Source organism: Saccopteryx bilineata, chromosome 3, assembly GCF_036850765.1.
Source record: "Saccopteryx bilineata isolate mSacBil1 chromosome 3, mSacBil1_pri_phased_curated, whole genome shotgun sequence".
Classification (NCBI taxonomy): domain Eukaryota; kingdom Metazoa; phylum Chordata; class Mammalia; order Chiroptera; family Emballonuridae; genus Saccopteryx; species Saccopteryx bilineata.
In genome coordinates this window covers 159,426,522-159,570,700 of record NC_089492.1, presented here as the reverse complement: position 1 = coordinate 159,570,700, position 144,179 = coordinate 159,426,522, and the positions used below count along the sequence as shown (strand labels likewise).

Below are 144,179 nucleotides of genomic sequence, written 5' to 3'. Positions count from 1 at the left end.
CCTGTGAGTCGTGACCCTGGTGGGGGTTGAATGACCAAAACACAGGGGTCGCCTAAAGCCATCAGAAATACATATTTTATTTATGATCAGGTTGAGAACTGCTGATCTAGTGTGTCCTTTAAGTCTGCTGTTTCTTTGTTAATTTTCTTTCTTGAGGATCTATCTAGTGATGTTAGTGGGGTATTGAAATCCCCTACTATTAGAGTATTGCATTGTCTCACCCTTTATATCCATCATATCTGCTTTATATTTTTACATACTCCTATATTAGGTGTGTGGATATTTATAATGATTATATCTTCCTGTTGGATTGCTCCCTTTATCATTATGTAGTGCCATTCTTCATCTCTTGCTATAGCCTTTGTTTTAACATCCATTTGTCTGATATAAGTATTGCTACCCCAGCTTTTTTTTCACTTCCATTTGCATGAAATATTTTTTTCATTTCTTTACCTTCTGTCTATGTGCATCTTTTGTTTTAAGGTGTGTCTCTTGTAGACAGCATATGTATGAGTCCTGTTTTTGTATTCATGGAGCTACCCTATGTCTTTTGATTGGATCATTTAATCCATTTACATTGATATGTAGTTGTGTATTGCCATTTTATTCTTTAAAGCTGTATTCCTCTTTTGCTATATTCTTTTCCCACTTTGATCTGTTTACAACAGGACCCTTAACATTTCCTGCAGCATTGGTTTGGTTGTAATGAATTCCTTGAGTTTTTTTTTGTGTGTGTGTGAAGCTTTTTATTTTTCCTTCAATTTTAAATGATAGCCTTGCTGGATAAAAAAGTCTTGGTTTTAGGTTCTTGTTCTGCATTACTTTGAATATTTCTTGCCATTCTCTTCTGGCCTCTGTTGTTTCTGTTAAGAAATTGGATGTCATTTTTATGGGGGCTTCTTTGTAGGTGATAGCCTTTTTTCTCTAGCAGCTTTTAATATTTTCTTTTTATCACTTAGCTTTGGTATTTAAATTATGATGTATCTTGGTGTAGATTTCTTTGGGTTTCTCTTTAATGGAGTTCTCTGTGCTTCTTGAATGTGTGAGACATTTTCCTGCCTCAATTTAAAAAAGTTTTTGGCTATGATATGTTTGAACAAAGTCTCTATCCCTTGTTTTTTCTCTTCTTCTTCAAGAACCCCTATGATGCAGATGTTATTTCTCTTCATGTTGTCACAGAGATCTCTTAGAGTTTCCTCAGAATTTTTGAGTCTCTTTTGTTTTTCTGCTCTGCTTCCTTGCCTTTATCTTGTCCTCTAACTTGCAGATTCTATCCTCAGCTTAATCCATTCTGCTTTTAATTCCTTTTATTGTGGTCTTCAATTATAATTCTGTATTTGTCATTTCTGACTGATTTTTTTAAATTTCAATTTCCTTTTTTATATTTGCTATCTCTTTATTTAGTTGTTCATAATGACCATCTATTTTTGTTCTCACCTCTTTGAACATCCTAACAATCATATTCTAAACTCTGTATCCTGTAATTTGGTTATATCTGACTAATTCAGGTACTTCTCTGGGGATTTTTCATGATTTATTTGAGTTGCATTTCTCTGCCTACCCATTTTGTCTGTGTATGAGAATAATTTTGCCACTGGAGTCCAATGGATATTGCCTCTTTGTTCCCTAGGTGTGGTCTGTCTGCAACCTTGTCACCCCCTCTACTTTTGTCTAGGGCATTGGGAATGGGTGTTGCAGGCTCCGGCCTGCTGTGGTTGTCATTACTGTTTCTGCCTCTTCATGGGAGCAGATATGTTTACATGCCTGGCTCTACAAGCCTCAGCTGGTCTCGGCCTTTGCCCCACCCACGCGGGTGGGGTTGTGCACCAGGCACTGGCCACAGGCCTTGACACTAAGGGCAGCAGTGAGCACCTTTGTTCAGCTGTGTGTCTTTTCCCATTTCTGAGCTTCTGCCACATCCCCACGTTCAGAACTGGCTCATGCGTCTGGCCGCAAGCCTTGGCTCCATGGGCCAGGCAGGGCTGCAAGTGTATACTTCATTGTGGATCTCTGCCTTTCCTGGGCTTTTGCCCCACACCACAGGCAGAGCCAGCTCGCACATAGGGCCACAAGTCTCGACTCTGCAGGTTGGGCAAGGCTTCATGACTGTACACACTTGCTCAGTGGCGGATCTTTGCCCATTCCTGGTTCCCCACCCTTTTCCCACAGGTAAGATTGCAGGCAGTCTCGCAGCCAGGCCAGACCACTTTAGTGTGTCCCCTTTGCCTCTACAAGGTAGACTGAGCTCAGCACCCATTCATGATTAAAACTCTCAGCAAAGTGAGAATACAGGGAACATATATATCTCAACTATCTAAGACAAACCCATAGCCAAAATCATACTAAATAGGCAAAAATTAAAAGCAATACCCTTAAGATCAGGAACAAAGAAGGAGTGCCCCCTTGTACCACTCTTATTCAACATAATTCTCTAAGTTCTAGCCACAGCAATCTGACAAAAAGAAGAAATAAAAGGCATCCAAATTGGAAAAGAAGTAGTAAACCTATCATTTGTAGATGATATGATATTGTATATAGAAAACCCTAAAGTCTCAGTCAAAAAACTACTGGACCTGATATATGAATTCAGGAAGGTGGCAGGATATAAAATTAATACTCAGAAATCAGAGGCATTTTTATACACCAACAATGAACTGTCTTAAAAAGAAATTAAGAAAACAATCTCCTTCACTATTGCAACAAAAAAATAAAATACCTAGAAGTAAATTTAACCAAGAAGATTAAAAATTTGTACTCAGAGAATTATAAAACATAGATAAAAGAAATTAAGAAAGAGAGAAAGAAGTGGAAGCATATACCATGCTCATGGTTAGAAAGAATAAACATAATTAAAAATGTATGTTTTTCAAAGGAATTTATAAATTCAATGCAATACCAATTAAAATACCAATGACATACTTCAAAGATATAGAACACATATTCCAAAAATTTATATGGAACCAAAAAAGAACAAAAATATCCTCAGCAATCTTGAGAAAGAAGAATAAAGTGGGAGGTATCACACTTCCTGATATCAAGTTATACTACAAGGCCATTGTACTCAAAACAGCTTGTTACTGGCATAAGAACAGGCATATAGATCAATGGAACAGAAGTGAGAACCCAGAAATAAACCCACACCTTTATGGACAACTGATATTTGACAAAGGAAGTAAGAGCATACAATGTTGTAAAGACAGCCTCTTTAACAAATGGTGTTGGGAAAATTGGACATCTCCCTGCAAAAAATAAGACTAGACCACCAACTTACACCATTCACAAGATTAAATTCAAAATGCATAAAAGACTTAAATGTAAGCCATGAAACCAGAAGCATCTTAGAAGAAAACATAGACAGTAAGCATTCTGACATCTCTTGCAGCAATATATTTGCCGATTCATCTCCACAGGGTAGTAAAATAAAAGACAGGATTAACAAATGGGACTATATCGAACTAAAAACCTTTTGCACAGCTAAAGACACTAAGAACAGAATAAAAAGACAAACTACACAATGGGTGAACATATTCAACAATACATCTGATAAGGGGTTAATAACCAAAAAAGAACTTGTAAAACTCAACACCAGGAAGACAAACAATCCAATCAAAAAATGGGCAAAAGAAATGAATAAACACTTCTCCAAAGAGGACATACAGATGGCCAATAGGCATATAAAAAAATGCTCAACATCACTAATCATTAGAGAAATGCAAATTAAAACTACAATGAGATATCACCTCACACCAGTCAGAATGGCGCTCATCAACAAAACAACACAGAATAAGTGCTGGGGAGGATGTGGAGAAAAGGGAACCCTTTTGCACTGCTGGTGGGAATGCAGACTGGTGCAGCCTCTGTGAAAAACAGTATGGAGATTTCTCAAAATATTAAAAATCGAACTGCCTTTTGACCCAGCTATTCCACTTTTAGGAATATACCCTAAGAACACCATAGAACTGTTCCAAAAGGAGAAATGCACCCCCATGTTATAGCAGCATTGTTCACAATAGCAAAGATCTGGAAACAGCCCAAGTGTCCATCAGTGGACGATTGTATTAAAAAGCTTTGGTACATATACACTTTGGAATACTCCTCAGCCATAAGAATTGATGACATTGGATCATTTACAATAATATGGATAGACCTTGATAACATTATTCTGAGTGAAATAAGTAAATCAGAGAAAGCTAAGAACTATATGGTTTCATACATAGATGGGACATAAAAATGAGACTCAGAGACATGGAGAAGAATGTGATGGTAACGGGGTGGGGGGAGGAAGGAGGAGGGGGTGGGGGGAAGAAAGCAGCACTAAGAAAATCAGATAGAAGGTGACGGAAGACAATTTGACTTTGGGTGATGGAATGCAACATAATCAAATGTCAAAATAATCTGGAGATGTTTTCTCTGAACATATGTGTTCTGATTTATCAATGTCACTACATTAAAATTAATTAATTAAAATTTAAAAAAGATAAATGACTATTACTAGAATTACTATCTCTTAAATATGATATATCATAATTCTTCAACATTATCAGCCAAAGGCAGTTATAAAAACTTCACTAGAATAGAATTTGATTTTCTTTCTATGAACTGAAAGGGTGACTATGATTTTTCAGTACAGTCCTTGAGTGAAAATGTCTCTCATACTAACTCAGCAGGCTTTCTTAAGAAATACATATTTTTTTACATGTAAAAAAGAAAATTACCAAATATAGTGACAAAATTATTTTGGGTTTTTTATCTTTCAAAACCCATGACCATTTAAATCACTGAGTGAGAAAAGGTTAGTATCACTTTCAGTCTCTGAGTCTTTCTTGCTTTAAAGTGGCATGAACTTGGTAACAAAACAATCTAACTTAATTGACCTATGTAGAGCTCTTAAGAAACATCCTAAAAATATTTGAATACTCCTACCAGATGCAAAAGATAATTTTAGTGTACGTTTCTTTGTGCCACTATGAGTTACAAACAATTTCTCTGGATATTTGTGTCCATGTAAATAAAAGCTCTTGTAACCATTGCTAATGCTAACATTATTAAGGCACATTTTGGGTTAGAAGGAAATGTGTCTGTAATCCATTGATAACTGCTTCTATACTCTGGGGCTAAAGAAGAAAATCATTAGAGAGTGGCAAAACGTATTTAAAAGTGTTAGTTAAACTTGAAGATTTTATGTGTTTGTCTATAAAAAACATTTCTATAATGGTTTAATTGTCGTAGTGTTTAAAAAGTAAGTATATTTTTATAGTATTATTTTCTACAGCTGCACTAATTAAAAGAAATTTCCATTTCTGGAATCAGAAGATTTTTTATTTTAAAAGTGATACAGTTATTGATAAATAAAAACTGTACAACACTTAAAATAATTTCATTTTTTTTTGTCTAACTAAGCAGTGGCACAGTAGATAGAGCTTTGGACTGGGATGCGGAGGACCCAGATTTGAAACCCCAATGTTGCCAGCTTGAGCGCAAGTTCATCTGGTTTGAGCAAGGCTCATCATCTTGAGCCCAAGGTCACTGGCTTGAGCAAGGGGTCATTTGGTCTGCTGTAACTGCCTCCCGGTCAAGGCACATATGAGAAAGCAATCAATGAACAACTAAGGTGCCACAATGAAGAACTGATACTTCTCATCTGTCTCCTTTCCTGTCTGTCTGTCCCTACTGTGCCTCTCTCTATCTCTCTCTGTCACACAAAAAAGTAATAATTTTTATAGATGATAAAGTTTTTAGAACAGAGAGGTAAATGACTTTTCTCAATTTATTAGCTCCCCCCATACTTCAGAATTGGCCTAAAACTCAAGCACTTCAGAGACTTGACCCAATATTCCTTTTAGTTGGGCCCCCAGCTTTTCTGAGAATATCTGTGAAGCCAGGTTGTTTGTAATGGCCATGATCCTAAGTATCATAATTTTTTTATTTTAAAAACTATTTTTTATTAAAAAAATAGTTTGCATTCTGAAACATACTCTTCTCCAAGTTTGAAACTATAGGTCTAAAGTAGATGGTGTATGTGTGGTCAGCTGCCAGTCTCTTTTTTACTGAAGATAAGCCCTTCACGGAACAAGAGAATAAGTGTGAATCCCACCGTGTTACATATTATGTGGCTAGTAAAAGGAGACACTTGTTAGAATGGTTGAGTGCCGTTAAAAAAAAAAAAGGACAAAAACACCTGGGTGAAAAGGCTGAAAAAAAACACAAATTTTTTATGTCAATATAATTACTTTTCCATGATATCATTGTCAAACCATCCCCCAAACCCCTGCTTCCAAACTTTTATTCTCATAAATGAAGCATATAATTTGCAATGAATTTTAGTTTCCACATTACATTTGAGTTTTATTTTCAATATGAAGATCAGATGTGTGAAAGGATATGAGTTTGGTTGTAATTAGAACTATATCATTTTTGAAACTTCAGAGTTTTTTCAAAATTTTTAATTTTCTCAGGTTTTCTGGATATCTAGCTTGACCTACTCATGCAGATTTTTATCACAAAACTGTAGATTTTGAAAATGTTTCTTCATAATTTTCTGTTTCTTTTTTAAGTCAATGCTTATATTTAAAACCAGAATTTTAAAAAATAAATTGTCAGTAAATAACCCTTACATAAAAATAATGAATTAAACAACCACAGGTAATTGGTGTATATTCTTTTTGAATACAGTGTTACTTAAATCAGGGAAGAAATCTGTTGTATTTCCAAGGAGGGAAAAGGAAAAACTAATAGAGAAAAAGGTGGCAGAATGATTTTCCATTCAATAGCTATTTCCATGTTGTTGAGATTGCTTTTACAACCAGTGTTCTATTTTTATTATACTCCTTTTGTCTATATTTGACATTTTTTAGAAGGTTTTATTTATCAGCTATGCTCTAGAATTTTTTGTGTATACTTCTTTCACATGTATTTTTTTCAGAATATGTGTTGCCTAATTAAAATAGAAGTTCTTATGTCATACACCTTTTATTCGTTCTGAATTTACTTCTATAGATATAAGTGAATAAACATACCTTTAGAAACTCAAAATACAAAATGACAAAAAGGTATATTTTAAATTTACTATCTATTAAATGGGGATGGAGGTGTTGAAGAATAATATAACTAAATTTAATGCTAATATCATTTAATAATTGATCACCTACTGAAAGCAATGCTTTGGGAAAAATATGTAAGGACCTAACTGTTTAACTGTTTGGCATTTCCAAATATCATTTTTCCCCAAAGGTAATATGAGGTATTGGATTCCCAAATCTCTTTCAGATTTAATCTTAAAAATAACATTTTTAAAAATATTCTTATTTTAAAAATATTTAAGATTTCAATAGGAATATAGAAAGATGCTCTTCTCTGTTTTTGCTCAAACTTAATATACTTTGGAAGGAGGTACATTAGATTCATTTGGTCAGGCTGTGTGTGTGTGTTTGTGTATGCATAATATAGATCTAAGATTAGTTGAAAAACATGATTAATAAACAAAAATGAAATAGGTTGTTACATAAGGAAGTGACTATGACCTGAGAGGTTAGGAAGAAAAGAATTCAATATTGTATTACACTATGAAAGCATATGATAATCTTTGGTTCAAAAAAACACAACTATTATTAAGAAAAGCAGAGAAGAGCTGTATGCTAAAAGTATATATTCCTTTATGAAAATCTATAGAATTACCAAGAGTATTAGTGTGAGGCTCAAAGGAAACTAGAAACAAAATTAGGCAATATATCAAAATGGTTGCCAGGCTGAACTTACAAGTTAGATTGCCTAGGCTGCTTTCCTGAATATGTCCCTTATTGCTGAGATGGGGGAGGGGGACCACAGACAATTTATTTCATTTCTCTGTGCTTTAATTCCTCACCTGTAGAATGTAAATGATGATAATTTTTATCTCATAGGATTCTTGTGCGAATTAAGTCAGATTAGACATTTATATCCTGGCATAAAGGAGTGGCTAAAAAAAATATTACTGTGACATCTTAGGACAAGTGGTGCAGGCCACCAGCCATAAAAACTGAGTACATCCAGTACATGGCTGGAGGCAAAAGATTAACAACCGTTAGAAATGTAGCAATATTTTCTGCAGAACTCTATGTACCCAGCATCCAAGAAGCTCTACCCTAGAGACTTAGCCAAGAATAAGGTCAGCTAATCGCACCTCTTCCACCCTTGTAAACACTGCTTGCTTGCTCAACCTAGATAGCCACCCTATAAAAAGGAGCCATTTTAGAGGCTTGGTACTGCAGTGTTCCCTTGCGTGGGTTGCCTGCAGTCCCAGCGCAGGTTTGCAATAAAACTTATAAAATTTACTTTGGGTTTGCTGTGGTCTGTCTCCTGGGATGTAACATATGGAGGCCCCAGCAAGAGAGGCCATGTAAGACCCCTCCTCACGGAGTGGGCTGCAGCAGACATTGGTAGCTGGCCAGCCTCCAGCAGTTGCCATTTGGAAACTGAATTTGGCTGCTTCGAAACATTTGGAGGTCTCGAGACTGTCTGGTAAGGAAGCTTCCTCTTTGAATATCTAGAAACAGAGCTCTGGTTAGAGAAAAGGGTGTGGTGGAGCAGGTGGGATGCCACCTGATTTCTCCCCACCTGGTCGGGGAATGCAGGATGCTGCCTTCTCCCTTTTGGTTTTGGTTTAGAAGTTTTGTTTCGTGTGCATATTTGGTTTGTTTGTCTGCTTTGCCCGTTGCTTCCTCACAGGATTCCTTCGAGACTCAAGAGCCATGGGTCAGGGACAATCTACTGCCCTAACTCCTCTTCAGTGCTTGCTTGATAACTTTTCTTATTTCTCTTGCAGGGCACAAGACTATGGGACTCCTGTTGATTCCACCATGTTGCGGACTCTTTGTGAACTAGAATGGCCAACCTTTGGTGTAGGGTGGCCCTTGGAGGGCACTTTCAATTTACCCACACTCTTTGCTGTCAGGGCAAATGTCTATCGGGTCCCACACCCTGACCAGATGCCATATATAGATGTGTGGATTAACATAGCCATGGGAAGACCAGGTTATGGTAAGAAATTTTTTAAGAACTATATTAAGGGAGATAAAGTCCGGGCAGGAGGAAAAGCTGTCCTATTGGCAACCCCAAACAAAGGCAAAGGGAGGCTTCCCTCCCCAAAACAAGAAACTTTGAGAGAACAGCCACAGCCTGCCCGCAGACTTTATCCAGCAATACCAGAAGATCCAGGAGCCACTGAGTCCTTACTAGATCCCATTCCTCCTCCATATTCAGAGCAAGCTGAGGACCTGCCTAAAGCCACGAGGCTACCCCCTGCAGCAAACCCACAACCTGGACTGGCCCCCTCTTGGAAAAGCCCACCCCATACCCATACAGGGCCAATTATGGTCATCCTAGTATGCCACCAGCTCCAAAGCCGGCACCTTTGCTTCCCCTCCGAGAAGCTGCAGGGGGGGATCCTAGGGGACCAGCTAGATTAATTTATGTCCCCTTCTCTACTAGTGATTCATATAATTGGAAACATCAGAACCCCCCAATTTCAGAGAAACCCCAGAGTCTAATTTCTTTCCTTGAAACCATTTTTCATACTTATCGTCCTACTTGGGATGGTTGTCAACAGATTCTTTACACTCTTTTCACTTCTGAGGAAAGGGAAAGAATCTACCAAGAGGCTGCTAAAGCAGCATTAGGGGATGGAGATCTACCTAGCCTTGGTCAAAGGCAAGAATTAGAGAAAGTTCTCCCTTCAAACCCCCCCCCCCCCGACTGGGACCCCAACACCTCTAGGGGACAGGAGGCTTTACACAAGTATCATGATTTCCTGCTCAGGGGTCTCTGGGCAGCAGCAAGGAAGCCAACTAATTTTAGTAAAGTCAGCGAAATCATCCAGGGAAAGGATGAATCTCCTTCAGCTTTCCTTGAAAGGCTTTTAGAAGCCTATAGAACATATACTCCATTAGACCCGGACGCCCCAGAAAACAGAAGGCTCATAAATATAGCCTTTGTCTCCTAAGCGGCCCCAGACATTAGAAAGAAGTTCAAAAGTTAGAAAAATTTAAAAGAGAAAATAGAAGCAAGCTTTTAGAAGTTAGTCAGAAAGTTTATATGAACAGGGAGGACCCAGAGAGACAAGGTGCGGAAAAGGTGGCAAAAATACTAATCACAGCCCAACAAAAGAAACCCACTAAAGGAAAGCCACGAAGGGGGCAATGCTCTGCCCATTCGGGGCATCACTCTGCCACAACCAGAGTCATTCTAGCACCTGAGGCAGAGGCCACAGAGCCATCCTCAGTGCCCAGGCCAACCTTGCTCCAATGGAGCCCTGGCTGCGGGAGGGGAAGAGAGAGACAGAGAAGAAGGAGAGGGGGAGGGGTAGAGAAGCAGATGGGTGCTTCTCCTATGTGCCCTGGCCGGGAATCAAACCTGGGACTCCTGCACACCAGGCCGATGCTCCACCACTGAACAAACCGGCCAAGGCCAGGGCCTAAACATTTTATTTTTAATGAATTAAAATGAACTATAAGCTTGCTTTAAAATTACACTTGTGCTCCTTCCCAATTTTTTTGTTGTTAGGTGGCAAATCTTTCTGTTATATTATTTGTTTTTCAGTTCCCATTGGTTTGAGGGGAAGAAAGAGAGAGAGAGAGAGAGAGAGAGAGGAAGGGGGAGAGAGAGAGAGAGAGAGAGAGAGAGAAGCAGCAACTTGTTGTTCCACTTAGTTCCATTTAGTTGTGTACTCATTGACTGCTTCTCATATGTGCCCTGTGCCCTGACCAGGGGTTGAACCTGTGAACTCAGATGTATGGGGTTGATGCTTTATCCATCCAGCAACCTGGCCAGTGTTGCATCCACCGGGTATGAGAACAAACGTCAGAGACTTTCAGGAGTTTAGATGTTATTTTATTGGCCAGTTTAACCTGTGCAGGGGTGAATTCCCAAGATGTCTGGAGACACCGTGCTCACAAGGAGCTGCAAACGGGAGCCGTGCCTGGTGCTTACAGCTAGGTCCTTATATATCCTAAGTGAGCAAGCATTATACAGAAGCAGATGTGGCAGTTAGCTATTCACTAGGGAGGTTGCACACAGCATAGCAACAGGGGCCAGGCTTAGCTTAGTGGCAAATTTCAAACATAAACTTCTTTGTTCTCAGCCTCACAGGGTCCCTATCAGCACTCCCTGTTCCTGCCAGCGCTCCCTGTTCCTGCTCTTTCAATAGTTACACTTCTGGAAGCCACAGTACATCTCCCTGAATCTAACAGCCAGGGCCTCTGTTATATTATTTTTAAGAAATATGTGAATATGAAGCATCAATATTGATTTACAACTGCCACCCTGCCTCTATTATTAACTAGATTATAGTACCACACACCTTATATTAAGTGTCTCATTACCCAGCCTAACCTCGTGATTTAGTAGTCTGGACTGCAAAGACCTTATAACGCTGCTCAAAAAGTCAAACCCACCACCCAAAGCAAAGTTCTGACATAGAAATTGATGTCTAAAATATGTTACCAGCATAAAAATAAGTTTCCAAAGACAAGTTCCAAAGACTATTTTTAGCAAGGGCACCATCAAGTGGGGTGAATGTCACTTTCTCCAGGCACGTGCTTGCAAGGAGTTTACATCCAGACATGTACACAATTCTGATACATTTGCTAAAATATTCCTTTCATTGCGTTGAAAATGTTATAGCTGAAGAAAGAGAAAAAAAGCTAAAATTCAAATTGTACCTTTTTGCCTTAATTATAGATGAAAACTTGAGTTACAGGTAGAAACATGGTAAAGCAGTTCGCTATAAAAATGATAGAAGGTTCTAGGTCAATTTGACTATTGGAGATAAAACCACTATGATGTTTCACCAAATACTATGATTCAGTGCCAAGGGTTTTCATTATACATAGGGCACACAGTACCTTATAAATCACCACATCTGCTAACATTCAATTATATTCAGCCTTATCTGTGGTAGACTGCAAGTGCCAAAAAGCCTTTGTAAACTCGAGACTTAGCAAAAGGCTGAGTGCCCCCCCCCCCGCCTCTATACTGGCTATGAAGCTGAGTATTTGCACTCATCCCATAGCTCCACTCCAATCTAACTTAAGTTGCTGAAAGCAAGTTACATGTCCTTCCTCTCACCTTTTGTTTGTTCAGATGTTGGTTAATTTCACTTATGCATGGGGGGGGGGGATTCCTGTTTATGCCTTAAGAGAGTTCCTGTTTTTGCCTCAGATGTGTGACTTTGTATCAAAGACTTATTTGCATATGGCTATATAATAAAGCAAACTGGGGGCTATGGTTCTCTCTCAGATATTGCCATCAGCATTGAAGAGGCCTCTTGATCCCATCCTCTTTTCTCAATGAGTCTATTTTCTTAACTCCACACCGTTCTCCCTCAAGACCCAGAATTTCTAGCTGCGTTGGTCTGTGTCATGTGCCCCTAGGTTATAGTGTTTTGATAAATAAGCTTTAGAAATTGCTGTCCAATTAAAGTGCAAGACTAGTGGCTTAAAAATGTCATGATCTGCCATTAATATCTGTCAATGCTTTCTTAGCACTATTGAAGTTAATTAGCTATTGAAGCTGGTATAAGACTGACTGCAGAAGGTGATCACAACTGCCAATTCAAATTTCTGAAGATATATTAAAAATCAAAAACCTGCTACTACAGGGGGACAGAGGAACCGGGCAGATGAAAAGCAAAACTAGAAGAACTTTTTTTCCTTTTTGGAACATTTTTCACTGTGTATCTTTTTATACTTAACTCTTTTCAAACCGTATAAATGTACAGTAGTAACTATTCCAAACGTAAATAAAAACTTCCATTGTTCAACATCATAATAAAGTGATGATGGCGTCATTATAATAAAGCATTTCTGTGAGGATTTCTTTTGAAAACGGCCTCTGCTCTTCAATTTTTTTTTATTATCACTTTTTAAAGAAAACACACTCTGCTGCACATCCTTAGCCCATAGGCTTGGCTGGGCGGGCGCTTCAGCAAGACCTCCCACGCAGCAGGTGGCGCTGCATGCGCCCTTTGCTCTTCCCCTCAACACTCTTTCTCAGCAATGGCGGGTGATGGTAGGGGTCCTCTTTCTAGTGGTGGCCATCCTGAATCCTTAACCCAGGTGCGCATGATTGTCCTAACCCCGGGGGAGCTCTGACTTCAAGAAGGGTTAGAGAATAAAATAGAGTTTTCTGTGCATTTTCCGCGCGAGCTGGGGTGGCGGTGGTAGCGTGGAAGACGTAGGCTGGGGGAAAACTCGTGCCGGGCGGCAGGCGGGGCGGTGGACAGCCCCGGGCGGAGGGGGTCCTGGACGAGACATGAGCCGGTGGCCCCCAGAAGGCGTCTGACTGAGCAGAACACCCGGGCAGTGAAGAGGCGCGGGAGAACCAATGGGGTCTGAGCTGACAGGTACACTGCGGGGCCGGGCGGGCCAGCGAGCGGGCATACAAGTGCAGGGCGCAGCCAAGATCACATCAGCCGGTGAGTACCGCCACGGCTGGCGCCAGAAGGGAGTGGCCGCGGCGCCGGCTTTTAGCTGAGTCAGGGCCGGTGACTGGGCACCTCCCGCCGGAGCGCCGGCCTATTTTGCCGCTCACTGCCCGGGGCCCACTCCCGGGCCGGGGGCTGTCAGTCTGGCCGGGCCTCTCTGCGGGCCCCCGGGTCGCCCTCTGTCTCGGGGGAACCGTGCCATGTCGTCCACCTTGGCATCCCTTTCGCCACACTCCCATGCTCGCACCCGGGATGGGGGTTGGGGGGGTGGGGAGCTTCCTGGGCCCTTCTCCGACCCCGAGGTTAGAATCTCTTCATTTCAGCCCTCTTGATGGGGGCCACGGGGGCCGTGGGCGCCCAGTCCTTTCTCCGCCCGCCCGGGATAGGGATGCGATGACATCCCCCCCCCCCCCCCCCCCCCCGTGCCACTGGCCGGACCGGACAGTGAGGGGTCAGTCCCGCGCACATGGCCTCGGTCCTGACTCAGGACCATTCTCCGCAGAGGGAAACCTGTGCTTCGATTGGAGGCTGGTCGGCACTAGCCGAAGGGGTTCAGGGGGATCGCCCAGGGAACGTTTGTGTTTGAGGTTGACAGCACTGAGGGCGCCGTTAGAACGAGAAGCGGGCTTGGTGTGATGTCTTCTGAGGCTGGGTGCTCATCAGTACTCTGCAGGCAGAAAGCACGCATAGGTGTGTGCAACTCCTCTCACCATCGCATCCGAACATTCGTGAAAAGACCCTTGAAACGGGATGAGCTGGAGACAGCAAGTTCACGTGGTGACGTTGAGACACCCTAGCCGTGGATTGATGTGCTGAGAGCTGTCCACCGCCTCCGTGCCTTTTTTTCCTAGACTGCCTGCCCCCCGCTGCCCTTCCCCATTTCTCGTCCCGTTTTCCTCTCCTCTTGGCCCACCAGTGTTTTGTTGTAAACAGTGGGGCATGGAAGACTGCAACTTGTCCTGGGAAGGAGCTCACGACCATATTTTTATGAAGATTGCTCAGAGAAATGGGTGGAGATGTTGGGAGACATAAGTCTTTTTTCAGAGTTTTGAGGAGCTGTCGCCTGTACTTGGAATTACATGTTTGTCTCCAAGAGATGAGTTTTAGTTCATTAAAAAGAAGAGACATACCAGTCAGCTCTCTAAAAATAAAATAAGCACTGAGTGTCTTGCTACCTGTAAAGGAAGGCCGCCTTTGACTTTGAACTTGTTTATTACCACTGCTTCCCTTGCCTAGGTTACCATAACAGCCTGGAGATTTCCATGCAGTCCGTTCTCATAGTAGTCAGACTTTTCTTTGTTTAAAATCCTCCAATTCTCGCCATTGTGTGCTTGGAGTAAAATCCAGACTTTTCACCAAAGACCTCACGATGTGCTTTCTGGCTTGTTCTGTACTCCAGGCAGTCCTGGGTTATGAAGGAGATTGGTTCTGTAGATTTGTTCTTAAGTTGAATTTGTGTGTAAATTAGAACAGTTGAATTTGTGTGTAAATTTGTTAAATGCAAGTTAGACAGCTGTTTGTCTTAATAATAGTGCTTTTTACCTTTCTGTGCATATAAATATTTAAACATTTTCAAATACAATCTCAGACAATCATGGATGATGCAGAAGATGATGGACTTGTTGGAGAGGATGGGACTGGTGTTAGAAGGTCCGGGTTTGGCTCTGCTGTTGGAGTCAGTTTCTTGTTGGCCTCAAGGGAGATTTACACAGAGCTTTTCTTTTTCTCATTGTAAACAGCCCTGTAGCATCTCAGGCCTTCGGTAACTGTATGGTATGGTACACTTTGGTGAACCTCTCTGGGTCAGGATCATGCTCCTCTAACTTTGCTATTCCTGCTTCAATGAGACAAAAAGCATCAGCTATCTCTTCGTAGAAACCCTTTTGGTTCTGGAGTTTCTAGGTCTCTGTTTTCTTCCCCAGATACTCTCATCTGCTGGTCTAGTTCCATGAGGTCTTCATTGGTTAGTTCTTTGCCATGGCAGTCTAGTACCTCTATGAGATCATTTCCAATGGTGTCCAACTGCAGTTAATTACCAATAGCCCCATTGGGCGCCCCAGTTGTCAGTACGAGTTGTACCTAAAGTGGATGTTTGTAACTCGGGAACTTAACTGTACTCTCTTTCTCACTCACCACACCCTAATCATATTGTCCTTTCTGGACTGTGTCACTTTCTCTCCTACCTAAGGGATCCTGCACATTCTGCTCCACTTTTCTAGATGCCTCTTCCTCATGTTTCTCAGTCATTAGCTTCAGCTCGAATGCTAGTCTTTCCTGATCATTTTATTACAGCATGCTGCCTCTCTCCCCCTTAGCCGTTCACTCCCTTCATCACAGCCCTCTAATTACTTTGTTTACTTGTCTGATTACTGTCTTTCTTTCTGGTAGTATATTGAGGGGGAGACTTGTTTTCATAGTTCTTGAAACTTTGCCTGTCAGATGGTAGAAGTTCAAAAGTACATGTTGAATAAAGAAATCAGTCCCTAGGAAATTTGTGTTCAGGCTGAAAAAATTTGTGTTGAGGTGGGAATATAATACAGAGAATTTAAACCTATCGAGTATGGCAGGCAATGATTTCTAGGTCCCATTCTGAGATGCTGATGATAGGGTAAGGTGTATTTGTTACTATCATTTGTTACAGTTACTGGATTATGTATCACCCTCTGCCTCAAACCTTTGTCACCTTGTTTCCTGTTCCTTGACTCACATTGGTTTAGGATCTGTCCCAGGTGCTAACCAGGCCAGCGACATGGTTCTGATGTGGGTTAGTCTGTTAATTCTTTCATTTACCCACTAGGCACTGAAAACACAGCAATGAATAAGAGCTCAATATATACATATGTTAAGTTTTTCAAGAGGCTTGACAAAGGGAATGGAGAGATCCAGATAGGTGTTTGCTGGAGGGAGATGTGTGATAGAGTGGAATTTTGTTGGTTTATTTTTGTTTTAACAATATAGGCACAAAAAGAAAAAGTATGATAAAAAGTCTTAAAACAATAGTCTCCCCTTCCTTATCCTCAGAGGCAACCATTTTCAACTTTGAAGCTGTTTCTTCTGGAACATACCTCTATATTTGTAAGTAATATCCAAATATTGTTATAAGTTGATGTGACTGTTTTAGATTATAAGATTTTTCTAGCGGGCTTAACCTTCCCTGTTCCCTGTTCCCCCTACCACCATCTAAAGCAGAATGCTGTGTTGTTTTTAAGATGTGAAGTGTGTGTGAATGGACTGTACAGTATTTGATTTAGTTGTTCCATGAACAGTGGTTTTGTTTCTAAGCCAGGACAACTTTGTAATAAATTAATTAAAAGTAAAACCAAACAGGAGAGTATAGAAAAGTTTATAACTTCTTTTGGTAAAATCAATTCAAAACATATTATTGGTTGATGATAGGGAATGGGGTAGCCTTTTCCATATTTTGATAAAGTGTCCTGCTATTTCCAGTCTGTGCCACATTTAAAGCATCCTCGTTTATCAGCTATTCTGCATCACGACTTTGAAGCTCCTTCCCACCACCCTCTACTGATGTCACTCTTTAACGTGTCTTCTTTCCATGCTGTTGGTTCAGTCTCTGTTCTGGACTTGCCATACCAACCTAGAGTACCACGAAGCTCTTTTTATCTGCTTTTATGCTTTTAGAATAGTAGTATCCCCTAGCTAGAACCATAGTATTGTTTTATTTGCTAAATTGTATATCCTTTCATGTAAAACTAAGACTGCTAGAGCTGTTTGGCCAGCCTACACTGATCAGTTAGAAATAGCTGTATTTTCTAAGTTGCCTTGACACTTTTTAATTAAATAACAATTTCAACTGAAGAATGATTTTAAGACCTACATGGTGGCTCTGGCCATTGGTTCAGTGGATAGAGCATCAGCCTGACATATGAATGTGCTGGGTTCGATTTTCAGTCAGGGCACACAGAAGAAGTGACCATCTGTTTCTCCTCTCCCCTCCACCTTCTCTCCTTCTTCCCCTCCCACAGCCAGAGGCTTGATTGGTTTGAGCTTGGCCTGAGGCACTGAGGATAGCTCCATTGGAGTGCATCATCCTGAGATGCTAAAAAATAGCTTGGTTCTCCAGCATCGGCCTCAGATGGCAGTTGCCGGGTGGGTCTTGGTCCTGGAGCTTGTGGGAGTCTGCCTCACTATTCTCCCCTACATAAAAAATTAGAAAGACCTACATGGTATCAAAGAGATAATTTGGTTTTCTTTATGGTCCAAAGACAGTTCCCATATCTTTTTTCTAATAGTATCTTTTGACCTAGGACTGTATATCAAGGAGCATTTTTTTAGAGAGAAAACAGTTGTTTCTTTTACTTTTCAGTGTTAGTGCTAAAACCTCCAGGTCATATGGGGAACACTGTGCTTGGGTAGTTCAAGTCAGAATAAATAAGATTGCTCATCTAGCAAAGCCTAGGTCACTTGTGAGATGAAGGTGATTCCTTAATATAGGCATCTTGAAATAGTTAAAATATTTTACTAATAAGTTAATGACTAATATGCCTTTCTTTTGTATATAACTGTATAATTGTTGGTATGTTTTGTGAATAGTTTTATTCTAAATTGTGTGGAAAACTTTTCTGTTTGGTCAGTAAATTAGGCCTTTGATTTTCAAACTATAGTGAGCATCAGTATCACAAGGAAGGCTTGTTGCCCCATTGTTGGACCCCACCCCCACAATTTGATTCAGTAGATCTGGGATGGGGCCAAAATATTGCATTTTTAACCAATTCCCAAGTAATGCTAATTTTATTGGTCCAGTGGTCACACTTTGAAAAACACTGAATTAGGCAAAAAATATTCTATATGCAGGGTTTGATAAGTTAATTCTTAAACTTTGAAATGTTAACCTTTACAGTTATAAAGAAAAATCTTTCCTTTAATGAAGTCACCCCTCAAAAGAATAGTTATTTCCAACTATCATATGTTTTTGAATAAGTCAGTTTCTCTCAGCATATATTTCATAATCATGATCTACCTTTTGTCTTATAGCTGGAATTATTTCTCTTCTGGATGAAGAAGAACCACAGCTTAAGGTATGAGTTGAAGAAAAATTAACTGGTCTTAGTATGAATACTGTGAAGCTGTTTGAACTTAGTGCTGTCTGTATATCGCCCATCATTTTTTTTTATAAATTTTTATTATGTTAATGGGATGACATTAATAATTCAGGGTACATATATTCAAAGAAAACATGTCTAGGTTATCTTGTCATTAAATTATGTTGCATACCCCTCGCCCAGAGTCAGATTGTCCTCCGTCACCCTCTATCTAGTTCTCTGTGCCCCTCCCCCTCCCCCTAACTCTCTCCCTCCCTCCCTCCTGCGTTCTCCCTCCCCCCACCCCTGGTAACCACTGCTCTCTTGTCCATGTCTCTTAGTCTCGTTTTATGTTCCACCAATGTATGGAATCATGTAGTTCTTGTTTTTTTCTGATTTACTTATTTCACTCCGTATAATGTTATCAAGATCCCACCATTTTGCTGTAAATGATCTGATGTCATCATTTCTTATGGCTAAGTAGTATTCCATAGTGTATATGTGCCACATCTTCTTTATCCAGTCTTCTATTGAAGGGCTTTTTGGTTGTTTCCATGTCTTGGCCACTGTGAACAGTGCTGCAATGAACATGGGGCTACATGTGTCTTTACGTATCAATGATTCTGAGGTTTTGAGGTATATACCCAGTAGAGGGATTGCTGGGTCATAAGGTAGTTCTATTTGCAGTTTTTTGAGGAACCACCATACTTTCTTCCATAATGGTTGTACTACTTTACATTCCCACCAACAGTGTATGAGGGTTCCTTTTTCTCCACAGCCTCTCCAACATTTGCTATTACCCGTCTTGTTGATAATAGCTAATCTAACAGGGGTGAGGTGGTATCTCATTGTAGTTTTGATTTGCATTTCTCTAATAACTAATGAAGCTGAGCATCTTTTCATATATCTGTTGGCCATTTGTATTTCTTCCTGGGAGAAGTGTCTGTTCACGTCCTCTTCCCATTTTTTTATTGGATTGTTTGTTTGTTTGTTGTTGAGTTTTATGAGTTCTTTGTATATTTTGGATATTAGGCCCTTATCTGAGCTGTCGTTTGAAAATATCAGTTCCCATATAGTTGGCTGTCTGTTTATTTTGATATCAGTTTCTCTTGCTGAGCAAAAACTTTTTATTCTGATGTAGTCCCATTAATTTATCTTTGCCTTCACTTCTCTTGCCATTGGAGTCAAGTTCATAAAATGTTCTTTAAAACCCAGGTCCATGAGTTTTAGTACCTATGTCTTCTTCTATGTACTTTATTGTTTCATTTCTTATATTTAGGTCTTTGATCCATTTTGAATTAATTTTAGTACACGGGGACAGGCTGTAGTCGAGTTTTATTCTTTTGCATGTGGCTTTCCAGTTTTCCCAACACCATTTGTTGAAGAGGCTTTCTTTTCTCCATTTTGTGTTGTTGGCCCCTTTATCAAAGATTATTTGACCATATATATGTGGTTTTATTTCTGGGTTTTCTATTCTGTTCCATTGGTCTGAGTGTCTATTTTTCTGCCAAAACCATGCAGTTTTGATTATTGTGGCCCTATAATATAGTTTAAAGTCAGGTATTGTAATGCCCCCAGCTTCATTCTTTTTCCTTAGGATTGCTTTGGCTGTTCGGGGTTTTTTATAGTTCCATATAAATCTTATGATTTTTTGTTCCATTTCTTTAAAAAATATCATAGGAATTTTGATGGGAATTGCATTAAATTTATATATTGCTTTGGGTAATATGGCCATTTTAATTATATTTATTCTTCCTATCCAAGAACAAGGAATAGTTTTCCATCTCATTGTGTCTTTTTCTATTTCTCTTAGCAATGCCTTGTAGTTTTCTTTATATAGGTCCTTTACATTCTTTGTTATGTTTATTCCTAGGTATTTTATTTTTTTTGTTGCAATCGTGAAGGGATTATTTTTTTGAGTTCGTTTTCTAATATTTCATTGTTGGCATATAGAAAGGCTATGGATTCTTGTATGTTAATTTTGTATCCTGCTACCTTACTGTATTGGTTTATTGTTTCTAGTAATCTTTTTGTGGAGTCCTTTGGGTTTTCGATGTATAGGATCATATCATCAGCAAAAAGTGATACCTTTACTTCTTCTTTTCCGATATGGATGCCTTTTATTTCTTTGTCTTGTCTGGTTGCTCTGGCCAGAACTTCTAGCACCACGTTAAATAAGAGTGGAGAGAGTGGACAACCCTGTCATGTTCCTGATTTAAGGTGGAAAGTCCTCAGTTTTACGCCATTTAATATGATGTTGGCTGATGGTTTATCATATATGGCCTTTATCATGTTGAGATATTTTCCTTCTATACCCATTTTGTTGAGAGTCTTCAACATAAAATTGTGTTGTATTTTATCGAAAACCTTTTCTGCGTCTATTGATACGATCATGTGGTTTTTGTTCTTTGTTTTGTTGATATGGTGTATTATGTTAACCGTTTTACATATGTTGAACCATCCTTGAGATTCTGGGATGAATTCCACTTGATCATGATGTATTATTTTTTTAATATGTTGTTGTATTCGATTTGCCAGTATTTTGTTTAGTATTTTAGCATCTGTATTCATTAGAGATATTGGTGTGTAGTTTTCTTTCTTTGTGCCATCCTTGCCAGGTTTTGGTATGAGGGTTATGTTGGCCTCATAAAATGTGTTTGGAAGTATTGCTTCTTCTTCAATTTTTTGGAAGACTTTGAGTAGAATAGGAACCAAGTCTTCTTTGAATGTTTGATAGAATTCACTAGTATAACCGTCTGTCGCCCATCATTTAAAATAACCATCCTGCCTGGCCTATACCCAGTCATTGAAATCTAGCCCCAGAGGACAGTGTGTCAAGACCGATGATTGGTTTTCCCTAGAGATAACACAGTTAAGGCATGTAAACCTCAGTGTGGCTCCTGAACACCCCCACCCCTTAGTTTGTCAACAGCACAGAAACTTGTTGCTTCTGTGGAACATATTATAAAATTATTTTTATTTAACAGAAGTTTGCAGTATACTTCAAGTAGCTCGAGAGACTTGAATTCATTTATATTCAAACTAGCAACTTAAGTCAGTTTTGTATATTCAAAAAAGAAAGTATTTCATGGTATTAAGGAGTTGCATGATATGGTCATTTGATGTTTGATGGTTGAAAACAAAGGTAATGTCTAAAGCCAAGAGAAAATATAAGTTGGTAAATTTTTATATTTGTCATAGATTAAAAGTTTTAGCAAATGTGATTTTGATTTGTTGAAAACTATTTTTTAAGGAAGTGGAATGGTGAGTCTGTCTCAAAATTGAATTTTGGTTTTATCTTCTACAGGAATTTGCACTACACAAATTGAATGCTGTTGTCAATGACTTCTGGGCAGAAATTTCTGAGTCTGTAGACAAAATGTAAGAAATTACTTTATTTCTATAAATTGGGATAAAGTAGATCAACTTATCTATAGATGTGGGTCATGTGGTGTATAAATTCATTTAGAAATTTACTGCTACTAAATTGAGGCTTGAATATTTAAAGTTAGAACTTGGAAGGAAAACCAGTTTGAACTAGGCCTATACTTCCTATTCTTTTCAGAGAAGTTTTGTATGAAGATAAAGATTTCTGGAGTTGGCAGTTTGCAGCCTTAGTGGCATTTAAAGTATTTTATCACCTGGGGGCTTTTGAGGAGTCTCTGAATTATGCACTTGGAGCAGGTGACCTCTTTAATGTCAATAATAACTCTGAATATGTGGAGACTATTATAGGTAATTGTCCTCTGTCTGTCAAAGCTTTACCTTGTCAGCTTCTTTCTTGTTCTAGTAGTGCATATAGCATCCTTTTTCCTGAATTACTTTTTGATATTGCCAAATTTTATTTTAAATGGAAGTTCATATCTTTCTACAGTAGTTTTACACAGGCTGAATTTTTAGATCTAATTTCTAATTCTGAGACTTACTATTTTTTGTCATAATGAACAGTAACATTAATAACAATAATAATGAGAGCACCTCACAAAACATTTTAGGAATGAATCTAAGAAATGACTCAGAAACAGCTAACTTAATCAACACAAAGATGGTTCTCTCAGTGATTATGGTTATCTCTAGCCCAGTGAGCATACTGTAATATTAAAAAGTTAAATCAGGTTATTATGAATAAAAAATTAATTATATATAACAATTTATAGAGTTGGTTCTAACAGAGGAAACCATTATTTCATTGTCTCCATTGTGCTAGGCACTGAGCCAGTCCTGCTTCATACTATGGTTTATTCCACAGCTGCTGTGTGGGGCAGGATCTAGCCCCATTTTACAAGTGAGAAAGCTTGGGTTTCAAGAAGGTAAACATACAAGGCTATTAAATGGGAGGGTCAGAATTTAAAACCCAGGCTTACTTCAAGATCCATACTGTTTCTACTAGTAGCCATTGTTTTCTCATTTGTTTCTTTATTTTTGAAGTGAGGGTATACACACAGGAAAGGCTTCTGGTACTCGATCTCAGCGATTTTCAACCTTTTTTATCTCATGGCACACATAAATGAATTACTACAATTGTGTGGCACACCAAAAATAAAATATTTTTTGCCAGTCTGACAAAAAAATAGGTATAATTTTGATTGACTTACAAAAATAATAATTATAATAAAAGTAATTAGCCACCCTTATTACTCCAAAGTGACGTTTTAAAAAAATCAGATGCCTGTAAGGATTTCTGGTGCAGAGAATTAACCAGTTAGATTCAACCTTATTATGCAACGTGGCCAATAAGATGCACCCCTGTTATGACCTATATATTTATGGTTCAAGACAGGGCACTCACCCTGGAGAGCTAGTGATGTGTTGGCTAGTGTAAATTTTTTTATTTGATCATCTAAGGGAAAAGAAGTCAGTGCCCTTGAATATGCAAACAGTCAGGTTTGCATATTTTAAAAATTCTTGAAGCACACCACTTGAAAATCACTGCTGTATCTTGTAAATTGAAACAACTCTATAAGATTTGTTCACTGGTTTTGTAGCTTTAAAACGTATTTGAAAACTTCTGATCTAGTCGATGAAAAAAGGGACTGCATGCCCTTCAGACATGTCTCTATGAAGAGAGAGTTTTAGATCATAGTTACAGGGAGCCTAAGAGTGTGTTCTGTCTGTAGAGGAGTGTAGTGTGGCTGTTTTTAGAATATTTCCTGATTAAGAGGGAAACTACATTATTTATCTGAACCTTTAAAAGGAGGAATTAGGTATTCTGTTTCAGAAGTTGACAAATGACAAGGTGGTCCAAAGGGGTGCTTTCAAATGTCCCTGAAGTTCTAAGGAGGATTATATTTTTACATTTTTTAAAGTTTTGGCCATAATGGTGTGAACAGATTGCAAATAACTTGACTGCTGTTGGATGCTCATTGAATTAGGGTTTCCATTTGTGGATCCTATGCAGAAACAGATGGTTTTCAAGAACAGACCATACATGTCATTTAAACTAGAGCACTTTCCCTACATCAAGTTAGAGGTGAGCAGTTATGTACACTTACCTCTTTTCTCTCATTTGAAGGATTTTCCTGATGGACGTTGATAATTCTTTCCAGCAGTGCTCTGCAAGTACTTGCAGGGCTGTCATTTTATCAGTTATAATTTTAAACAGGACTGTTGGTCTGTAAAAGGCTGTGAGGTGGTAGATGCCTTCCTTGTCTTTAAACGTTATTTATCACTTTAGCTTGTAGAAAGGGATTGTTGATCAGTGCAGACAAGTTCTGTTTGCTTTTTGTTATGTGCACGTTCCTATAAAACATATCCTTCTAGTATTGTAGGGACTGTTAAAATGGGTTATTTTAAATGTGAGGGATGTGTGAGAGGATATACAAAACAAAAACTGGAAAAGGCTTCCTGTTGTCTTAATATCATAAATAACACATCCAGAAAATTCAAGGCTAGTAAATCTCCCAGTTATAGTAAGACTTCAGGTTATGATATATACCTGCTAAGAGAGAACACAGATTTAAAACTGGGATGTACATTTTTTTCCCTTTCAGTTATAATCTAAGAAAAACTCCCTAAATTCTATAATTCTGAGGTTCTTTAATGGGGTAGGGGGAATGTTTTCTCACTTAACTACATTTGGTTCAAAAAGCTTGTATTAGGGCCTGGTAGAGATTTTCTGCATCCAGAATTATTTAAGATCTACTCTGCAACTTTGTTCTTATTAACTGTACCTGAACCATATAGTTCTACTTGAATGGACCCTGAATGTGGTATATTCCAGTTTATAAAAGTCCTATGCTGCCCCCAAAACATAAATCCATTCATTTATTCACATATTCAGGCATTAATCATTTATTGAGTATATACTGTATAGGGGTGCTGAGAATATACAAGTAAATTTGATATGGTCATCTGGAGATTTATTTTTACATACAGAAAACATGCATAAATTTGATTTAAAAATATAGATCCTGTATGAGTGTTCTCTAGAGAAATGGGTACAATAGGAAATATCCCTCTATATTTATATACTTCTAACATATGTATGTATCTGTGTGTGTATATATGTATGTGTGTGTGTGAGAGAGAGATTAAGGAATTGGCTTATACGATTGTATAAGCTTTCAAATTTGAAATCTTTAGGGCAAGCATTCAGGCTGGTGACTCTGGGAAGAACTGATGTGGCAATCTTTAATCCAAAGGGACCTCAGTCTCTTCTTTAAAGACTTTCAGCTTATTGGATGAGGCCTTTCCACATTTGTAAGGTAATCTGCTTTACTCAGTCTGTTGACTTAAATGTTAATCATATCGAAAAAAATTCCTGCACAGCAACATCTGGACTGATGTTTGCCCAAACAGCTAAGTACCATAGCTTGACCCGGTGGTAAAGTTAACCATCACAGATACAGGTGAACTCAGTATAGTTTTTTGTTTAGTTTTAATTTTGTGATGATAAGGTATGATTCAGAATGAGTTACATTTTGTTAGATTGTGAATAATTTTAGAAGGATGCACAAATTCCTTATAAGTCAATACTTAATACAGGTAATCAAGTCTGATTAACAAAGTTAAGAACTTAAAACTGTCATTTAAATAAGAAAATTTGTAATTAATAGAAAATAATCTCAGACTTACCATTTTAGATGGCCCCTTGTATTCATTATCCTCTTAACCTTGCTTCTGCCATTTCCTGAAATTTTTAATTCTGCATAATGTGCCTGTTACAAAACTAATCCCTGGTAACTACTAAACTGTCACTTATCTAGTAGCCTATCAGATTTTTCAAACATAATTGTGATGTGCTGTGAGGATCACATGAGCACACAAGCTATCATTTAAAGAAATAAAATGGCAAGTTAGAAGCAGAGTGATGAATATGTTATCTTCATTTTATTTACATGTTATGACTTTCTAGCTAGATGGAAAGGTCTGGATCCTTATATCTACAGTGAGTCACGTGGTGTTTTATAACCAGCTGAAGTCCAATTCTGCAAGAGAAATTTAAAACTTTGGAGTCAGATAGACCTGATTTTAAAACTAGTCATAGCTTTTCACTGTCTTTGTGATCTTGGGAGAGTACTCTATAAGCACTAGGTTCTTTATGTGTAAAATGAAGAGACTACTATATCTCATAAAGATTAAATATATGAAAACTCCTTCTGTAGATAGAGTAGGTGCCAAATAAATAGATAGTTACTTTATTAGAAAAATTTGCTAATTGTGTTTGGGCTGTTTTTTTTTCCTCAAAGTATCCTCAGGGTAATAATTTATCATGCTTCCTGCCATCCAACCTCAAACCTTGCTCCCTGCTTCCATCTCTGTCTCTTCTCTTTTCCATTCCTCCTTCCCCTCCTTTATCTCTAATTTAGGAATAGCCTTCATTTGTGATCTAAATAGACTACCAGATCATAGAGGAATTCTAGTTTGTATAAATATTGGCTTAGGTGTATATTCCTGTCAGTATCAGTTATTTCCTAATCACAACTTTTATATAACTCTACCAGTGTTTGCAATGGGAGTGCTGTAAACAAACTTAAGTGTTGATTTAAATTCTCTTAACTTTAATGTAGACATAAGTAGAGATGTTTACAAACTTAACAAGTGGAAGAGTAAGACTGTTCCTTCACTGGAGTTAGAGATCATTGATACAGCCATATTTAATCTTTTGTGAACCTGGATTGATTTAGCACAATCCAGATTATTTATTAAATAGTTGAAGTATACTTCCGTTATTATTTAGCAGATTCATTTGACTAAGTTCTTTTTTTTATTAATATTAAAAATATTGAGTCCTGTCTCAATCTAGGGAAAAGCTGAGTGAATAATCGGAAGAAAGAAAAACTATTTATGCACATTTCTGTGGTTCTAAATAAATCTCCAGGTTTATTTTTTGTTGCTGTTGTTTTTGGATAGGTATCAAATAGTGCTAATTACATGAGCTGCGTCCCTGCTACAGGTTCTGATTTAGCATGTGAAAGAGAGCTGCGGGCGTCTGAAAGGCACAGCACACTGCACTGTTCCATATTTCTCCATCCTAACCAGGGCTGAAAGGGCTGGGCTGCCATGGAAATGTAGTGATGACGCTGAATTTGTCAGGATAGAAGTGGAATTACAATATTACAAACTGGAACACCAGTTATGCTTCTCACGATCTTTAGAACTTATTTTTACAGGGAGATTTTAGTATTTATTTTCTCTAGGCTGCTCATAACATCTGTTAGAATTTTTTAAGTCAAAGCACAAAAACACAGTGACATTTAATTCCAAATACAGTGTTTATATGAGTAATCACATTAGTCTTCATGTATTTTTTATCTTTTTAGAACACGAATGATAGAATACTTAAACCTATTTTAGATAGCATTGAAGAAACTATACATAATTTATATACATAGATTTTTTTGTCATTTTTTGATGCTCAGAATAAATATAATTACTTAGTTTTGTTTTTGCTTGTTTTTATAAATAGAAAATGAATTTTGAGCAAGGTATTTTTCTTAGATAATTTTTCCTATATTGGTTTTGCATCTCAGATAATATATTTAATCATATCTTCCTATGTGTTTTTGTAAAGCAAAATAAATAGTTCTAAATTAAATTTTATATTCTGATTGCTCTTTCTTCCTGAGGGGTGATGTATTTTGGGTTGTGTTTGGTTAGTGGATATTGTAAGGGAAGAATGTAAGAGCTGATTGATGGTTTTTAAAATAGAGTTGGCTTCTAATACAATGTTTTTATTAGGTATTGTTCATGTTCCTGCTTGTTTTGTTTTCATTCTTACAGTCTTTAACCTTACTGAACCTTTGAGTCCACTCAGTCTTCAAATTTTTCTTGAAATTGGTTCACTATCTTCCTCAATTCATTTGTAATACCTGCCCTGCCTATCCCACCCTTGCTCAGTCTGGATACCCAATTTATTTCTCCTGTTTTCTTTTCAAGTGTCTTTATATTTTGTGTTCAATCTTCTACGTCTCTGTTACTTCCCTCACATTCTTTACCAGACACACTCTTCCCCAAGCTTTGTCCTCCTTCAAATTTCCTGTTTGTCCATTAGTCATCATTCAAATGCCATCTCCTTAAATGAGGTTTTCTCTACTTTCTTGGGTTAATTGGGACTCTCTTTCCCTTTTTTCCAGCTCCTACTCTGTATTTCTTTAATATTACCTAGAACTGTTTGTTTCTATACGTCTCCTATTGTGGTAAGTGTTGCTAAGCCCATACTTGGTATCCATTCCCCTTTCTAGCAGGACCTTCATTTTGTTTGGGGAACCAGAAATCTCTTCTCCCAAGCACCTTGCCAATGAGATATGGACAGAAATTTCCTCTATTTCTACTCCCCTTCTTTGTGCCAGTCACTGTTTGAAGTATTTCTGCATATTTTAGCTTACTTAATCCCCTTCAACGGTTCTCTGCATTAGATACAATTATTATTCCCATTTTATATATATGACAAAACTGTGTTACAGAGGCTAAGTAAATTGTCCAGGGTCTCAGCTAGTAAGTCACAGAATTGAAATTTGAACCAAGGAGTCTGACCCTAGAAATTCTGCTCTTTTAACCACTCTTCTATGATACCTTTCTACACTGAGGAAGGCCACACAGTAAGGAATGGTAGTGTGGGAAGCTAGAAGGAAGATTGCTCCTTGAAGATCTTGTCAGCCTATTAAGGCAGCTCTGGAATACTTATTAATAAACTTCTAACTTAATAAGATAAACAAAACCCTATCTACCTAACTTGTTATAGCAGGACTTTTTGTTACTTATAGACAAATATAATCCTGGTGGCCTCCCACTAGACCTAGACTGTTAGCTGTTTCAGGAGTAGTTTCTATTCTTTTTATAAATTACTGTGCCTACTAAAGTATTGACATTCAAGAATATTAATAATAATTGACACTGGGTGCTTCTTGGGCATCACATACTATGTTAATTCTTTTACATGTATTGTTGTCTCCCTTCATGGTCATAGGAGGTAGGCACTATATTTTTTTTAAGATTGAGGAAACTGACATCACATGAAAGTCAACCTGACCCAAGGCCAAGTTTGTGATGATCACTCATCTCTCCTTTCATTGTGCAGTGTCTTTGAATCTCAGGTGATCCTGATCAATAAGGAAGAAGTTCTGACTTATTCTTTCCATCAGGTATTATTTTCTTACTTTAAAGGAAATGATTAAGCAGATAAAGCAGCTCTATCAGAAGTTATATTTCTAGGGATGAGAACATTTAAAAATGCCTCTGGTAACTGCTCCCTCTGGAAACTGAATAATGAGTGTGTGATGTTAACAAGTATTTCAGAGTGTTGGGAAACATCAAGGGGACTCTTATTCAGGTTTTTAACTGTGTATGTATAAAGCCATCTCTAATCCTAGAGTATTTGCTTCATTGATAAATTTCTGTTTTTTGATAAATATTGGTATACTTTTTGTCAAATATTTTCATCTGCCTATTAAAATGGAAAACAAGGTATCATTTTACATTTTAATCAAACTCTATAGGTCTGACTCATTTGATAATCACTCATTTACCATTTACTTATCATTTCAGTATAATTTAAATAATTTATTATATCAGAGGTAGTCAACGTTTTTATACCTACCGCCTACTTTTGTATCTCTGTTAGTAGTATAATTTTCTAACTGCCCACCGGTTCTACAGAAATGGTGATTTATAAAGTAGGGAAGTAACTTTACTTTATAAAGTTTATAAAGCAGAGTTACAGCAAGTTAAAGCATATAATAATAATTACTTACCAAGTACTTTATGTCAGATTTTCGCTGTTTAACAGAATAAATCTTTATAAAACAACTTACTATAGTTAAATCTATCTTTTTATTTATACTTTGGTTGCTCAGCTACCGCCCACCATGAAAGCTGGAACGCCAACTAGTGGGCGGTAGGGACCAGGTTGACTACCACTGTATTACCTGTGTTACATAATGTCATATTTGTATGCCATCTCTTATTTTGGATATTAAGAAATAAAGATAATTAAAATGTGAAACTGACTTCTCTCTACATCATCTCTAGGCACTGTTGAACCATACTCCTCATTGAAATGTGAAGTAGTATGGGAGCCAGGCTTCAGTTCTCCTGAAAGGGGAGAGTTTGTTTTTTGCATTGATGAGGGAAACAGTCTGCCACTATAATGTGTCACACAAGTAATGATTTCTCTTGAATATGACTTTTATTTTGAGGGCTCTAAATTGGTTAGGTATACATATGTGCATCGAGTAGTTAGGTATGTATATATATTATGTTAACAAAAACTAATTTTGCATATTATACTTGTTAACTAAATTATGTTAGCATCTTTTTGGAGCCATTTCTTTATTGTAAGTGAAGACTTTGCTAAGAAATGTGTTGTCATCTAGAATTAATTTAGAAATCCAAGACTTTTGTGCCAACAATCCTAGATTGTTGTTAGAGGCTCTGTACATCTATAATAACCATGAGAGCCACTTGAAATTAAATTGTTTCATTAATAGATGCCAAAGGAAAACAGAAAATTATGTTTTTGCCCTACTGTGTTGCATTTTTGGTATTCTAGTAATAATTAGTAATTAGTGTGACATAGATCACGTAATTTATATGGCAAGGAAGTATGGAAAATTCTTATTTTTATAGAATATACTTCTTGGAGTGTAACTGTGAGTAGAGTGAGAGCTGCAATGTATAATTTTAACTTACTTTCTGTGGTAGGGCCTAGAAGTCCTTGACTTCATGCCTCTTTAGTCACTAGGAATCTGCTTGTATACCAAGTCTCCCTCCCTGTGTTCTTAGTAATTTAACACAAGCCAAATGCTGTTTTACTAAACCCTGTCTCTATATCCATGCCATGATCATGCTCTTACATAGTTCAGCTATGAAAGAATTACAGCCTTAAGAGATAACAGATTCATTTATTTTTAGTGATGGCAAGTAGCAGTCAGAAGTTAGTAGGGTGTTTCTACTGCACTGAGCTCGAAATAAGCTGAGTCCTACCATCTTCACTGTTTTGTGTTTGACAAGTTTACTAATATTAATTTGCTCACACACTCACCCCATGTGTATTTATTCTGATGGATAAAAGACGAGGGACTTGGTAATGTAGATTTGGCATTTTATTGAATAGTTAGTGTCAGGCATGATACTAAATGGTGTTCATGTTATTTCATTTCATCTTTATGACAGCTCTATAGGCATATACTAATAACTTGATGGGCAAGGAAATGGAAGATTTGAGTGGTTAATTAATTAATACAAGTTTACACATGCAGTTGAGTGCCCTAGTTGGGATTTATTTTCAGATATATCTGCCTCCACAGCCTTTGCTGTTACCCTCTAATAAAATTTGCTTTATACTTTTCTTGCACAAGGGTTGTTTAAAAATTAAAATTTGACATATCAGAATAATAAATTAGATTTGTTTTTGGTGAACTTTTGAAGCCTTTAATGTTAAATCGACTGTGTGAAGTCTTGCTTTTAAACAAGTAAATATGGAGCAACATAAATTTTCATTGATTTATGAAGAATTTGACCATTTCCTCTCTTGTTAACTTTGTTTGAAAATTATTTCATTTGCCCATGCCATGTTATTCATATAATTATAAGAATGTACTAAAATCTTCTAAGACAATAAGAAATAATATATTATAGATAAAGACAATAGATTCTGGTGTAAAGAGCACTGAATGATGAATTGAAAAACTTGGGTTCTAGTTGCCTTTGTCTATGGTTTGTTCTCGTGTTGAATGGGAGAGCTGGACAATACCAAAATTTCAAAAAGTGTTTTATGATATACTAATGCTATGAAATGATTTGTGTGGGATGAGGTGAGGGAGTTCTATGCCTAAGTCATTCTGTGAATCACAGTAAACTCTCTCCCCATTCTCAAATAAGCAAAGTGTACATTATCCACATATTAAGACTTCTAGTAGAAGCATGCATTTGGTACACTATTTCCCATACTTAAGTGAGCCTTTTTTTGTGTGACAGAGACAGAGAGAGGGACAGATAGGGACAGACAGGAACAGAGAGAGATGAGAAGCATCAATTCTTTGTTGCGGCTCCTTAGTTGTTCATTGATTGCTTTCTCATATGTGCCTTGACCCGGGGGGAGGGGGGACTACAGCAGACCGAGTAACCCCTTGCTCAAGCCAGTGACCTTGTGTTCAAGCTGGCAAGCCTTGCTCAAACCAGATGAGCCTGTGTTCAAGCTGGCGACCTCGGGGTTTTGAACCTGTGTTTTCTGCATCCCAGTCTTATGCTTTATCCACTGCAACACCACCTGGTCAGGATTAAATGAGCCTTGAACTCTGTCCTTTTGCATAGCACATAGTAACACTGTACATAGTTGAGTAGATGATCTTTTACATCTTCAGTGATTAATGTACATGGTTCTCAGTCCTGAATTTTCTTCCTCCATGGAGCTATCTTACTCCTGCCTTCCTCACTTTAGGAGTACAATTTAAATATATATTTTATTTTCCTTTCTCTTAAGCACACCAGAAAATCTGATAGCACGGTGAAGGGATTAGTCAAAAACATATATACATAACACATATATACAGACAACAGGGTAGCAAATAGCGAGAGGGAGAGGGGAAGGTGGAGGTATGAGGAGGGGGGAAAAGGAGGAGAAAATGGAAGTGGAAAGAGACTTTGCATGGGGCATGAGGGGCACGATGTAGGGGTGGGTAGAGGGTGTTATATTGAGTGGGATACTTGAAACCATGTCAACACAAGAAATAAAAAATAAAAGTTAAAAAATCTAATAATACCTCATATTTCAGAGATTTTCATAAAGCTGAAAAAAATTTGAATTATCTGGGAGATGTAAAAAATGGTGTTTACTATTTTTCAATTGCATTTTCACTTTTCTCCTCTTATTTTTTAGCCTGGTAACTCCAAGGTCGTATTTTTGGAGCCAAGGATACTCTTTAGTAATAACCCTCAGTCGTTCTTTACTATTAAGTTGGACCAAACCATGCTTATTTCAAAGTGATGTAAAATCTTGGAATCTTAGATCAGATCACATTATAATTTGAATTAGTTTGTTTATCTGTGGACACCATGGCATTAAATTTTAGTCTTTATAGATTTATTAATGCTAATATTTAGATACTTCATATGAGACTTATCTGAATACTTTTTTTTATAAATAAATTTTTATTATCTGAATACTTTTAATCTACTTTTTTCTTTTTAATTTCCCATAAAATTTATTTCTCTCCTTTTCTTATTTCTCTCCTTTTTCTTCTATTACCCCTTTTTTCTTTCTGTCTGATTTTTTGTATTTTTGTATTTTTCTGAAGCTGGAAACGGGGATAGACAGTCAGACGGACTCCTGCATGCGCCCGACTGGGATCCACCCAGCATGCCCACTAGGGGGCCACGCTCTGCCCACCAGGGGGTGATGCTCTGCCCCTCCGGGGCATCGCTCTGTCGCGACCAGAGCCACTCTAGTGCTTGGGGCAGAGGCCAAGGAGCCATCCCCAGCGCCCGGGCCATCTTTGCTCCAATGGAGACTTGGCTGCGGGAGGGGAAGAGAGAGACAGAGAGGGAGGAGAGGGGGAGGGGTGGAGAAGCAGATGGGTGCTTCTCCTGTGTGCCCTGGCCGGGAATCGAACCTGGGACTTCTGCACGCCAGGCCGACGCTCTACCACTGAGCCAACCGGCCAGGGCATGATTTTTTTATATTGATAAAAAGATAAGTGATTTGAAGAAAACAACTTTTAAAAATATACATTGTTGATGTTACATTTCATACTTAATTACATACTTTTCCTTTTCTCCTTTGCCATCAGGACTTTTATGGTAGAGAATGGGACCTAGATCTAGATCTAGTCCATTCTAAAGATACTGTATTTACAGTTCCTCCTGATTTAAATTGTGAGTTGGCAGTGTTTAAATTGGTGATGAGAGTTTTTGTTTTTACTGAAAAACCTATTGAGATCTCCCAACAGTGACAGAAGTTAGCGTTTGAGGTCTTCCATTCAGGTTTTGTACTTACATGCCATCTTCTGCCTCAGTAAGCAAATGAGGATACCCTTTTCTGCTCTGGCTTCAGAGTTAGATCTATAGGTGGTTTGTTCCCTCATCATCCAAGATATCTTAATTTCCAATTTTCCTTTAAATATCTAATTTCCCTTTAAGTTATTCTGATTTGAAGGATGGTAGATAGGGTTAAATTGGTTTCTGACAAATCTCACCATAAACTCTTTGGTAAGTTCCTTTTTTGAATATCAACATAGTATCTTAGACATTAGGCAATCAAGGAAATAAAGAAGAGACGATTACTTTATCATCTTGCCTTATCACTAACTGCTTTCAGTTTTTATGATCAGGGAAAAACGAAACTACTGATATAGTATCTAAAACTTTGGTATCTTCTCTAAGAGCTATATTTCATCCTGGTAAGTTTTATACAGTATTGAAAACACTTCAGACAATAAACTTCAGCTTTCTATTTGAATTGTCAGATGCCATTATTGAATGTTCTGTTTGCTGGGGTAGGGGTCCAAATCATTGTTGAAATTCAAACAATAGGTGCATCTGGTGTTTGAAAATTTATTAAAGAATTATCTCATGCCTTGTGCCTGGTGGGGGTTCCTCTAGGTAGTAGTTTGGAAACTTTTCTATTAAAGCTTTGGAACAGTAACTTTAAAGGATAATGAATAAACAAAACAAAAACAAAGACATAGAAACAGAGGCCAAGTAAATGGGGATGGTGAATGTAGTAAATAAATTGTGATAAGTTTGCACGTGACAAATGAGTACTTGAATTAATGGAGTGATCACATTGTAAGGTATAAAAATGTTTAATCACTATGCTGTATTTATGAAACTAATATAACAAATACAAGATTATATACCAACTATATTTAAAAATTTTAAAAAGATAACAGCATTTCTGCAAATTTTCAATTACAGTTTTGCTGTAAGAGTCTTTTGCCAATAATTAATATTATTCCATCAGAAGGAGTAATGCCATTTGGGGGGCTAACTGTTCTCAATATGTGCTGTACACCTACCACAGCAGAAAAATTTGATACAGTAGCAAAGGTATGTTTATATATGTGCCTTGCACCAAGTAGATGTCTATGTGGTTTTATTTGGTTGTTTAAGGTATTTGTAATGGGAAGTCTAATGGTATAAAATGTTGTAAACATTTCTGTTTTTAGAATACTTATATATATGATTTTTTCTATAAAAATGGGTTTTAATGCTATATTAAAAAATATATTTTAAAAATCTCTTATCGTTTTTCCAGTAATTGAGTTAGCTCTAATGAAGTGCAGATTTTAGAATCTGAAAGAAAAGCAACCTTACCTATATTATCTATTATAAAAATGGTTAGCAGAATTTGACAATTTGTAGAAAATATTTTTGGTAAAAGGTGGTAATGGATATTTTTACTAAATTGAAATGAATACTTTTTATCAATACAAGACATTTTTCACGTGAAATCCAAATTATATTTGGCCTCTCTAACTATGACAAGCCCTCACTTAGTCACAGAGTAAAAGATTATTTTTCATGGCATTAATTAGATAACTTAGGGAAAAAAAATCAATTTTAGATTGCTAATTCTGAATAGCTTAGTGACTATATAATTATAGACAAATTCTATATGATGTTCATACCTATATTTTATAGCACACATCAAATGTTCTGCTATTTTATGTTCTGGAAATTCTATAAATGAAAGATATTACCTTGATTTTAGGGACTCTTCTGTGTTCATTAAACAGAATTCATGGAACAAACAAGATCAGTCTGTAATAAAGTTTATGTATTATAAAATTATGAAGTAGAATACTCTTGTTCTTCAATTTGATGCTCAACTGTGTACATTTACTTACATTGAAAAATAATATGTACACAGTCAGATAAAAATGAATAGCTTTTGATATATCCCTCACTTATCCTTTAATTTTCCATAACAATTTTAAAATAATATGTAGCTTAATGTAACAAACACCAATTTGACTGGCCCAAAATAAATAACCTATTCTTCTATGGAGAAATATGTATTGAAAGATGCTTTATAAATTATATATTGTGGTATATGGTAAGATTTAGGCAGAAGTTTTTTTACATAATATTCTGAAAAAATAAAAAAAAATATGGCCACTAAAGTACAGAGTTTGCTAAAAGATTCATTTTTACTGTATTTTAGAGGAGTGTGCTATTTTTACACAGCTTACCTTTTTAATAGTGTAATACAATGTAATTTGTCCATTCATTCATTCATTCATTCAATATAGTCTCTGTCAAAGACTCTAGGATGCAAAGTCAAACTAGGAATTATACAACTAAATTCATTTTTTAATTGATTTTATAGAGAGGGGAGAGAGAGAGAAAAAGAGAAGAAGGGGGTGGGGAGGAGCAGGAAGCATAACTCATAGTACTTCTCATATGTGCCTTGACTGGGTAGTTCTGTCTTTTGAACTGGCGACCTCAGCATTCTAGGTTGACACTTTATCCACTGCACCACCACAACTATTATAAATTCTTGTTTCACTGTCTTAATTTTTCTGGAAACAATTGAGTGTTCAGGTAGTCCTTGGTTCAAGTTTCACTGCTGCTGCTTTTAAGTTTTGTAACCTCAAGAAAAAGACATTCCTTGGCCTTAGTTTTCCTCTTTTGGAAATTAGGTTATTAATAGTAGAAATCTCACAGAATACGGAGGATTAAAAAGGAGATAATGTATTTAGCTCCATATTTGGTCCATATACTCAGAAACTTTTAGCTGTTCTCATTATAGTCATTGTGGATATTAGTGTCTTTCTATGGAAAGAAGTACGTATGTACTCATTTCCTGTTTTAATTTTAATAATCCATTGAAATTAGATAAATATGAAAGGGCTACAGAAAGTTTGAGACACGTCAGTTCAAATGGGTAGAATTCTGCAAATTAACAGACTGTCAGCTGGTCCCATTTGCATTGAAGGTAATTAAGATTTGAACACTCACTCCTTTTAGGAACATCAATTCTGCATAATATGAAATGTGATGACAACTGGCAGGCTAAATCTTGTGACATTTATAATATATTATTTAAATTATAAGATGTTATATAAATGGTAGGTAACTCTTCAGAGGTATACGAGTATATTTTAATGGGGTTTCTACAGAGTTTTAAATTTTTCCTACATATTAGGTTGCTTTGTACATGCAGAGACCATAGACCAGGGGTCCCCAAACTTTTTACACAGGGGGCCAGTTCACTGTCCCTCAGACCGTTGGAGGGCTGGACTATAAAGAACACTACGAACAAATCCCTGTGCACACTGCACATATCTTATTTTAAAGTAAAAAAAACAGAACGGGAACAAATACAATATTTAAAATAAAGAACAAGTAAATTTAAATCAACAAACTGACCAGTATTTCAATGGGAACTATGCTCCTCTCACTGACTACCAATGAAAGAGGTGCCCCTTCCGGAAGTGCGGTGGGGGCCGGATAAATGGCCTCAGGGGGCTGCATGCGGCCCGTGGGCCGTAGTTTGGGGACCCCTGCCATAGACCTTAGGATTGGTCGGACTGGTGAATTTCCTGATGTCGAAATTACACCGGTGAGTGTGTGACCTATTTGTGTATTCATTTTATGAATATGGTGATTTTTATTTGCTATATGTCACAAGTCAGTCCATTTGTGTTTAAAACTTTTATTATGTAGTAATTTGACACAAATTAATATATGTGATGTAAATAAATAATGAAGCAGAATATTAAGTGAAGGTTTAAGAATTCATCCTGAATTTAAGTATCAGAGTACTACCAGTACCATGAAATCCTCTGTAGGCTTCATCATGATCCTACCCCTTTTAAGAGATAACCTTTTTAGGCCTGACCTGTGGTGGCACAGTGGATAAAGCGTCAACCTAGAAATGCTGAGGTTGCCAGTTCGAAACCCTGGGCTTGCCTGGTCAAGGCACATATGGGAGTTGATGCTTCCAGCTCCTCCCCCCCTTCTCTCTCTTTGTCTCTCCTCTCTCAAATGAATAAATAAGAAAAAAAACTAAACTTAAAAAAAAAAAAGAGATAACCTTTTTCCTCAATTTTCTGATTATTATCCCCTTACCTTTTCTAATTGGGTTACCACATGTGTATGAATTCCTTCATCATTCATTGTTTAGTTTGTTCATTTGCGAGCTTTATAACAAAGATGTACATACAGTCTTTGGTGTGTTGTTTTCAATTATTAAGTTGAAAATATAAAGTTTCAACTTTATCTAGTTGTGTATAGCTATTTTGTTCATTGTCATTGCTGTTTTATAGTCTATTGTATAGACATACTAATAATTTATAGATTCATTCCATTGTCCATAAATTAGGTATTTCTATTGTTACTACAAAGATGATGATACCTTTGAATATTCATATCCATACATTCGGAGATACTTATGGAAGAGTTTCATTTGGAGTGGAGTTGCTGAGACATTGAGTATGTGCATGTTTGACTTCACAAAATAATTTCCATATTTTATTTTTGAGTTTCTATTGATCCATATTCCATTGCTGTATACATTGTAATGTAAGACTTAATGTTTGCCAATCTATAGGATATAAAATGACATCTCACCGTGGTTTCAATTTGCATTTTCTGAATTACAATTATTTTTTTCTCTGTACACTGATAAAATTTTGTTCTATGATTTATAGAGTACACACACATGATGTCCTTTTTTTCCCCTCTTTGGCCAACCTTTCAAGAATTAGATCTGGTTTATCTACCCAGAGAAACTTATCCTGATCCTTCAAAGCAGACCCATATGCCCTTCTATTGTGACACTTATAACATGTTACAAACATCTTCAACTCTGGGAATATCTTCATTCTAGCGATATTGCCACATTATTTTTATTATATATGCACTTTTCTTTCTCCTTCAACAATACCTCAGCACCTAGCACCACTGTGGTGCTTAAATAAATTGAGCAGAAATTAATAAGGCTGCTGGTTGCCTCAGGTAGGCTTCATTACTCATCTGCACTTTAATGGCATCACCATAATTCTAGGGTGTGACTTTAAGTTATAATTTTCTTAACTTTATTTTTTTTCAGTTTGGAAGGCATCATAAATCCACATAGACCAGAGGTCGGGAACCTATGGCTTGCCAGCCAGATGTGGCTCTTTTGATGGCTGCATCTGGTTCGCAGACAAATCTTTAATAAGAAAAATGTTAAAAATATAAAATTTTCTCATGTATTACAATCCATTCATTTCCTGCCACTCATGTTCATGGTTGTGGGTGGCTGGAGCCAATCACAGCTGTCCTCCGGGACAACACCAAATTTTTATTGGATAATGCGGAATGTACATGGGTTGTATGGCTCTCACAAAATTACATTTTAAAATATGTGGCGTTGATGGCTTTCTCAGCCAGAAAGGTTCCCGACCCCTGACATAGACAGATATTAAGCTGGCTTGTTCAAGACTGTGGTAACATTCAGAGATTAAACCCTGTAGTATCCGAATGCTTTTCCCATTGCTATGGTGTCCCTCCTTATACAATAGTGCATGTGCATTGAGATTGAGACTTTTACTACTTTATTTCCACTTCCTAAATTAATTTGTGGCAGGCTTTCATGATATAGTCCAACTAAGTAATTTATAGGACTTTACATTGATATTTATTAATATTTCTTAACTAGCTGCCTAGTTGCCTTTAAAAACACTATTCTAGTATCACTAGGTACTGTCAGAAATATTATATATGTAATATGTGTGTGGCATTGATTGTGTATCTTAGTAACAATTAGGAAATTTTATCCCAATGAGCAAATGGACTCAGCCAGAATGGGATAAGAATAATTATTTTTTGCATATAGAATGCATTAAACTTTCATTACCCATTTAGGATTTTATAAATTTTACCCTGTACAACTTGTAAGATTGATATTTGAAGTGAAAAAAAGAGAAGAGGGACAAATATATGTTGATGGAAAATGATTTGACTTTTGGTTAAGGTCACACAACACAATCAACAGTTCAAATGCTATAGAAATGTTTACCCGAAACCTACGTACTCTTATTGATCAATGTCACCCTGTTAAATTTGATTTTCTAAATAAAATTAAAAAAAAGAATTGGCAAGTCATAGAGCTTGCTGAAATGTAAAGTGATAGGGTGAGAATGAGGCTAGGTGAGGCTGGACTATAAAGTTGGGGAAAGTCATAGTGAACTTTGTGAACCCTGGTAGTGAGCTTATACATTCTCCTGTATGTGGAAGAGAATCATCAGATTTTAAGACATGAAATGATGTCAGATTTTCAATGAGTTTAATTGTGACTTAGTTTTGGAGGGGAGAATTGGAGAAGGTAAGAATCTAGAAATGAACAGTGATGAGTTACTGACTTCATAGAATTACAGTAAAGATAAGTGAAGAAGGAAGAAGGATGAATGGGATTTGGTAACTGATTACATATAGGAGGTGGGAGGAACAAAAATGTGACTAATTTTTATAAAGTACTCTAGTTAATATTTCTGGTGAGCATAAATACAATTTTTCATTGAGGTATTTACATATAACATTGTTAGTTTCAAGTGTACAATATATATTTGTATATATTGCAAAATGATTGCCACTGTCTTGTTAAAATCTGTCACCAATGATAGTTATATTTTTTTCTTATAATAAGAACTTTTAAGATCTCTCTTACACTATAATTTTTTTTTTTTTTTTTTTTTTTGTATTTTTGTATTTTTCTGAAGCTGGAAACGGGGAGAGACAGACAGACTCCTGCATGCGCCCGACCGGGATCTGCCCACCAGGGGGCGATGCTCTGCCCCTCCGGGGCATCACTCTGTTGCGACCAGAGCCACTCTAGCGCCTGGAGCAGAGGCCAAGGAGCCATCCCCAGCGCCCGGGCCATCTTTGCTCCAATAAAGCCTTGGCTGCGGGAGGGGAAGAGAGAGACAGAGAGGAAGGAGAGGGGGAGGGGTGGAGAAGCAGATGGGCGCTTCTCCTGTGTGCCCTGGCCGGGAATCGAACCTGGGACTTCTGCACGCCAGGCCGACGCTCTACCACTGAGCCAACCGGCCAAGGCCTACACTATGATTTTTAGTTTACATTATTATACACTATTACACTACTTCTAATTATTTTTTTAATTTTAGGACATGTTTAACTTCAGTGGCACCTATATTAATGGTACTCAGACTGTTCCATTTTTAGTAAAAAAAAACAAAGATATAGCACTTGTCAGAGTGGAATTTAGTCTAGAAAAACGTCAATATTTTTCAGTGGAGTTTAAAGACAAATCAGGTATATATTTTATAGTATAATGATAGTCTTATAAAAGTAAGACAGTTTCAAGCTGCTCAAAGTTAAAATGTTAAAAATATTGTAAGTCAAGGGAAATTATTAACTATTTTTAATGATTCAGTGCATGTTTTTCTTATATTCTGTAATTCATCATGGTTTTATTTCTAGAAATATATCCATATTAATATAACACTTTTGTAATGCATGACATACAACTATGCTTATTAATTTATTTAATATAATATGTTATATATGCTATGTATAAGTACAGTATACTTAAAGTGAACACAAAAGTAATTTCTAGTTTTAATTGCTCACGAATTTTATTTCTTTTTTAGCTTGTTCTGTATGTTTACTCATATGTTAGGCATATTTATGATAAATTAAGTTTTAAAAAATACACACTTTTATAACTATTTCATATGTTTACTCTAGGGGTTGGCACATTAAGGCCTGAGGGTCAAATCTGGCCTGTCACCTGTTTTTGTAAAGAAAGTTTTATTAGAGCACAGACACACTCATTTGTATTTGTTACGGTTGCATGTCTGCTATAATTGCAGAGTTGAAGAGTTATGACAGAAACCATGTGTCTTGCAAAACCTAAAATATTTACAACCTGAGCCTTATTTAAGAAGTTTGTTGAGCATTGGTTTAGTCATTGCTTCTTCAGTAAATATTTGTTGAATACCCATTGTAGGCTAGATGACTACATTTTTAAGATATCCTACATTTTCTCAAGAAGTGGACAGTAAGTGTATTAGTCGCGGTCTCAGCAGTAAACAGATAATTCACTTAAAGTGTTAAATGATGAGGGTTTAATGAAGGAAGTATCTATGATGATGGTAACCTGGTTGAAAGAAACCAACAAGGGATGGAAGCTGCTACTCCCTCTTTGCCTGAAGGAGCAAGAGGAGGCAAGATATTGTTGGAGCCCTGTGAGTGTTGAAACTATGATAGATGGGTCAGCTTTAAGAACTGTAGCTCCAAAGGAATTCAGCCCTTGCCAGAACTGTAGCCAAAGCAGCAAAGACAGGAGGGCATATATCTCTCAAATCCTGCCAATGTCTCCCTGTGGTTGAACCAGAGCAGAGGCAGAGGAGCAAGGGGGCCTAGCTGAATCAGCCTGTCAAGGTCAGGACAGAACAGAACAGAGAAAGATGGCTATTAGATCTACATGACAAGTGGAGACTGCCCCTAACAGTAGGCGGGGAGGATAATGAGTCAGATTATTGTCATATAACATGGCTGATGCTGTAAGATAGATCAGTGAATGGATATAAGGGAGTATATACTAGGGAAAAGTAGCCAGAAATCAGCAAAAAGAAAATATATTTTGGAGAATTTGATGCATAGTTTGGAGGAGATTCACAAGAAAAGGGGATATGTGAAAGAATGCAATTAAAAGCCTAGTAATGAGTCAGTATGGAAGGTAGTTCAGAGGGGACAAAATGGAGGGGCAAGTGAGACCCAGGTTACTAAGGGTCTTTTCTGGACTATTACAGGAGACGTTAGGCTGCTCCATTTAAAAACTTATTTCTAGCTGATGGTGTGGTTAAGCTCACACCCTACTAATTTTCCTTTTGGGTGGGGAAAGGGAGGTGTGGGAAGAGAAAGACCAGAGACGGTGAGATCATTTGGGTGTTGTGGTCATACACGTGAAATGTGATGAGAGCCTAAACTCAGGTCATGATAGCGATGGGAAGGTGGAGAGTACAAAGGTACTGATGACTTAGGCTCTGCCTTGGTTACTGAGTGGACATAGACAGTAGGGAAGAGTAGGAAGTCTTGAATCACTACTGGTTTTTGACACTGAAAGGTGGATGACTAGAGAGGTACAATTCATAGTTGATATAATGTAGGAGGAGCAGGTTTAGGCAAGCATACTGTGTTTGAGGAGACTTTGGAATAGCCCAGAAATAACAACAGTAGGCACTCTGAAATAACTGAATTCTATATTCATGTTTTCAAAAAAGTCTGGATGTTGAAACTTTCGTGGTTTTAACACTTTGCTGTCACTGACTGGCCTGTATACTTTCATGCACCTTATTCAGTTGATCACAGAGAGTTCTTGGTTGTTCTGCAGAACTACTCTGCAAAGTGCCTTTCTTTCCACAATTCTGCCTTAGCCCTAGCTCAAGCCTCCCCTCTAAGCCATTGCATCACTTTTCAAATGCTCTCTCTGCCCCTATGCCTTTCTCTTCATATTTATTCCAGAGAGTGGCCTCCTAAACAGAGATCTTATCACATCTCTTCTTAAAAATCTTTCCTGATCCTCTATTGCCAATAACATTGTTCCTCAGACGCCTGCTGCTGATACAGTATTGGAATTATATAAGCTGATCTCAGTAATTATTATCAATTTGTAATAAAGTCTGTATTTAAAATGGCCTGAAAATGTATCCTATTACTATAAGTATTTGAACACATAAATGCCCTTTGTTGGCAAATTAGACTTGGTTTTTCACATGATGGCTTCATGGTTAATTGATAGAGTGGCTTGGAGGACAGGAAAGGGTGAGATTCATTTAGGTCTGACTCCACTTTGTCTTTCCAGCCACCTCATCCATCACAGGCTCCATCTGCTCTCTGCCGCCACCAGATTCTGTCTTGCGTGTCCTCCCAGTGGCACTGGGCTTCCCTTCTAGGGTAGGTCCTCTTCTTTCTTTGCTGCCTGATATCTTATCTTCTTTTTAAAATAAACTTCAACCTTCTTTGTTCTGTGAGTCATTAATCCCATTCTTTACCCTGTCCAGTTGTTTGGAATTGTTTTTAAATCTTTTCTCCTTCGGGACATTAAGTTTTATTATAGTACTAATCAATTTCCGCCTTGTGTCAGAAAGGGCTGTGTTCTCCCCTTGTCCACTATGAGCTGCATGGGGTTAAGGGCTACATTTGTCCTTTTTGTTTACTATTAGAGTTGTCCAGTATAGTATGTGTACATTATAAACACTCAAATACTTACTGAAGCTATCTTAGATTATTGCATTGCATTTCACGAACTACATGTTTATATACACTGCTCACTAAAATTAGGGGATATTTTATAGTTTTATATTCATTTTGAAATATCCCCTAATTTTAGTGAGCAGTATATATTCCAAATATATTTATGAATATTGATTTATTTATCCATTTTGTTATGTCTTCTGTGTTCTAGACCTACATCTGTTCTAGATGGATATTCTTTGCTCTGTAATATGTGCATTTCTTTCCACATTGCTGACAATATTGGTATAAATATATATATGCTTTAATGGGTTTTTTGTTCATGTCTTTAATGATTTTTGCATTATCAAGGTGAGTAAAATTGAGTAGGATAAATGAGGTGGAATAAGTTATTAAAGTTCATTTCCAAACAGGGATAATAGAAATTATTATTTCTTGGCATGATCTGAAAATTTTAGGGAGAAAAAAGAATTTAAAATTGTTTAGATGAAGACAGTGGTTCTACCCTAACATGTGATCTTTCAGGAAATTGTTAGAAGTTAATTTAAATGGTTACACTTTTTGAACCTGAATTATGCATTATTTTTGAACAACGTTTTCTGTATCTTCACCCAGTGCCTTTGTACCATTTTGTTAAGAGCTTTCTTGTATAAAATTGTGTTTCTCCTCTTTGTGGACTCTTTAAGGCATCAGAGGAGGTCAGAGTGTTCCCTGCTCCATCTTCACTGGAAAAGGTGTCTCGCAATGTTCTCAGACCTAAGAGTCAGTCAGTTACATGATCTTACCCTTCATTCCTTTCTACATTTATCTGAATAGAATTGTGAAGTGCTTCTTGAACTTTGCAGGATTTAAAAAATGGGTTTACTGTTTGTTTTGCTGATTGCATGTATATTAGCTTCGTGTTTAGATATCAGGTTTGCAGATTAGAATTTTGGTATTTAGAGCAATCCTTTAACCCAGCAACCTTACACAGCCGTGCACAGATATTTTAGCTACTACTTTTTGATTGTTATGAACACATTGGTGAGATTTCTCAGTGTTTCATTTCCTCATTTAAGGATGGTGTTATCTTCATGTTTCTGGGTTCTTTAACATGTACTTTTTCCTGTCTTATAGGGAAACACACAGATCCTGAACAACCTGGTGTGTATTTTTTAGAGTTAAAGACTAGACATCCATGGAATGCAGCATAACATTTTCTCCCAAAGAAGTAAGTTCAAATTTCCAATACTGATATTCCTGGAGAGTGGTGGAGTTATAGATAATTATAACCAAGAAGCTATCAAAGATCACCTAAGTTCTTTTTGTAGTGGGTCATTTTCTCACTTGTGAGCATGCGTGGATTTACCCTTTAATTCAGTAAAATGATTGCTAGAGGTGCCTGGCTCGTACTTACAGTGTCTCAAGTCGTGTGCAGGACACACACAAGGAACCTATAATCCTGTTGTCCCAGTTATGCTGTCTAGAAAATTCAAGATATGACATGTATGAAGGAGTGGAAAGTTAAGGCTAATCCTATAATCACTTATATTTGAGCCAGTATGTCTTTTGTAGTTATATTTAAGTGGGGTTTGCTAAATGCTCTTTGAATCACTAGTTGAAATTACTATAGATTTGCTGTGAAGATTTAGGAGAGGTGGCTCTGATTTTTTTAATAGTGTTCCTTGATGTTTAATGATTTAAAAACCACCACAACAATAGCAAACAAACAATCAAAGAAAACATCTTCCTTAAAATGTGCCCAGGTGAAAAGAGGGCCACTGGCAAAACTTCAGGCGATATCACTGATACATTTTTGCTTTGGAGGTTATGCAACAGAAGTACCAAGGAGAGAGCTTCTCTCTAATCATGATATGTTGAGGTGTGTTGGTGCATCTTCCCAAACAAGAATCAAGATTATTTAAGGCAATTAGGATATAATACTGTTAGGTTCGGGGAGGTGTGTTGTGGCTGCCAGAGTATAACTCTGGAAAGAGCGGGAACAGGGAAGTGTTGATAGGGTCCCTGTGAGGCTGAGAAGAAAGATCAGCACAAAGCTGGGCAAACATCCTGCATTCTGTTGGTTAGAGACCGTTATCAGAAGTTTATGTTTGAAATTCGCCACTAAGCTAGACCCTTCGCCTGTTGCTATGTTGCGCGCGACTCCCCTAGCGAATAGCGAACTGCCACATCTGCTTCTGTATAATGCTTGCTCACTTAGGACATATAAGGACCTAGTTGTAAGCGCCAGGCGCGACTCTCGTTTGTAGCCCCCCTGTGGGTACGGTGTCTCCGAACACCTTGAGAGTTTGTCCCTGCGCAGGTTAAACTTGGCCAATAAAGTAAGATCTAACCCCTAAGAGTCTCCGACGTTTGTTCTCATGCTTGGTGGATGCAACAATACTACGTCAAATTTTTTCGTATTCCAGCTTAACTAACATGATGCCTTGTATCCAATAGATCTAGAACAGAATGAACTAAGTGAAAATAATTAGTAACTCAGAAAGGATTTGAATATTAAGTGCTATTTTTAATAATTCACTTTTAATAATGGTACTAAATTACAGTTTACTGAAATTGAAGTTTTATATTAGGAGAGTGATAGCTATTATTTACCTTTCAGGTAGAAAAAGTAAAGAAATTTGAGGACGTTTTGAGATTTAAGAAAATGCTAGGGATTAGTTTTGCCTTATTAAATACAATACATTAGTTGGGATCTATTCTGTGGGCGTTGTACACATGTGATTCTCATGGAATGATATTGTACAGCGTTCACTCTTGTGCATGTTCTAGTTTTAGACAAGCATAAAGGATGAGGTAGCAAAGGCAACTTTTATGACATTAAAGAAAATTAAATTTTATTATCTTATACACAACATTAAGTGTACTAAGATGTAACTATGCTATATTCAGTTCCTATAGGTTTGGTGTAAATAAATTATTTATTTATATTAATGAACAGTGATATTTAGGTAGATACTGTTTAGCAGGTTTTCAAGATGAGAAAGATGTTTGCTTCTTTTGAAAGTCATCTTACGAATATTTTTCTTTGGCCTAATTTAGGCTATCAGATGTCAGAATACAAATGCTATCTAGATTTTCTTTTAACCATTTTAGCAAGGATTTAAAGTGCACAAAATATTGTTGAAATATTACAATTATTTATTGAATAATACAGTCTCTAATTTGTCTTTCTGATTTAGACAAAAAACATAATTAAATTATTTGAAGAGATTCAGAGGATGTTTATCTTTTTCAGTTTTGCACTGTTCTAGATTCTTTCAAAGCATACTTAACTCTCACACAACCCAACCAATTGCAGGTTTTGTCATCATCAAGTTAGATTGTAATCTTGCATATCAATGATAATGTCTTCCTCATTGTTAAAGTAGATAGCTAAAATTAGATGGGAAGATTAGAAAAGCAGAAAGAAAATATAAACAAATAAATTATAATACTTTACAATGACCCCTGGGTTATATTTTGGGGTAGCTCTGTTTGACTCCCCTTCCTTCTATCTGTTCACCTATATTTCTACAGCTGTAATTGTAATGAAATTCTTTGTTGGGGCACCTTAGTTGTTCATTGATTGCTTTTTTTTAATATTTATTTATTTTTTATTCATTTTAGAGAGGAGAGGGAGAGAGAGAGGGAGAGAGAGAGAGAGAGAGGAGAGACAGAGAGAAGGGGGGAGGAGCAGGAAGCATCAACTCCCATATGTGCCTTGACCAGGCAAGCCCAGGGTTTCGAACCGGAGACCTCAGCATTTCCAGGTCGACGCTTTATCCACTGCGCCACTACAGGTCAGCAGATTGCTTTCTTATATGTGCCTTGGTGGTTGGGGGTGGCTACAGTGGAGTGAGTGACCCCTTGCTCAAGCCAGCAATCCTGAGCTCAAAGCCAGTGACCGTGGCGTCATGTTTATAATCCCGCACTCAAGCCAGCTCACTCCTTGCTCAAGCTGGTTATCCCATACTCAAGCCAGGCAACCTTGGGGTTTCAAACCTGGGTCCTCTTGTGTCCCAGTCCAATGCTCTATCCACTGCGCCATCGACTGGTGACCTATGGTGTGTCAGTGGATAAAGCATTGACCTGGATTCCTGAGGTCACCAGTTCAAAACCCTGGGCTTGCCTGGTCAAGGCACATATGGGAGTTGATGCTTCCTGCTCCTCCCCATTTCCTCCTCTCTCTCTGTCTCTCCTCTTTAAAATGAATAAATAAATAGAAATAGTTTTTTAAAAACCATAAGGTCAAAACTTAAAAAGAAAAACCATTTATCTTTTTAAAAATAATGCATATTTCACTATAATCCTGCCATATAAAAGCTCACCAGGGTGCATATGACATCTAAGATGTTCATGATGCTGTGCCACATTGTCTGGACTTGCAGATAAAATTTTATGTAAATTTTCAGCCATTCTCCTACAAAGCATCCCTCCCGTGCTCAGTTGTAGTTGTAGTCTCCTTCAACATGCCCACAGGTGATTACATAGCATGTTTCAAAACTCTTAAAAATGAATCTTCTGAAATTTAGAAGTTCATATTTTTATTGAATTTGAAGTTATTTCACAAAGAAAGTTATATATGTCAAATAGTAAACAATTCTAGATCCTAAATAGCAAAATTATTTTACAGAATAATTTCATAAAGAATATAGAGTAAAATTAAGTTCATGTTTTCTTTATTTTGAACTTCCCATTTTTACTAATATTTTTAAAGTATCATTTTACTTTTAGGTTATAAGCACTCTTGACAGTTGCCTTCCTGTAAATATTTTAAGAACTTTCAAGGGCTTCTTTATACTGCTGCATTAATCCTAGAGGAATACATTTAAGTATTTGGTTCATTTTTTTTGTTTTTTTCTGATATAAAGAAGTGCATCATCTTGTTTTATATTTTCAGCTATTTTCCAATTCCCCAAAAGGTGGGGAAAGCATGATAAGAGAAATTTTCTATATAGTCTGTGGCTCTCTTTGTACTTAAACAGCTGAACCAATTCAGTTTATAAAGCATATATAGAACACTGTAGTGAGCAAGCATCAATCTGCCACCTTTGAGTGAGAAGTGACCTTTGATGATGCCATTGTAACATGGTATAGAGGACTAACAGAATTGATTGAAAGTCAGAAATACAGCTTTAGGAATGATGGTCGCTGCCACTATATGACCATCCATAAAGTGACCCCAGATGATGAAGGTAATTTAATTGACATTGTCCTTGTGAATGTATAATGTAAAACCTGTCTGTTTTATATATTTCTACCTGTTTACACCTAAACTCTGTAATTCTACATAGAATCGTTGTTTTTTAGGAAAGAGAAGTATAAATAATACATACTATGTCTATATAAAGAAGTGTTGTTGACAAATATATCAGAAAACAAAAAGTTTGCTGATTCTTCTTTTTAGGTGTCTATTCAGTAATCGCTCAACTGGAGCCAAGAGGAGAAGCGAGAAGCACAGCAGAGCTGCACTTGACAACTAAAGGTCAGAACACACCCCATTAAGAGCACATTGCAGTCTTTGGAACAAAATACCCTGCCGAGACAATTCTAAATATAAAAATGGTATTGTTTTCTTTTGCAGAAATCAAATTTGAGATGAAGCCTCCTGGTAAGTTTATTTATAAAAAGTCAATCCTTGCTAACAAAACATTCAGTATAATTTTTTTTTAATTGTTTAAAAAATTATTTTATTTTACTTATTTATTTTTAGAGAGGAGAGAGACAGAGAGGGAGAGAGAGAGAGAAGGGGGGAGGAGCTGGAAGCATCAACTCCCATATGTGCCTTGACCAGGCAAGCCCAGGGTCTTGAACTGGCGACCTCAGCATTTCCAGGTCGACGCATTATCCACTGTGCCACACAGGTCAGGCACATTCAGTATAATTTTATAAATAAATAAGTCAAACCAAAATGTATAGAAATATCTTTTCTATTAGTAAATATTTCTTAGGGAAGTAATGTAAATGTAAGACTTTGAGAGTATGTGAAATTTGAGATAAGGTCTCATTCAACTAGTATCTAGGATTATAACAAATGGTATGGCCATAGAACAAATATTTTCACAGAGAATAAACTTGCCTATGTTGTTGCATAGAAAACTTGCTTATATATGGTTTGTGTCTATACATTAGGTTCTGCTGTTGGAAAAACCTAACAAACACATCTTATTTATTAGTTGTCTAATAAATATGTGTCTTTTCAGTCCCTCTATGCTTATCATTAAATGTTCCTTTTCAGATATTCCTGACTCCAGAGTTCCAACCCCTACCATGCCTATCAGAGCAGTGCCACCAGAAGGTAAGATCCAGGATCAAAACACCTGAGCTTGGGGCAACAATGTTTTTCCACTAAGAAATTACCAGTGCCCACCCACAGCAGAGAGCCAGGACAGATTCTTGCCTGTTGTGCTCATCACTGTGTAACTAAAAATCAAAGCAAAAGAGTAGTGATAATTGTAAATATATGTTATGTTATTTTAATTTTATCTGATTGATGAATTGGTACTATAACACTTCTGAAGTACTGAAAGAAAATCATGAGACTGTTATGCTTCACACAAAATAAGAAATCAAACCATATAACTGGTGTTGACATTTATTTTTTTCAGAAATCAAGACGATCAGCTCCTGTCCTATCAGAAACAGTGCTATGTTGCAATTTGGATGCCAATTTATATGTTCAACCCATACAAAATTTTGCTCCTTAGTAAATAACAGCATTTTGAAGGGAACATTGCAGGTAAGACGTGCGTCTGTTTTAGTACTATAAAGAACAAATCATTAGTGTCCCTTCTTCCAATAAAGCACAGAGCAAACTTAAAATATCTTTAAACCCTTCTGTAGGCATTAGCACTGTCTATAACAACCACAGTATACCAACAATCAGAAGTGACCATGCATATCAACCATTTCAATTTTTTACAAACACCAACAGAATCACCACTCAAATTTACTATAGTATTTACTAGAGTTACAAAGTTATCTGCTCTTCAGGAGAAGCAGCGCTTGGCAATACTTTGATATTCATTAGGAATTGAGATAGTCCTCAGTTTTCTTACACAGTAATGTACATACACCATCTGTGCTTAGCCTGTTGAATGGAATGAAATGGTGAGGTTTTAAATAACTGTTAGTATACTTCTCATAAGAACTTGTACAAAGATCAGTTCATACTTCTGAAGATATTAAATTCTTCCAGGACAATGGTTAACGCTTTATACACGTCACATTTAGTTTTTCGTTGTATCTGGGTTTTTGCTAATATGAGTTTCAAGTGTTCTGAGATAGCTTCACTCATGTTTATGTTTGGTTCTACTTGAAAATTAACTTCAGGCTTTCATATCTACATTGTCTGTATTTCCTGCTCTGGAAAATCTTCTGAGATTATGTTACAAAAAGTCTACTTTTAACCTAACAGTGCTTCATTTATGAATTGCAAATTTGCCAGCACACGGATTTCCATATAAAATCAATTTCCTCAAGTAACAGTGACCTCATTTGTAAATGGAGTTACAAAATCCTGAGGAAAACAGAAGTTAATGCCTAATGTAGAAGTACCTTCAATCATCTAGCTAACACGGGCAGCAAGTCCTAGTTAACTGCACATGTACAGGAAACGTTACAAGTCCACAAAATTTAAAAGTAGAGGTATTTTATACATTTCACATGATACATTGCTCAAGATAAGTGCATAATCAAAGAACCATTGTGAAACAACCAGTGTGTATTTTGTCATGTTATAACAGCCTGTATGAAATTCCAGATAACTAAACCATATAGATAAACCCAGATGTATCCTAGCACTGATATGAAGTGTTTCTCTATACTCTCTGTTATCTGCCCTTAATATAAAACTATATATCATACTAAGCTCCAGATGGTATTTTAACATTAATGTGAACTCTCTATCTTTCCCTTTCAGAAGTGTCAGAATACCATTCCAGTCACATACCTTCTCACCGTGTGCATAACAAAACATAACTTGCCTACAGTTTAGCAATTTCCTTGGAAAATACAAGACTGTAAACAAGTATTGTTTGAGTGATTTTTGTAATGAGTAGTTGAAATGCATTGTCAATATTTATCACAATGTTTCCTTCATGTTTTAAAGATGGAAATCAAAATGTTCAGCTCCTGTTCTATCAGAAAGAGTGCCATGTTGCAATTTGGATGCCAATTTATACGTTCAACCCATACCAAATTTTACTCCTTACTAAATGAACTGCTTTTGGAAGAAATATTGCAGGTAAGATATGTGTCTGTATTAGTACAATAAGGAACAGATCATCAGTGTACCTTCTTCCATTAAAGTAGAGAGCAAACTTAAAGTATCTTTAAACGTTTTTGTAGGCTTTACCACTGTCAATAACAAACCACAGTACAAAAACGATCCAAAGTGAACACTCATATCAACTTTGTTTTTCAATTCTTTACAAACCCCACCAGAATCACCACTCAAATTTACTGTAGTATTTAAGAGTAACACTGTTGTCTGCTCTTCAGGTGAAGCAACGTTAGGAAATGAGATAGTAACAAAACTGTAGTAATGTACCTACACCATCTATGCTTAGCCCCTCGAACTGAATGAAATGATAAGGTTTCAAATAACTGTTAGTATACTTCTTGTAAGAACTTGTACAAATATCAGTTCATACTTCTGAAGATATATTCCCTAAGATAATTCTTAATGCTTTATTACACATCAGATTTAGTTTTTCGTTGTATGAGGGTTTTAACTAAATGAGGTAAAAGTGTTTAGAGATAGCTTCGCTCATGTGTATGTTTTCTTCTACTTGAAAATAAACTTAAGGCGTTCATGTCTACATAGTCTGTATTTCCTGCTCTGGAAGATCTCCTAAGATTAGGTTATAAAAAAATCTTCTTATAACCTAACAATTCTTTATTTATGAACTGCAATTTTACCAGCACACAATGTTCCATATAAAATCAGATTCCTCAAGTAACAGTGACTTCATTGTGTAAATACAGAGTTATAAAATCTTGAGGAAAACAAAAGTTAAACCCCGAATTTAAAAGTTCCTTAAATCATTTCACAAACATGAGCAGTGATTTTATTTTAACTGCACAGGTACAGGAAGTGCACAAAAGTTAAAACTAGAGATATTTTTTACAATTCGCACAAAATGTTGCTCAAGATACGTGAAAAACCAAAGACCATTGTCAAACAGCCAGTATGTACTTTGTCATGTTATAAAAGACTGTATGAAATTCCAGATAACTACACCATATAGATGAACCCAGATGTATCATAGTATTGAAATTCAGTGTCTCTATGCTTTCTGTTATTCTGCTCTTAATAGCAAACTGTATCATACTAAGCTTGACAAGATAATCTAACATTAATGTAAACTCATTAGTCTTTCTCTGTCCTTTTATTTCAGAAGTGTCAGAATACCATTCTAGTAACATAGAACATAGTACCTTTTTACTCTGTGCATAACAAAACATTCCTAGCCAAAAATTACAGCAACTTCCCTGGAAAATATTACACTGTATAAAGTATGCTTTGAGTGACGTGTATAATGAGTCGTTGAGATGTATTGGCAGTATTCATCAAGTTGTTTGTTTCACATTTTAGAGATTGAATTTAAAACGTTCAGACACATTCCTATCAGAAACAGTGCTTTGTTCCCATTTGGAAGCCAATTTATACATTCAATCTATACAAGATTTTGCTCCTTAGCAAATGAACAGCTTTTAAAAGGGAATATTACAGGTAAGACATGTGTCTGTATCAGTACTGTAAGGAACTATCAGTGTACCTTCTTCCTTTAAAGCAGAGAGCAAACTTAAAATATCTTGAAACCCTTCTGTAGGCTTTAGCTCTGTCTATAACAACCAAAGTATACAAACGTTCCATGGTGAACATATATCTCAACCCTTTCTTTCAATTCTTGACAAACACTACCACAATCACCACTCAAATTTACTGTAGTATTTACTAGAGTTACACAGTTATCTGTTCTTCAGGAGAAGCAGCGCTTGGCAATACTTTGATATTCATTAGGATTTGAGATAGCACTCAATTTTGTTACACGGTAATGTATACACACCATCTGTGCTTAGCTTCTGGAACTGAATGAAATGAAGAGCTTTCAAATAACTTCATATATTTTTCAAAAGAACTTGTACAAAGATTACTTCATACTTCTGAAGATATTATAATCTTCCAAAAACAATGCTTAATGTTTTATTACACGTTAGATTTAATTTTTCATTGTTTCCGGGTTTTTGCTAATATGAGATTCAAGTGTTCTGAGATAGCTTCACTCATGTGAATGTTTAGTACTACTTCAAAATTAACTTCAAGCTTTCTTGTCTACATTATATTTTTGTTTCGAAAAATCTTTCAAGATTAAGTTACAAAAAGTCTTCTTTTAACCTAACAGTGCTTCATTGATGAACTGTACTTTTACCAGCACACAAAGTTCAATATAAAATCAGATTCCTCAAGTTAAACACTGTTCCTCATTGTGTAAATAGTTACATAATCCTTAAGAAACAGAAGTTAACCCTGAATTTAAAAGTAACTTTAATCATCTAGCTAACATGAGCACCAAGTCCGTCTTAACTGCACATGTACAGGAAAACTTACAAGTGAACAAAAGTTAAAACTTGAAATATTACCTATATTTCACACAATAATTGGCTCAAGATATGTGCAAAATTTAAGAACTGTTGTCAAGCAACCAGTATGTATCCTGTCATGTTATCTTCAGCATGTATGAAATTCCAGATAGATAAACCATATATGTATATATAAACCCAGATGTACCCTAGCATTGAATTGAAATGTTTCTTTATACTTTCTGTTATTTTGTCCTTTATATCAAAGTGTATATCATTACTAAGCTCCTGAAGATAATCTAACATTAATGTGAACTCATTAGTTTTCCTTTGTCTTCCCATTTCAAAAATGTCAGAATACTATTCTGGTCACATATAAAACAATACCTTTTAACTGTGTGCATAACAAAAATTTCAGCAATTTTCTTGGAAAATATTAAAGTGTAAACAAGTATGCTTTGAGTGACCTGTATAATGAGTTGTTGAAATGCATTGTCAATGTTCATCAAGTTGTTTCTTTCACATTTTACAGATGGAATTCAAAACATTCAGCTCCATTCCTATCAGAAAAAGTGCCTTTCCATTTAAAAGCGAATTTATACATTCAACCCATAAAAGATTTTGCTCCTTACTAAATGAACAGCTTTTGGAAGGAATTATTTAGGTAAGACATGCGTCTGTATTAGTACTATAGGGAACAGATCATCAGTGTACCTTCTTCCTTTAAAGCAAAGAACAAACTTAAGATATCTTTAAACCCTTCTGTAGGCACTGCCTATAACGACCCAAGTATACAAACGTTCCATAGTGAACATATATCGCAGCCCTTTCTTTTAATTCTTGACAAAGAGCACCGGAATCACCACTCAGATTTACTGTAGTATTTACTAGTTACACAGTTGTCTGTTCTTCAGGAGAAGCAGTGCTTGGCAATACTTGGATATTCATTAGGAATTGAGATAATACTCTGTTTTGTTACACAGTAATGTACATACACCCATCTGTGCTTAGCCTCTTGAACCGAATGAAATGAAGAGCTTTCAAATAACTGTATATATAGTTCTCGAAAAAACTTGTACAAAGATTAGTTCATACTTCTGAAGATATTATAATCTTCCAAGACAATGCTTAATGCTTTATTACACGTTAGATTTTGTTTTTCATAGTATCCAGGTTTTTGCAAATATGAGATTCAAGTGTTCTGAGATAGCTTCACTCATGGGTATGTTTGGTTCTACTTGAAAATTAACTTCATGCTTTCTTGTCTACATTGTATTTTCTGCTTTGGAAGATCATCCAAGATTAGGTTTCAAAAAGTCTTATTCTAACCTAACAGTGCTTCATTATGAACTCGACTTTTACCAGCACATAAAGTTTAATATAAAATCAGATTCCTCAAGTTAAACAGTGATCTCATTGTGTAGATAGAGTTATAAAATTCTGAAGAAACAGAAGTTAACCCCAAATTTAAAAGTAACTTCAGTCATCTACCTAACATGAGCAGCAAGTCCATCTTAACTGCACATGTACGGGAAAAGTTACAGGTTCACAAATTAATACTTGAGAGATTTTCTACATTTCACACAACACTTGGCTCAAGATATATACAAAGTTAAAGAACCATTGTCAAGCAACCAGTATGTATCCTGTCATGTTATCCTCAGCGTGTATGAAATTCCAGATAGATAAACCGTATAGATAAAACAAGATGTATCATAGCATGAAATGAAATGTTTCTTATACTTTCTGTTATTCTGCCCTTAATATCGAACTATATATAATATTAAGCTCTAGAAGATATTCTAATATTAATATTAGCTCATTAGTCTTTCTTTGCCTTTCCCCTTCAGAAGTGTCAGAATACCATTTTGATCACATAGATAGCAGTACCTTTTCACTGTGTGCATAACAAAACATACCATTCCTAAGTTTAGCAGTTTCCTTGGAAAACATAACACTAAAGAAGTATTGTTTGAGTGACTTTTGTAATGAGTAGTTGAAATTCATTTTCAATATTCATCACATTGTTTTATTCATTTTTACAGATGGAAATAATAACATTCAGTTTTTGTCCTATCAGAAACAGTGATGTGTTGCAATTTGGATGCCAATTTATATGTTCAACCCGTACAAGATTTTGCTCCTTAGTAAATGAACAGTGTTGGAATGGGAACATTGCAGTAAGATGTGCAGCTATATCATTACTATAAGGAACAGGTTATCAGTGTTTCTTCTTCAATTAAAGCACAGATCAAACTTAAAATATCTTTAAACCCTAGTGTAGGCTTTAGCACTGTCTATAACAACAGCAGTATACAAACGATCAAAAGTAATCATACATATCAACCCTTTTTTCAATTCTTTACAAAGACCAACAGAATCACTGCTCAAATATACTGTAGTATTTACTTGCATTACCCAGTATCTGCTCTTCAGGAGAAGCAGTGCTTGGCAATACTTTGATATTCATTAGAAATTAAGATAGTCCCCAGTTTTTTTACACAGTAATGTACATACAACATCTATGCTTAGGGAAACCTGAAGATGGCAGCGGATTAGGCAGATGCACAGACTCCCAGCTCACACCACCAAAATGGATTACAAATTAATTTAGGAACAATCAGTGTGAAAAACCAACTCTGGACTACAAGAATAGCTGTCAAAAACCAAGGAGCAAAGAAGAAGCCACAGAGAGCCTGGTAGGGAGCGCTGAGGAGCGGTGAGTCTCCCCTGCTTATAGGAATGAAGGGGGGGGGGTGAGGCTGAGACCCCAGAAATGCTCTCATTTTAAGGAAAAGAGTAGAAAATATTGCTCGCAGCCACTTGCCTGCGGACCTGGGAACGAGGTGTGTTGAAAGGGCTTCTTTATCTTCCAAAAAGAAAGGGGGAAGAGAGAGACAAATGGTGATGATGACAGGCAGAAGAATGCATGTGAGGACCTGAGAAGCTGACTTATCCAGTGCTTGAGGCAGCCATAGCTGGGGCAGGGGTTAATCCTTCCACATAACACAAGACAAGTGATTCTGGGTCATCCATCTCAAGATATCTCTCCAGCTCCAATCAGTGCAATAAGACACAGCTGAAAACAAGATGTGGGGAGCAGGGTCGGTAACTCAGGTTTCCATAGAGATCTGAGATACTCATTCCCCTATTGAAGCAGAGAAAGCACCCCACCCCCAGAGAATAACTGGAAGATTAGGCTTTCAGAGTCTCAGGTTACATCCTCCGCATTCCTGAGACAGTTTCAAATAAACCCTCTGCTGACATCAGTAAACAAAACTACCACGGAGAGAACTGAGAGGAAAACAAATGAATTGAGACTTCAAACCCGCTCTACTAGAAAAGCCAAACCCGACAGTGGATTACAAACAACAGCTGATGCCAACCCAAGAACCTAGAAATAACACAACTGAAAATTGGAGGCGGACACCAAACCTATACTCAAGCAGTCCTACAAATAACACACCCAAACACACAGACATAATTAGAAGAAAGAGAAGTGCAATCCAAATGAAACGAGAAATCTCCAGAAAAGGAACTGAGTAATATGGAAATAACCAAACTACCGAATGCAGAGTTTAAAATAATGATTGTAAGGATGCTTAGGGATCTTAGAACAACAATGGATGGTCATTATGAACACCTAAATAAAGAGATAGCAAGTATAAAAAAGGACATTGAAATATTAAAATAGAATCAGTTGGAGGTGACAAATATAACAGAAATGAAGATCACAATTGAAAAAATTAAAAGCAGGGTGGATGAAGCTGAGGATCAAATCAGCGGCTTGGAGGACAAGATGAACAAAGGCACGGAAGCAGAGCAGAAAATAGAAAAGAGACTCAAAACGTCTGAGGAAACTCTAAGAGACCAGTGTGACAACATGAAGAGAAAAAACATCTGCATCACAGGGGTTCCTGAAGAAGAAGAGAAACAACAAGGGATAGAAAATTTATTCAATCAAATTATAGCTGAAAATCTCCCTAAATTGATTCAAGGAAGGGTCTCACAAGTTCAAGAAGTACAGAGAACTCCATTAAAGAAAAAAAACAAAGAAAGCTACATGAAGACACATCATAATTAAAATACCAAAGTTAAGTGATAATGAGAAAATATTAAAAGCTGCTAGAGAAAAAGCTATCACCTACAAAGGAATCCCCATAAGGATGACATCTGATTTCTCAACAGAAACACTTGAGGCCAGAAGGGAATGGCCAGAAATATTCAAAGTAATGCAGAAGAGTCTACAGCCAAGACTACTTTATCCAGCAAGGCTATCATTTAAAATTTAAGGAGAAATAAGAAGCTTCCCAGACAAAAAACCCCCTCAAGTAGTTCATTACAAGCAAACCAATGGTGCAGAAAATGTTAAGGGGCTTGTTGTAAACAGATAAAAGAGGGAAGTGAATATAGCAAAGGAGGAATACAGCTTTAAAGAATAAAATGGCAATAAACAATTACATATCAATAATAACAAATGTAAATGGTTTAAATGACCCAATCAAAAGATATAGTGTAGCTGCTTGGATAAGAAAACAGGACCCGAACATATGCTGTCTACAAAAGACACATCTTAAAACAAAAGATACACATAGACTGAAGGTAAAAGGATGGAAAAAAATATTTCATGCAAATGGAAATGAAAAAAAAAAGCTGGGGTAGCAATACTTATATCAGATGAAATGGACTTTAAAACCAAGGCTATAGTAAGACATAAAGAAGGTTGCTACATAATGATAAAAGGAGCAATCCAACAGGAAGATATAACCATCATAAGTATCTACACACCTAATATAGGAGCACCTAAATATATAAAGCAAACTTTGATGGATATAAAGTGTGAAATCAATAGCATTAATGTAATAGTAGGGGATTTCAATACCCCACTAACATCACTAGATAGATCTTCAAGAAAGAAAATTAACAAAGAAACAGCAGACTTGAAGGACACACTAGATCAACTCGATTTAATAGATATCTTTAGAACCTTTCACCCTAAGGCAGAATATATATTCTTTTGAAGTGCTCATGGTACATTCTCTCGCATAGACCACATCTTAGGACACGAAAGCAGTCTCAACAATTTTAAGAAGATTGAAATCATATTAAGCATTTTCTCTGATCACAATGGCATGAAACTAGAAATTAACCACAACAGAAAAACTGAAAAATACTCAAACACATGGAAACTAAATAGCATGTTATTAAATAACAAATGGGTTAACAATGTAATCAAAGAAGAAACAAAAAATTTTCTAGGAACAAATGATAATGAGCAAACAACAACTCAAAATTTATGGGACAAAGCAAAAGCAGTCCTGAGTGGGACGTTCATAGCACTACAGGCATTATGTAAGAAGCTTGAAAAAGCACAATCTAACCCTTCATCTAAAAGAACTAGAAAAAGAACAGCAAGTAAGGTCCAGAGGTAGTAGAAGGAAGGAAATAATAAAGATCAGAGTGCAAATAAATGACAAAGCTAAAGAAACAATACGAAGGATCAATGAAATCAAGAGCTAGTTCTTTGAAAGGGTAAACGAGATCGATGAACCTTTAACAAGACTCACCAAGAAAAGAAGAGAAAGAACTCGAATAAAATTAGAAATGAGTGGAGAAATAACAGACACACAAATACAAAATATTGTAAAAAAAATACTATGAAGAACTGTATGCCAAAAAATTAAACAACCTAGGTGAAATGGCCAAATTCCTTGAAACATATAATTTTCTAAAATCAATCTGGAAGAATCAGAAGACCTAAGCAGACTGATACAATAAAAGAGATCAAAACAGTTACAAAAAACTCCCCCAAAACAAAGCCCCTGGGTCCAATGGCTTCACTGGTGAATTCTACCAAGTATTCAAAGAAGAACTAACTCCTATTCTTCTCAAGCTATTTCAAAAAATTTAAGAGGAAGGAACACTTCCAAGTTCCTTTTATGAGATGAGCATAATTCTGATTCCATAACCAGGCAAAGATAACACAAAGAAAGAAAATTATAGGCCAATATCCCTGATGAATTTAGATGCAAAATCCTCAACAAATATAGCAAACCGGATCCAGCAATACATGAAAAAAATTATACATCTTGATCAAGTGGGATTTATTCTGGGGAGGCAAGGATGGTACAATATTTGTAAATCAATTAATATCATTCATCACTAAACAAAAGAAAGGAGAAAAACCATATGATAATTTCAATTGATGCAGAAAGGCATTTGATAAAATCCACCCATTTATGATCAAAACTCTTAACAAAGTGGGAATACAGGTAACATATGTCAAGATGGTAAAGGCCATCTATGACAACCCACAGCCAACATTATAATTAATGGACAAAAATTAAAAACAATTCATCTAAAATCAGTAACAAGGCAGGGGTGCCCTCGTTCACCACTCTTATTCAACATAGTGCTGGACAACATTGTCCTAGCTACAGCAGTCAGACAAAAAGAAGAAATAAAAGGCATCCAAATTGGAAAAGAAGTAAAATTATCATTATTTGCAAATGATACGATATTGTATATAGAAAATCCTAAAGTCTCAGTCAAAAAACTACTGGACCTAATAAACGAATTCAGCACAGTGGCAGGATATAAAATTAATACACAGAAATCACAGGCATTTTTATACACAAACAATGAACTGTCAGAAAGAGAAATTTAGGAAAAAACTCCCTTCACTATTGCAACAAAAAAAAATACTTAGGAGTAAATTTAACCAAGGAGGTTAAAAACTTGTACTCAGAAAATTGTAAAACATTGATAAAAGAAATCAAGGAAAACACAGACAAGTGAAAGCATATACTATGCTCATGGTTAGGAAGAATAAACATAATTAAAATGTCTATATTTCCAAAGCAATTTAAAAATTCAATGGAATACCAATTAAAATACCAATGACATACTTCAAAGATATAGAGAACATATTCTAAAAATTTATATGGAACCAAAAAAGAACATGAATAGCCTCAGCAATCTTAGAAAAGAAGAATAAAGTGGGAGGTATCACAGTTCTGGATATTAAATTATACTACAAGGCCATTTTACTCAAAACAGCTTGGAACTGGCATAAGAACTGGCATATAGATCAATGGAACAGAATACAAAACCATAAACCCACACCTTTATGAACAACTGATATTTGACAAAGAAAGTAGGAGCATACAGTGGAGTAAAGACAGTCTCTTTAACAAATAATGTTGGAAAAACTGGACAGCTACCTGCAAAAAAATGAAACCAGACCAACAACTTATACCATGCACAAAAAATAACTTAAAAATGTTAAAAATGGATAAAGGACTTAAATGTGAATCGTGAACCCTAAGCATCCTAGAAGATAACATAGGCAGTAGGCTCACTGACATCTATCGCAGCAATATCTTTGCTGATTTATCTCCACAGGCAAATGAAATAAAAGACAGGATAAACAAATGGGACTATATCAAACTAAAAAGTTTTTGCACAGCTAAAGGCAATATGAATGGAACAAAAAGGCAAACCACACAATGGTTTCCACAATACATTTGTTAAGGGATTAATAACCAAAATTTATAAATAACTTGTAAAAGTCAACACCAGGAAGACAACCCAATCAAAAATGGGAAAAAGAAATGAATAAACACTTCTCCAAAGAAGACATAAAGATGGCCAATAGACAAATGAAAAAATGTTCAACATCACTAATCATTAGAGAAATGCAAATTAAAACCAGAATGAAATACCACCTCACACCAGTCAGAATGGCGCTCATCAATAAAACAACACAGAATAAGTGCTGGGGAGGATGTGGAGAAAAGGGAACCCTCCTGCACTGCTGGTGGGAATGCAGACTGGTGCAGCCACTGTGAAAAACAGTATGGAGATTCCTCAAAAAATTAGAAATGGAACTGTTTACATAGATTCCCTTTGACCCAGCCATCCCACTTTTAGGAATATATCCCAAGGACACCATATCACCGACTGAAAAAAAGAAATGCACCCCCATGTTTATGGCAGGATTGTTCACAGTAGCGAAGATCTGGAAACAGCCCATGTGTCCATCAGAGGATGAGTGGATTAAAAAGCAGTGGTACATATATACAATGGGATACTATGAGGCCATGAAAAAGAAGGAAATATTACCTTTTGCAATAATATGGAGGGACCTGGAAACTATAATATTATGTTGAGTGAAATAAGCCAAGCAGAGAAACAAAAATACCATATGACCTCACTCATTTTACGAATCTAAGGAATAATGAGAACTGAGGAACAGAATTGAGAGAGACGAGGGATCAAAGGGACCAGAGGAATAGAGGACAGGCTGAGGGGATTATAGGATGGGATAAACCTGAAGGGAAGGGGGGAGGGTGCTGTAGGGAGTGGGGCAAGGGAGATGTTGAGGGTAATGGGGGAAAGGAGTATGCATTCGGAGTGACCCTAGAATCTATGTAAACAAAATTAATTAAAAAAAATTAAAAAGCCCATCTGTGCTTAGCCTCTTGAACTGAATGAAATGAAGAGGTTTCAAATAACTTCGTATATTTCTCGTTAGAACTTGTACAAAGATCAATTCATACTTTTAAAGATATTATAATCTTCCAGGAAAATGCTTAACACTTTATTACATACAGGTCAGATTTACTATTTTGTTGTATCCAGGTTTTTGCTAATATGAGTTTCAAGTGTTCTGAGGTAGCTTTGCTCATGTGTATGTTTGGTTCTACTTCAAAATTAACTTCAGGCTTTCATGTCTACATTGTCTGTATTTTCCTGCTCTGGAAGATCTTCCAAGATTATGTTACAAAAAGTCTTCTTTTAACCTAACAGTGCTTCATTTTTGAACTGCAATTTTACCAGCACATGAATTTTTATATAAAATCAGATTCCTCAAATAACAATGACCTTATTGTGTAAATAGAGTTAAAAAATCCTGAGAAAAACAGATGTTAACCCTGAATTGAAAAGTACCTTCAATCATAACATGGGCAGCAAGTCCTAATTAACTGCACATGTACAGGAAACATTACAAGTCCACAAAATTTAAAAGTAGAGATATTACATTTTACACAATACATTGCTCAAGATAAGTTCCAAATCAAAGAACCATTGTCAAACAACCAGTATGTATTTTGTCATGTTATAACAGCCTGTATGAAATTTCAGATAACTAAACCATATAGATGAACCCAGATATAACCTAGCACTGAAATGAAGTGTTTCTCTATACTTTCTGTTATCCTGCCATTAATATCAAAGTATATATCATACTAAGCTCCAGAAGATAATCTAACATAATGTGAACTCATTAGTCTTTTTCTTTTTATTTCAGAAGTGTCAGAATACCATTCCGGTCACATAGAAAGCAATACCTTTTCACTGGGTACATAACAAAACATACCTACTCAAAAACTACAGCAATTTTCTTGGAAAATACTACACTGTAAACAAATATGCTTTGAGTGACGTGTATAATGAGTTATTGAAATGCATTGTCAATAGTCATCAAGTTGTTTCTTTCACATTTTACAGATGGAATTCAAAACGTTCAGCTCCATTCCTATCAGAAACAGTGCCATGTTCTTATTTGGAAGCCAATTTATACATTCAACCCATACATGATTTTGCTCCTTACTAAATGAACAGCTTTTGGAAGGGATCATTGCAGGTAAGACGTGCGTCTATATTAGTAATATAGTGAACAGATCATCAGTGTCCCTTCCATTAGAATGCAGAGCAAACTTAAAATATCTTTAAAACTTTCTGTAGGATTTAGGACTGTCTATAACCACAGTATACAAACGTTCCATAGTGACCATAGATATCAACCCCCTTTTTTTTTTTTTAAATAAATTTTTATTAATGGTAATGGGATGACATTAATAAATCAGGGTACATATATTCAAAGAAAACATGTCTAGGTTATTTTGTCATCAAATTATGTTGCAAACCCCTCGCCCAAAGTCAGATTGTCCTCCGTCACCTTCTATCTAGTTCTCTGTGCCCCTCCCCCTCCCCCTAACTCTCTCCCTCCCTCCCTCCCATGTCCTCCCTCCCCCCCCACCCTTGGTAACCACCACACTCTTGTCCATGTCTCTTAGTCTCATTTTTATGTTCCACCAATGTATGGAATCATGTAGTTCTTGTTTTTTTCTGATTTACTTATTTCACTCCTTATAATGTTATCAAGATCCCACCATTTTGCTGTAAATGATCCGATGTCATCATTTCTTATGGCTGAGTAGTATTCCATAGTGTATATGTGCCACATCTTCTTTATCCAGTCTTCTATTGAAGGGCTTTTTGGTTGTTTCCATGTCTTGGCCACTGTGAACAGTGCTGCAATGAACATGGGGCTACATGTGTCTTCACGTATCAATGTTTCTGAGGTTTTGGGGTATATACCCAGTAGAGGGATTGCTGGGTCATAAGGTAGTTCTATTTGCAGTTTTTTGAGGAACCACCATACTTTCCTCCATAATGGTTGTACTACTTTACAGTCCCACCAACAGTGAATGAGGGTTCCTTTTTCTCCACAGCCTCTCCAACATTTGCTATTACCCGTCTTGTTGATAATAGCTAATCTAACAGGAGTGAGGTGGTATCTCATTGTAGTTTTGATTTGCATTTCTCTAATAACTAATGAAGCTGAGCATCTTTTCATATATCTGTTGGCCATTTGTATCTCTTCCTGGGAGAAGTGTCTGTTCATGTCCTCTTCCCATTTTTTTATTGGATTGTTTGTTTGTTTGTTGTTGAGTTTTATGAGTTCTTTGTAAATTTTGGATATTAGGCCCTTATCTGAGCTGTCGTTTGAAAATATCAGTTCCCATATAGTTGGCTGTCTGTTTATTTTGATATCAGTTTCTCTTGCTGAGCAAAAACTTTTAATTCTGATGTAGTCCCATTCATTTATCTTTGCCTTCACTTCTCTTGCCATTGGAGTCAAGTTCATAAAATGTTCTTTAAAACCCAGGTCCATGATTTTAGTACCTATGTCTTCTTCTATGTACTTTATTGTTTCAGATCTTATATTTAGGTCTTTGATCCATTTTGAATTAATTTTAGTACACGGGGACAGGCTGTAGTCGAGTTTCATTCTTTTGCATGTGGCTTTCCAGTTTTCCCAACACCATTTGTTGAAGAGGCTTTCTTTTCTCCATTGTGTGTTGTTGGCCCCTTTATCAAAGATTATTTGACCATATATATGTGGTTTTATTTCTGGGCTTTCTATTCTGTTCCATTGGTCTGAGTGTCTATTTTTCTGCCAATACCATGCTGTTTTGATTATCGTGGCCCTATAATATAGTTTAAAGTCAGGTATTGTAATGCCCCCAGCTTCATTCTTTTTCCTTAGGATTGTTTTGGCTATTCGGGGTTTTTTATAGTTCCATATAAATCTGATGATTTTTTGTTCCATTTCTTTAAAAAATCTCATAGGGATTTTGATGGGAATTGCATTAAATTTGTATATTGCTTTGGGTAATATGGCCATTTTGATTATATTTATTCTTCCTATCCAAGAACAAGGAATATTTTTCCATCTCATTGTATCTTTTTCGATTTCCCTTAACAATGCTTTGTAATTTTCATTATATAGGTCCTTTACGTTCTTTGTTATGTTTATTCCTAGGTATTTTATTTTTTTTGTTGCAATCGTGAAGGGGATTATTTTTTTGAGTTCGTTTTCTAATATTTCATTGTTGGCATATAGAAAGGCTATGGACTTTTGTATGTTAATTTTGTATTCTGCGACCTTACTGTATTGGTTTATTGTTTCTAATAATCTTTTTGTGGAGTCCTTCAGGTTTCGATGTATAGGATCATATCATCAGCAAAAAGTGATAGCTTTACTTCTTCTTTTCCGATATGGATGCCTTTTATTTCTTTGTCTTGTCTGATTGCTCTGGACAGAACTTCTAGCACCACGTTGAATAAGAGTGGAGAGAGTGGGCAACCCTGTCTTGTTCCTGATTTAAGGTAGAAAGTCCTCAGTTTTATGCCGTTTAATAGGATGTTGGCTGATGGTTTATCATATATGGCCTTTATCATGTTGAGATATTTTCCTTCTATACCCATTTTGTTGAGAGTCTTAAACATAAAATTGTGTTGTATTTTATCAAAAGCCTTTTCTGCATCTATTGATAAGATCATGTGGTTTTTGTTCTTTGTTTTGTTGATATGGTGTATTACGTTAACCGTTTTGCGTATGTTGAACCATCCTTGAGATTCTGGGATGAATCCCACTTGATCATGATGTATTATTTTTTTAATATGTTGTTGTATTCGGTTTGCCAGTATTTTGTTTAGTATTTTAGCATCTGTATTCATTAGAGATATTGGTCTGTAGTTTTCTTTCTTTGTTCCATCCTTGCCAGGTTTTGGTATGAGGGTTATGTTGGCCTCATAAAATGTGTTTGGAAGTATTGCTTCTTCTTCAATTTTTTGGAAGACTTTGAGTAGAATAGGAACCAAGTCTTCTTTGAATGTTTGATAGAATTCACTAGTATAACCGTCTGGGCCTGGACTTTTATTTTTGGGGAGATTTTTAATAGTTTTTTCTATTTCCTCCCTGCTGATTGGTCTGTTTAGGCTTTCTGCTTCTTCATGACTCAGTCTAGGAAGGTTGTATTGTTCTAGGAATTTATCCATTTCTTCTAGATTGTTGTATATGGTGGCATATAATTTTTCATAGTATTCTACAATAATTCTTTGTATATCTATGATGTCTGTGGTGATCTCTCCTCTTTCATTTTGGATTTTATTTATTTGAGTCCTGTGTCTTTTTTCCTTGGTAAGTCTTGCCAAGGGTTTGTCAATTTTGTTGATCTTTTCAAAGAACCAGCTCCTTGTTTTATTGATTTTTTCTATAGTTTTTCTGTTCTCTATTTCATTTATTTCTGCTCTGATTTTTATTATCTCCTTTCTTCGGCTGGTTTTGGGTTGTCTTTGTTCTTCTTTTTCTAGTTCCTTAAGGTGTGAAGTTAAGTGGTTTACTTCGGCTCTCTCTTGTTTGTTCATATAGGCCTGAAGTGATATGAACTTTCCTCTTATTACTGCTTTTGCTGCATCCCAGAGATTCTGATATGTCGTATTTTCATTTTCATTTGTCTGTATATATCTTTTGATTTCTGTGCTTATTTCTTCTTTGACCCATTCATTTTTTAGAAGTATGTTGTTTAGTTTCCACATTTTTGTGGGTTTTTCCCCCTCTTTTTTGCAGTTGAATTCTAGTTTCAAGGCTTTATGATCAGAAAATATGCTTGGTACAATTTCAATTTTTCTAAATTTGCTGATATTGTCTTTGTGGCCCAACATATGGTCAATTCTTGAGAATGTTCCATGTACACTAGAGAAAAATGTATACTCTGTCGCTTTGGGATGAAGTGTCCTGTAGATGTCTATCATATCCAGGTGTTCTAGTATTTCGTTTAAGGCCACTATATCTTTATTGATTCTCTGTTTGGATGACCGATCTAGAGCCGTCAGCGGTGTATTGAGGTCTCCAAGTATGATTGTATTTTTGTTAGTTTTTGTTTTAAGGTCAATAAGTAGCTGTCTTATATATTTTGGTGCTCCTTGGTTTGGTGCATATATATTAAGGATTGTTATGTCTTCTTGATTCAACTTCCCCTTAATCATTATGAAATGACCATTTTTGTCTCTGAGTACTTTTTCTGTCTTGTAGTCAGCATTATTAGATATGAGTATTGCTACGCCTGCTTTTTTTTGGGTGTTGTTTGCTTGGAGTATTGTTTTCCAGCCTTTCACTTTGAATTTGTTTTTATCCTTGTTGCTTAGATGTGTTTCTTGTAGGCAGCATATAGTTGGATTTTCTTTTTTAATCCATTCTGCTACTCTTTTTATTGGTAAGTTTAATCCATTTACATTTAGTGTAATTATTGACACTTGTGGGTTCCCTACTGCCATTTTATATATTGCTTTCTGTTAGTTTTGTATCTAGTTTGATTCTTCTCTTTTGTTTTTTTATCATTTGTTTTTGTTTGTTTGTGTTCCATACTTCTTTCCTCTGTTGCTACCTTTTTTAAGTCAAGTGTTTTTGTGGTGGTTTTTTTAAGGGTGGTTACCATTAAGTAATGAAAAGGGTACCTACCATATTCATTGTAGTACCCTATCTTATAAGTATTTCTGCACTTCATCATCCTTTGCTACTGTTAATCTCCATCCTCTCCCCCCTTTTTTTCCTTTGTTGTCACAGTTTAAGTTTGGTTTTATTGTGTTCTTGGTGGAGCTGTTACTTGTGGTGTTGTTTTCTTTTGTTCTTTGAATCTGGTTGGAAAACCCCCTTTAGTATTTCCTGGAGTGGGGGCTTTCTGTTGATAAATTCTCTCATCTTTTCTGTATTTGTGAATGTTTTTATATCTCCTTCATACTTGAAGGATAGCTTTGATGGGTATAGTATTCGTGGCTGAAAGTTCCTCTCTTTCAGGGCTTTAAATATTGGGGTCCACTCTCTTCTAGCTTGTAGAGTTTCTGCTGAGAAATCTGATGATAATCTAATAGGCCTTCCTTTATATGTTGTACTCTTCTTTTCCCTGGCTGCCTTGAGAATTTTTTCTTTGTCATTGGTTTGTGTCATCTTTATTATGATGTGCCTTGGAGTGGGTTTGTTGGGGTTAAGAAAACTTGGTGTTCTGTTTGCTTCTTGAATTTGAGGCTTTAGTTCCTTCCACAGGTTTGGGAAGTTCTCGTCTATTATTTGTTTGAGTATATTCTCCATTCCATTTTCTTTCTCTTCTCCCTCTGATATACATATTATTCTTATGTTATTCTTTCTGATGGAGTCAGACAATTCCTGTAGGGCTTTCTCGTTTTTTATTATTTTTGAGTCTCTTTCTTCTTCTCTCTGTTGTGCCTCAAGTTGTTTGTCTTCTATTTCACTAATCCTATCTTCAATCTGGGCTGTTCTGTTAGCTAAGCTTGTTACCTCGTTTTTCAGCTCTTGAATTGAGTTTTTCATTTCTGTTTGATTTGTTTTTATAGTTTCAATTTCCTTGGTAATATATTCTTTGTGTTCATTGAGTTGTTTTCTGATCTCCCTATATTGCCTTTCTGTGTTTTCTTGTATCTCTCTGAATATTTTTAAGATTTCTATTTTAAATTCTCTGTCATTTAGCTCCAAGGCTTCCAATATGTTAAGTCTTTTCTCCATAGATTTTTCCACATCTATTTGTGTTACCTCTCTTTCTTTTGTATCCATAATATTCGATTTCCTCTTTCTTATAGGCATCTGAGGGTGGTCTTATTGATAGCACTAATTAGAATTAATAAAGAGTAAAAAGTAAAAAAAAAAAAAAAAAAAAAAAAAAGGTAAAACACCCCACAAAAAAAAACCAGTAATAATTTATTATTTCCCCCTTTTTTTTCTCTCTTCTCTTTCCCTCCTCTCCCCTCCTCAGGGAAATATCGTGCCTATAATGGAGGGCCTGATTTGGGGTGAAGAGTTCAAGGGGCAAAAAAAAGGAAGTAGGGGCCTACTAAATGCAAAAAAAAAAAAAAAAAAAAGGAAGAAAATCTTAAACAAGCATAAGATGATTTGCTTGTAAGTGATAGTCAACTAAGAGATATAATGAGAGGGATAAGAGGGAGCCAGAAAAAAGGACCAAAAAAAAATAATAAAGAAGAAAAAATAAAAATAATAAGTAAAAATCTGTTGTATTAAGTGGAGCGAAGACTAAATACAATGGAGACCTTGGGTTGGGAGGACCCAAAATGCCACGAAAATAAACAAGAAAAAATAAAAAAAAATAAAAACAAAAGCAAAAAAGAGAAATAAAGCCAAAAAAAAGCCTTGAGTCCCAAATTAACTTATTTGTTCGTGATTGAGGATTATATGGGATGAAAGTAAAATGAGAAAAGAAAAAACGAATAGAAAGGAAAAAATAAGAAAAAGAACAACGAAGGAAGAAATAAAATAGGAAGAGAAAAAAACAAAATAAAGCAAGACAAAAAAAAACAAAAGAGGAGAGAGTGAGAGTTAAGTGTTTTGGAGTATAACCTTAAAGGAGGGTGAGGATAAAGAAGAAAAATAAAATGCAACACTCATGGGTAGTGCAGTTCAAGAAAGGGGAAGCATGAGATGGGCAGAGAATAGAAGGACCGAGGTGGAGGATATAAAGGCAAAAAGATAGCAGAAACAACAACAACAACAACAAAATTAGTGGATCAAGTTGTAAAGTCTGTGGGTTTTTCTTGATTTCGAGAGGTTAACTTCTTCCTTTTTCTTTTCTCTCCCTCTTCCTGGTCGGTGACTCTGTACCCCAGGCTCTGCCCCTGTGTCACTCTTAGGTAGGGATTTGCAGTTGATGGGATTCTATGGCAATGTCATATAATTGGCTTTAGTCTTGCTGGAAGTAAAGGCTTGTTGGCGTTTGCAGGGTCCAACGATGAGAGAGTTTGCTTTCCTGGATTCTCTCTCCTAGTCCCCCCTTTCTGAATTAGCAGCCTGGTGATCCAGCTATAAGGCTGCAACTGCTTCTGCCTGGGGAGTAAGAGGCTCAAAGAGCTGGGAAATCCCCACTCTATCCCCACTCAGTGCAAGGCTTTGGGAATGGCTCTGACAATCAGGGCCTCCAGTGTAATCAGGCGGGGGTGGGAGTCAATTGTTGTCAAGGTGACTGTTCAGCGCCTATCATTTAGTTGGACCTCTCAACCCAGGCTTTCCACACTTTGTAGCCTGTTTTTGCAGGGAAGAAGAGGCACTAGTCTCTGCTTACGACTAGTGTAGTATAGACCTTATTATCTGCCAAGTCCTTCTTGTTAGCGTTTATCCCTGAATATGGAGGCTCTATCAATCAGAAGTTGCCCCCGCCCCTTTAGCGAGAGGCACTAAAAAATATCATGCCTCTTGTCTTGGATCGCTGAACTGAGAGAGATCTTATCAAATAGAACTGAGGGTGCGCAGATTTCATGGGTTAAGCTAATTTCAGTGATTGGGATGCAGCTGTGCTTCCGAAGGTATTTTAGGCTGCCTGCACGCGCCCCTCCCCCAACGCTTGATTGTTAGCTTGAATGGCTGGGTGAGGTGCCCCGCCCACGGAGAGAATCTCCCAAGCCTCTCCCGCTCGCCCCGCCGCTGGCGGCTGGACCGCACCAGGCGCAGGATAATGGAGCCCCCTGGGTGTGCGGGCCAGCAGGGCGCCCTGGGCTGCCCTGGGCGCGTGGAATGCCCAAGGCACGCGCGCCAATGGGGCGCTCCGGGCACCGGTGGCCGGCGACTCCCACTCGCAGTGTGCGGGCCGCTGGGAACGTCAGTGGTGCTCAACCGGACCGGGCGCGCGCGCGGCTGCTCGGGGTGGCGGTTCGCGGCTCGCGGCTCGCGGGGGCTCGCGGTGGCTCGCGGTGGTGGCTCGCGTCGGCCACTCGCGGCGGCTCGCGGTTCTCAAGTATATGGGCTGACTCACCACAGGCGCACTTCCTTGCGGTTTGAAAGAACGTCCCTGTGGTAGATTCCTCCACACCCTCGTCTCTCAGATTCAAGTGATAACAGTCCTTTCGCTATCAGTTTGTGTGGAACTCCGGAATCCTCCGAGGATAAATTTTTCTGTTTCTAGTTGATAAATTTGTTGTGATTTAGGGGAGAGCTGTCGGACGCGCTGCTCACGGCGCCATTTCCGTGACGTCACTCCAACCCCTTTTTTAAATTCTTGACAAATACCAGCAGAATTACCACTCAAATTTATTGTAGTATTTACTAGAGTTATACAGTTGTCTGCTCTTCAGGAGAAGCAGTGCATGGCAATACTTTGATATTCATTAGGAATTGAGATTGTACTCAGATTTGTTACATGGTAATGTACATACATCATCTGTGCTTAGCCTTTCGAACTGAATTAAATGGTGAGGTTTTAAATAACTGTTCGTATAATTCTCCTAAGAACTTGTACAAAGATCAGTTCAGGTAGAGATTTGCAGTTGATGTGTTTTTATGGTGATGTCATATACTAGGCCTCAGTCTTGTTGGTAGTCGGGGCTCGTTAGCATTTGCAGGTTCCAACAATGGGAGAGTCCATTTTCCTGGATCCGCTTTTCCCGGATCCGCTCTCCTAGTCTCTCCTTCCTGAATCAGTAGCCTGATGATCCATCTATGAGGTTGCCGATGCCACTGCCTGGAGGTTAAAAGGCTCAAATTGCTGGCAGATCCCTACTCTATCCCCACTCAGTGCAGGGTTCTGGGTAAGGCTCTGTCAGAGCCACCAGGGTAACTAGGCGGGGCTGGGAGCCAATTGCTCTCAAGGTGACTTTCTATGAGCCTCTGGGCGTGTCCAGTATGCCTCAGCACTCTGTGGGACCACTTTCCCCAGGCTTTTTGCATTTTGTAACCTGTATTGGCTGGGAAGAAGATGCCCTAGTCGCTGCCTGCAGAATAGGAGATCTTAAAAGCTGCCAAGTCCCTCTTTTTAGTGCACAGCCCTGAGTATGAAAACTGCCAATCAGAGCCATCAGCTGAAGTAGGTAGGGGGATGTGTTGACTTGTGTTCAGTTCCTTAGGTATATCTAGTTAAATTTGCCTTAGCGTTCCTTCTTCCTTGTTAAAAAGCCTACAGCCTAACCTAACTTCTGCAGTGTTCTCTGAGGTTTGTTCCATAGGAATGTTTTCTTCACCGTGTATCGGCTGACAGGAAGTTGCCCCTGCCCTTACATGCAGAGGAAGAGGCACTAAAAATATCTCGTTTCTTGTCTTAGATTGCTGATCTCAGAGACCTTGTAAACTAGAGCTGCTCAAGCCAGTTAGGCAGTTAGACTGTGGGTTAAGCTAATTTTAGCGATTGGATCAGTAGATTTGCTCCAGAGACAGTCTGCAAGCTGCCTGCACGCCCCTCCTTCTAGCGCTTCCATATTTTTTCTTTCCCGGGGTGTTAGCTTGAATGGCTGGTTGAGGCGCCCCTCCCACCTGGAGTTTGGGTGTAGGGAAGTTTGCTTTCACACACTCCCCGCTCGCTGTTGCTGGGGGAGCAGGGACCACAGCGAGTCTCTGGTCGCAGCCCACGCAGAAGCCTCTGACCCTGCCTCTCTGTCTGGGAACATAGGCACCCATGCCCGGGGCATCAAAGTCAGGAGGAACCTCTTGCACACTGTATTCGCTCGCCAACCAGGATATGGGGGTAATGGCGCCTGCTGCTCGCCCACCTTTGCTGGGCTCCGGCACCAGTGTTAGCTCACATGGGCTGGGCCGCCGCGGGCACACTTTTCTTGGCTTGAACGTCTGTGCCCCAGCCTGGCTCCCTCCATGCTGCCAGCGCCCACTCTCTCTCAGTTCCAAGTGAAAGCAGCCCTTGCTCAAGTTAGTGAGGAAGGCGGAGTCTTCTGTTCTCCGTCATTTCCTTCAGGGTTGAATATATATTTAGCCAACTTTTTGCCCAACCATACCTTCTTGTTCAGTGTGTGGGACTTCCAGACACTCCAGAGATAGATTTTTCTGTCTCTGGTTGTAGAACTTGTTGAAATTTAGGGGACAGGTATCGGGAGCGCTCCTCACGACGCCATTTCACTGACGTCACCTCAGAGTTATATGACTATAGTCTCATCTTATACAATGTCCCCACTTTATTTATAAAAAAATGAGAGGCACAGAGAGGCTAAATGCTTTACCTATGGTCACATTAAGCAGAGTAATGATCTGTGTTGCATCCACTGGGTACGAGAACAAACGTCAGAGACTTTCAGGAGTTTAGATGTTACTTTATTGGTCAGTTTAACCTGCGCAGGGGCAAACTCCCAAGATGTCTGGAGACACCGTACTCACAAGGAGCTGCAAACGAGAGTTGCACCTGGCGCTTACAGCTAGGTCCTTATATATCCTAAGTGAGCAAGCATTATACAGAAGCAGATGTGGCAGTTTAGCTATTCACTAGGGAGGTCGCACTCAGCATAGCAACAGGGGCCGGGGTTAGCTTAGTGGCGAATTTCAAATATAAACTTCTTTGTTCTCAGCTTCACAGGGGCCCTCTGTGGAGAGCCTGCACCTCGCTTCTAATGTGTTGCAGGGCCTGTAAGGACTTGAGGAAATTATGATTAGAAATCTCTAGTTCCCCTCTGGTCAATCGAGGTACAAGGGGCACAGTTTGCCCAAATAAGATTTCATAAGGGGTCTATTGAGATAGGGGGTACATCTGGTTCTAAAAAGGGCAAAAGGGAGGAGCTCAACCCAGTTTTTGCTGGTCTCCCCTCTCAGCTTAATTAGAGTTTCCTTCAGAGTCTTGTTCATTCTTTCTACCTGTCCTGAACTTTTGGGCCTATAAATGCAATGCAATTTCTAATTAATACCTAACTTAGTGGCTAATTCTTGGGATATCCTGGATATGAATGCAGGTCCGAGGTAGCTTCCTCACACTCTCCTTTGTCCTTGGCAGCTATGAGGATGTCATCCACATACTGGAGCAGTATGATCGACGGATGGGAGGAGCAGAAAGCCTGCAGATCTTTGCTGAGGGCTTCATTAAAAATGGTAGGGGAATTCTTAAACCCTTGTGGTAGTCTGGTCCAAGTGAACTGCCCCACCAGTCTATTATCTGGGTCATTTCATTCAAAGGCAAAGATCTCTTGGCTCTTAGGCGCCAGGGGAATACAAAAGAAGGCATCCTTCAAATCCAGGACTGAATAATAGGTATGGGTTGGGGGCAATGAGCTCAGTAAGGTATACAGGTTGGGCACCGTGGGATGAATAGACTCTACCTGTGCATTCACCTTCCACAAGTCCTGGACCAGATGATAGTCTTGGCTCCCTGGTTTCTGGACGGGAAGCAACGGGGTGTTCCAGGCTGATTGGCACCTTCGAAGGATGCCTGCCTCCAGCAGGCATTGCAAGTGCCGGGCAATTCCCTGTCTAGCTCGGGCTGGGACCGGGTACTGCCTGATTCTAACCGGTCTAGCAGTGCTAAGCAGTTGCACCAGGACAGGCGGTTGGTGAGTGGCCAAACCTGGGGGGTTGGTTTTTGCCTAAACCTCAGGTACCCAGGCACGCAGGGTGTCTGGAACCCCTTCCTCGGCCTCCTTACCTTCTAGGACGGTGGCAAATAAGTGTTCTTCAGACAATGGGACAGTTACTTCCATGCTGACCTCTGCCTCTTTGTTCCCCATAGGGCTTTCCTCCCGTCGGAAGGTTATGGTGGCCTGAAGTTTCTGCAATAAGTCCCTTCCAAGCAGTGGGTAAGGGCAGTCTGGAATGATTAGGAAAGAGTGGGTGATGGTGCCTCGACCTAAGTCAGTAATTCTTGCGGTGGCCCATGGGTAGGCTTCTGCTTTGCCCGTTGCCCTTATTATCTTAGTAGTTGCCTTCTGCATCTGGCCCTGTGGTTTCTTTAGGACTGAATAGGTGGCTCCCGTGTTGACTAGGAAGTCTAATGGTTTTCCTTAGACTGTTAAGGTGACCATGGGCTCCTGGGAGCCCACGGGAATGGAGCCCTGGCCCCATCAGTCTAAGGTTTGGAGCAATACCTCTGGGGCTTGTTTTGGTCTCTGGCTGTCAGCCCTCAACTTTGGGCACTCTCTCTTCTAGTGTCCTTTCTCCTTGCAATAGGCGCATTGATCCTTGTCTATTCGCTGTCCTTGGCCCTTCCTCTGTCTCCCTTTTCCTTTAGGGGGAGGTTTCTGAGCAGCAATCAGAATTTTGGCAACTTCCTTCACCCTGCCAACCTCCGGATCATTCCTATTGACATACACCTTCTGGGCTATCTCTAATAGCTTGCTTCTATTTTCTCCTTCAAATCCTTCTATCTTCTGAAGCTTTTTCCTAATATCTGAAGCAGCCTGAGTTACAAAGGCTATATTTACTAGACTTCTGTTCTCTTCTGCCTCAGGATCTGGAGGGGTATATACTCTATAAGCCTCTATGAGTCTTTCTAGAAAGGCTGCTGGGGATTCCTCTCTTCCCTGGATGACTTTACTAACCTTACTGAAGTTGGTTGGCTTTCTAGCTGCTGCCTTGAGCCCCCTCAACAGAGCCCGGCGATACTGGAGGAGTGCGTCCCTTACCCCAGCGGTATTAGGGTTCCAGGTAGGAGGTTGAGACGGGAGAACTTCTTTTATTTCCCTTCTTCCCTCCCAAGTTTCCCTTTCTTCTCCCAATACTGCCTTAGCAGCTTCTCTTATTATTCTCTCCCTTTCTTCTGAAGTGAAGAGGGTTTGTAAAATCCCATGTGGGCTGATGGGTCCTAAAAATGGTCTCAAGGAGAGATATTAGTCCCTGAGGTTTCTCGAAAAATGGGGGATTCTGATGAGGTGAGGAGGTGCCTGTGGGCCAGCATCTGGTGCCGGTGGCGCCTCCCGGGGAAGGAGGCAAAATGGCTGCGCCTCCCGGAGAAGGTCAAAAGTGCCCTCTGTGGGCCATCCCACATTAAATGTAGGCCATTCCAGCTGGTTCAAGGTCCGGAGGAAACCTGGACTTGGCTGCGGACCTCCGTACCCCTGAGCCCTCTTCTGGAAATCAGAAAAATTCTTCAACAGGCACGCGAGTGGGGATCCCGGCACAGACTCCTGTTGTCCCATCCTAGATGACTCAGGAATAATGAGAAAGGGTAGGTTACAGGCAACACACACTATTAACACAAGGAACACACTTGTCTCTCTCACACTCAACTCAGTCATTCGAGCTCAGACAAAACGCAGCACAGTGCAGCGCAAAAAGGATTCCTAATGTGACCAGTCACTCCTAAAGTTAACAAATCCAAATATCCAAATTTCAGAGAGTGGTGTCCCACTTCTGAAAGCCCTGGGTAGGTTACCGGCAGCGTCCCACCTACTACCTCAGGATTGTGTGCTGCGGAGCCCAAAAGCCAAACCAAATGATCCTCCGTGAATACTTACTCAGCTCGAGCTGTCCTTCCGGTCTCCGACCGAAAACTCTGCTGAGGGAGAATCCCGGGCGAGCCCCCCAAAATGTCGCATCCACCAGGTATGAGAACAAACGTCGGAGACTTCCAGGAGTTTAGATTTTACTTTATTGGCCAGTTTAACCTGCACAGGGGTGAACTCCCAAGATGTCCGGAGACACTGTACTCGCAAGGAGCTGCAAACGAGAGTCGCGCCTGGCGCTTACAGCTAGGTCCTTATATATCCTAAGTGAGCAAGGATTTTACAGAAGCAGATGTGGCAGTTAGCTGTTCACTAGGGAGGTCGCACGCAACATAGCAACAGGGGCCGAAGCATAGCAACAGGGGTTGGGTTTAGCTTAGTGGCGAATTTCAAACATAAACTTCTTTATTCTCAGCCTCACAGGGTCCCTATCAGCACTCCCTATTCCTGCTCCTTCAATAGTTACACTCTGGCAGCCACAGCACGCCTCCCCAAATCTAACAATCTGAACCCAGGAAGTCTGGTTTGAAACATCTGGGCTCCAACCATGACACCAATCTTATGGCCTCAAATTTTTTATGTGCCCCTAAATGTGAGACTTGCCCGGGGCTCTTTTCAGCACCTTCTCTATTGCCTGCAGTCCAGTAATTTTGGAGCCAGGATTCCAACAAAGTCCCAGTAAATGAAAATAAGTGGGGGGGGGGCATCAGAGTTGGCATACAAGTGTTTTTCGGGCTTCCAGGCGATGTAAGTCACAGTCAGAGGCCCAGATGCAGAGCTTTGACAAAATCATCAGCTTCAAGCCCCACTAAACAGCCCTGGAATCTGGATCATCTGCCAGGCTATGGACTCACAATCCAAAGTGGAATTCATCTGGTCCCAGATGTCCTCCCATGGACACCAAGGCTCACATTCACCACCTTTATCCTCCCTGAAGACAAAAGTATCTTCTGTGGGCCACACATCATGGCACCTAGACACTTAAAGCCTTTCCCGCGATTCTTTGTGAGGCTCCCCTTCACCTTTACTCTTCCCTATGGGGTATTTTAGAAAGACAGCCCTTGCTGGAGGAAGATGGATGAGATAGTTACACCAGTAACAGTATAAGAACAGTCCTATTGTGAACAGGTGATGGAGGTTGCAGAGGGGCTCAACTTCAGAGGCATCCAGGAGTCATGAGTGACTGAGCTGACTGATGTGGGATGAGCTTGAAAGCAGGCCTGCCTCAACCCTTCTCCAAAACTGAATGAAAGGGAAAAATGTTTTGCAGGCTACAAGACCCGAGCTTCTCTGGAGAAGCACCAGTCATTCACCACTCACCACTCACCACACACACACACACACACACACACACACTCTGTTAGCCCCTGCGGCCACCTCAGCCATGGGCAGGCCTTCCAGAACCGCCAACAGCCACTGCTCCAGACTTGCTTCCAGAGTCCCATGGATCAACTATCCATGCCTGAGCAAGAAAGTTCCTAGTCAGCTCTAGTCACATCACGGGGTCTCCCTCCACTTCCTTCTGCAATCACACTCACCTGCTTCTGCCCCAGAAGTACACTTGGTTGGATTTATCCAGCAGACATGCATGCTCTACATCCAGCTTCAGCAGATGAATCTGCAGCTCCCTGGTCCATGATGGGCAGCCACGGTCTCATGTAGTCACAGGTGCAGGGCAGCAGGGGCAACAGCCCAGCCTGGTTCTCACCAACAGCTCAGACTCCTGCACCACTGTCTGGGCCCAGAAAGGCTCTCCAGGCTGCACTCAGCATGGCACCCAGGACTGCAGTTCTGTCTGTGCCCAGGTCTTCATGCTGCGCACAGCACCAAAAACATCTCTGAGAGCCATGCATCCCAGCAGCCATTCACCTTGCTGCCTGCCTAGTTGGGCATTTTCACTGGCCAGCACATGTGGGAGATGAGACCTGGCTGAGCAGAAGATGGGGACACGTGTCCAGGGGCTGGCCTGGAGTAGAAAGGAGGGGGACGCTCATGTCTTAGAAATGCCGTGTAGCTTCATCTGGTGCTCATGGCTGCAGAGGTCCCCGTCTGAGTCTGGGGTGCACTGCTGCTCAGGGTTGTGGACCTGACTCCAAGGCCAGAGCACAGCTGCTGCAGGAAGCCACTAAAACCAAAGCTAAACCAGGACCCTGGGCGCAATCTGCTAAAACCTACCTGGCTGATTAGGCAACATGACAAACTCGAGATCCTTGCAGAGGGTTCCTGGCCAGACAGCCACTGCCTTACCTGTAAGATGGGAAAAGTGCCACCTTCCTAAGCACAGTGCCAGAAGATATCCATTCCAGAGCTTCTCTGAGTGGGAGTCTTGGCTAAAGTCCTACCAGATTTAGGAGAACTCTCAGCTGTCTAGAGTGGGGCAACTTCCCTGTCCCCCTTTTTGACTCAGCAAGCTCAGCCTCCCACAATGTAGGCCTGAGAGATTTAAGTGCCTTCTACATCAGGGTAGGGCTGGAATATGAACCCCTTCAACTCTAAACTTCTAGTGTCAGGTATATTATCCCACATAATGTTGTTATGGGGAATTGTCCCCATTTGACAGAAAAAGTAACCCAGAGAAACTAACCCTACACAATCATACAGCTTAGAACTGAGAGGGGCAGAAAGTAAACTCCAGGCCCACTGACTGCATACACTACTGTTCCTGCCAGTGAGCAATGGGGAGAAGGTAATGTGGGTACAGCCAGCTCCAGAGTTCACATTTGCTTCTGCAGCTAACACGGCCTTGTGTCCTCAGCTAATTCACTTAAATTAAGTCTCTGAGTTCAGCTCAGTTCTTCAGTTTTACAAAGGCGGGGGTAGGAAAAGGGGATGTTTGTACTTATCTTGTGGAATTATTTGGAATAGATGCACATAAAGGTTTCGAGGGCTGGCACACCATACTAGTTTACTACATTCAGTACTTTGAGTTGATAAATATGACCATGGATACTTACTGTGTTTTCAGGGCCTTCTATAAACACAGTATCAACTGAACCCATCTAGTCATTTATTCATTCCACAGGCATTTATTGATCCTTTACTCTGTGCCATAGAGGGGGGCTTTCTAACTCCAGGAGCTCACACATCAATGAGGAGACAGAGGCAGTCTAGTGCTCAGACAGCAATCAATGCACTTTCTCAGTACAGCACTGAAGTTAGAATTTCACAGGCATTTTTAAGCCTTTGAGGTCAGATTCTGGGTCTCTCCTGAGATTAAAGTTCCTTGACTCCTATGTTCCTAACCCGTTTTGTGTCTATTTCCAACTCAAGGAGGCCACTGACTTTGACCTTGACCCTGTGCCCTGTGCCCCCTCAGGCAGCTTCTTCCAATGGACAGTCTTGATTGAGAGAGAACAGGCGGGAGCACAAAGCAGCTTCCCAGGAAGTAGTAGCCAGCCCAGGACCAGGTTGACACCAGCCAGCAGAAAAGTATGGAAGTGCTGCGCCTTGTGTGAGGTGCCTATTGGCTGCCACAATGCCTTAAGGCCAATTCCCCATGTGACAGTAGTGCTTACCTCTGTACCTAGGGCCCCTGCTGTGGCTGAACAGTCCTGGTTTCTTGTAACCAGTCCCAAGCCCTACGCTGTGCCACTTGGATGGCTACGTGGAGGTACATCCGGTGAGTGTATGTCCACTGCAGAAATAAAGAAGAGGGTCTGGGACAGGAACTACCTGTCACCCCCAATCTTGCTCACCACCACTTGCAGGGCTGCTGCCTGTTGGGAAGCAGCTGGAAGAGGCAGGCGCCTCTGCGGTGGTACCTCCCATTGAGCCAATGAGCTTGGCCAGCACCTAGGAACCTAAACCAATTTGTGTATTAGTTAGTTTTCTAGGCTTAACCCCAAGCCTCCAACAGGATTAAGCAGCGACTCAGGGGCACAAGGTGAAGAATCCACGCAATTTCTTTGTGTATGTGACTTACCTGTGCAATCATCCCGCCCAAATCCTACTCCAGAGAGTGACTCATGACCAACCTTCCTGCAGACCACAGACAGGGCTCAACTTTGAGTTCCACACACTTATATTAGACATTCTGGGGCAGTTCTGCTGGCGGACTTAGACAAGGTTTACTGCTGGTGAGGCTCCTGGATGTGTTCTCAATGCTGGAACTCGGCTGAATTAGGAGGTGCCTTCTCTTGTCCCAGATGTCTACAGTAGTACAGGCAAAGCCCTGCTGCGTGAGCCTGGAGGCAGTGCTGGCAGAGCAGGCATGTGATGAGCATGGCCCCTGACTGAAGACAAAGGATATTAAAGTGCTGCTGGGGAGTAGAGGCCAGAGGGCTGGGAGGTGTAGGTCCTAGTGGCCAGAGCTGCATATCCTAGTTCCTTGTGCTGTAATGCACACTGCATGCATGAGACATCCCTTGTTCTCCATCTTGGTTCGTTTTTATGAGCCCATATTCCACTGATTTTCCCAGAAAAGCCACAGCTGCCCTCACGACAAGGCCCACCTTCCTGCTTGCTGTACTGACAAGGATCTGTGCCATCTGGCTTTATATTAGAATGCAAGCAGGTCTCTCATGGGCCTCCATTATGTTCAACACCACCACGGTGTTCTGGTGCTACAGCACTGAGTTGGGGCTCAGAAGCAGAGCCTGCAGGAACTCTAGCCAGTGTGTGGTCTGTGGGAAACAGGGTAGTGTGAACACTGAGAAACAGGCTGAAGCCTGGCAGGGGCACACCCACCCACCCTGGACTTCCCCTACCACCTACTACCACTGGCGAGTGAGTCCTGGCCCACCTCCACTCCCTCACAGAGTAGAGGGACTGACCACTTGGGATGTAGCTGCACAGAGAAAGTGAGCATGGTCAGGCCCCAGCAGCCACCTAGCACAGCAGCTAATTGTCTTCCCACTGTACAGCACCAGCAGCTGCAGCCAGTCATTGCCCTTGGCTTCAAAGACTGGTCTCATACCTGTGACCAGATAATGAAGGGCATGAGGTCACCTGGGGAAAAGCCCATCCGGGGCTCATGGCCAAGTTACACATGCACTCTGTGGCTGTGTGACAGATCAGCTTATGGTCCTTGAACATGTAGACCTCAATCTAGGGCACAGCCTTTGTTTTCAGAATCTCCTGCCTGCAGAACCAAGGGTGGCAGTGTTGGCACCATCTAGAGCCTCCAAAGTCGTATTCTCATTCAACCCAGCCCTGGGCTGAGAATCTCCCTGGGCAATATCCAAACACACTCTTGCACTAGGTGTGAGCTCGAATGGTTTTGAGACTTACGACCAGGCCTGAGAGATGACATAAATCCATGGAAAATAGTCAACTAGAACTTTGCAGACAATGCTGGTGTTGATGGTGATGCTAACACCTACAATTTGAGCACTTCCCCTTACCCAGCACTTAGACTGACTTCATCTTCCACACAGCCCTGTGCTGAAGGTCCAAGTGTGGCTATCATGAGCACTTTGTGGATGAGAAAACCAAGGCTGAGGCGTGAGTTTGTAGTGAATGTCACAATTAGTAGTAATAGCTAATGTGCATTTATTGGGCACATGTCTGAGAGCCAGGCACCTTTGTACTAAGTACTTTTACATGTATTTTCTCATTTAATTCTCACCACAATTACATGAGGTATGTACTACAACCATCCTATTTCACAGAGGGGAAAACTGAGGTATGGAGAGACTAAGTAATTTGCTTGAGGTTACACACCAGTAACCAGAGAATCCAGGATTCAAACATAGCCGTATGACTCTAGAACTTGCACTATTATGGTTAAGTAAATCGTTCTCATGGAATGGTCCCTCAGCTGAATGATACAGACTCAGAGCAATGACCAAAAAGTGCTTTTCAAACAGTAAAGTATTTCAGTGGGAATAACCTAAACCTTAATACCCTGCCCAGGCCTCACATCTCAAGAAACCTTATTGGAGCCTCTCACTGATCCCTGCCAGGGTCATTCAAGCCATGAGCACCTCGAGGTTTTTAAGAACTGAGCAGTTGGGGTGCAACAGAGAGAAGGGACTACTTCACTGATCTGCAAAAGGCACTCCACTAGTCGAGACTACACATCCTAGGCACCACTATCCCCACTGATTCTGCAGGTGGCAGTCCATGCAAACAGAAGGCTGCCGTCTCTATTTCAGGGCTCAACAAAGCCATTTCCCGTTGGTCCTAAGAAGCAGCCACAGCCCAGATCAGAGGCCGCCAGAACCCAGTGATGGGTGGAAGAGGACAGGGCTGGAGTAGGAAGACATACACCCTCTTCCCAGGAAACATCATCTCTGGCTTAGAGGTCATGGTGAGCTTGGCAACAACCTGGGCTGCCTTTGTTTGCCCCACTTCAGAGTCTTCAGGGCCAGTGGAAGCAGAGCCAATGGGTACAAGCCACTTGGTGATCAAGACGTGCCCAGGAGCCTAAGTTCCTGGCACCATGATTGTGCCACCTTCATTTTCTCCCCTCTCCCCAGGATTGCTGATCAGGGAGGCACAGACCCTTGTCACCTGAGGTTTTCCATTAAGCTACCAAAACACTTTGTGAAGCATCATGTACAGGCAAGACATGGGCTGTGCTTGGCACTGAGTCTAAGGAAGTCAATGACACAGAAAGAACTCTAGATCTTAACAGAAAGCCACCTCCTTCAGCATCACTCATCAGAAAGACATTTCCCCTGGTTATTAATAATGCTTTTTTGTTCCACATCTAACACTGATTGCTGTTGTAGAAGACACTGAGTCATGTTTTATAAACCATCAAAGAGGAACCAGTACACCAGCTCATCTAGTCCCCTTTCTGAACAACCACAGTGCTGTGGTCTTTTGTCTTTTCTGGCAAATCCAGGAAAACCATGCAGGGAGAAGCTGAATGTGGTAGGTGGGTTTTTGCCACATACCAGGGCTCTGGCAGGGAAACAGTCCACTTCTGGGCTCAGTAAATGAAGGCAACCAAGCAGTGGTTTCTCTGCTTTAAGAGACTCAGAAAACCTAGACAAGCTCCCACTGGAGTTACAGTGGAAACCTCGAGGCTTGTGATTCAGGTTCAACTGGACAGCAACCCTCTGCAGAAATTTATCTGCTCATGGCTCTGATATTGACATATGTGGTAGGTGGCCTCATTGTTAAACATGAGTGCAAAATCATGGTGCTTCATCCTGGTGTAGAATAGATGATGAGCATGGAGTTACAGGGCTCAACTACAACTATGGAAACATGGGGAGATGGGTAAACAAAACTGCTGTGACCAGCACAGGGAAGTGAAGACCTGAGTGGGGGCGATGGAGGATAAAAGAAAAACAAAGACATAGAGTTTGGGCAAGGTGGGACATTGTGCTCTGATGGAGACACAATGACACCGAACCAGGAAAACCCATTTATTTTATATGCTTAAACAAGAGGCTATTGTGCTAGGGGAGTAGAGCTGATAACTATGTAACACTCTGTCCTACAAGCATATGAGGACATCCTCAGTCTGTGGTACCACTGTGGGCCTGCTGCCGTGCTTTATGTGTCAATATCATGAACAGCCTTTAAGTTGTTTAAGTGACTTTGCCCTGCCAGGTCACTCAAGGATGAGCAGGTCCCTTCCTCTGCTCCCAGCTGCACATAGGCCAGAAGAATTCAGAGGCAGGGTTCTTTCCAGAGAACCACAGGTTAGGCCTCATGTCATAATGGACAGAGACACTCTCCATCAACAGGTAGGTAGGCTAAGATTCAGTGACCCTACCAAACTATGAAAAACTAAAAAGCAATGAAGATCTGCATGTTAGTAAGCCTGGAAAAAAATTATAGTTTTAATTAAAAACGAAAACTTCTTTGACTGCATAATAAACATTGACCATGATTTTTAAAAAATTTTAAATATTTGCTTAGAAACAAGATACTAAAAGCTTCTAAAATGTTAGGTGATTTTGAAAAAGTTTCCAAAAAACCTGGCAGGGTAGGGAAGGTTCTAAAAGATTATTTTCAAACTCTGCAGAAAAAAGAATCTTGAGGTCAGAAATTGATGAAGGTCCCAAGTTGAAAGAGGGCCAGTCATGGGCAGTGTCTCCACTGGTCTGTGCTGGGTTCCCACTTGGGAGGCTCAAGGCTGGCACATCCAGGGGCCAGCTGCAGAAAGAATTAGTTCAGGACCTAACAACCTTTGCTAGAGTGGTATGCTAATGAAAATCTCACACCTGACCCAGATGTGGAGGTGAGAAAAAGGAAATCTTACCTTCTATGACAGCATGGATGGACCTGGAGATTATTCTACTACGTGAAATAAGCCAAGCAATAATATATATATATGTGTGTGTGTGTGTGTATCATGTGATCTCACATATATGTGGAAGCTAATGGACAAAGTGAACTGAGGAATGGAACATAGGCAGAGGCAGAGTCACAGGGACCAGCAGGACAGCAGAGGAAGGGGGATGAAAGGATGGGTGAAACTATATATACATAACACAGATATGCATAGCAGGACAGCAAGTCCTAGAGCAGGGGTCCCCAAAGTACGGCCCACGAGCCGCATGTGGCCCCCTGAGGCCATTTATCTGGCCCCCGCTGCACTTCTGGAAGGGGCACCTCTTTCATTAGTGGTCAGTGAGAGGAGCATAGTTCGCATTGAAATACTGGTCAGTTGATTTAAATTTACTTGTTCTTTATTTTAAATATTGTATTTGTTACCGTTTTATTTTTTTACTTTAAGATATGTGCAGTGTGCATAGGGATTTGTTCATAATTTTTTTTATAGTACGGCCCTCCAACAAACAGTCTGAGGGACAGTGAACTGGCCCTCTGTGTAAAAAGTTTGGGGACCCCTGTCCTAGAGGGAAGACGGGAGGAAATTGGGAGGAAGGGGGAAAAGGAGGTATAAAAAGGGACACGGGTGTGGGGTGAGGGGTTATGTTCAGTGGGACACTTTTGAATTTATGTAAACACAAACTAAAAATAAAAATTAAAAATTCATGAGGGATTACACAGCAGAATCTATTTTAAAGGCTTAGAATTAAAAATAAAATAGAAACTTATTTTTGTTTTCAGGTTTTTTCCCATTCTTTATTCAATTTAGAAAGGAAAAACAAAGACAGACAGAGGGAAATGCAGAAAAAGCCAATGCTAAAGCCACCAATCACCCTCTCAACCTGATGAGAAAAGCCTGGCCAGGAGGTTCCTCAACGTTCTGCCCTCAACACCCACACTGTTAATGCCTGGCATGCCAGGCCCCCTGTTAGGCACTCCCACAAGCTCCGTGTGCCATCTGTTTCATCCCTGTTGCAAGGACCAAGGTCAGGTGCCTGGGCAGCACTGCAGGGGTGTGTCCCCAGGACTCTTCCGTTTGCATAAGCGGAGGCACTGTGAGCCCCCAACTCTTAGTGGAGGCAGAAGAGATGCCTGACCCCAAGTGACGGCCTGTTCTCTGGAATGTGGGAGATCCTCTTTTTCCTGCTGGGTGGCCAAGGTCATGCAGCAAGGACCAGTTTGCAGAGAAGCCTGGAGTTAGTTGCATACCTGTGGCCTAGTGATAAAGGGGAGTGGCAGGACCCGGGTCCTGGGAAGCTGGTGTGTTCTTGGTGTGGAGGAAAGGTGGGGGCAGCTCAGCACGTGTGCTCGTAAGCGACAGCCCCAGGTAGGGGTGGACAATCAGGCTGGGCCAGTGGCCAGGGCCACCTCAAAGTGCTATACCTGCTTCTACCAGCGTGGGGAGTAAAGACCTGAGTGGTGGCAACAGAAGATGAGAGAAAACACAGAGACATAGGTCCGGTTTGGGCCAGGTGTGACATTGTTATCTGAAAGAGACACAATGACCCCAAGCCTGTTTTTAGCCTGGTGATCTCTTGGGGATTTGAACCTGGATCCTTTGTTATTCCAGTCTGACACTATCTGCTGTGTCCACGCTGACCCTGCTTTTGGGGTCAATGCCACAAATAGCCTTTCAGTTGTTTCAGTGAGTGACCCGGCACCCAAGGCAGAGGAGGGCTCTTTCTTGGCTCTCAGCTGCAAGTAGGTTGGATGTATTCAGATGCAGTGGCTCTCTCCGTGTGCCTTTGGCATGTGTGAGGGCACACGACCCTGTGACCAAGGCATAAAGCAAAATCAAAAAAATAAACACCCAGAAAGAAAAGATGGGTAGAGGCAAAAGCCTGCAATGAACTGTATTACCAGGCAGTCTCCTGTCCAGGTACTAAGGGAGCCCGCCCCTGCGTACCTTCGCAAGATCACGTGAGATCAGGTGCGTTCAGGGTGGTATGACTGCAGACCCCTGAGGGCAGCCTCTCAGTGGCCCAAGTAGAAACACCTGGCCTCCAGGTCTCCTCATCCTTCTGCACCTCATGTGAGTGGGAATGTTTGGACCCCCTGTGTCGTTCACATTAGCACAAGCTCTGCATGGCAGGGTTTCTTCCCTCTGCCTCAGCTTTCCTTGGGAGGCTGAGGTCACCGCCTCAGGGACCAGACCGGTTTGAAGAGGAGCCTGAGTTAGCTGCACACGGGGCGCCCTGGGATAGAGGGGAGTGGGAGAATTGACTCCTGGGTGCTAATGTACACAATTGGGTAAAGGAGGGGAGGAAGCAGCTCAGCCCAGTGCTCATGGGCGACCAGCAAACACCTGAGTGGGCTGCCAGGCTCTGCGAAGTGGCTGCAGCCACCTCAAAGTGCTGCACCCCAGGCGTGTGAAGGGTACGCAACCCTGTGGTCAAGGAAAAAGGAACAAAAGGGTTTTGGGGGAGGGAAAATCCTACAGCACCCGGTATTCCCAGGTGGTCTCCCATCCAGGTACTAACGAGGCCTGACCCTGCTTAGCTTTTGAGATCAGACACGATCAGATGTGTTTAAGGTGGTATGACCAGATGCCAGACTGCCGCCTCTGGTGGCCCAAGAAGGAACGCCTGGCCTCCAGGTCTCCTCACTGCTTTTTGCCCAAGTGCCTGGGCATGCCAGGCCTTCTGTTAGGCATTTCCACAAGCTCTGCTGCCATCTGTTTCATCCCTGTAGTCGCCGTTTCCCGTGGGCTGCCAAGAGAACCTCCTTAGTGCCTTGTCATTATTTCCGGGGGCCAAAGGTGTGCCCACCTATCCAGATGGTGGGAACTGGGGCAAGGATCAGGGGTCTCAGTGTCACAACAACTTGCAGAAGTGTGGTTGGGGGAAGGGCTCGGGATCGGAGGCCAAGGGCCAGTGTCAGCTGCCCGGGCAACTGTGCAGGGATATGTTCCCAGGCCTCCTCCTCTTTCCCGGTAACGAGTGTCCTAGTGGCAGCTCTGAGAGCTCCCAATTCTATGTTGGGGTGGAAGAGACGCCCCGATCCCAGGTGAAGTTGTGTTCTCTGGAATGCGGGAGATCTGCCTTTCCCTGCTGGGCAGCCAAGGTTATGCTGCAAGAACCAGTTTGTAGAGGAGTCTGGAGTTAGTTGCACACCTGGAGCCCAGTGATAAAGGGGAGTGGTAGAACCCTGCTCTTGGGCAGCTGGTGTGCTTGGTGGCGTGGAGGAGAGGGGAAGCATCTCAGCACGTGCACTCATAGGCAGCAGTCTGGTTCCAGTTTCAGGCACCTTTGGTGCTCAGCCTGCATCTCACACTTCAGCTCTTTTTTTTTTTTTTTTCCACACTGCAGCTCTTGAGAGAGGTCAACCCCCATCCATCTCCAGCATTCATTCCAGTTCAAGCCATCACTGGTTCTCAGCCTCTAGCCTAACTAGCAGTTTTTGAATCTGAAACTTCTCCTGTGACTGTTCTAGCTCATGCTGTTGTTGGCATTCAGTCTGCAGCTCATACTGGAGCTTTTGACCTCAGGCAGCCTCTCACACAGAGCTCTCATTTTGTTTTTCCAGGGTTGTAAAAAGCACCCAGCCAATGGCACCCCAAAATGCATTCATGGAGATCCATATGCTGGAAAACAAAACCCCACCCTTCAAGGGTGTTGGCATCTCCACACTGATCTGATCCACATCTTGCCCACTATGCCAAATGTAAGTCTGTTGGTTGAAGCCAAGCAGGTTTGTACTGAATTCAGGCAGATGGTAGAGAAACTGTGGACTCAAGTGTCAGGCCATACCCATTTATTGGAAGCCTACAGAGACAGGAGAGCAAATAAAGAAAATCCTGCCTTTTTTAGTGGAGGGGAAGGGATCAGGAAAACTGCTCCTCGTGGTGGCAGCTGAGGGAATCAGGAACCCAAACCTCACAGTGGCAGGAAAGCAATCTAGCCGAATCACCCTGAGGGAAGGCACCCATACCTTTTTATAAACACACACGTGGCTTTTTTCCACATGCTAGTGCAGTGTTTCCCAACGTGGGGTTCACGCCCCACAGGGGAGCAATTCAATAGTTAAGGGAGGCAATTTGAAAATGGACTCTACACGACTTTAACTTTTGCCCTGGGCCATTTAAATGCAATGCTAGATATCGGTGCCAAATTTAACAAAAAATGCAATTCTTAAATAATTGCAGTAAATAATTATTAAGTATAATTTCATTTGACGAGACCAAAATATCAACTGGGTGATTGGCATCATCAAGTAAAATTCGTCCTGGGTTCACCGCGGAGCGTGCCGTCTGCCGCAGGAAACCCCGGACGTTTTAAAAATTTGCTAAACAGCGCAGTTATTCTCACCTAATTGGCCCATCGCAACTTCTGTAGTGTTTCACATCATTCAGTTGGTGTTAATTTGAAATAAGTGTCAGTCAAAACTGTTGTAAAAGCTCGTTGATTTAATAAATATACATATATATTGTATAGATATAATTGGTAAGTATTTGATTTTATTTTTATCAATATTAAACTCTTTATTAAGTACTTCTTGCATCACGGCTAGAAAGCAATATTTTATAAATATTATTTGGGCTATAATAGTGCATGCATGACAATTTTAATTTTAGAAGCATAACTTTCCAGAAAATTTTGTCAAGTGGAAAAAATATAGATACCTTTTGATTTGTGGTGGTAGTGTAGTAAATGTGTTATATACATTTAAATATGAATTTTTAGTATACGTTTACTCTATGTCACATTGAATATATTTTAACACATATTTTAATATTAGTTTTTAATTGATCCTATTTTTATTATAGCCCATAGCATAATGAGTGGTGCAAGCAAGAAAAAAACTCGTCAATATTCGGAGGAATATTTAAAATTTGGGTTCATACCCGCTGTTCACGATGAGCGGATTCCTTTTTGTCTTTTATGCCAGCAATGCTTGACCAATGAAGCAATGAAACAAGGTTGTCTTGAGGCGCATTTGAAGGCGAAACATAATGCTCATATTAATTCAGATTTGAGTTACTTTAAAACTTTAAAGAAAAATTTTGAATAAAGAACATTAAAGTCTCTACTGCTCATACTTCAACTAATAATCGTGTTCTTTAGGCTAGTTATCAAATTTTTTTATTCATCGCTAAAACTGGAGAAAATCACACTATAGGAGAGAATTTAATAAAACCATCAATATCAGCATTTCTTAAAACGGTTCTTGAAAAAGATGACAAAGATGTAAAAGCTATGCCACTCAGTAACAATTCTGTTAGCAGAAGAATAGACGAAATGAGTGAGGATATTGAAAAACAACTTATTGAAAAGCTGAAAACAAGAAAATTCTCCTTGCAAATGGATGAATCAACTTTGAGAGACAGTGAGGCAGTATTGATAACTTAAGTAAGATATATTGATAAAGGACATTTTGCTGAAGAAATGTTGTTCTGTAAAAGATTAGAAAGCACCACTACCTCCAAAGATATATATAATAAGCTAAAAAACTACTTAGATGTCAATGATATACCACTGAAAAATATAACATCTTGTGCTGCAGATGGTGCTCCCAATATGATGGGCAAGAAAAATGGCTGCTTAAAATTGATGAAAGATGCGAATCCAGAACTTATTCTTGTGCATTGTGTTATTCATAGGGAAAACTTGGTAGCTAAAAACATCTCGCCTGTTCTGAATGAAGTATTACATACAGTAATAAAGTGTGTTAATGCTATTAAAGCTAGTGCCAAATGTGAGTGTCTTTTCAAGCTATTTTGTGAAGAACAAAATGAAGACCATGTGAGACATTTACTTCATACTGAAGTAAGATGGCTATCTAAAGGAAACTGTTTGAAAAGATTTATGGAACTGTTTGATACTCTTAGTGATTTTTTTAAGCGACAAACCTGAAATGAAGTATCTGTTAACAATAGATGGTAAAGCATTTGTGAGTTATTTAGCCGATATCTTTGAAAAACTAAATATATTAAATAAGCAACTTGAAGGAACAAATAAAACTCTTGTCAATGCAAAAGCAAAGATATTTGGTTTCATTACCAATATTGAGTTATGTCAGAAACATATTAACAACAAAAACTTTAAACAGTTTCATTGGCTCCAAAAATGTGAAGTAAGTGATACCGCTTTACTTGTTATTGTCAATCATTTGAATATTCTATCGGCTGATTTAAAAGAAAGATTTTCTGATTTAAAACAAATTGATTTCCCAACATGGATGATGCAGCCAATGTTAGTGGATTTGTCTGATATATCAAATATGCAGTATCAAGAAGAACTCTCAGAATTGCAAAATGATGAGTCAGTTAAAGCTTTATTTAATCTCAAAGGAGCGATGGCATGGCTTTGTGAGGAAACAGAAATCAAATACCCAAATTCAACCAAATGTGCAAGAAAACTATTGCTACCGTTTCCATCTTCATTTTTAGCTGAATGTGGATTTAGTGCTGTAAATGATTTACTGGTAAAAAAAAAAAAAAGAAATCGGCTGGATATAACACAACGTAGAGACTTGAGACTAAAGCTAACAAAATTGGAACCTAATATAAAATCTCTGTGCAGCAAGCATCAAGTGCAAGGATCACACTAAATTAAAATAATAAATTAATATAGAAGAATCTGTATTAAAATTATTTGGAATTTAAATTTTTGTTTTTCATTATATGTTTTGAAATTTTACTTACTGTGTTTTGTTAACAATTTCATAGTGATTTCTTCCTAGAACCTATCATTTATGTTTATTAAGTGAACAAATCAATTTTTTAATGTTAAAAATTATGTATGTTACATAGGGGGGGACATAAAAATTTTAGAAACGTTATGGTGAGGCATGGCACAAAAAAGGTTGGGAAACCCTGTGCTAGTGCAATAATGGTGCAAAGTGTTTGCAGTCAGGAAACCAGGGAGCAAATTGCAGTCAGGAAACCAGGGAGCAAGTCTAATGCGCCAGTTTGTCCTACATCTCTGTGGGTTACAGCATTGTTCTGAAATTAGAAGTTTGCCAGTTTGATCTCCTGTCAGGGCAATAAAGCGGAAGCAACCAATTAATGAATAAGTGGCACAAAAAAATTGCTTACCCCTCCCTTCTCTCTTCCTTTCTCTTTCTGTCTTTATTTAAAAAATAAATAAAAAATAAATAATTAAGAACAGGACAAATAGCTGGAATTGTTAGAATCTCATACAAAATTGCAGAGGTTGTTGGTTTGATCCCCAGTAAGGGAATATACAGAAACAGCTTAACGTTGTTCCCTATTTTAACATCACTGCCTCTTTCTAAGAGAAAGGAAGAAAAGTATAGGAATTAAAGAAAAGGAAAGGAAGAAAGAAAGAAAGAAAAAAAAAAAAGAAAGAAAGGAAGGAAGAGAAATCCAGTTGAACCATCCATCAGGTTTAATGCTCTCAACACACCTGACCTTTATTTTATTTTCTTCCCACCCTATTAAGTGCTGAAGGCACAGATAAAAGGATTGACTGCAGCTGATGCTGATGAACTCTTTCAACATGGCAGCAGTGAGACAGCAGAAGTGAGAAGGGGGATTCTATGAAATGGCTTGAGTGCCACAAGAGCTTGGGAAAGAAAAGTGGAAGGATTGTGGTGGCAAATTCCAGCCTGAGATTCTCAAGACTGGGAAGTGATTGAAACTCAGCCAGGTAAAAGAGCAGTATGTTTGAGGAGTGTCAGGGGTGGTGGCAACTGTGAGAGTGGGGCATGGAGAAAAGTATAAACAAGGGCTGAGACTGGGCCAGGTAAATGGTGTTATTAAAGCAGACGTGGAAGTGGGGCTTTGTTAATGACAGGTTGGTGATGGAGTGATCAGGGGTAAAGAGGAAAATGGTTGTGGCATGTCTTTTGAAGGATGACTGGACCCTTTTGTGAGATGTTCTGAAGAGGTTGGGAATAGAGAGGATTGAACCTATGATGTTTGTGTGTAAGATTTGGGGGGTGTTCATCTAGAAATAAATGGGTAAGGGTGTAAGGCAGACTTTACATAAAGTAAGAATAGATATTTAGGGAATGGAGAATTTGTCTGATTTGAGGACAGAATGGAGAATGATTCACAGGGAGTGAAGAATTGGTGTGAGTGAAGTTGGATGGGCAACAGGACAGTGTGCTGCATAGTGGAAGAAGTTTGTGTGTTTACTTTCCCTTGGTGAAAGGAATTGTGAGTAAAGTTAAACAGCATCAGCTGCTGATGATTCTAATTACCAGGACTTCCAACTTTAATAAGTTGGTAGTGGTATCAGAAAATGGACATTTGCTGATGAACAATTGGGTTTGGCTGAGAGTTCAACTGGATTTACCCTGAAAAACTTACTAAATTACCTTTCTTGTTTGTCTGGATTATGCAAAAAATAAAAATAAAAAATACAAAGTATGAAAACTCATGTCACAGGACTGTGGTAGGACCAAGGATGTCTTCCAGATTTTAGCAGTGCATAAATGTGTTTATAGTCTTTCTGTGTTGCTGCCATATATGCTAAAGTGGAATTGAGAAAGTCTGAAAAGGGGAGCAGAAAATAAAAAGTTTTATGTAGGCAATGTTGGAGGGATCCCTTCCACCACACCCTCACCATCTCCGGTTGTTCATTGATTTGTTAGTGAAAGCCCTTCTGACAGGTGTGAAGTAATGTCTCATAGTGGTTTTAATCTGCATTTCTCTACTGATTTGTGACATGGAGCATTTTTTAAATGCTCATTTTTAGTGGGGAGTTATTTGAATACTCTAACACTTCATTTTCTGAGGTTTAGTTTTTCCAATTGTGTTTTGACTTCTTTAGAAATCATGGTATGTGTTGCTCCAGTTCAGCTTGATGTTTCACCAATTTAATGGATTTAAGCAGGAACCGCTAGAAGGAGTCAGCCACTAAACTGAGTGAGGTGGAGGCTAATCTGCCCCTTAAGCAGGCATAGGGTACCTGAGCTGCCTCTCTGACCCACATGGCACGTGCACATTTTTATTCTGGTGCACATTTAGGATAAGATTTACCTTATCAGAAAATGCACCTGAGACAGTGTCTGCTTCTTCTGGTCATGCTGAGGCAATTTAAATTGCTCCAGAAGCCACCTGGGAGGCATTGCCATGGAACTGAGAGAAAAAGGTAAGAACAGAGTCAGTATACAGTGGACCAGCAGAGAAATGTTCTGGTATGTACCATTGTGGGTTTTTTAAAAGATTTTTTTTGTGGTGTAAGGCAGTGAGAGTTTGTGTGAGAATTAGAATTATAAGTTTATTTATTCTTTGCTTTATATTACAAAAGAACTAAGCATATATGCAACAATTAGTAAATATGTCTTGTGAAATATTAAAAATAATCGTGCTGGCCTGACCTGTGGTGGTGCAGTGGATAAAGTGTCAACCTGAAATGCTGAGGTCGCCGGTTCAAAACCCTGGGCTTGCCTGGTCAAGGCACATATGGGAGTTGATGCTTCCAGCTCCTCCTCCCTTCTCTCTCTCTGTCTCTCTCTCCTCTCTCTCTCTCTCTCTCTCTCCTCTCTAAAAAAATGAATAAATAAAATAAAAATTTTAAAAAAATTAAAAAACAAAACAAAACAAAACAAAAATAATCATGCTACCAGTAAATACAGCTCAACCAACAACTAGATTGAATTTGTTTATGAATATTAATGTAAAGAATACTGGCATAACAGGTACAATTACTTAATTTTGGTTTTTACCAGAATTAAAATTGTCTTAAAGGTTTAGAATACTAATATATATCAGTAAAACTACAGAAAAATCAATAACTAAATGAGCTCTATATAAAATAAAACAAAGATATGTTCTGGTTGAATTAAAATGTATGATATACTGGGATAAGTTTTTGAGAGAAAGGGAATTAGTTTTGTCTTAAAGTAAGGATTGTTGTTTCAGAATAATAAAGATGTTTTTAAAAAGGACAAAAGGTGACTATAAAAGAGAAAGTGGTAGAAGATTTATGAGGAGAAATAAAAGTAAAAATTTTATATATAGTTAAGCTCAGTAAGATTAAAATTAATTTAATTAATTATAGAGTTACAAACATGAACAGTAACCTGATATAGATGCAAATTTGGTTCTATTTTACTTTGTTAAAAAGACAAACTTTTTTTATACTGAGTAGCACCAGATAGGATATTATAAATTTTTTCTGCCTATAAAGCAAAGATACTATGTTTTTTAAAATTATGTTACTGATTTCTATGTTTTCAAAGAGGTCCTTGATTACTGTAGGAACAATTTTCTCAATCCTAAGAACAAAAGATGTGATAATCACATATCAATCCAGTGCTGATATGACAGGACCCTTTTCCCAACGCTCAGAAATAAAAACTTCAGTGATTGCATGCCACACTTTTTCATGTGTATGGTGGAAAGGGTCATGCCTAAAAAAGAGGGATGTCCAGTCACTACAGCTTTTATTTATGTCACTATCTGTGATGAATGAGAGCTAACATCACAGGACCCCCAAATGACTCAGTGTGGACACCTTTGCACAGGTACATGACCAAAAGATGGTGTAGAAGTAAACCATAATCTCAGATGGGTCCACATCTCACTACAAGGACCCTGAGCTGATGTGAAAAGGTCCCCAACTCTAACATAAGAGAACCAGGCTACATACTCAGAGAACTCAAACCAGACAAGATAGGACTTCCTCCTTTCTCAAGTGGGACACATCCTCACAATCACAAGGTCCAGATACAATATGTCAGAGTTCTGTACTCTCACAAAAAAAGATAATTACAAACACTTAGAGAATCCAGAGTTGATAAGACAAGACTCATACTCTCTGGGTGGGAACATTGCACACACTCCAATGCATACATTCAGTAAATGCTCTTCTCTGCTGCCATTTCAGGAACATCTAGGAAATAGCACCTATTTACTAAGCATCTTATGTTGTCATTTTGCAAAGGCTCTATGAATTACCAGGGCACCTTACATCATGCCTAACTTAGGATGATTTACATATTGGTAGTGGAAGGATGCAAAGTGCACATAGCATGAACCATTACTCTTTCATGGGGGTCTTCTCACCTTTGTAGCTGAATACAAATCTCCTGTGACAGGATACAATATTATCTCAGGTAAAAACAGAAATTTCCCCAAAGTAACAAAACCCAGAGCTAATTTGCCAGGGACCCATTAGCAGAGAATAGCAAGCAGATGAACTGTTTCTTAACTCTTCCATAATCTATTTATTAAAACTAAAAAGCTACCATTACTGAAGGAAATTTCTAACTTTTGGACTCCGGTATCAGAACCAAGGTCTGAGTTAAGATGCCTAATGCTATTCCCTCTTTTTCTGTAATATGTCATTGGAAGAGCTTTTCTAACTTTTGTCAGCTTAGGGCTGGTGAGAGCTTCTTTTAGTTCTTCAAAAGCCCTCTATTATTCTCTTTCCTAACTTAAACTAGTTGACCCTTGTTGATCACATTACTTTAAAGCGTTATAGAGAGGCTGGGCATTTTTTTATATTTTATATTCTATAACTGGCAATATCCACTTAATTCTAGAAATGTTCAGAGCTGTTTCTTAGTGGTAGGCTCAGAAAGGCCTAAAATGGCCTGTATTCTACTTAAAGATAATAATTGTTCTAGGAGTTAATACAAGGTCTAACCATTCTAATATGTTAAAAATATTTATGCTTTATCCCTTTTTATGTAGAAATTAAATGTAATGGGGTGACCTTGTTTCATAGGAACACATAGGTTTCATGTATGCATCTTTATAGCATGTGAACTATTCACCTGGAAACCACTCTCCACAAATACCCTCTCTTCCTACTGCCCTATGTTGCCACCACTCTGGGCACAATGAAGACAGTCCATTCTACCCCCATGTATTCCACCACACCCCAAACTGCAAGCATGGCTCACATATAAAAACCTATTAATATAATTTACTGTGTTAATAGAATGAAGGGAGAAAAGCACATGACCATCTAAAGATATACTGAAAAGTAATTTATATGCAAACAAATGCACATCCATGTTTAAAGTATTAATAGCATTTTTAATGGTGGCCAATACATGGAAACAACCAAAGAGTCTCTCTCTCTCTCTCTCTCTCTTTTTTTTTTTTTTACAGAGAGAGAGTCAGAGAAAGGGATAGATAGGGAAAGACAGACAGGAACGCATCAATCATCAGTTTTTCGTTTTGACACCTTAGTTGTTCATTGATTGCTTTCTCATATGTGCCTTGACCATGGGCCTTCAGCAGACCGAGTAACCCCTTGCTCAAACCAGCGACCTTGGGTCCAAGCTGGTGAGCATTGCTCAAACCAGATTATCCTGCGCTCAAGCTGGCGACCTGGTGGTCTTGAACCTGAGTCCTCCGCATCCCAGTCTGATGCTCTATTCATTACACCACTGCCTGGTCAGGCCAAAGAGTCCCTTAATAAAACATTGAACAAAAAAGATGTAATACCTATGTATGATTAAATACTAATGAGCTATACTTATGCATATGCAATAAACAACATGAATAAACCAAGAGGCTACAGTGTGTTCGTAAAGTCATGGTGCACTTTTGACCAGTCACAGGAAAGCAACAAAAGATGATAGAAATGTGAAATCTGCATCAAATAAAAGGAAAACCCTCCCAGTTCCTGTAGGATGATGTGGTAGCATGTGCACATGCGCAGATGATGACATAACACCATGTACACAGCGGAGCAGCCCACGGCCATGCCAGTCGAGATGTGGATGGTACAGAGGAAAGTTCAGTGTGTTCTGTGGCTCGCTAAATTTGAATCCATGACCAAAGTGCAACATGAATATCAGCACGTTTATAACGAAGCACCACCACATAGGAATAACATTACTCAGTGGGATAAGCAGTTGAAGAAAACCAGCAGTTTGGTGGAGAAACCTTGTAATGGTAGGCCATCAGTCTGTGCCAAGTCTGTAGAGGCTATACGGGATAGCTACCTAAGGAGCCCTAAAAAATCTGTGCGTGAGCCTACATCGAACTGCACTGAATAGGTATGAAACTGGGAGAGTTTTCCTTTTATTTGGTGCAGATTTCACATTTCTATTATCTTTTGCTGCTCTCCTGTGACTGGTCAAAAGTGCACCATGACTTTACAGACACACTGTATTTTAAGAAGCAAAATAAGGCAGTCAGAGAAAGTTAAGGACTATATGATTGCACACATATGTGGTAGAGATACTTAGATTAACATAGACTGAAGTTAAGTGGATACCAAAGGAAGGGGGTGGAAGAAAGAGGAGTAAATGGTTTTTTTGTGCTAAAAACAGTCAATAAACTAGAACTACAAAAGAATTTCCTTCACATGACAACAGACATTTACCAAAAACCAACAACTAGGGCATATGGCAACTCTATACTTACATTTTGAGAAAACACCATACTGTCTTTCATAATGGATATACCAGTTTACATTTTCTTTTTTAAATAAGATTTTATTTTAGAGAGAAGAGAGAGAGAGAGAGAGAGAGAGAGAGAAGAAGGGAGGAGGAAGCATCAACTCTCATATGTGCCTTGACCAGTGTTTTCAACCGGCGACCTCAGTGTTCCAGGTCGACACTTTCTTCACTGCACCACCACAAGTCAGACCTCGTTTACATTTTCACCAACTGTGAAACAGGGTCCTATTTCCTCCACAACCACTCCAAACCTTTTATTACCTCTCTTGTTGATAACAGCCAATCTATCAAGTGTGAAGTGGCATCTTTTTGTGCATCTCTTTGTTGTTTGTATGTCTTCATGAGAGAAGTGTCTGTTTAGGTTCTCTCCCTATTTTTTAATTAAATTGTTTGTTGTTGAGCCTTGTGAGGTCTTTATATATTTTGAATATTAACCACTTTCAGAGCTATTGTTTCTGAGTATCATCTTTTTTTTGGTAGGTTGCCTTTTATTGTTGTCAGTTTTTTTTAGCTGTGCAGAAGCTTTTAGGTTTGATAATGTTCTAGGCATTTATTTTTGCACTTACCTCCCTTCCCTTTGGGATCATATTTTAAAAAGTTCTTTATGGCCGAGGCTTAGATATTTAGAACCTATGTATTTTTCTCTGTATTTTATTGTTTCAGATCCTATATTTAAATCTTTGATTTATTTTAAATAAATTTTTATGCACAGTGAGAAACTGTAGTCAAGTATCATGTTTTGCATGTGGCTTTAAAATAATCTAACACTGTTAATTCAAGAGGCTCTCCCCCCCTTTATTGTGTTTCTTAAACTATTTTGTAAAAAGATATGTATTTGCCCATATATCTGGGCTTTTGATTCTGCTCTACTATTCTGTGTTTAATTACTGAGTTACTTTCTCATTTATTTATTTTGCCAGTATTATGCTGTTTTGATTATCCTGGTTCTGTAGTATACTTAGCAGTGAGGTAGTATAATACCTTCACCTTTATCTCAGGACTGCTTTAACTATTTGGGGGTCCTTTGTAGTTTTGTACAAATTTGATAATTTTTTGTTGTTTTTTAAAGAAATGGATGAACATTGAGAACATTATACTATTGTATGTGAAATAAATGAATCAGAAAAAGCTAAGAACTATATGATTAAGTGGGATATAAAACTAAGGCTTATGGATAGAAATAAATATAAAATGGTTATTAGAGCAAGAGGTCCTTGAGGTAGGGGCATAAGGAGAAAGAAATATATATCTCACATAGGTGGGATATAAAACTGAGACTCATGGACATAGATAAGAATAAAATGGTTACTTGGGGGAAAGGGTGGGTCAAAGGGAGAAATGGAGGACAAAGATATGATGATGAAAAATAATTTGACTTTAGGTGGTGAGCCCACTGTGCAGTCAGTAGCTTAAGGGCAATAGAAATATTGAACAAGACACTGACCAGTTTTCTCTGTGGTAGACCATCAGGCCAGGGTGTACATGTCCCAGGTTTAATTCCTGGTCAGGGAACACAGGAGAAGTGACCATGTGCTTTTCCACCCCTCTGCCCTTTTCTCTTTCTCTCTCTCTCTTTCTTCCCCTCATGCACTCCTGCAGCCATGGTTCTATCTGTTTAAGAGTCTCATTCTGGGGAACTGAGGACAGTTTCATGGAGCCTTTGCCTCAGGAATTAAAAATAGCTCAGTTGCAAGAATGGCCCCAGATGGACAGAGCATTGGCCCCAGATGGGGGTTGATGAATAGATCCCAGTTGGAGCACATGTGGGAGTCTTTCTATCTCCTCTCCTCTTACTTGAAAAAGAAGAAAGAAAAAACAAGTTCACTGAAACTCTGTGTGCTCTTGTTGATCAATGTCATCACATTAAATTTACTTTTTTTTCTTCTTTTTCAAGTAAGAGAGAGGAGATAAAAAGACAGACTCCAGCACGTGCTTGGACTGAGATTCACTGGTCAAGCTCTGTCTGGGACCGATGCTCTGGCCATCCGGGGCCATGCTTGCAACTAAGCTATTTTTATTTCCTGAGGTGGAGGCTCCACGGAGCCATCCTCAACACCCAAAGCTCATGGTACAGGAGCCTCTAGTCTTAATGGCTTGCTTCTCCTTAGGCATGGGACCGCTGCCCTATAAGCAAGTGAGCCAGTTACCCCCAGCATTTTTGTCCTTTTGTGCCTGGACAAAAGGACAACTGCGCCCTATGTGTTGTGACTACATGGAGGGAGGGAGCTTTGATTCCTTGGACACACTGCCTTGGATTTATTGGCTTTTGCAATCCAGTGCTGTGTGGGAGAAGTGCTGGTGGCCTGCTGCTTGTTGGAAATGTGGAGCTGGTGGGGGAGGCTTTTTTGGCCATATCTACCTGGAGTGTTGTGTTCATAATGATGACTCAGTGGGGGGTAGGTTGTGGCTTCAGTCCCACAGAAATTTTTCTAAAACCCAATATTTAGTAGATTTTGTTGAATAATTTTTTTTTACTATGTGTTCTTAGAACAATAGTCTTTTCTCATTTAATTACTTTTCTGGTCTTTTGTTTGACAGTGATTTTTGAATGTTGTGGACATTTTGGATATTATATTCTGATAGTTGAGATTCTGTGTCAGAAGCCGATCAACAGCTGCTAGTTGACATAGTTGCAGCAAAGAAGATCAACAACCACTGGTTGACACAGTCACAGAAAGAGGAGGCACAATGATACTTCCTTCTTTAACTTTTTGAACTAATTTGTTTTTTGTCTCCCCTTTTCTGGGTGTATGTTATCAGTTATGGCAAAGAGATAATAGCACCGTGCTTTCCCTGCAGAGTCATAGTAATTTCTCTAAAAATGAGACAGAGGGTGTGAGTTACACAGAAAAGCCTATAAAGCCCCTTTGCCTGGGCTCATAGACATAGGAGGCTGGCTGTGATATCCCCTGAAAAGGGTTAAGTCCATAGAAAAATTCCCTCCAATAAATCATGTTAGAAAAAATAGATTGTGAATTATGAATAGGTAGGAAACTAGACACAAAAGCACCTTTCAGCCTTCACTTAATCCATTACTTTACCTCCCTAGCCTTTTCATGTAGTAGAGCAGAGAAACTTTTCTTTCTTCTTGCATACCTGACCTGCAGGTAGTGGAACACTCTGAGAAAAATATAGTTAGAACTTAACTAGTAAATGAATATAGTAGACAAATGAAATTTGAGTAGACAATAGACCCTTAGATAAAATAGTTATTAATCAATACTAACCTTTTAAAAGCTTGCACCAATATTGTTGCTGCTCAAGTTATTGTATAATTGTACTTAGAATGACTTACCACCTGATTTATAGCTTATAGAAATGTACTAACCATTGCCTAGAAATATGTAACCATGGTGAAAGAAAAACAATTATTAAACAATATATTCTGTATACCATGTGATTGTAACTTACTTAGTGTGTGTGTGTAAAAATAAAGCTATACTAGCCATTAGCGAAGATGCCTGGCAGTGAATACTAAAGAATTTGGCTCTCTCACTTGTTTCATGCTGATGCTGTCTCTTCCTGTGGGACCCCTGGATTCCCTCCAGGGCTGGACCCTGGTATTTTGCACTCAAACAAGAACCCGCAGGTAAACCCCCTCATTGTCGATGGATGGATAGGACTCCACTCAGGGTGCTGCAGACCCCACGGTAAGGAAGACAGGTTGAGGATAGGTGGAAAGTAACAGAACTTGAGATTTTGAGAAGTCATGGGACATACTGAGTTTAAAGAAAGAAGACTTTATAGGAATTATTTAGCATACACTTTCTCTGAAAGGAATTAGTGTTTCCCCTTAACAAGTAGCTCATTTTCTGCATGTTGTACAAGAATGTTCTCCATGGTTTTCAGAAAAAGGAACTCTGAGTCTCGAGACATGGGTAAGGTTGGAGAAAATTTAAAACTCTATTAGGAGCTACATGGGCCAGAAAAGGTCCCAGTTGATACATTTGCATTATGGAGCTTGATTAAAGATGCCTTAAATCCAGAACATGAGGCACATAAATTTTCAAAAGCAACAGCTCCTCGAAAAGAAGAGACTCCATTAATTAGAAATAGAAGGCAGTCTCAAGATAGTGCAGATTATGGAATGGCCTCTTTAAAATTAAGTAAACATCAGGATGATAAAGACCATTTATCACCATCTGATGAGGCTGCATTAAAAGATGAGGCAGCCAAATATAATAGAGAAACAATGACAATTGAGGTTCAAAAACAGTCTTGCCCATATTACATTTCTCAAAGACTGATAAAAAGAATAAAAATAAGGTTATTAGAATGCCTTTGCCTTTGCCAGTACAATCACCAGATGTTAATAAAAAGAAAAAATCATCAGGGTTAACAGGGTTGCAGAAGGCAATTCAAGCTTCTTGTGATGAAGGGGAAACTGATCTGGCATCTTGTTTTCTTGTGGTGACAGCTGGTGAATTTGATGATGAGGGGGTTCCTACATGGGAGTCACTTCCTTATAAATTATTGAAAGAGCTAAAAATGGTTTGTAGTCAATATGGACCCACCTCTCCTTATACTATGTCCTGGTGGAAACAGTTTCTCATAATTGGATGACTCCTTCTGATTGGGAACAGGTAGCTAAAGCCTGTTTATCTGGAGGAAATTATCTCCTTTGGAGAGCTGAATATGAGGAGCAAGCTAAACAACAGGCAGTTAAAAATTGGAAGTCTCATAACCCTGTAATTAGAGAAATAATCACAGGGGAAGGAGATTTTGCTAATGTTTGTAAACAGTTAAAACTAAACCAGGCCTGACCTGTGGTGGTGCAATGGGTAAAGCGTTGACCTGGAATGCTGAGGTCACCAGTTCAAAACCCTGGGCTTGCCTAGTCAAGGTACATATTGGAGTTGATGCTTTCTGCTCCTCCCCCTTTCTCTCTCTCTCTCTCCCTTTCTGTCTCTTCTCTCTAAAATGAATAAATAAAATCTAAAAAAATATAATTAAAAAAAACAAAAACTAAACCAGCTTTGATGCAGGTGAGTGGTTCTATGTCAGCTTGGAAGCTTGGAGAAGGTTACGTGCTCTGTCTAGTGGAGATGCTGTAGTGGAAGTAAAAATAGAAAGGTGATGAACCTTATGAGGATTTTGTTGCTCGGTTGATTTAGATGGTCAGAAGAGTTATTTCAAATGAGACAGCAGAAGATATCTTAATTAAGAAATTGGCTTATGAAAATGCTAATTCCACCTGCCAGGCCATGTTATGGTCAGTAAGGAGAGAAGGAACAATAGAGAATTTGATCAAAGCCTGTCAGGATGTAAATCCTGCCTTTATTCAGGGAGTGACTATTACTGCAGCTCTGAAAGGAGAAATGTATCCTCACTTTATTAAAACTATGTATTAAGAAAAAATGCCCTCTAACAATGAGGCTTCCTCTAAGGCAGGGTTAGGAATCTTTCTGGCTGAGGGAGCCATGAATGCCATGAATTTTAAAATGTAATTCCATGAGAACCATACAACAACCCGTGTACATTACACATTATCCAATAACAATTTGGTGTTGTCCCGGAGGACAGCTGTGATTGGCTCCAGCCATCTGAAACCATGAACATGAGCAGTAGGAAATGAAGTGTAATACATGAGAATGTTTTATATTTTTAATGTTATTTTTTTATTAAAAATTTGTGAGCCAGATGCAACAACCATCAAAAGAGCCACATCTGGCTCGCGAGCCATAGGTTCCCAATCCCTGCTCTAAGGGAACCCCTATTGTTTTACTTGTAACCAAATGGCCCACTTTAGCCGACAATGCCCTAACAAGAGTAGGCAAGCAGGCCCTGGAGTGCAAGGCACAGTCCCCATAATTAATAATGCCAATAATAATGTCCCATTAACTAAGACTGTGTCCACGCTGTCAAAAGAGACTACATTGGGCAAAGCAGTGCCGTTCTAAATTTTGCAAAAATGTACAGCCATTAGGACCAAATTTAGGGACGGAATGGCAGCCCCCACAAAATCAAAATCTGGCAAGTAATAAAAGTAGCAATCAGGAAAACTAGCAAGGGGGCCAGCACCATGCCCCAGTAACAAATGGGGCCAGCTTGAATTCATTTGCCAACTCTGGTCCACCACAGACATCACCAGGGCAACCCAGGCAGCGCAGGACTGGAACTGTGTTCCACCACTTCAGCAATATCAACACCTGACAGTCCTGTGGTTACATTACCAACAGGAATTAAAGGTCCCCTTCCTAAAGGAATGGTTGGATTATTAATTGGCAGAAGTTCAACGTCTTTAAAAGGAATATATTTTATGCCAGAAATAATTGATTTGGACTATGAAGGGGAGATAAAAATAATGATTGCTCCCCCAATTAAAACGCTTGAGATTTATCCAAAAGCCAAAGAGTTTTCAGCTTTTACTATTGCCTTACTGTCCGGTTGGAAAGCCTGTATCTGAACAAAAATGAGGAGAGGGTGCTTTTTGGCTACAGTGATTTTGTATTTTGAATACAAGAAATTAAGAAAATCTGGCCATTAAAGAATTAAAAAATCTCTGAAAAAGAAATTGAGGGGCTTTTAGATACTGGGGCAGATGTCTCCTGTATTGCTAGCAAAGATTGGTCTCGAGCCTGGCCGACTCAGCCAACTCCAACCTCATTAGTTGGACTTGGCCAGGCTTCAAATGTTGCTAAAATTTCTCAAATATTAACCTGGCAGGATGAAGACAATAACCAGAAACTTTCTGTCCCTATGTAATTTCAAGTATATCATTATCTCTCTGGGGTAGAGACATTTTAGAACAGATGGGTGTTTTTCTGTATAGCCCAGAGTCAAAAGTAACTACACAAATGTTACAGATGAGTTTTGACCCTAATCGAGGGTTAGAAATGAAACAGCAGGGCCAAGTTTATCCAGTTCAGATGCTGAAAAATCAAGAGAGACATGGTATAGAATATAGAAATTTATAGTTGGAACCACTTAGTTATTAGTTGCTGACCCCATTAACTGGAAATCCAACAACCCAGTATGGATAGAACATTGGCCACTGAATTCAGAAAAAAATTAAGGCATCCAGAGACTTAGTTATGCAACAGTTACAGGATGGACATATAGAAGCTTCTAATAGTCCATGGAATACTCTTCTTTTTGTTATTATAAAGAAATCAGGAAAATGGAGGCTATTACAGGACCTTAGGGGTATAAATGCCACTATGGAGAATATGGAGTCACTACAACCTGGACTCCCCTCACCAGTCGCAGTACCTCATGACTATAGTGCAATTGTTATAGATTTACAGGACTGCTTTTTTACTATACCATTGGCTACACAGAATTGTCAAAGGTTTGCATTTAGTTTGCCATCAGAAAAATTTAAACAACCTTATGAGAGGTATCAGTGGAAGATATTGCCCCAGGGAATAAAAAACAGTCCCACGTTTTGTCAAAAATTTGTGAATCAGGCTTTAGAACCAATAAGAATAAAATATCCTGACCTTTACTTAATTCGCTATATGGATGACATTTTACTTGCTCTGCCTGATTGACAAAAATTACATAATATTTTACAAGAAACAACTCAGTCTTTACAGAATTTTGGATTAAAAATATCCCTGGAAAAAATTCAAGTACAGCCACCTTTTAATTACTTAGGGTGTATCCTGTCTACATACATTGACAGTCCTCAGAAGTTTCAATTAAGAAAAAATTATTTTAAAACTAAATGACTATCAGAAATTATTAGAAGACATTAATTGGACTAGACTCTGAAATTAACTACAGCAGAGCTGAAGCCATTTTTTGATATTTTGAGAGAAAATGCTAATACAACTTCTCGAGAGCTCACAGAAGAAGCTGCAAAAGCTCTTAGAAAAATAGAAGAATTAATTAATAACCAACATTTAGTCAGAATTAAAATAGAGAAACCATGGCAGCTTGTGATTTTAGCCACTAAACACACTCCTACCGGATGTTTGTGGCAGAATGGCCCTCTAGAGTGGCTTCACTAGCCTGTTTCTCACAAGAAAGTTATTATGTCTATACTGATTTGGTGGTTACTCTTATAATTAAAGAAAGCACAGCAGAAAGTTGTTTGATAAAGAAATGATGGAAGTAATTGTTCCTTATAATAAGAATCAATTTTAAGCATTATTACAGCTAAATTCGGAATGGCAAATTGCTTTTAGTAATTTTGCAGGGCAGGTTTTATTTCATCTTCCTGCTCACATATTGCTGCAATTTCTAAAAAGACAATCAATAATTTTTCCCACTAAGACTTTTAGAAATCCACTGCCGCCACCAGCTGCACTGGTTTTTACTGATAGCTCATCTAACGATAAAGCTGTAACAATCATAGGGAATGAGCATGTTATCACTGAAACTCAGGAGAAATCAGCACAGAAAACAGAAATTATTGCTGTCATAACAGCATTTCAGAAATTGAAACATGTTCCCTTTAATTTGTTCACTGATTCACAGTATATAGTTAAGATGTTTCCTCTCATTGAAACCGCTTCCTTGCCACATCATCAAACCACCATTTTTTCACTTTGAAACAGCCTACAAGGGCAAATTCATCCAAAACACTCCCTTTCTTTATCGGCCACATTTGCTCTTACACTTCTATTTCAGGACCACTACAGGAAGGAAATCGTCTTCCTAATTTACTTACACAGCAAAACTTAGTGTTCACAACAATCGAGGAAGCTAAGCTTTTGCATGCTTGAATGCATCTGCCCTCCAATAGCAGATTCAATTATTTTATAAAGCCTCTTGAGCTATCGTGCATAGCTGTGACACTTGCCATACTCACTTTCCTAATCATAGTTTTGGAGTTAACCCACGAGGACTCCAACCCAATGACCTTTGGCAGATGGATGTCTGTCATATTCCATCTTTTGGCAAACTTTGCTATGTGCATGTTTGTGTTAATATCTTTTCAAATGTTGTTGCTTGTACTGCACAAACTGGGGAGGCCTTCAAGAATGTAGTACAACATCTTTTCCACTACTTTGCTATTCTAGGCATGCCAAAGGCCATTAAAACCGATAATGCCCCATGCATATATAATACCAGCTGCCTTTAAAAGGTCTTGTAACACCTTTGACATTTTGCATGTTACTGGCATCCCTTACAATCCAGAGACAAGGTATAGTAGAGAGGACTCATCAGATCCTGAAAATGCAGATTCAAAAACTACAGGAAGGTGAGTTAAAATATAATTCCCCACATCAGCTTTTAAATCGTGCTTTGTTTGTTATTAACAATCTTAATTCAGACTGTCAAGGCCACACTCGCATGTTGAGACATTGGGATCCAAATCTGGATAAGTCTAAAACAATGACAAAGTGGAAGAATTTATTAAGTCAATGGAAGGGGCCAGATGTAATTCTAACCCAGGGGAGAGGGTGTGCTTGTATATTTCCACAGGACGCTGACTCTCCTCTCTGAATCCCAGATCGGCTGATTCACCATGTCTCACCAGAGGCCTTGGCTTCCACCGCTGCCCCTTCCTCATCTTTATCCTTCTTCTTATTCATCCAGCCCAGAGGAGACTCCTGTGCCACCCTCGTCACTGGTGACTTTCCAGCAAAGCCCATCAAGAAACTCTCCATATAATCCTGTTACTCGAGCGATGCAATGACTGTCACTACAGGAAGCTAGACAACCTCCCTCTCATGGTCAATGGCTGGCTCACTCTACTCGAACTGTCAACCCACCAACTTGGAGCCAGTTGAAGGCACTATCTGAGAGGGCTGATTTAATTTGTAATCAACAAAATATACATCATAACCCTACTACTATGTTTGTTGCTATGCTAGCTGTAATTTCAATTCAAATACTTACTGTTGGGGCTATTGGACAAAACAAATCTTATTGGGCTTATATTCCAAATCCACCATTAGTTAAGCCTGTTACTTGGGGAGGAGATGATATACCTGTATTTAATAATCATACTAAATTCTTGAAAGAATCATCTAGTACTTTTATTATACATAAAACTAATTCAAATTTCTCATTCCATGAAAAAACAAATAATATACCTATATGTTTTATGTTTAATAATACTCTTAAATTTTCTGATGTTTTCCTAATACACTTAAGACTATTTTGACTGACTCTCCTAAAAGTAATAAACCTGGACACATTACAAGAAACTTATGGTTCCTCACAATTTTAATGCCTGAAAGCCCTGACTCCCATGAGTATAATCCTGTTGCATTGCCCCTAAGAGATTTTACCCATGTAAACTTTATCCTCCAAGAAAGGAAGCTCAAGAGCCTTACTGGTGGTCTGTGAATAATAGACTTGGTTTCCCCCCATGACAAGAATGTGCATATTCCAATTATATGAATTATAAAGCATGTGCTGTTAATTTTACTATACAAGATTGGTCTAGTCCTTATTTTTCTCATGATTATAGAATGCTAGTGCAGAAAATGAAATATGTACATAATTGAACAAATAAATAGAATCCTTTAAATAAATGTATCACATGCTGACAAACTACTGGATGAATACCTGCACAGCTGACATCAAAATGAATCAACCACCAGATATCAAACAAAGCTTTGATAGCTAATTGCAGCTGCTGCACCTGAGCATATGGTTAGACCTCACCCTTATCTTGTTCAAAATATTTTTTGTTCAGGCTTGTATACAGAATCCTTATGTACTCTTGACTGCTACAATAGACAGTAATCTTTCTGTTATCACTTATAATTCTGTGTTTAGCATTTCCTGCTCTCACTGTGTTTTAACAAACTGTCTATCTTATGATATCAAAGCTCAAGTCATGTTTATTTTACAGCAGCCACCTAATGTGATGTTACCTGTTAGTCTGTCTCAGCCTTGATATGATGACCCAGGGTTGCCTGCATTACAGGCTGCTTCTGAAGCGCTTGCTCGCCATCAAGAAAAGCAATTTATTGCAGAATTAATTTTAGAAATTACTGCTCTTATTGCTATTATAGAATCTGTAGCTGCTTCTACCACTGCTTTAGCTCAATCAATTCACACTGCTAATCATATAAATAGCTTATCTCATAATATATCTTTTGCTTTAGCAATACAAGAGACTATAGATAGAAAGTTAGAAATGAAAGTGAATGCTTTATTCACAGAAAATGAGCTGTTAGCTATGAAGATTAGAATGTCTTAGATGCCATGCAGAGTTCAAGTAAATATGTGTCATTCCTCTAGAATACAATCAGTCTATCATAGCATGAAATAATATACAGAATCATTTATTAGATGTATGGAATAATAGTAACATTAGTTTAAATTTGAAAAAATTACATCAAAAATACAAAATTTAGAACATTCAGGCTCTTTAGTCTCTGCCTCAGAAGTAGCTGATCAATTTGTTGAAAATCTTAAAATATGTTTTCTATACATAGCCTGACCTCTTTGGTTACCGATATAGACATAATAAGAGTTGTAATAATTATGGCTCTTCTTGTCCTTCCAGTCATCTCTGGGAAACAGCGGTGCAAATACAAAAGCTTCAATTAAAAAAAAAGAGGGAGATGTCAGAAGCCAATCAACAGCTGCTGGTTGACATAGTCACAGCAAAGAAGATCAATACCACTGGTTGCCACAGTCACAGAAAGAAGAGGCACAATGATACTTCTCCCTTTAACTTTTTGAATTAATTTGGTTTTTTATTTCCCCCTTTCTGGGTGTGTGTGCTATCATTTATGACACAGGAATAATAGCAGTGTGGTTTCCCTGCAGATTTGTAGTAATTTCTCTAAAAATGAGACAGAGGGTGTGAGTTCCACAGAAAAGCCTATAAAGCCTCTTTGCCTGGGCTCATAGCAAAGTAGGCTGGCTATAATATTCCCCCAAAAGAGTTAAGTCTGTAAAAAATTTCCCTCCTATAAATTATGTTAGAAAGAATAGATTATGACTTATGAATAGGTAGAAAACAGTAACTATACACAAAGACACCTTTCAGCCTTCACTTAAACCATTACTTTACCTCTCTAGTTTTTTGATGTGGTAGAGTAGAGAAACTTTTTTTTCTTCTTGCATACCTGACCTGCAGGTGGTGGAACACTGAGAAAAATAAAGTTAGAACTTAACTAGTAGACAAATAAAATTTGAGTAGACAATAGACTCTTAGATAAAATAGAGTTATTAATCAATACTGACCTTTTAGAAGCTTGCGCCAATATTGTTGTTGCAGCTCAAGTTATTGTATAACTGTACTTAGAATGACTTACCACCTGATTATAGCTTATAGAAATATACTAACCATTGCCTAGAAATATGTAACCACACTGAAAGAAAAACAATTATTAATCAATGTATTCTGTATACCATGTGATTGTAACTTAGTGTGTATGTATAAAATAAAGCTATACTAGACATTTTCGGAGATGCCTGGCAGTGAATGCAAAAGAATTGGTTCTGTCACTCATTTCGTGCCGACGCTGTCTCTTCCTGTGGGACCCCTGGATTCCCCTTGGGACTGGACCCTGAAATTCTGTTTAATCTTTTTTTTAGTAAACAGTCTTCCTGCCGAAGACATATTGGCCAGGTGGGTGTATATGTTCAGCTTCTCATTGGGCCCTGCTGACGTTATCCCAGAAAAAGTGGAGTGCTTACTTTCACTGCCTTGCTACAAATGGATGAGATGGAATTTTATCTCCTCCATGGTTTTTCTCAACGAAAATGGGATTTTAACTTATACAGTTTTGTTGCATATAAGCTCAATTCCATGGAGTCCCGCTGACACCACATGAAGAAGCATTGGAATTACTCCTGCCGGCTTTCTGCTGCAGGAGAGTGGTGAGATCTCAGCTCCCTTGGAGACCCTAGCATACCAGAGAAGGGGAGAGAAAGCAGAGTGATGACTTGCCCCACCTCCTACCACCTATTCCTTTTTGTTATTGCTGAGTAGGGGTAGAAGTTCAGCTGCTTGTTACAACTACCCATTGATATGCAGGTGGTAGGAGATTCTTTTAGTAGTTTATGTAAAAATTAAAGATGGCTTAATTATAGTTTTCTTTATTTAAGTTCAGGTTTGTGGAGATATTGAGGTTTCCCCCTTTCTTTTCAGTTTAATTGATGTATAATTGACAAAGTTTTAAGATATTTAAAGTTTAGCTCTGGTGGGTGGATCATTTAGTTGGAGCATCATTCTGATAATGTCAAGGTTGTGGGTTCAATCTCTAGTCAGGGCTTATACAGAAATCAACAAATAAAAGTAAGTGGAACAACGAGTCTCTCTATCTCCCTTCTTCCTCTCGTCACCCTCTTCCTTCTACCCCCTCTCTCTCTTCACCCTCTCTCTCCTCCTCCCTCTTTTCTCCTTCCCCTCCCTCTTCTCTAAATCAGTAATAAGTTTACATCATAATTTAATAAACATATTCATTGTGAAAGAATTTCATCAATTCAATTAAAGCATCCATCACCTTTTATATTTTTATATCTATATTGCTAAGCACATTTAAGTTTTAATTTAAAATTTTTTTTTAGAGAGAGATAATGGGAAGGACAGAGAGAGGAAGGAGAGGTATGAGAAGCATCAACTCATAATTGCTTCACTTTAGTTGTTCATTGATTGCTACTCATATGTGCCTTGACTGGGGTGCTTATGTTGAGCCAGCAACCTTGGGCTCAAGCCAGCAATTTTGGGGTCATATTGTTGATCCTGTGCTAAAGCTGGTGACCTCAAGGTTTCCAACCAGGCACCTCAGTGTTTCTGGTTGATGCTCTATCTACTGTACCAGCACTGGTCAAGCTGCCATGTTATACTTTAGATCCTCAGATCTTATTTATGTTATAGCAGAAACTTTGTACCCTTGTACCAACTTCTCTGTTTTCTCCATCCTCCAGTCCTTGGCAGCCTCCACTCTGTTTTTGTGAGCTTGACATTTTTTAATTTTAGTTTCCACATGTTAAGTGAAACCGTGGAGTAATTGTCTTTGTGTGGCTTATTTCACTTAGCATAATGTCCTAAAGATCTATCTATGTTTTTTGCAAATGGCATGTATCACTTTTTCTTTCTTTATCTGTTGATGAACATGTAGGTTGTTTACATATTGTAGTTATTGTGAATAATGCTGTCATGAGTATGGAAGTGCAGGTCTCTCTTTGATATTCTGTTTTCATTTTCTTTGGCTACATACCCAGAAGTGAAATTGCTGGATCACATGGTAGTTTGTTTTTAAGTTTTTGAGAAACCTCTATACTATGTTCCATAGTGGCTGCATCAACTTACATTCCCATGAACAGTTCACAAGGGCTCATTTTCCCCATTTCCTCACCTTGCCATGTGTTATCTCTTTTTGATGAGAGCTATTCTAACAGATGTGAGGTGATAGTGAATTGTGGTGTTTGGATTTGTGATGATTAGCAATGTTGAGCACCTTTTCCTGTCCTTGATGGTCAGTTGTATATCTTTGGGAAAATATTCAGTTCTTTTGCCCATCTTTAATTATATTTGCATTTTTGCTACTGAGTTATGTAAAGTTTTTATACTGTACATTTTAGATATTAACCTGTTATCTAATATATGATTTACAAATATTTTTTTCCATTTTTATTCATAAGTTGCCTTTTCATTTTGTTGATGGCTTCCTTTGCTGTGCAGAAATTTTGTAGTTTGATGCCATCCTACTTGTTTATTTAAAATCATTGTCGAGTCTGATGTCAAGAAGCTTACTCAATCATTTTCTTCTAGAAGTTTTAGAGTTTAAGGTCTCTTTTTTTAAAAAAAATTTATTGATTGATTTTAATGGAGCAGGGTCGAGAAGTATAGCTGCTTCACTTTAGTTGCTCATTGCTTGGTTTTTGCATGTGCCTTGACCAGTCAAGCCCAGGGTTTTGAACCAGCAACCTCAGCACTCCAGGTTAATGTGGATTTAAGGTCTTAAGTTTGAATCTACTCTGTTTTGAGTTGATTTTTGTGTAAGATAGGGGTCCGATTTTATTCTTTTGTATGTGAGTGTTCAGTTTTCCCAGCACAATTTATTGAAGTGGCTATCTTAAGGACCTTTAGGTTCTAACATTTTATAGTTTTTGATATGAAATGATAGAATCATGGCTCACTGAGCTCATGCTTCAGTTTCTGCTCTGTAAGAGGTAGCATTAGATGGTTTCTGCTCTCAGGAATATTGTGTTAGTGTTTGGGAGACTTAAGTAAACACTTAATTTTAAAGATTGAAGGGATATTCAGTATTTATTTTTGCAAATGAAAAATTTACAGGTCAAGGTTATTTAGCTAAGATGTTTTTTCACCAATTCAACTTTTATAATTATTGTGACAAAGTAAGACATGGACATGGTTAGACTTTCAAACTATATAAAACATTATGTACTAACAACTCATTTAAAATCACAAATCTCTAAAATATGAAATGCTAACTATATTACTTTATTAGAAAATTTAAAACAACATAATGGCCAGGAAGCTATTTAGGTACATAAAATCATGTCAGGTAGGTCATTATTTCATAATAAGACATTACATTACCTTATTTAATCTCGCTTAAGTACAGTTTTGTTTAAAAGAACTGCCTCTTTAACATCTCTTCTAGAATGACTTAGAGGCATCTCAAATTCACATATCTAAAATTGAAATCATCTCAGCAATTTCCATACCTCTACTTCTTCTTCTTCTTCTTTTTTTTAGTTTTTTTTTTTTTTTAGTTTTTTTTAGTTTTTTTTCCAAACCCATGTGTCTAAGGCTGATTTTCAATAGACTGCAGTGAGGGAGCTGCTTTGCTACATAGGAAACCCTGATCCATACCTCTTTTTAAAAGCTTTTTCTTATTGTGTAATCACTAGTTTTCTAAGCCAAAAACTTGGGAATGACCCTTGTTGCCTCTTCTAATACATCTCTGTACCCAGTGTGTGATTTTCTGGTGATATTTTGTTTATGATGTCTTTGTCTTACATATTTGGTAACAGGGTAATGTTGGTCTCTTAAAAAGAGCTGTGAAATGTTTTCTCCTCTGTTTTCTAAAGAGTTTGTATGAGGTTTGTATTATTCTCCTTGAAAGAATCCACTATTGAAACCAGCTGAGCCTGAATTTTTATTTATTTTTAATTTATTGTTTTAACATTGTTTCATAGACTTTGAATTGTAGAAGATTTCAAATTACTAATCCAGTTTCTTTACTTGATATCCTTGATACATATTTAGTTTCTCTGTTTCCTCTTTAATCAGTTTTGATAATTAATATTTGTCTAGGAATTTGACTTAAGTTGTCTTAACATGTTGGCTTAAACACATTCTTAATATTCTCTTAGCTTTTGATATATGATTTTTAAAAATACTAACCAATTCTTAATTTGCAGGCCATACAGGAAAGGCTGGACCTGATTTGGCCTGTGAGCCTTAGTGTGCCCTTCTCTGGACTAATAACTAATCTGTCCTTGAGAATGTTCCCTCTGTGCTTGAAGAGAATGTGTGTTGTACTATTTTTGAATGGAGTGTTCTTTGTCAGTTACATCAAGTTTTGGGTAGTATGTTGTTCAAAGCTTCTATATCCTTACTAACTCAGTTTTAAAAAAATGAGTTTCTGAGGAATAAATATTGAAATCTTCAACTGAAATTGTTGAATGTTCCATTTCTTTTAATATATTAGTTTTTGCTTCATGTATTTGTTAGGTACATAGATATTTATAATTGTCATGATTCCCTGTGACAATTGACCCTTTATCATATAAAATGTTTATTTTTGTGTCTAGTAATATTCTTCATCTGAGAGCTTTCTCCACCTTTTCCCATGTCAACATAGCCATTCCACTTCTCTTATGAGTACTGTTTTTATAATTCATCTTTTCCCCTCCATATACTTTTTAACTTGTTGTGTCTTTGAATCAAAATGCTTGTTTTAGACAGCATATAGTTGGGTTTTGTGTTTTATCCATTCTGACAATATGTGCCTTTTTATTGGAATGCTTAGTCCATTTATATTTAATGTAAGTAATGATATGGTTGGATATAGGTTGGCCATTTTCTATTTATTTTATAACCATGTCATGTCTTTTTTGTTATGTTTTTTACCTAGCCTTTTTCATTAACTAGTATTTTTAATGTATTTAAAAAAAGTTTTTTTGGTTGCTGTAACAATTGTATGTCTTTTTTACGAGACACTTCTGGGTAATACTGTATTAATTTTCTTAAAATATAGCAACTTTGCTCCACTATAGATCCATTCCTTACTTTGTACTGTTATTGCTATATTGTTCTATTTATATGTTTAAAGTGATTATTGCTTTAAACAATCTTATGCTTCTTTTAAACAAATTAAGAGAAAATAGTTTTTATGTCTTCCCTCATGTTTATCATTTCTAGTGCTTCTCATTTCCTTCCTGTGGATTTGAGTTACAGTCTAGTTTCAATTCTTTCCAGCCTGATGGATTCCAAATAGTATTTTTTGTGGTATAAATATGCTAGTGACAACCTCTTAATTTTTGTTTATCTGGTGATATTTTATTTTGTCTTCATTTTGAAGAAGAGTTTTGATGGATATAAAAATCTTGATTTATAATCCTCTTTCAATTCTTTAACAATATTATTCAATTGCTTTCTGGCCTCCACTGTTTCTGATAAAGTCAGATGTTTATAGTGGCTTTGTCTGGTTGGCTTGGTGGATAGAGCATTGGCCCAGGTTCAGTCCCTGGTCCAAGGCACACATGAGAATTGACCATCTGCTTCTTATTCCCCCTCTCTCTCTCTCCTCACTCTTTTAATCTCTCACAGCCAGTGGCTCGATTAGTTTGAGCATTGGCCCTGGGTGCTGAGGATAATGCGGTTGAATTGTGCATCGGCCCAATTCAATGGGTTTTCCGGGTGGATCCCAATTGGGGTGCATGCAGGAGACTGTCTCACTATTTCCCCTCCTCTGACTTAGAAAAGAAAGAAAAAGAAAAAAAAGATGTTAATGGTATTATTACTCTGTAAGTCAAGAATTGCTTTTCTCTTGTTTTCAAGATTTTCTTTGCATGTCTTTCTTTGTCTTTCAGCTCTTTGACTGATATCTTTAGGTTTGGTTCACTTTGCATTTATCATATTTGAAGTTTTTCTAACTTTTGGAATCTTCAGATTAATGTATTTCATAAAGTTTGGAACATTTTTGGCTATTCTTTATATTTCTTACTCCTGACTCATTACATTTGTGTTGGAATTCTTGATGTGGTCCCCTTTTTGGTCTATTTTCCTCTTTTAGATTGGATACTTTTATATTATCTATCTACAAGTTTACTCAAGCCTGTTATTGAGCCCAGATATGTAATGAAATTTTTACTATGGATATTGTACTTTTCATCTTTATGAGTTATCATTTTTAGTTTTCTCTTGAGACTTTTCTGTATGTTATGCTTTGAAAGATTCCTTTTATTCTTGGAAATATTTATACTAGCTGCTTTGAAATCTTTGTCTATTACCTTCAGTGTTTGGGCTCAGTTGATTATTGACTGATGATTTTTACTCCTGAGGTTTGGTTACAATTGCTTGTTCCTTTGAACGTTTCCACAACTTGACATCTAAGGTAATGTAGTGACCCTGAATTCTGCTTTATTTTTCTATGCGTTGTGGCTATTTTTTAGTAGCTTGCTTAGACTTAAAGTATGAAATCTGTCTTCTGTGCAGTGTGTTGCCATCGATGTCTCTTTTCTATTTATATATTGTTTTTTGTTTAATTTGTTTTGCATGGCTTCCTGGGGGTTGCTCTTGTATCTGCATAGCTTGGTAGTCAGCCTGGGCTTTGGCAGGAGTTGTGATAAAATATCTTGAACCTATGAGCCTTACAACCACTAATGATTGATCTTGTGGTTTTGGAATCACATTTAAAGTTGCAGCCAGTTTTTGTTTTACCTGGCCTTTTGTTTTTGCTGGGCTTTCTTGGGTCTTCCTTTTATTTTTATTTATTTATTTATTTATTTATTTATTTATTATTATTATTTTGGTGACAGTGACAGAGAGGGACAGACAGACAGAAAGGGAGAGAGATGAGAAGCATCAACTCTTTATGCAGCACCCTAGTCACTCATTGATTGCTTTCTCATATGTGCACTGACTGGGAAGGCGGGACACAGCAGACTGTGCTCAAGTCAGCAACCTTGGGCCCAAGCTGATGAGCCCTGCTCAAACCAGATAAACCTGTGCTCAAGCCGGCAACCTTGAGATTTCAACCTGGGTCCTCCACATCCCAGTATGATGCTCTATCCACTGTGCCACGGCTTGGTCAGGCATCTTGGGTCTTCCTTTTAGTTGGCCAGATATGTGTGGAAAGTTAATTTCAGTCCTTCTCTGACTCTCATTTTCAATATCTCATATTAATTTTCTTTTGGGGCTGCTGCTTTCTCTGGGATCCTAACCTCAGGAGAGCAAAGCTGTTTTCTTCTGAGATATCTATCTTTAAAACTTCTGTTTTCATATTTGCTCTTTTCCTGAAATTGATTCTACCTCATATGGTAGCAAAGCTGCTGTTTTTGTTTTTTGAAAGTTTATTAATTTCAGAGAGAGGAAGGGGAGGGAGAGAGAGAGAAACATCAATTTTTTGTTCCACTTATTTATGCATTCATTGGTTGATTCTTGTATGTGCCCTGACTTCACATTGGACCTGCAACTTTGGCATATCAGGACAATGCTGCAACCAGTTGAGCTACCCTGCCAGGGTTTAAGCTGCTGTTTTTATGGCCAGTTCCCATTCTAGTAAAATTAACCTTGCAGACCAGACTGTGGGGTAGGAGTGGGAAATCATAAGATCATCCTCAGGTGAAAGGCCAGTGCCTCACACTGTTTTCACCTGAAACTCTAGTGGTTTTTATAGAGTAAGTAAGCACTTTATGTTTATGTGACAGTTTTGTCCAGTTTTAGATCTGTGCTTTGAAAACAGGATTTGCTTTTCATTCTTTTTTATTGAAGTTGGGTAGCTGTTTATTTTTTTCTTTTGTACATTCAAAGCCCCTTTCCAAGTGCTCAATTGACAACTATTGTATTGACTACTACATTGGACACTGCAGATATAGCACATTTTCATTATTGTGGAAAGTTCCATTCATTACACAGTGATGCTCTAAAATCTTTGATACAAATGATAACTAATAATAATAGCTAAAACTTTTTGAATACTTACTGTGTGTCAAATTTTACAGTTATTAACATATGCAGTTTTTCAACATATCTTAAGATAGGTACTATTATTATCACCCCCATTTGTATTAAGACTCCAGTGTTAAGAAACTAACCCAAAGCCACATAACTCAGAAGGGTGTTGGCTTGGAATTAAAACATAATTGGTCTGGTTCCAGAGTCTGTGTCATTAATTATTTTGTTATATTTGCCTCTTTGAAAAATGGTGCTTGGTTTCTGACTTTAAAAGTTTTTAATGTTTGGCTGGTTTTGAATGCTATTTGATTTTTGTGTGTGTGTGTGTGTGTGGGTAAATGATTCTTCTCATATTTAAGTTTGTCAGACTTTTTATTAATGTCTGAATTTTATCATATGCCATTTTAGTATTTATATAATAACCATATGGCTTTCCCCTTTAGTTGTTTTGATAGGATTACTTTGTTAATGTTTCTGCTGTTGAATAGTTGAATTTCTGATGTAAAGCTTGTTGATCATATCTTTTTGACAGATTGCTAGGTTAATTACTAACATATTTTGAAATATAGAAATATAGAATCAAGATATTAGAATGGTCTGCAGTTTTTTTCTTTTCCATTGTGTTTGTTAACTCTGAATATTAAAATAATGGGCTTTATGAAATGAATTGAGATTTTCCTTTTATACTCTTATTCTAGATGAACTTAAATAATGATGAAATGCTGGCAGGTCTGTTATTTAAACATTACTTTTCCATAAAAGATTTTTGATTTGAATTTCTTTTTTTTTTTTTTTTTTGTATTTTTCCAAAGCCAGAAACAGGGAGGCATTCAGAGAGACTCTTCGGGAGGCATGCACCTGACTGAGATCCACCCCACATGCCCACCAGGGGGCGGTGCTCTGCCCATCCTGGGCATTGCTCTGTTGCAACCAGAGCCATTCTAGTGCCTGAGGCAGAGGCCACAGAGCCATCCTCAGCGCCCGGGCCAACTTTGCTCCAGTGGAGCATTGGCTGCAGAAAGAAAAGAGAGAGACACAGAGGAAGGAGAGGGGGAGGGGTGGAGAAGCAGATGGGTGCTTCTCCTGTGTGCCCTGGCCGGGAATCGAACCTGGGACTCCCGCATGACGCTCTACCACTGAGCCAACTGGCTAGGGCCTGACTTTTTTTTTAATGGCAGTTCTTTCCAAATGGTATGGTAATCTCTATTTCAGGTTGTATTTTATCTTTTAAAATTTTTTATTGGATCATAATCTGGATTTGGAATGTAAAAATTATTGCATTTTGAATTGGAAGTTCTTTTATTTGTTTTGATAACAAAATACAACATTATATTTTCTCAGTAGTCTAAGGACATACCAAACAATGTATTTTTAAATACCTGTAATACATAAATAGCTCTTAAATTGTATCATCATTTCCTTTCTGATTTTTTTAATCCCATTTAAAAAGTATATGAAAAATTTCAGTATACTATTATTTTTATTATGATCTCCTTTCATTTTAATACTTTAAAGTTTTATCATTTAGTTGTTTTTGTTTCTAGATTACTGTTTTCTTTGAAATTATTATTATTTTTTAATCTTATTTTTATTAATTTAAATGCAGTGACATTGATAAATCAGGGTACATATGTTCCCAGAGAACATCTCCAGATTATTTTGACCTTTGATTATGCTGCATACCCCTCACTCAAAGTCAAGTTGTCCTCCGTCACCTTCTATCTGGTTTTCTTTGTGCCCCTACCCTCCCCCCACTCCCTGTTACCATCACATTCTTGTCTATGTCTCTGAGTCTCATTTTTATGTCCCATCTATGCATGGGTTCATATAGTTCTTAGTTTTTTCTGATTTACTTATTTCACTCCGTATAATGTTCTCAAGGTCCATCCATGTTATTGTAAATGATCCGATGTCATCATTTCTTATGGCTGAGTAGTATTCCATAGTATATATGTACCAAAGCTTTTTAATCCACTCATCCTCTGACAAGCACTTGGGCTGTTTCCAGATTTTTGCTATTGTGAACAATGCTGCTATAAACATGGGGGTACATTTCTCCTTCTGGAACCATTCTATGGTGTCCTTGGGGTACATTCCTAAAAGTGGGATGGCTGGGTCAAAAGGCAGTTCAATTTTCAATTTTTTGAGGAATCTCCATACTGTTTTCCACAGAGGCTGCACCAGTGCAGGAGGGTTCCCTTTTCTCTACATCCTCGCCAGCACTTATTCTGTGTTGGTTTGTTGATGAGCGCCATTCTAACTGGTGTGAGGTGATATCTCATTGTGGTTTTAATTTGCATTTCTCTAATGATTAGTGATGTTGAGCATTTTTTCATCTGCCTATTGGCCATCTGTATATCCTCTTTGGAGAAGTGTCTATTTATTTGTTTTACCCATTTTTTGATTGGATTGTTTGTCTTTCTGGTGATGAGATTTATAAGTTCTTTATAAATTTTGATTCTTAACTCCTTATCAGATGTACTGTCAAATATGTTCTGCCATTGTGTAGTTTGTCTCTTTATTTTGTTCTTATTGTCTTTGGCTGTGCAAAAGCTTTTTAGTTTGATATAGTCCCATTTGTTTATCCTGTCTTTTATTTCACTTGTCTGTGGAGATAAATCAGCAAATATATCGCTGCGAGAGATGTCGGAGAGCTTACTGCCTATGTTTTCTTCTAAGATGCTTATGGTTTTATGGCTTACATTTAAGTCTTTTATCCATTTTGAGTTTACTTTTGTGAATGGTGTAAGTTGGTGGTCTAGTTTCATATTTTTGCAGGTAGCTTTCCAATTTTCCCAACACCATTTGTTAAAGAGGCTGTCTTTACTCCATTGTATTTCCTTACCTCCTTTGTCAAATATCAGTTGTCCATAGCTGTGGGTTTATTTCTGGGTTCTCAGTTCTGTTCCATTGATCTATGTGCCTGTTCTTATGCCAGTACCAAGCTGTTTTGAGTACAATGGCCTTGTAGTATACCTTGATATCAGGAAGTGTGATACCTCCCCTTTTATTCTTCTTTTTTAAGATTGCTGAGGCTATTCGTGTACTCTTTTGGTTCCATATAAATTTTTGGAATATGTGATCTATATCTTTAAAGTATGTCATTGGTATTTTAATTGGTATTGCATTGAATTTATAAATTACTTTGGGTAATATAGACTTTTTAATGATGTTTATTCTTCCTAACCATGAGCATGGTATATGCTTCCATTGTTTGTATCTTCCTTGATATCTTTTATCAATGTTTTATAATTTTCCGAGTACAAGTCTTTGGTCTCCTTGGTTAAATGTACTCCTAGGTACTTTATTTTTTTGGTTGTAATAGTGAAGAGGATTGTTTCCTTAATTTCTCTTTCTGACAGTTCATTGTTGGTGTATAAAAATGCCTCTATTTCTGAGTATTAATTTTATATATGCCATTTTGCTGAATTAATTTATCATGTCCAGTAGTTTTTTGACTGAGACTTTAGGATTTTCTATATACAATATCATATCATCTGCAAATAATGATAGCTTTACTTCTTCTTTTACAACTTGAATGCATTTTATTTCTTCTTCTTGTCTGATTGCTGGGGCTAGGACTTCCAGAACTATGTTGAATAAGAGTGATGAAAGGGGCACCCCTGCCTTGTTCCTGATCTTAAGGGGATTGTTTTAACTTCTGTCCATTGAGTATGATGTTGGCTGTGGGTTTGTCATAGATGGCTTTTATCATATTGAGGTCTGTTCCCTGCATTTCCACTTTGCTGAGAGTTTCGATCATGAATGGGTGCTGGATTTATTCAAATGCATTTTCTGCTTCTATTGAAATTATCATGTGGTTTTTCTCCTTTCTTTTGTTTATGTGATGAATAACATTGATAGATTTACGAGTATTGTACCATCCTTGCCTCCCCAGAATAAATCCCACTTGATCTTGGTGTATGATTTTTTCCATATATTGTTGGATCTGGTTTGCTAATATTTTGTTGAGTATTTTAGCATCTATATTCATCAGGGATATTGGCCTATAATTTTCTTTCTTTGTGTTGTCTTTGCTTGGTTTTGGAATCAGAATTATGCTTGCCTCATAAAAAAAAGCTTGGAAGTCTTCCTTCCCCTTGAATTTTTTGAAATAGCTTGAGAAGGATAGGAGTTAGTTCTTCTTTGAATAGTTGGTAGAATTCACTTGTGAAGCCATCTGACCCAGGACTTTTTTTTGTTGGGAGTTTTGTGATAACTGTTTTGATCTCATTTGGTGTAATTGTTTGTTTAGGTATTCTCTTTCTACCAGATTGATTTTTGGCAGATTGTATGTTTCAAGGAATTTGTCCATTTCATCTAGGGTGTCTAGTTTTTTGGCATACAGTTCTTCATAGTATTTTCTTACAATTCTTTGTATTTCTTTTTTTTTTTTTTGTATTTTTCTGAAGCTGGAAACGGGGAGAGACAGTCAGACGGACTCCCGCATGCGCCCGACCGGGATCCACCCAGCACGCCCACCAGGGGCGACGCTCTGCCCACCAGGGGGTGATGCTCTGCCCCTCCGGGGTGTCGCTCTGCCATGACCAGAGCCACTCTAGCGCCTGGGGCAGAGGCCAAGGAGCCATCCCCAGTGCCCGGGCCATCTTTGCTCCAATGGAGCCTTGGCTGCGGGAGGGTAAGAGAGAGACAGAGAGGAAGGAGGGGGGGCGGGGTGGAGAAGCAAATGGGCGCTTCTCCTATGTGCCCTGGCCAGGAATCGAACCTGGGTCCCCCGCACGCCAGGCCAACGCTCTACCGCTGAGCCAACCGGCCAGGGCCAATTCTTTGTATTTCTGTTGTGTCAGTTGTTATTTCTCCACTCTCTTTTCTGATTTTATTTATTTGAGTCCTCTCTTTTTTTTCTTGGTGAGTCTGGTTAAAGGTTCATCAATCCTGTTTACCTTTTCAAAGAACCAGCTCCCGGTTTCATTGATCCTCTATATTGTTTCTTTAGCCTCTGTGTCATTTATTTTTGCTCTGATCTTTATTATTTCCTTCCTTCTACTAGCTCTGGACTTTACTTGCTGTTCATTTTCTAGTTCTTTTAGATGTAGGATCAAGTTTTTTATTTGAGCTTTTTCTAGCTTCTTGAGGTATGCCTGTAATGCTATGAACTTTCTCTCAGGACTGCTTTTGCTGTGTTTCATAAATTTTGAGTTGATGTATGCTCATTATCATTTGTTTCTAGGAATTTTTTTATTTCTTCTTTGAACTCATTGTTTACCCATTTGTTATTTAATAACATGCCTTTTAGTTTCCAAGTGTTTGAGTATTTTTCAGTTTTTCTGTTGTGGTTGATTTCTAGTTTCTTGCCATTGTGATCAGAGAAAGTGCTCGATATGATTTCAATCTTCTTAAATTTGTTGAGACCAGTTTTGTGCCTTAACATGTGGTCTATCCTAGAGAATGTATCATGAGCGCTTGAAAAGAATGTATATCGTGCTGTTTTATGGGAAAGGTACTGAAGATATCTATTAAATCGAGTTGATCTAGTATGTCCATTAAGTCTGCTGTTTCTTTGTTAATTTTCTTTCTTGAAGATCTATCTAGTCATGTTAGTGGGGTATTGAAATTCCCTACTATTACAGTATTGCTGTTGATCTTGCCCTTTAAATCCATCAAAGTCTGCTTTATACATTTAGGTGCTCCTATATTAGGTGCGTAGATATTTATAATTGTTATATCTTCCTGTTGGATTACTCCCTTTATCATTTTGTAGTGACCTTCTTTATCTCTAACTATAGTCTTTGTTTTTAAGTCCATTTTGTCTGATATAAGTATTGCTACCCCAGATTTTTTAAAATTTCCATTTGCCTTAAATATTTTTTTCCATCCTTTTATCTTCAGTCTTGGTGAATCTTTTGATTTAAGGTGTGTCTCTTGTAACATCATATGTATGGGTCCTGTTTTCTTATCCATGCAGCTACCCTATGTCTTTTGATTCGATCATTTAATCCATTTATATTTAAGGTTATTATTGATATGTAATTTTTATTGCCATTTTATTCTTTAAAACTGTATACCTCTTTTGCTATATATTTTTTTTCTCCTTTAATTTGTTTACAACAGGTCCCTTAGTATTTCTTGCAGCCTTGGTTTGGTTGTAGTAAATTCCTTGCATGTTTTTTTGTCTGGAAAGCTTTTTATTTCTCCTTCAATTTTAAATAATAGCCTTGCTGGATAAAGTAGTCTTGGTTGTAGGCTCTTGTTCTGCATTACTTTGAATATTTCTTGCCATTCCCTTCTGGCCTCAAGTGTTTCTGTTGAGAAGTCGGAAGTCATCCTTATGGGGGTTCCTTTGTAGGTGATAGTCTTTTCTTATCTAGCAGCTTTTAATATTTTCTCTTTATCACTTACCTTTTGTATTTTAATTATGATATGTCTTGGTGTTGCTTTCTTTGGGTTTCTCTTTAATGGAGTTCTCTGTGCTTCTTGAACTTGTGAGATGTTTTCCTGTCTTAATTGAGGGAAGTTTTCGGCTATGATATGCTTGAACAAAGTATCCCTTGTTCTTTTCTTTCTTCTTCAGGAACCCCTATGATGCGGATGTTACTTCTATTCATGTTGTCACAGAGCTCTCTTAGAGTTTCCTCAGTCTTTTTGAGTCTCTTTTTTTTTCTGCTCTGCCTCCGTACCTTTATTTATTGTGTTCTCTAACTCACTGAGTCCGTTCTCTGCTTCATCCATTCTGCTTTTAATTCCTTCCATTGTGTTCTTTATTTCAGATATTGTATTTGTCATTTCTGACTGATTCTTTTTTATTATTTCAATATTCTATTTTATATTTGCTATCTCTTTATTTAGATGTTTGTAATGACCATCTGTTGTTGTTCTAATATCTTTGAGCACCCTAACAATCGTTATTTTAAACTCTGCATCTGGTAAATTGTTTATATCTGATTCATTCAGGTCCTTTTCTGGGATTTCTCTTGGTTCATTTGTGTTGCATTTCTCTGCCTTCACATTTTCTCTGTGTAAAGGATGGCTTTGGCCTCTGGAGTCCACTGGGTATGGCCTCCATTTCCTAGGTTTGGTCTGACTGCAGGCCCGCCACCCCCTCTTCCGTGGCTGCCTAGGGCTTTTGGGTTTGGGCATTGCCAGTGCCTGCCCACTGGGGCTGTTGCTGTGGTTTCCACCTTTCTTTCACGGGGAGTGGCTATGGTCACATGCTCGGGTGTACAAGCCTTGGTGGCCTTGGCCTTTGCACTGCCCTTGTGGGTGGCGTTATGCTTGGCCCTGAGGGCAGTGGCAAGCACCTTTGCTCAGCTGTGGGTCTCTGCCTGTTTTTGAGCTCTTGCCTTGCCCTTGCAAAAGGAGACCACTTGTGGAATGGTTGCTAGCCTTGGCTCCACAGGTCAGGCAGGAATGCATGCCCATGCTCAGTAGTGGCACTCTGCCTATTCTGGGTTTTGGCTCCCCCTCCCAGGAGGAGCCCCCTTCCAAGTCAGGCCACAAGCCTCAGTTCCATGTGCGGGGCAAGGCTGTGCTCCTTCGCCCTTACTCAAGGGCTGGTCTCCACCCCTTCTGTGTTTCATGCCCTTCCCCCCACAGGCTGGATTCCAGGTGGCCCTCAGCTGGGCTTGATTGATTTTGCATGCTCCTTCCTCCCCAGCCGGGCAAGACTGAGCACACACCTGAGCCCAGTGATAGTCAGCCAGCTTCTGCCTCTGTCAACAGAACTGTGCCTCCACATCCCGCTGCTGCCCACCCTCGTGCAAACCCTCAGCTGTGTGGGGTGTGGGTGCTGCAGCTCAGACCCTAAGACTCACTACTGGAGACCCAAAAGCTCCCTCCTTCTAAGCGACTCTGCTCTGAGTGCCTCGGGAGAGCTTGTTTGGCTGGTGTCTTGCTTACCTTTGCTGGTATTGCTGTTCTTGTTTGGCTGGTGTCTTGCTTCTCTTTGCTGGTATTGCTGTTTCCAGGGGGAAAATTCACTTCAGATTTGGGGAGTGATTCATCCCAGGGGCTAGGGTGGCTGTCTCTCAAAATGATTTTCCCTGTGCCTTCTGGATTATACTCTCTTCCTGCCGCTCCGGTCCTCTCCTCTCTCCCCATCCCCTGGAGCCCCAGGTGAGAGGTTGTGAAAGAGGTGTTCTGCGTGGTCCCTTTAAGAAGAATCCTGAGTCTTAGAAATGAGTCTCTTTCCCACAAACAGTATCCTGTCTTGTTTCTAGCTAAATACTGTCCATATGCCTCTTCTAGGCTCTGTGGCTGAAGGCTGGGGCTTTGTTCCTGGGGCTCAGGACCCTCCCCTTTCTGTTGAACTCACTTCCCACCACGCGAGTCTCTCCCAGCTGCCGTTTCCTCCGGGGAGCTGGGCAGCTCTCTCTGCATTTCCGCTTTTCCTACCAGTCTCGGTGTGGCTTCTTCAGTATTTTTTGGTTGAAGAGTCCTCTTAGTTTAGTCCAAAGTTGGTTTTTCCAGATGATAGTTCTTAAAATTAGCTTGTAATCCACTTTGGTTCTGGGAAGTGTTTGTTGGTACGTCTGCCTACTCCAGTGCCATCTTGTCTTCCCTCCAATATATTTTTTATACTTAGTCTGGCAACTTCTGACTTTTGATAAGAGTGTTTAATTTATTTTTTTACATTTTTATTATTAATTTTAATTGTTTAATTTATTCTTTACTGTTATTATTGATACTATCAGATCTGTGTTTGTTTTCTAATGTAACTCAGATTTTTTGTTGTTCCTTGGTTCTTATCTTTTTATATCTTAAATGCTTTTTTCTTTTGTATTTTTCTTTTGTATTTTTCTGAAGATGGAAAAGGGGAGGCAGTCAGACAGACTTCCACATGCACCCGACCGGGATCCACCCAGCATGCCCACCAGGGGGCAATTATCCCCCCATTTGGGGTGCTGCTCTGCTGCAACCAGAGCCATTCTAGCACCTGAGGTGGAGTCCATAGAGCTATCCTAAGTGCCAGGGCCAACTTTGCTTCAATGGAGCCTTGGCTGCAGGTGTGGAAGAGAGAGACAGAGAGGAAGGAGAGGGGGAGGGGTGGAAAAGCAGATGGGAGCTTCTCCTGTGTCCTGGCTGGGAATTGAACCTGGGACTTCTGCATGCCAGGCTGATGCTCTACCACTGAGCCAACTGTCCAGGGCTAATGCTTTTTTTCTTTTAAAAAATTAATATATTGAGACCTGTAGATGGCAGTGGAGTAGGCAGATGCACAGACTCCCAGCTCACACCACCAAACTGGATTACAAACTAATTTATGATCAATTGGCGGGAAAAACCAAATCTGGACTACGAGAACAGCTCTCAAAAACCGAGGAGCAAAAAAGACAAACCTGGTAGGGAGTGCCTGAATTACCCCTGCATACAGGAACAGAGGGGGGGGGTGAGGCTGAGAACCCAGAAGGGCTCTCACTCCAAGCAGAAAATACTGCTTCCAGCCACTTGCCTGGTGACCAGGGAATGAGGTGTGTTAAAAGGTCCAGCTTGTCTTCAAAAAAGAAAGGGGGAGAGAGAGAGACAGACAGTGAGGGGTAGAGGAATGCATGGCTTGACATGGGAAGCTCACTCATCCAGTGCTGGAGGCGGCCATAGCTAGGGGAGGGGCTGTTCCTTCCACAAAACAAAACAATGAAGTGCTTCAGGGCACAGCTCTCCAGACATCTCTCCAGTTCCAATCAGCACAACAAGACAAAGCTGAAAACAAGAAGTGGGGAGGAGGGACAGTAACTCAGGTCTCCATGGAGATTTGAGATACACTTTCCCCTACTAAAGCTGAGAAAACACCCTGCTGCCAGAGTGAGTGACTAGCAGAAGAGACCTTCAGAGTCTCAGGTTACAGACACTGCATTCCTGGATATGGTTTCAAATAAGCCCCCTGCTGAGATCAGTAAACAAGACTATCACCTGTTAAGAAAACAAACAAATCAAGACATCAAAGCAGCCCAAATTTGAAAGTGGATTACAAATAATAGCTGTTGCCAACCCAAGAAGACCTAGAAATAACACAACTGAAAACTGGAAGAAATAACACAATCGAAAACTGGAGGCAGACAACACCAAGCCTAGACTCAATCAGTTCTACAAACAAAACACGCAAAACACAAACATAATGAGAAGACTAAAAAGGGCAATCCAAATAAAACCACAAGAGAAACATCCAGGAAATAAACTAAGTGATATGGAAATAACCAAACTTCCAGATGCGGCTTTCAAAATAATGATGTAAGGATGCTTAGGGATCTTAAAACAACAATGGATGGTCATGATGAACACCTAAATATAAAAATAGCAAATATAAAAAAGATATTGAAATATTAAAAAAGAATCAGTAGGAGATGACAAATACAATACCAGAAATGAAGACCACAATGGAAGGAATTAAGAACAGGATGGATGGAGCTGAGGATTGAATCAGTGAGTTGGAGGACAAATGGAATGAAGGCATCAAAGCAGAGAAGAAAAAAGAAAAGAGACTCAAAAAGTCTGAGGAAACTCTTAGAGAGTTCTGTGACAACATGAAGTGAAATAACATCCATATCATAGGGGTTCCTGAAGAAGAAGAAAAAGAACAAGGTAGAGAGACTTTGTTCAATCATCTCATAGCTAAAAATTTTCCTAAATTAATTCAGGAGAAACTCTCACAAGTTCAAGAAGCACAGAGAACTCCATTAAAGAGAAACCCAAAGAAACCTACAGCAAGACACATCATAATTAAAATACTAAAGCTAAGTGATAAAGAGAAAATATTAAAAGCTGCTAGAGAAAAAAAATGCTATCATCTACAAAAGAGCCTCCATAAGGATGACATCAGACTTCTCAACAGAAACACTTGAGGCCAGAAGGGAATGGCAAGATATATTCAAAGTAATGCAGAACAAGAACCTACAACCAAGACTACTTTATCCAGCAAGGCTATCGTTTAAAATCGAAGGAGAAATAAAATGCTTCCCAGACAAAAAAAACAAACAAACAAAAACAAAACTCAAGGAATTTACTACAACCAAACCAATGCTGCAGGAAATATAAAGTGGCCTGTTGTAAACAGATCAAAGTGGGAAAAGAATATAGCAAAAGAGGAATACAACTTTAAAGAATAAAATGGCTATAAACAACTGCATATCAATAATAATCTTAAATGTAAATGGATTAAATGATCCAATCAAAAGACATAGGGTAGCTGCATGGATAAGAATATGACCTGTACATATGCTGTCTACAAGAGACACACCTTAAAACAAAAGATGCACATAGGTTGAAGGTAAAAGGATGGAAAAAAAATTTCATGCAAATGGAAGTGAAAAAAAAGCTGGGGTAGCAATACCTATATCAGACAAAATGGACTTTGAAACAAAGATATAGTAAGAGATAAAGAAGGCCACTACATAATGATAAAGGGAGCAATTAAACAGGAAGATATAACTATTATAAATATCTACATACCTAATATAGGAGCACCTAAATATATAAAGCAGACTTTCTTTGATGGATATAAAGGGCAAGATCAACAGCAATACTATAATTGTAGGGGATTTCAATACCCCACTAACATCATTAAATAGATCCTCAAGAAAGAAAATTAACAAAGAAACAGCAGACTTAAAGGACACACTTGATCAACTTGATTTAATAGATATCTTCAGAACCTTTCACCCTAAAGCAGCACAATATACATTCTTTTCAAGTGCTTATGGTACATTCTCTAGGATAGACCGCATGTTAGGGCACAAAACTGGTCTCAACAAATTTAAGAAGATTGAAATCATATCAAGCACTTTCACTGATTACAATGGCATGAAACTAGAAATCAACCACAACAGAAAAACTCAAAAATTTTCAAACACATGGAAACTAAATAGCAGGTTGTTTAATAATAAATGGGTTAAGAATGAGATCAAAGAAAAAATAAAAAATTTCTAGAAACAGATGATAATGAGCATACAACAACTTAAAATTTATGGGACAGAGCAAAAGCAGTACTGAGAGGGAAGTTCATAGCACTACAGGCACACTTTAAGAAGCTAGAAAAAGCTCAAATAAAAAACTTAACCCTGCATCTAAAAGAACTAGAAAAAGAACAGCAAGTAAAGCCCAAATGTAGTAGAAGGAAGGAAATAATAAAGATCAGAGCAGAAATAAATGACATAGAAAATAAGGAAATGATACAGAGGATCAATGAAACTAGGAGCTGGTTCTTTAAAAAGGTAAACAAGATCAATGAACCTTTGACCAGACTCACCAAGAAAAAAGAGAGAGGACTCAAATAAATAAAATTAGAAATAGAAGTGGAGGAGTACACTGACACAACAGAAATAGAAAATATTGTAAGAAAATATTATGAAGAGCTGTATGACAAAAAACTAGACAACCTAGATGAAATGGTCAAATTCCTTGAAACATATAATCTTCCAAAAATCAATCTGGAAGAATCAGAAAACCTAAACAGACTGATTACACAAAATAAAATCAAAACAGTTATCAAAAAACTTCCAACAAAGAAAAATCCTGGGCCTGATAACTTTACAAGTGAATTCTACCCAATATTCAAAGGAGAACTAACTCCTATTCTTCTCAAGCTATTTCAAAAAATTCAAGAGGAAGGAAGACTTCCAAGCTCCTTTTATGAGGCGAGCATAATTCTGATTCCAAAACCAGGCAAAGCAACACAAAGAAAGTAAATTATAGGCCAATATCTCTGATAAATATAGATGCAAAATCCTCAACAAAATATTAGCAAACCGGATCCAACAATATATGGAAAAAATCATACACCATAATTAAGGGAATTTATTCTGGGGAGGCAAGGCTGGTACAATATTTGCAAATCAATCAGTGTGATTCATCACATAAACAAAAAGAAGGAGAAAAACCACATGATAATTTCAATAGATGCAGAAAAAGCATTTGATAAAATACAGTACCCATTCATGGGTGCATTTAAGTTGCACCCAGGCATTTAAGTTGGAAAAAGAAGAAGTAAAACTATCATTATTTAGAGATGATATGATATTGTATATAGAAAACCCTGAAGTCTCAGTCAAAAAAGTACTGGACCTGATAAATGAATTCAGCACAGTGGCAGGATATAAAATTAAAACTCAGATATCAGAAAAGTCATAAAATTAAAACTCTCAGCAAAGTGGGAATACAGGGAACATACCTCAACATGATAAAAGCCATCTATGACAAACCCATAGCCAACATCATACTCAATGAGCAAAAATTAAAAGCAATCCCCTTAAGATCAGGAACAAGGCAGGTGTGCCCTCTTTCACCACTCTTATTCAACAGAGTCCTGGAAGTTCTAGCCACAGCAATCAGACAAGAAGAAGAAATAAAAGGCATTTAAGTTGGAAAAGAAGAGGTAAAACTATCATTATTTTGAGATGATATGATATTGTATATAGAAAACCCTAAAGTCTCAGTCAAAAAACTATTGGACCTGATAAGTGAATTCAGCAAAGTGGCAGTATATAAAATTAAAACTCAGAAATCAGATGTATTTTTGTACACCAACAATGAACAGTCAGAAAAAGAAATTAAGGAAACAATCCCCTTCACTATTACAGCCAAAAAAATAAAGTACTTAGGAGTTAATTTAACCAAGGAGACCAAAGACTTGTACTCAGAAAATTATAAAACATTGATAAAAGAAATCAAGAAAGATACAAACAAGTGGAGGCATATACCTTGCTCATGGTTAGGAAGAATAAACATCATTAAAATGTCTATATTACCCAAAGTAATTTATAAATTCAATGCAGTACCCATTAAAATACCAATGACATACTTTAAAGATATAGATCACATCGTCCAAAAATTTCTATGGAACCAAAAAAGGACACGAATAGCTTCAGCAATATTAAAAAAAAGAATACAGTGGATGGTATCACACTTCCTGATATTAAGTTATACTACAAGGCTATTGTACTCCAAAGAGCCTGGTACTGGCATAAGAACAGGCATATAAATCAATGGAACAGAACAGAGAACCCAGAAATAAATTCACAGCTCTATGGACAACTGATATTTGACAAAGGAGGTAAGGACATACAATGGAGTAAAGACAGCCTCTTCAACAAATGGTATTGGAAAAATTGGACAGCTACCTGCAAAAAAATGAAAATAACTAGCAATTTACACCACTCAGAAAAATAAACTCAAAATAAATAAAAGCCTTAAATGTAAGCCGTGAAACCATATGCATCTTAGAAGAAAACATAGGCAGTAAGCTCTCCGACATCTCTCGCAGTGATATATTTGCTGATTTATCTCCACAGGCAAGTGAAATAAAAGACAGGATAAACAAATAGGACTATATCAAACTAAAAAGCTTTTGCACAGCCAAAGACAATAAGAAGAGAATAAAATGAGAAACTACACAATGGGAGAATATATTTGACAATACAACTGATAAGTGGTTAATAACCAAAATTTATAAAGAACTTGTAAAACTTAATACCAGAAAGACAAAAAATCCAATCAAAATATGGGCAAAAGAAATAAATAGACACTTCTCCAATGAGGACATACAGATGGCCAATAGACATATGAAAAAAATGCTCAACATAAGTAATATTAGAGAAAAGTAAATTAAAAGCACAATGAGATATCACCTCACACCAGTCAGAATGGCGCTCATCAACAAAACAACACAGGATAAGTGCTGGCGAGGATGTGGAGAAAAGGGAATCCTCCTGCACTGCTGGTGGGAGTACAGACTGGTGCAGCCCCTGTGGAAAACAGTATGGAGATTCTTCAAAAAATTAAAAGCAAACTGCCTTTTTACCCAGCTATCCCACTTTTAGGAATATACCCTAGGAACACCATAGAACTGTTCCGAAAGGAGAAATACACCCCCATGTTTATAGCAGCATTGTTCACAATAGTGAAGATCTGGAAACATCCCAAGTGTCCGTCAGTGGACGAGTGGATTAAAAAGCTTCGGTACATATATACTATGGAATACTACTCAGCCATAAGAAATGATGACATCGGATCATTTACAATAACATGGATGGACCTTGATAACATTATACGGAGTGAAATAAGTAAATCAAAAAAGCTAAGAACTATCTGAATCCATACAATAATGGGACATAAAAATGAGACTCAGAGACATGGACTAGAATGTGATGATAAAGATGGGTGGTGTGGGGGTGGGTGGGGGCGAGGAAGGAGAGAGAAGGTGTTGGCAGAAGGGGAGCAGCTCAAAGAAAATCAGATAGAAGGTGACAGAAGACAATTTGCCTTTGGGTGAGGGTATGCAACATAATCAAATGTCAAAATGATCTGGAGATGTTTTCTTTGAACATATGTACCCTGATTTATCAATGTCACTGCATGAAAATTAATAAAAGTAAGATTAAAAAAAGATTAATATATTGATTGATTTGAGAGAGAGAAACATTGATTGTTGCTCCACTCATTCATGCAATTATTGATTGATTTTTCTATGTGTCTTGCCCAGGGATTGAATCAGAAACATTGGCTTATTGGAATGGTTCTCTAACCAAACTGATCTACCTGGTCAGGGCTGTATTAAATAGATCTTTTTTAGTATTCTGTTAAAGTTTTTTTTTAGTATTTTTTTTTAACTTAGTGTTAATGTTACTAATTTCTGTAAGGATTTCAGTATGTATTATGTATATTAGTTTATCTCAATCTATTTCAGGTTACTATTGATTTGATTTCAGTAAGATATAGAAACTTTGTTTATTATGGTTCCTTTCCTCCTCCCTACTTTGGCCTGTTTATATACTGCTCACAAAAATTAGGGGATCAGGGAATGTGCAGATACTCCACAAATTTCAGCCTTTTGTATAGTGCATTTTCACCAATAAAATAACAGTTGGTTTTGCATGTCATTTGCATAATTGGACAGCTTTCTTTGACTTGTCATTTGCTTTTCTGATGTTCTTGTTTAATTAAAAAAAATCAAATGCTTTTTTTATTGGTTCATATTCATTTTTACATATCTTCCAATTTCTGTGAGCTGTATATATGTTATAAATTCAGCAATACTGTTACAGTTATTATTGATAACTCATTGTTTTAAAGAAAGTGTAGAAAAGTATGGGAAAAATATAATCTTTTATAGTAACTTCCATGTATTTACCATTTTTGATACACTTTGATTTCTGTCAATTTTAGTTATGATTTGATGATATCCCCTTACTCCACTACAATTCCATTTTTTTGTCTTCTCTTTTGTACTATTATTGTTTCATGCATTTTTCTTTTTTTTTTGAATCTGTTAAAGAAAGAAATAATAGGTCTACACTGTGTTGTATATTTACCTATATAATTTAACCATACCTGTGTTCTTTATTTCTTTATATGCATTTTTTTCAGATTGTTTTTATTTTTTAGTTACAATTGACATATATTATTATATTAGTTTTAGGTGTAGTCCCCAGTGATTAGACATTACATAACTTGCTAAGTGATTATCCTGATAAATCTTGCACCTGTCTGACACCATACATCATTATTAGAATATTATTAACTATATTCTGTACGTTGTACTTGACATCACCATGATTCTTCTAAAATAACTAGTTTATTCTTCTTAATTCCTTCACCTTTTCACCCATCCTCTCAGCTCCCCTCCATCTGGCAACCATCAAAATGCTCTCTATATCTATTAGTTTGTTTCTATTCTGCTTGTTTGTTTACTTTGTTTTTTGTACTCACCTATTGATATGTATTGCTACTTTACTGTTTATATTTATTTTCTTTCTTTTTCTTCTTAAAGAAGACCCTTTAATATTTCATATAATACCGGTGATGACCTCTTAGCTTTTTCTTATCTGGGAAACTCTTTATCTGTCCTCTGATTCTAAATTATAGCTTTGTTGAATTGAGTAGTCTTGGTTGTACATCCCTGCTTTCCATCACTTTACATATTTCTTGCCAATAACTTCTGGTCTGCAAAGTTTCTGTTGAGAAATCAGCTGATAGTCTTATGGAAGCTCCCTTGTAGGTAACTAACTGCTTTTCTTTTTCTTTTTAAAGGTTTAATGGGTGACATTAATAAATCAGGGTACATATGTTCAAAGAAAACATCTCCAGGTTATCTTGTCATTCAATTATGTTGCATTCCCGTCACCCAAAGTCAAATTGACCTCCGTCACCTTTTATATGGTTTTCTTTGTACCTCTCCCCTCCATCCTCTCCCTCCCTCTCCCCCTGGTAACCACCACACTCTTGTCTCTTAGTCTTGTTTTTATGTCCCACCTATGTATGGAATTTATTTTTTTCTGATTTACTTATTTCACTTCATATAATGTTATCAAAATCCATTCATTTTGTTGTAAATAATCCAATGTCATCATTTCTTATGGCTGAGTAGTATTCCATAGTATATATGTACCACATCTTCTTTATCCAGTTATCTATTGAAAGGCTTTTTGGTTGTTTCCATGTCTTGGCCACTGTGAACAATGCTGCAATGAACATGGGCTACATGTGTCTTTACATACCAATATTTTTTAGTTTTGGGGGTATATACCCAGTAGAGGGATAATTTTTGATAAAAGGGCCATCAACACACAATGGAGAAAAGAAAGCCTCTTCAACAAATGGTGCTAGGAAAACTGGAAAGCCACATGCAAAAGAATGAAACTCGACTACAGCTTGTCCCCTTGTACTAAAATTAATTTAAAATGAATCAAAGACCTAAATATAAGACCTGAAACAATAAAGTACATAGAAGAAAACATAGAAACTAAGCTCATGGATCTTGGTTTTAAAGAGCATTTTATGAATTTGACTCCAAAGGCAAGGGAAGTGAAGGCAAAGATAAATGAATGGGACTACATCAGACTAAGAAGCTTTAGCACAGCAAGAGAAACTGACAACAAAACGAACAGACAGCCAACTAAATGGGAGATGATATTTTTAAACAACAGCTCAGATAAGAGCCTAATATCCAAAATATACAAAGAACTCATAAAACTCAACAACAAACAAACAAACATACAATCCAATAAAAAAATGGGAAGAGGACATGAACAGACACTTCTCCCGGGAAGAAATACAAATGGCCAACAGATATATGAAAAGATGCTCATCTTCATTATTTATAGGAGAAATGCAAATCAAAACAACCATGAGATAGCACCTCACACCTGTTAGATTAGCTATTATCAACAAGACAGGTAATAGCAAGTGTTGGAGAGGCTGTGGAGAAAAGGGAACCCTCATCCACTGTTGGTGGGAATGTATAATAATACAACCATTATGGAAGAAAGTATGGTTGTTCCTCAAAAAACTAAAAATAGAACTACCATATGACTAACTGCTTTTCTCTTGATGCTTTTAAGATTCTGTCTTTGTCTTTAACCTTGTGCATTTTAATTATGTGTCTTGGTGTGGGCTTCCTTAGGTTCATCTTGTTTGGGACTCGCTATGCTTGCTGGACTTGTCTATTTTCTTCCTCAAGTTAGGGAAGTTTTCTGTCATTTTTTCAAGTAGGTTTTTAATTTCTTTCTCCTCTCCTTCCAGCACCCCCATGATGCTAATATTGGTACACTTGAATTGTCCCAGAAGCTCCTTACACCAGGGATCCCCAAACTTTTTACATAGGGGGCCAGTTCACTGTCCCTCAGACCGTTAGAGGGCCGGACTATAAAAAAAACTATGAACAAATCCCTATGCACACTGCACATATCTTTTTTTAAATTAAAAAAATGGGAACAAATACAATATTTAAAATAAAGAACAAGTAAATTTAAATCAACAAACTGACCAGTATTTCAATGGGAACTATGGGCCTGCTTTTGGCTAATGAGATGGTCAATGTGCTGACCACCAGTGAAAGAGGTGCCCTTTCCGGAAGTGTGGTAGGGGCTGAATAAATGGCCTCAGGGGGCCGCATGTGGCCCGTGGGCCATAGTTTGGGGACCCCTGCCTTACACAATCTTCATTTATTAAATTCTTTTTGCTGTTCTGATTGAATATTTTTTGCTTTCTTATATTCCAAGTTTCTAATTAGTTTTCAGCTTCATCTACTTTGATTCTCTGTAAGTTATTTTTAATTTCAGTTAGTATATCCTTTATTTCAAAATGGTTGTTTTTATGTTTGAAGTTCTAAGTTCATTGAGCATACCAATGACCAGTGTTTTGTATTCTGTATGTAGTATTGCTTCTCTTCATTTTGTTTAGTTCTTTTTCTGGAGTTTTGTTCTGTTCTTTGATTTGGGACATGTTTTTTTGTCTCTTCATTTTATCAGCCTCCCTGTTTGTTCCTTTGTATTAGGTAGAGCTGCTACATCTTTCAGGATTGGTAGAGTAGCCTAATGTAGTAGGTATTTTGTAGGGTCCAGATGCACAGATTCCCTGATCACCCAAGCTGGGCACTCAGGTGCACCTCCCCCTCCTCTGTGGGCTGTGTACAGTCTCCTTTTATAGTTGAGCTTTTATTTATTTAAAAAATTTTTTTTGTAAATTTATTCATTTTAAAGACAGGGGTGAGAGAGAAAGAGAGAAGGTAGGGGAGGAGCAGGAAGCATTAACTTGCATATGTGTCTTGACCAGGCAAGCCCAGGATTTCAAATCAGTGACCTCAGCATTTCAGGTTGACACTTGATCCACTGTGCCACCACAGGTCAGGCTATCTTACAGTTGAGCTTTGATTGTTGTTGGCACAGATCGATCTGATTTGCTACAAGGACTGACTGCAGCCACTGACCTCCTACTGTGGAGGATCAGCTATGCAGAAGCCCACTTCACAGAGCAGGACTTACTGTAACATCAGTAGGGCTCTGGTGCCTGCTGAGACTGCCCCTTTAGTTTGTAACTTGTGGATGTGGCTGGGTGGTAATGCATTCATGTGGTCTGAAGCTGTCCACTGGGTGCACTGACTCTGGGGATCCCTGGGAGGTTTAGGCCAAAGTCAGCCACCACCTGTGTTCTTCCCCAGGGCCACCTGGTATGAGCTGCAAAGTAATTTGCAGCCTGACCAGGTGGTGATGCAGTGGATAGAGCATTAGAGTGGGATGTGGAGGACCCAGGTTAGAAACCTCAAGGTTGCCAGCTTGAGTGTAGGCTCATCTGATTTGAGCAAGGCTCACCAGCTTGAGCCCAAGGTCGTTGGCTTGAGCAAGGGGTCACTTGGTCTGCTGTAGGCTCCCAGTCAAGGCACATATGAGAAAGCAATCAATGAACAACTAAGGTGCCACAACAAAGAGTTGATGTTTCTCATTTCTCTCCCTTCCTGTCTGTCTGCCCCTATCTGTTCCTCTCTCTGTCTCTCTCTATCTCTGTCACACACATAATAGAAAGTATTTTGTGGTTGTCTGCTACTTGTGCTGGACTTGGAGGTGTCTGGGTGAGAGGCCAAGCTGCAAACCATTGGCTGCTACTAGTGCAGGACCTGGGGCTACTTAGCAAGATGTACAGGCATGATAAGGCCAGTTGCTGCTTGTTTGAGATTTTAAAAAAATTTGAGGCATTAACCAAGACAGGACATTCATATGGAGAAGCCACTTGAAACACCTTGGCTGGGCCCACAAACTGGGTGGAGTGGCCTTAGGTAATCACTGGGGCAGGGCAAACTTGTGACCATATTTGTAGACATTCAGATATGCCATCTGCTGGACTCTCTGTGGAGAAAGGGTTTTTCAAAGAAACAATAATAGTCTCTGCCAGCACTTCTGCCTGGGAGAAGGCTGTTCTTCCAGCTTTTGCCATGATGCTGTCCAATTCATTTTTCCTCTTATGTCTCTTGTGCCTTTCTAGTAGCTGCCCCAGTGCTGGAACTCAGAGGGAGTGTTTAAGTAAGTGTGTGTGTGGGGGGGTGCAGACCCTTTAAGAGGAACTGCCTGGGACACCAGCAGCCCTCTGTTTCCCTCAGCCTCAATTCTCAACCTCAGCCTCAACCCCTCCTGTTTTTTTACACCAAAAGTTATGGGAACTTTTCTTTCTGGCTCTGGAACTCTGGGATGGGGGGCCTGGTGTGGGACTGTGACATTTGTTTTTTTAGGAGGTTATAAGATTACTCTTCATTTAGTCTAGAGTTGGTTATTCAGAATGATTGTACTTAAATTTAGTTGTAACTCCTGGGAGGAGGTGAGTGTAACATTTACCTACTTTGCCACCATCTTGGATTTTGCATGCTATTTATTTTGGTGTTTTTTTTACTAACCAGTTCTACTGTTGTTAGTCTTTATTTTATTTTAATACTAGCAGTTATTTGCTAGTAGGAGTTTTTGCTCCAGCTTTCCTTGTTTAGGAGTGGATTTATTTTTAATTATTTTGTTTAGGACTTGGATTGAAATTTGAGGACTTATTTCTTCAGTTGTGAAAATTTTGGCCATTATTTTTTAAATAGCATTTTGCCTCATTTTTTTCATGAGTTTCTATAACTTCTATTTGACTTATGCTGAAGTTTCTCATTCAGTTCTTTAACTTTCTTTGTAGTTTCCATCTCTCCCTATCTCTGTACCAAATTCTATGTAATTTCTTGATATCTATCTTTTACCTTGATAATTTTATTTTTATTTATCTCTTGCTTACTATTTAACTTGTGTTTTGAGTATTCAATGAGTATATTTTCTTTTTGACTCTTTTCTATATCTATCAATTTTCATATATTATTCTTTCATAATCCTGAACATTTTACACATATTTGAAGTCTTTTTCAGAATGCTTTATTTCTGTAATTTAGGTTGTTACTTGTTGTTTTATTGTGTTTGTTGACTCACTCTAATAGTAGTGGTTTCTTCATTAACATTGTAGTTTATTTACAAACTTATTTTCAGTGGGAATCCCATTTGTACCCTGGGTTGGGAGGTGTTTTAATGAGATGGTTTTGTGTTTGTATATGGTTTTAGAAAAGCTGATGCTGCCTTGTTTATTTTATTTTTTTCTTTTGGAGGTTGTTGAATGACTGCGAATTCACTTAAATAGGCAATACAGGAAGCAAAAGAGATGAGGCATAGTTAATGACTTCTGCTTTGTGGACATTTTGTTTGTAGTTCTGAGTTGATTAAAGATGAATTTTAAATAACTTAAAATAGAAAACAGAAATGCTGACTTCAGTCTTGGGAAAAATGACTAGAATTATGGGCTGGGTTCCTTCTGGTTATGGTAGATGTACTTCCAGTTTTCCATTCAGTGTTTCTGAAGTCTCAGGATAACTGGAGCCAGGATATGAAGATGCAAGGCTGGAGGTTGTATCCCTACATGAACTTTACCTGTTTGTTTGAAAAGGATGTGACTCAGGAACAGCCAGATGGGAGAGGAGCATAGGGCAAGGTGTGTTGGAAAGGGTGTGGCTATTTTATACCCTCTAAGTGTGCTGTGCCACTCTTCCAAATTTCTCCAAGTTTACCTGCTTAGAAGCTCGTAGATCAGCATCTTACTAGTCAAGATCATTTTCTTGAATTGGCCTTCTTTGTACTGTGCAGATAATAGAAACTTTGATTATGTATCTATACATGAAGCTTGTTTGGCATTCTGACTTCTTGTGGATGACTGCAGGGATGACAAGAATTTTAGCCTGCCCTGTGCTTATGAAGGGAAGTTACTTTTACCTTTAAAGCTTTGCCCTATTTCCAACAGTAACACTGATAACCCTGGTGATCCACTGGCATCAGTGCCTCACCACTTGGGCTGTGAGGTTTTTTTTTGGTACTTCAAAACTTTCCCTTTTTGGATGCAGAATTAATTATATATTTGTTTAACTGATTTGTTATATAGTAGACATTTCCGTGTTTGAGTTGGAGGTCAGATAGTCTTTCCACATCTGCTTAGTCTTGAATGGAAAGCCACCAGTGAATTTACTAAAACTAAATTCTTTTAACACTGTGGAGATAAAGTAGTTTGTAGATTTGTGTATTTTGGTTTGTTAAGAAGAGTCTTCTGCCTAACTGGTGGTGGCACAGTGGATAGAGTGTTGACCTGGATGCTGAGGGCCCAGTTTTGAAACCCCAAAATAGTTGTCTTGAATGCGAGGTCACCAGCTTGATCATGGGATCATTGATATGGTCCCATTGTCTTTGGCTTGAGCCCAGATGTCAATGGCTTAAGCCCAAGGTTGCTGGCTTGAGCAAGGGATCACTCGCTTTGCTGTAGCCCTTCCCAATCAATGCACATATGAGAAGTAATCAATGAATAACTAAAGTGCCACAATTACAAGTTGATGCTTCTGATTTCTTTCTTTCTGTCTTTCTCTCTCCCTTCCTCCCTCTCTCTCAATCTCTGCCTCCCTCTCCCTCCTATCTGTCTTGCTAAAAAAAAGTCTTCCTCACTACCCTTTCCCATAATTATACATTTTAGTGAATTGGCAGCTAAAAGAAATTAATGTAATAGGCATGAATGGGACTCTCAAAACTTGAGCTTTGAAGTAATGGAATCAGTTAATAGGGACTTTATATATAAAAATGGTCAGAAATTTTGGTTTTGGGGTTTCATTTCTGTATAATCATCAAAAGTTAACCATGACAACTGGCACACTGAGAGAGATTGAGTTGGGGGCACATTCATCGATCTATACTTATTACAATAGTATACTTGTTCATAAATGCAAATGGTGACCCTGGCTAGTTGGCGCAGTGGTAGAGCATTGACCCGGCATATGGACAGTTGGTTCAATTTTGGGTCAGAGCACACAGGAGAAGTGTCCATCTTCTTCATACCTCCCCCTCTTCTTTCTTTCTTCTCCCCTCCTGCTTGATTGGAGTGAGTTGTCCACAGGCGCTGAGGATGGCTCCTTGGCCTCTGCCTGAGACACTAAAAAATGGCTCCTGTTGCAATGGAGCAAAGGCCCTGTATGTGCAGAGCATCACCCCCTAGTGGTCTTGTTGGGTGGATTCTGGTCAGGCTGCATGTAGGAGTCTTTCTCTACCTCCCCTCCTCTCACTAAATTTAAAAAGAAAAGTTAGGATTTGCTGATGTCTACAGACTTTACTTTTTTTCCCTTGTGTCTCCTTGGGACTTCATTTCATGCCTCATATTTTTGAATTTAGCTTCTTTATGAAAATTTTTATGGCAAATAAGTGTCTTTCTAAGATGTATTCCACCACTGCTTGTGTACTCTGGTTGGGTTTCTTCTGCAATGTTCAGATGTCCTTTTGCATGTACATTTCTTGAAATTGCTTGAATTCTGATTTGTGTGCCTTGCCCCCTTTTCTACCTGAATTGTTTTGATTATTGTGTATCTTCTAAATTTCATAATGTTATTTCAACAGGAATTTGTTTTTTTTTTGTTTTTTTTAAAATTATTTATTTATTTATTCATTTTTAGAGAGAACAGAGAGAGAGAGAGAGAGACAGAGAGAGAGAGAAGGGGGGAGGAGCTGGAAGCATCAACTCCCACACGTGCCTTGACCAGGCAAGCCCAGGGTTTCGAACCAGCGACCTCAGCATTTCCAGGTCGACGTTTCATCCACTGCGCCACCACAGGTCAGGCCTCAACAGGAATTTGAAATGTGGAAAAGATGGATTTTTGTTGTCATTGGCAGTGATGCCAGCTTGCCAGATGGATATAGATATTAAAGACTCTGAGAATCATCTTATTGAGTTCAAAACCTCCCAAACACCTGATATTACTTTTATCAAGTCACTTATTTATACAGGTATAATGGATACTTTTGTGATATTGGGTACTTTCATGTTCAGAACAGAATGTCTTTTCATCATTTGTATTTTTCAACAAAACTATTCCTTAATTTAGATGTTGCAAATTTCTTAACTTTTTCAATTTATGTATATGTATATGTAAATGTCTATTTAATTATATTTCTAATTTTTATAGACTCAATTTTTTTATTTAAAAACTTTGCACCTGCTTTTCTTGGTTTACATGCTGTATTTTTTTTAACATTTTAATATGTCTTTATTTTTTTAATTTTTATTTTTTTTATAATTTTATTTTTTTAATGGGTGACATCAATAAATCAGGGTACATATATTCAAAGATAACATGTCCAGGTTATCTTGTCATTCAATTATGTTGCATACTCATCACCCAAAGTCAGAGTGTCCTCTGTCACCTTCTATCTAGTTTTCTTTGTGCCCCTCCCCCTCCCCCTTTTCCTCTCCCTCTCCCCCCACCCCCCGTAACCACCACATTCTTATCAATGTCTCTTAGTCTTGCTTTTATATCCCACCTACGTATGGAATAATT

General features: G+C 38.4%; 1 protein-coding gene across 1 annotated transcript; it reads left to right on the top strand.

The window, feature by feature from the left end:
- The first annotated feature begins 49,172 nt into the window (after nucleotides 1–49,172).
- LOC136330708 (uncharacterized) lies at nucleotides 49,173–111,394 on the top strand. The gene is made up of 15 exons (XM_066267917.1): nucleotides 49,173–49,319; nucleotides 49,532–49,609; nucleotides 49,709–49,735; nucleotides 50,363–50,422; nucleotides 50,733–50,863; nucleotides 52,235–52,369; nucleotides 53,725–53,860; nucleotides 55,244–55,375; nucleotides 64,225–64,360; nucleotides 75,066–75,160; nucleotides 75,795–75,861; nucleotides 76,629–76,708; nucleotides 93,141–93,347; nucleotides 102,618–102,658; nucleotides 108,473–111,394. The coding sequence occupies exons 1-8, from the start codon at nucleotides 49,286–49,288 to the stop codon at nucleotides 55,297–55,299; spliced, it is 657 nt and encodes a 218-aa protein (XP_066124014.1). The 5' UTR covers nucleotides 49,173–49,285; the 3' UTR covers nucleotides 55,300–55,375; nucleotides 64,225–64,360; nucleotides 75,066–75,160; nucleotides 75,795–75,861; nucleotides 76,629–76,708; nucleotides 93,141–93,347; nucleotides 102,618–102,658; nucleotides 108,473–111,394.
- The last annotated feature ends 32,785 nt before the right edge of the window (nucleotides 111,395–144,179 follow it).

Bases quoted from the DNA above. Each gene is read 5' to 3' on its own strand.
- LOC136330708 (XM_066267917.1), top strand. From the start codon at position 49,286: ATGACCATCCATAAAGTGACCCCAGATGATGAAG. The intron at 49,610-49,708 runs GTCAGAACACAC...TTTCTTTTGCAG, and splicing joins GCTGCACTTGACAACTAAAG to AAATCAAATTTGAGATGAAG. The intron at 49,736-50,362 runs GTAAGTTTATTT...GTTCCTTTTCAG, and splicing joins ATTTGAGATGAAGCCTCCTG to ATATTCCTGACTCCAGAGTT.